We start from the raw sequence: 117,799 nt of genomic DNA, 5'->3' as shown, positions 1-117,799 counted from the left end.
TGCACTGTCACTAAAAACGGTGTTACTTCGGGTCCGAATTGCCGTCATGCTCGAGCTTAATATTAACCTTATTCCGCCCCGCCCACTTTTGCCACTTTTTGCTTTGTCTCTGCGCTTCCCTTGTACAGACACTTCCGGTCAAGCGTGAAGCCCGTTCATTTAAACGGAGAACGAGGCAAAATATTCTCTGCTCAAATCTGATGTTTAGTCGATTGATTTGTGTAAAATGGCCAATGCTCATTTGCACCAAGATGTCAACTCTGCACCGTTTCTCAGCGCGGCCGAAAAACGGCTTTTTTTTCGTGCAGTGACTGATTTCATGTGGACTTCTCCAGTCCCATGTTAACAGATAGGAGAAAAGGGGCGGGCACAATTCATGGCGGCGCCAACGCGAACCTCCGGAATTAGGTGAATAGAAGGTGCAGTTACACATATGACCTGAGGTGGCAGTAGTGAGTATAAAATGGCTAACTTGTGTCTAGCCCCTTTAAGCCGTGAATATTGCAAAGCAATAAGCAGCGCTTAATTTGCTTCCCATATGAGCAGGAAGTAAGACAGGACATTACTAATGTTTTTGCGTTTCCACTTTTGTTTGTTCGTTTCCACGAATGTGTTTGTGACTTGCACTTCAGGGCCACGTGTTTTATCCTATATTGCAGCCTCATGCCTACAGTGAGTTCATCATGGCGCCATAACGGTAGAAAATGAAAGGCAGTTTTCGCTGTCACCACTGTCTCCAGACCAAATCAAATGACTGTCTTATACTTACATTAAATCTGATTCTGAATCCTAAAATATGTACGGAGCCCTCTAGCCCGCGATATAAGCAATCGTTTTTGCGAAAAAGCTGAATAATTATTGCAAAATAACGCAATCATATTTGGGTAGAGAACAGCGTCTTCGCTGTATCGTATAGACTGGGGGAAATTAGTTGACCTTTATTTCGAATTGGGTTTAAAATACAAAGAATTAAGATTAGTGCTGGCCAACAGACATGGTATTAATGTATTACGTATTACGTGGAAGATGCACGAGGTCTTGGAGAGTGTCCCGGAGTCATGAGAGGAGAAAATTGTTATAGGATTTCAGATTAGCACAGGAGAGAGGTTCACTCCCCGACCGATGTCTAGCTGACAAAACAGGCCTAAATTTACGATCAACTTTCCAACAACAAAAGTTTCTCTGATGATTCAAATGATTAAAAAATAAACATGCCAGGATTTTTTGCATTTGTGGCATTACAAATATAGTTTTTAGGCATTAAAATGGCATTTAAAAGAATCAGAATAGTTATATAGGTTCACAAACTAGGATTTTTTTTCTCGGTGCACTCATACAACATGTAAGATAAAACATATCAAACATAATTTAGAGAAAAATAAACTATAAAAAACTTTAATACTATAGTATTAAAGCTATAGTTTTTAAACTATAGCATTAAAAGCATTGAGGATGTCTCGCTGCCGAGCTGTAGAAACCCTGTCTCTCTTGCCTTAAGCCCCATCGTCGAGACACGTCAGTTTGAAATTGCATCAGCCTCCGTTACACTTCAAACTACTTACATCTTCACAGACAACTTAACTTGTCTGAGCGTCTGACCCTTGACCTTTCCCAGCCTTGGTCCAAACTTGACCTCTTGGCGGTTTCCTCACTTACAAAACCTCCTTGTTAAAGTTACACCTTAAATATTTAACGGGATGTGTGGCGGGCGGTGTGTGTGTGTGTGTGCACGTGTGTGTGTGTGTGTGTGTGTGTGTGTGTGTGCACGTGTAGGTGTGTGTGCACACGTGTGTGTGTGTGCCCAGGAGACTGACACTGGAGTGGGTGCTGCTCCATCAGATAGTCTCACTGACAGAACTCAGCACGACACCGGACACCCCCCCAAAACACTCGGCACGGGCAATTAGGCACCGAGGAGCACGGCGAGATATAGAGCAGGACAAAACGCATAAGATGAAAAGAATATTGAACATAACAGTGTTTATGAATATTATTAGTATTATTATTAGATTCAGTGTAATGGCAGTGTTGATAATGACATTAGTAGCTGCATCATTAAAGGAGCTATACCTGTTTTTACTTCAATGGAATGAAAATGATTTCATCTTCCTTTAGTATATCGTAAACTCTAATGTTTGTAGGGAAAACAACATGCATCAAATTATAAAACAGTTGTGTCAATTTCATGAACTTTCAGGCTATTTTTCTGGCATATTTGTGAACGTGACCCTACAAAGTGACCCTGCAAGTTGTGAAATATGTCTATAAACTTGTCCCTGTAAAGAATTTGGATGCTTCAAATATATTAGGAAAGTTACGAATGAGTTTGGACCAAAACTAACATGTTAATTTAGTGACTTTCATTGTTTCATTGTTTGCGATCAAAAAATCAGGTATAGGGCCTTTAATGTTAAAAGTGAACCGCTTTAGAAACACCGTAATAACATGTAACAACAGCTAGACTGACAACCAAACATTCACAAACTAATGTTGGGCGCGTAACAGAATAATGGGGATTGGTTAAAACAACATAACAACAACATAATATGACTCAAAATTTATTTATTAACATTCACAGTGTGGGAACAGCTGGTGTCTGGGGGTCAGCATGAAGGGCGATCAAAACCAGCTATAGCCCACACAGCCTCGGGGTCAGAACATGGACCCATAATCAGAACTAGCCCAGAACAGAGGACCAACAGAACCAGTTAGAAGTCCCACCTGGATTATTGTCTCACTTTATGCCACAGCCACCATATAGAAAGAACAACATCTATAGCAATTCAGGCTAATCTTTTACTAGCATCAAGCTCATGGGTTTACATGTTGGAATTTCATCAACATGTGTGATATAAGTTTTTCTACCTGAAGCAACTTGTTTTGACACTTGATAACATTCTCAGCAAGAACATTTACTTTTACAGGCGATAAACACAGTTTTGTGGAAAAAAAAGAAAAACATGCACCAACTTCTCCTACCTGGCAAGTGTGGAATGGGAGGGGCTTGAAAATATAATGGTCACATGATACAGGGGGTGTCTCACATTGCCCGCTGTCCCGCATTACCCCGTTCTCCCCTATGTATATAAAAAAACCTCAATATTAATCAATGTAATGACAAAAAAAGAAAATCTCAATGCCTGAATATATGGACAGTGAGGAATGCAACCCTCTGACTCAACATGTTTAAAAGGGCTAGATGCAAGTTTGCCATTTTATACTCACTACTGCCATCTCAGGTCATATGTGTAACTGCACCTTCTATATTAAGCTCGTGCATGACGGCACTTCGGACCCGAATTAACCCCTTTCTGAGTGACAGTGCAGGATTTTAGAGGCAGTTGTGGTGAACAGGTCTGGGCTCATTCTATACATTAGGACATGACTGGAACATGTAGGGGGAGGAAACTACATAATTTTAACATGTTTAAACTCTGTATAGTCCCTTTAAGGAACAACCACAAAGTGATGTCATTATTTCCACATTCGTCCCATTTTAATTTAGCCTTGGCCTTCTTGCCTTAAACTCACCTGGCAGGAACTCCGCTTGTGTAACTTATTATATTGCCAGCCAAAACTCTTCGTCATCCCCTGAGCTGCATTCAGAAAACCCAAACAGGTTCACAGTGTGACCTATACCACATCGGAAGGTCCATAGTTAATGCACATTAGTAGTCACTAATCTAATCTGCCCTGGACATGTAACATAGCCAAACTCATGGGTCGTGGGCCGGCCTGTTTGGGATTAGGTTTTTGCACCCAATAAGCTGAGATGCTGAGACGCTGCTCCCTGCCATTTGGACAGACGGTTTATCCCACTACGACTAAGCTTCCTTCAGGGCTCCTCCACCTGTCACTGACCACTCCAATATGGCCGACTGAGTCACAGAGCAGCGTGGAACGTTAAGAGGAGCGGTAATACGAGCGCAAGAGATGGCTTTTCGGAGATCTCCCTCATCCGGATTCTCGGGTAAGTTCAAAAACAATATCTAATCGTTTTGTGTTCAAAGATTTGTGGCAACAAATTAGCGGCAGGGTTTTCCTTCTGCCATGGCAATGTAAACAAAGAGCTCTGGTTCAAGTTATGTTGCTTCACTGTTGCACATCAAGTTGAATTCTATTGGTTTTCAGGGACAATTCGTACCTGCAGTTGTGTGTTGGTCTTCTGAAGAGCTCAAAATGCTCCTCACCTGCTGCTGTTTTTAAGTTCACAGTACACAGTGAACAAGCAGCTTCAGGTCAGAGGATGCAGGACAATAGAGAGTTGCCTTTTAGAATAAAGATGGGTGAGAGTGAGACCAATAACGCCAATATTTAAAAAAAATGTGTATGATGCTTCTAACCTGAAAAATGTGTCAGTGTTGAACTGTGCTGATTTATTCAGGACATTCATGTGTAGTTTACTTCAGAGGGAGCTTGTTGAGGAGACAAAAATAAGCAGATTTCAAAATAAAAGACGGCAAGTCATTTTCTCTTACGCCTCCAAAATGATAAGCAAAAGTCTACAGGTTGAAATATATAAAATACGATTCCAGCATCAGAAGTGTAAAAGCCTGAGGCTCTTAAAGGCTCTGACGGAGCTCTTTCTAATGCAAAAGTCAGGAAGTCGTAGGGCTGGGAGATATATCGTCATTTAAGATACATCAATATATTTTTAAATGAGATATGGAATTAGACCATATTGCATATACCGATATATTTCAAATTCAGATAAGCTATTAAGTTAACATAAAGAAACAGGTAATCTCAAGCTGATGTTTAAAAAAGTTGATCTTATACTGAGCACTTTATTTTGTTTTCTCTTTATATATGCTGCCCTCAGAAAAAGATTGGCCTATTTTATTTGATTTTTATTTAAGATATTTTTTTTATTTAAACGTGCACCTTACGGAGCTTTGTTATACAGTGTTTATGTTTACATTTTATGGTGAGCTTTCAATAAAACTACTTGTATTTGACTTTGACTTTGACACTTTATTTTACACTACCCTTGATACATTGTACCTGCCACATTAAGAACAATGTAATGTGCTATGTATCAGTGTGTAATAACTTGTACAGGTTACATAACCAATGGAACAATGTGTATTAGTATTTTGGTGGTACATAATGTAATGAGACATAAGACCCAAATACTAACTCTAACCCTAAGGATCTTATATCTTTTTACATGATGTACCTCCAAAGTACTAATACACATTATTCCATTGTGTATGTACTGCATAGGTACAAGTTATTACACATTGTTACAGAGCACAATACATTATACTAAATTTAGTTGGGTACAATGTATCAAGGTAGTGTAAAATAAAGTGTTACCGACTTTTCATTTCACAGCTCTCACAAAAAATATTGGGATATATATCGTATATTGATATTCAACCTAAATATATCGGGATATGACTTTCGGTCCATATCGCCCAGCCCTAGGAAGTCTCTCACCCTTTCGTTTCGGAGATATCAGCCTCCACATCGGCCGTAGAGGCAATTGTGAAAAAACCCATATAGCCTGCTGCTAAAAGATCATTAGTCCCTGATGAAGCGGGACGTGATGCGAAACATCAGCAACGCTAAAACAACCCAGTACAGATGATGGCTTAAATTGTTACATTATAGCGGGGACAGAGTTGAAGGACACATTTTTCTCTCTCAATTTATACAGCACATTTTATTGGCTTGCCTCTTGTAATAGGCTTTTACTCAGAATGTATAATAACAGTTTGCCTAACATAGAGCAGGGATAAGTGTGAAGTTTACGTTTAGACCTGGTTTAGTTTTGGCTCAGTCCAGCGCTGGCCCCAGTCGTTACTTTAATAAGTACAAGCTGATACCACTTTATCGCAATAATCAAAATAGTAATTGCATGTTTTATTCATGTCATTCATCCCCATTATAAGTGGCCTATCTCTCCTGCATCACTGCCCACAATGCGGACACAGTAGACCAGACCACCCTAGAGTAAGCAGCCTATTCTCTCCATTGACTTCATATGAGTTTGAATAGAGCAGTGAGGGGCAGACGTCAACACTTCCTATGCAGCGTGGGGTAGGATTGCATGATCTGTTGCAGTGGAGTGACACGAGAGGCTAATTCTGTTCTGTGGAGCAGAGAGGAGAGTTTTGCCAAGAGTAAATAGTTGGTTTGGTCGATGGGAGCAGAGACACGCAGCACCTTTCATAACGTTTTGGAACTGGCTCGTTGAACTCTGGTTTAGTCTTGTTTTAGGCACCGTTAAGTCCTGGCTTCCACTTGGATTTGACATGGTTTAGTCCTCTGATAAGATGGAGTAATGAATTATATTTTCTGGCAACAGAGTGAACTACTTTTTTTTTAATGATTTATGCAAAAAAAGAAAAAAAACAAATATTATTGACTGCTAATGCAGAAGTAAAAGTCTGAATCACTGCACTTAACTACTATGGGGGTGGTCTGCCCTAATTCTCCTGATCTGATAAATTAGTACACAAGTCCGAAATGTGCAGATCTGGAAATAAAAATAGGCCTCTATGCACAGAATGGTGCTAACTTCCTGGGGTGTTTTGTTATGGGGAGTTACTCACTAAAATAAGTAAATATTCAAACAGTGTTTGGCTAAAATATCCAGATAGAGAGATTTCTTTGTATTTTGCATGTTTTAGTCTTGAAGCTAAAGGCAAACCTTGATTTAACACTTGATTTAACAGGAGTAAATGAGCACCACAATCTAAAGCAGACCTGGGCAAAATACGGCCGATGATTCAGTCCGGCCCACAACTTGTAGAGCATAAATTCATAAGTATGTAAAAAAAAAAAGTGGGTCTCTAGCCCATTCCTGTGCGGAGTTATGATTTTTTTAAATTTAAATTACAAGAATGCTCATTCCAGCCACAGGGGGCCGATTAAATAAGAATAAAAGGAAAGAATTCCACAGGTGTCCTGCAGAGGGCACTGACATTATAAGAAATCAGGATATAAACAACACATTGTGTGACTTGCAAGTGGGAGATGGACAGTCTGCCACTGGGCAGCTGTGGCTACAATAGTAGCTTACTGCCACGGAGTGTGGAGTGAATGAATATTGACAACAATGTAGCACAATGAGACTTGTGACACAGGCTTGTAAAGTGCAATAAGTGTAAGCTGTTTTTATGAGGCTACAGTCCTGCCAGGCTCATTATTATTTATTTATTGAAAAAAGTCCTCAATGTATTTTCCCAATAAAACATTTTATTTTTGTCTTGGAGCTTTTGTTTATGGACCCCGGCAACACACTCCCCATATATTGTACTTATATCCCGATATAAGTTTGAGTTATTGTTGGTGCAGCCCTTCGACTCAATTCAGGCTTCTCATTTGGCCCTTATGAAAATTAATTGCCCACCCCTGATCTAAAGTATTATTTATCAGTTTGACTTTGATTTGATCGGCTCTATACAGCAGGATAAAATCAGATCATTCCCATTCTAGTGAATTGGGCTAAAGCTCCGTTGGGCCCGGAAGTGGAGCGATGACATCATCACAAATTTAATAATATAATCTAAGCTGTTGTCCACCTTAGTTTGAACTAGTGCCACGATGCACCACAGCCTAATGACCCATGCACAAGGACATTCAAGTGCTCGTCTCATTGTGGGACCTTTACTTGTCAATCAAGCCCGGTGTAGTTTAAGTAATATCGGGAGAGGATCAGATTGGAACAAAACCAGGATGCAATCCTTATATAACGCATTAATTTTCCCAAGTATTGCTTGTATGGGGAAAAACAAACCCAGACAAACCCAAACTCCATATTGCTCAATCTGTGCCTAACCCAAACACAGGTCTTTGCCAGATGTGCCAGCGGCTGTTACACGGATTTAGAGGGAAGTCGTGTTGCAACATGTGATCGGAGGCTTAGGGAAAACCACAGGCCCCCACTGGCTCTGTGGCAGTGATTAAGATTTATCATGTATGCATTTATATTATACGTAAAGCTGAGATGGAGGTGACGTATGGTCATCCAGATGTCACACACGCATTCCTTTGCATCATAAAGACACAGTATACGATTTGTCAAAGCACGAGATAGTCGGCCATGTCCTCATACAGTTGGCAGTGGATTGAATAACTATTACCTTGTGCTGTTATTGAAGGTTTCTCGATCAGCAAGGAGATCCAGGTGAGCTTCTGATTTCAGTTGAGCAACCATGACATTGGAGTTTGCTGTGTAAAATGTATCTATCAAGCTAATGTTTAATTTGTTTACTTTTGTTAAAATTGCTCTAGGCTTCAAAAACATTTATTTATTGACTTTGATATAGAGGTTTTCCAAAGCTCGGTGTGTTCATGATATTCTGTAGGTCACTCAACATTGTTGTCAGCTTTATAACTACTGTATTTTCCGGACAATAAGTTGCACTTTTTTTTCATAGTTTGGCGGGGATGCGTCTTATACTCCAGAGCGACTGTGATTTTTTTTTGTTAAAGCAATAATAAGTAACTTGTTTATCTTAATAAATCCTCTCCGTAGACACTCTGGGGGTAATACAAGTGTTAATAGGATGATTTGATGGTATTTCATCTCCCCCTGGTGTCTCTGGCCAGAAAACCACAATTGCAACTTGACTGCCACCGGACCAGAGGAACCAGAGCCGGTGCTGGCCCTTCTGGGGCCCTAAGCAAAAATCCACTCGGGGGGCCCCCTGTTTGACGAAGAGCGACCCCATTTACGATCAAAAACAGTCACACTGTGCAGTAGTGCAGGGCCGAAGTAGAACATAACCTTAATTTGGGTCCTGCCCTACTAACCGATATTAGTCTATTTCCCCCACTTTTTAAAATGGTAAATGGCAAATGGTCACATTCTCTCACCTCTGGTCCCTGACCCAGTTTGGGAACCACTGATTCAAACTAACTGAAACTTGCACCTGATGGTTCTATTTTTATCATACCACCCAGAATAAGCCTGATAATTATTAGCTTTAGATCAAGCACATTCCGAGAACTAGAGCTACTGAGTCCCGGAGTCCGAGCAGCCCAGGTCCGATTAGGCGAGCAGCGCCCGGGCCGGGAGACGGGACAAAGCTGCGCAGGATGAGAGCATGAGGCGAGGCGAACACCGGGAGACAGACCGAGCAAAGAAGCACTCACTCGGGAGTGACTGGGGGAAGGCGGGTAGGTCTCTCCTGCTCATCTACTTCAGCAGACTGCTCCATTTCGGTGTTGTATGTTGTATGTAGGCGAAGAGTAAGTGAGCGCTGTTGATGTATCAATGCAATGAAAATATTTCTTTTATAGCAGTAGGTACAGCATTTTTTGGATAATGGGCCTGATAAATAAGTATGTTTAGTAAAGTCTCTGTTGAGTTTCAAAAATATTGATTGTGGCATTAAAGAGGGTTTTTTTTGTAGTTATGCACTAATGGAATCACGAAGTAGAAGCTAACAGGCTAACAGGCAAAGCTAACTGCTGCCACTTTAAACTGTATTCATAGCCAAGTTTGAGTGAATAAAATTATTTCCATTGTGTAGTTGGATTTACATTATCACTCTCTCCCTTCGCCTTTTCTGTAGCGTAGTATTTACTCTCAGAGACAATTAATAAATAAAAAAACTTGCTACAACACCTGCAGTTGCACTTTTGGCCTCTAGGGGCAGGAGTTAGTATTGCTTTGCTTTAAAATTGAAATATCTAATTTCACATGCCGCTAGAGGGCACTGCAGACTAATCGACCAGCATAAAGAACCTTTGGAATGAGCGAGAAGCGGAGGTTGCTCTTCGAGAAGAAAACAAAACAAAGCTAATCACGGGCTAAAAGCTAGATGAGAGCTTGAAAAACGTGCTGCCGGGAGAGGCTTGTCAACAGTGCAGTTACGCCTCTGTGCCCAGGTCGTTGCCGTGGCGATTGTTCAGGAGTGACACAGAGGAAGATTTCAACGTATTCACTCATTTGGAGTGAGATCATGAGTTTGGTATAGATACAGACAGCATCTCTGGAATCACCCATATATGGTCATGTTTGAAAACAGTTAAGGGAGAAAACAATTTTGAAAAAATGTAAACTTTCTCTAATTATTCAAAAACTACTACTAACAACGCTGAATTATGAATATCTACTAAATAAAGATACAAAGACATGGAGAGGAGCAAAGTGGTTCAACAGCCCATAAATACATGAATAACAGAGAATGCTAACACAATGCTACATGTTAGCATCGTGCTAATGCTAACAGTTAGCTAGCACTGGCTATGACTGCCGTTCTTTTACTTTTACTGAACAATCTGCAGTGAGATAATATCCATATAGGCCCGATTTACACTTGACTTTTTTTAAATGTGATATATAAGTTCATATTCCACCAGAAAATTGCTAAAAAGAGTGAAAAACTGTGTTTCCCAAAAGCCTGTTTTCCCCCTAGGCAAAGCCACGCCCCCTTCTATGATGAGATGCCGTCTGTATCTATGTTCTTTATGCCATAGTTATCTGAACTGTTTGTGAAGTTATCATACCAGACACCTATTTTGTTTGTTGTTTATGCTTCATGTAACTAACCATCAATGTGTTTCGTTAGCACTGTTCGCCTATTTAAGTCGTGTTTTTTTTCTTCTTCAGGCCTTTTTTGGCTAGTGCACTTATACTCCGGAGCGACGTATAGTCTGGAAAATACGGTTTTGTGACGTCTGAACTATTGTCACTTTTTTCACATTGCAAATTATAGAAACTAAAGTACATCTTTATAAAACATCTCCGGCACAAGTTTAGTCAATTATAAGTTCTGAAGTTCCCATTATCTTGAGAATATGTCACTCTTTTGTGCGTCTGTAGGCTGCACTTTGCTAAAAGCCTCCTCTGAGTGTCCACTGTGAATCATGGCCTTTGTCTGCGTCGCTGCAAATCAATGTTGAAAAATGGAGCCGCATCTGATATTATGTAACCATTCTGAGAAAAATGAGATTGGGCCATTTTACAAACAATACAGTATGAGCTGCATAACGCTATAGAAGCCGCGAGTGAAGGGATAGCTCTTCTCCTCTGTAAAAAGAATAATTTATGTTGGACATTGGGGTATTCAAGTCAGTTCTGCTTCACTATCCTGGGGGCTGGAGCTTTAACAAAAGAAAATTTTAATAGTCACTGTTATTATGATGCTGCTGCCATGCAGGAATGTAATCCGCATCGTTTAGCATCTATACACTGAGACAGCTTATATATAGCCCAGGAGTTTGCTGCTGTAGATTTAAAGATTATACATGGGCTTGCATTACATTCAAAAGAGCAATATTTCAAACTATTTGCAAACACCTTCAGTGATCTTTCAGTAAAATCGGTGTAATCTGAAGTTATGTGGTTGTGGCTTGTTTTCACATGCCACTGCTGATCTTCTTCACATTAATGCAAGAGGGATTTTCTCTTTGGCGGCCTCGCACTCCCCCCACGCCCACTCCCCCACACACAGACACACACACACACACCATCTCCTCCAGGACACAAGGGCTGCTGTCATAAACCCTTATGACGGCTGAAAAGAGACATCCCTAAATGTCATGATTGTGAAATTACAGCATGTGCAGATGTGGAAATGACAGAAGCATGTGGTGTTACTATGGCTACAGAGGGCTCCGAAATAGCCACAGTCTAATGTTATGATGGAGGATGTCGGTAAATCAGCTCCGACAGCAGTGAGGTTGAGAGGTTTGAGAGATTTTTTCATTATGTTTTCCAGTTGGTTTTGTTCCGACATATTTAAGACTATTGTTAAACCGTGTAATCATTTCAGACAACTTCAGAGCTGGCATTTAAAGTCAGGACTGCCAAAGCCTCCCCTCATTCTTGTTTACAATAACCGGTATTTCAATTAAACTCGCCATTGTCCTGAGCGGGTGTCACATCTGTAGGGTTGTTGAATTACTTGTCATTCCCATCAATGAAGTCACATGGGTCCTCTGATGGTAGGACACTACAATATACAGATTCTGTCCCAATGTGATTAAAGTGTCAAAGTGTAATGTCTTTTTTTGTTTTTTGCTTTGGACACAAATTAAACGTCGGCTATCTTTAAACCAATTTGGGGGATAGAGATAATCTGTATCCTTAAATGGCCTTTCTCACCGGCCAGGAAACTAATTAGAGACTCAAGTTGCCACTGGTTATAGAGATGTCTGCGGGACATCCCCTGGAGATAAGGCGAGACTCCAGGTAGTCTTGGTGAAAACGGACAGGTTCCATTTCAGTGGAGACTGCATGGAGGCTTGAAAAAGTCACCACTTGGTCTCGGAGAGGTTTCCGCATGGACCGATCTCAAAGAGACTCCATACGGCTCTTTGAGATCTCCTTGGTCTTTTGACAGGCCTCAGAGACATTGCAGGGACGTCACAGAAACGCCTCACAGGTTGAGGACAACAAACAAATGCTGTTTGCAACATTGACACAGCTGCTTGAGACCACAGAGGCCTCTCGGAGACCATGCGGAGACTCAACTGAAATCGAACCTGTTTGTTTTCACAAAGACTACCTAGAGACTCTCCTTATTTCCAGGAAACATATCGGAGACATCTTTGTGACTAGCTCTAATCTCCAACTAGTCTATAAGGGGCCGGAATGGAAATCTGTTTATGACGCCAAACCGTTTGGCAGAAACTTTCTGAAGAATTCGTCTCCCTACGGGTTGACAAAGGATGGTCCACCACCTGAACCTGATTTGCCCGAAGAACCTGACCGGGGTCCTCCACGTTTTATACCCGAAGGAGACTTCACCGGACCACCAGCTCAGAGGTCCTTCCCTATGACCAAAGTGGCATCCCAGAGGGGGCTGTGATCTGTCAACTTCCAACTTCCAGCTGGTTTACCATGGAGCAAGTGGTGGACCTGAAGGCTGAAGGACTGTGGGAAGAACTTCTTGATGAATTTCCCCTTGTATGTATAGGCCCCTTGTATGTTGCCTGGAAACCAGACTCACCGCTGTACCAGCAACTGAGTCTGGTGGCCGCGGCATCAACTACAGCCGTACATGCAAAAGCAAACAGGAAGCAGAGTAAACCAATCAGCAAAGTGCGGGCGTCTGCAGTTGATGCGGTGTTATTAGCGGTTCTGCGTTAATATTCGCAAGAATCACGAGACTCACTACTGTAGATGTATTGGTAACACTTTATTTTACACTACCCTTGATACATTGTATCTAACTAAATTTAGTACAGTGATGTACAGTAATGAGCTTGCAACAATGTGTAATAAATTGTACCTTTGGATTAGATACACAATGGAATAATATGTATTTGTAGTTTGTTGGTAGATAATGTAATAAGACATAATTCTAACTCCAAACCTAACCTGAAAGGGACAACGGAGTTTATAAATGTTAAAATTATGTATTTTCCTCCCCCTACATGTTCCAACAATGTCCTAATGTGTAGAATGAGCTCAGACCTGTTCACCACAACTGCCTCTAAAATCCTGCACTGTCACTCAAAAAGTTGTTACTTCGGGTCCAAAGTGCCGTCATGCACGAGCTTAAAACAGAACGTGCAGTTACACGTATGACCTGAGGTGGCAGTAGTGAGTATAAAATGGCGGACTTGCATCGTACTACATAGGTACACGTTATTACAGATTGTTACAGAGCACATTACATTGTACTGAATTTAGTTAGGTATAATGTATCAAGGTAGTGTAAAATAAAGTGGTCATTTGCCGGCCATTGGAAGAAAGCTCTCCCTTTCCCGTGGCCATCCATAGATTGTTATTGACGGGACTTCTGCATCCAAACGACTCGTGACTGCAAATAAACAAATCTCATTGCACGGGCTCGTTGGCGTTTTCTACTGCCGCCCAGACTGATATCCCTCTGTGTAAAACTTTACAGAGGGGCATCATTCTGGTCTCACAAGGCTACTTTGTCTGTGCACAACCAGTCCGGGTTACGGAGACATTGCAGAGACAGCCAATCACGACAGTCTCAGCAACTCTCTCTGGTGAGATAATACACGAGACCTATGTGACCCAACGAACATGGGTGTAGTGTTGCATCAGCTCAGAACAATCGAGAAGAAGACCATCCACTACCATTGCTATTACACTATGAGAGCATGAGTCACTGTTAATTTATCTCCCCCCCTTTTTGAAGACAACAAAGCATCAAAGCTTATAATAACTTTTACTTCAAAATCCTGTGTTTCACTGTGAGCCACAGGTGACACAGAGAAAACACAACTGTATAAAAATTTTGTCTTCGGGTGAATAGCCTCATAGCCCCACATGTAAGGGTCTGTTTTCGTTTCTTTTGTCCTGACTTCACCTGGTTACTCCTGTAGTTGCTCTGTAAGCGCTCATGTGAGTCAGTTTGAGGTGTCATGTTCACGACTTTCTCAGGAAACGCACCAGAAGTCACTCCATGTGGGTTAAAAAGAGTGACACCTTCAGACTAGCCTTAGGTCTGTTTTTCATTATTGAGGTAACTACCTGATTATTTATTAAGTTATTTCGGTGATTTAAGATGAAGGCCTTGCTTGGCAGTGCCCAGGCAGAAGACTCCAAAACTAAAATAAAACGTAGATCTACCGATTTCATTACAAGATGGTTCTGAGTAATCCCTTTCCCTGTTGTAGCTCCTGGTTGCTAAGCCAGATCCCAGAATACAGCTGAGTGCTAAGTGGCAGTGTTTGATTGAACGACACTCATTACAATTTGCCCAGTGTGAAGCTTGGCTCTGCAGGGCTGCGGTGCATATTTATGGCACCAAATGGAAAGCAGCAAAATGGAAATGTGGCACTTTCAAACTGAAAAAGTAATACATGCACAATAACACTAAGGTCTGTATTCGGAAGCCATCTGCCACAGTGCGGACTGGCGCCGGCACAAAATGTGAAAGTGTTGGAGGAACTGTGTCTTTTGCCATTGTAACACATTTTGTCTGTGTACCACTGCCAAAAGTATTCACAATACTACTTTGTAGGGCTATTGAAAATAGATATTTGACAATTACTCAAGTCTAAGCAAAAATAGGCTTACTGTTTGAATGTAAAACTAAAAAAAAAGGATTATTGCATAAGAAGTTCATTTATCTCGCAGCGGAGAAATTCACTTGTTCAGGCAGCTTGTAATATGAAGCAAAGAGGCTCACAAGAAAAACACAAACAAAACAGTTGCTATTGAGAGTTTTGAAAAACAAAACAAGAAGGGGGTTTAACCTGTTACTTGCCGTCCCCCTGATCGGGGGCTAGGGTTAGGAACAGCAAATGTGATGTCATTTGTGTTTCACTCACATAGATGTGAACCTAGTTTTAGAAACTTATAGGTCTTGGCTTTCAAATGAGGTATCACACTGGCATATAGGATTTAAGCTAATCAGCTACTGTCTAGGCCTACTACTACTACTACTACTACTACTACTACTACTACTACTACTACTACTACTACTACTACTACTGCTACTACTACTACTAGTGGGCAGAAGTAGTAGTATGGTCACAAAGCTACGGAAGCGCCCTTGTCTCACTTGTGTATGGTATCACTGGTATCACATTATTTCAAGATAATTGTTATATTGTTAAGCTCCAATAGCGAGAATATTTTACTTTCAGGAATCACTCCATTGTTTGGCAGTTGGGGGCCCTCAGACAGATTAATGCTCTTGGCCCTCACAAAGATAAATATGGCACTGTGCCTTACTTCAAACTAATATTACGCAAAAAAAAAAACACATTAACTACTTTTCAAAGTACCATTGCTTTCGGTGTTGGTCTGATTGATGTAAAGAAAATAAATCTGTATCAGGGTGCGGCCTCTTACGGATCTGCTGAGGGATCCACAGGAGCCCGATTTCACAGAGTTCATGGCGCAATCACTCATCACTTCAGAAAGGCACAAGTTGAGTTTGTATTTTTAGCACGCCTTTATCCCTCGCTGACAGGCAATAGCTACCATTAGACCACAGAGTAGACAGAAAGCTTCATTGAATCAAAGGGGGCAGCAGGGCTTTCCCAGAGTGCAATGTATGTATGCACTTACGTCATTTTGCGTCCGAGTGTCAAAAGAAATGATAACAAATCTCATGATGACTCAACGTTGACTCTTATTTGGCCTCCGTGGCCATACTCTGACATCAATCACAGACTCTCTAAAGAGCTTGGGATTCTTCCACGAAAAGCTGCTAAGATTTCTGGGATTCCTGGCACGTTCACAGGGTGCGTGGTGCTGATGGATGAATATAGCATGTCCATAATTTTGTAAAAACCTGTCTCGTTCTTTCCCCCAGAATCGCGGACAAATGGCTCGAGCTTCATCAGGGCAGCCACCGCTCTGAGCGAGTCCTCATCCATTCAAAGCGATGGTCTGTTCAATTTGGCCCGGGACTATTCGGGGCTGGGGTTGGAGCCGATGCCCTACAGCCTCCTCGAACCCATCGCACTCAAGGAGCAGCCCTGGATACAGGAAGCTCAGAGTCTACTAGAGGTAATGAGCTGGAAATTACTATATTTTATGGTATGTTGCTAATACAGTAGTTCTTGGGTTATGGACCAAGTTGGGTGAAGTGTTTTGCCCAAAGACACAACAGCAGCATGCAGTGATCGGAGCTGGATCAAACCACCGAGCTTTTGATCTGTGGATGAACGCTTTAACATCAAGCCACTGTTGCCCCAAACTTACAACACCTGGTATTCCCATAGGCCCAGAGTGTCCCATCCATACTGATCAGGCCCGACCCTGCAAAACTTTCAACATCAGAAGATATGGCTACTCGACATTCTAATGCAATTCAGGTCTATGTTTAATTTAGTGACTTTTATTAACGTTGCTTCTGTGTCTTTTGGCTAGTGTCTACAGTGATTTATTGAGCATGGCTTAGTTCAAAGAGAGACAATCTTAAAAGTTTGAGAATAGACTGAGCAATGTAAATTATGTACTAATGTTAAATTTATGCTGCATTTTCATAATATGCATGTTTTATAGCTTTGCACACAAGCTAAGGGACAGCATGGCTTGCATCTAAATCTGGTGAAAAGCAACAAGATTATTTTTCCTAAAAAAAATACTGTGTTGAGTCAGGATAGATACCATTCATGGTAACAATTAACATGGCTCAATTAACATCTCAATCAAAGACTTGGGCTTCAACTATGAGTAATACACGTGTGTCACATGAATCACACACACTCTTTGAGCCAGTGCTACACTCCATTGGAATCCTGTTTACAAAGTGTCTTTTGGAGTCGCCCCTGGCCACCAGGGGGTGGTATTACAGCAATGTCACCTCCCCGCCATGAGGACCAAAGAGATGTCATTGCCCATTGATCAGGACACAAAAGTGGGTCATGGAACCAGTTTGAGTGGACCCGATGTCATGTCTTTCAACCTCAGAAATAAGTATGAAAATACTACATAAATTGGTTAAAATGACTGGGTCTGAGTAGTTTTCATCATGATTTCAGCTTTGTAGGCCGCAGGAGCACAACATATTTGCATAATAAATTACAAATTTAAGCTACACTGTCGCCTTCTTCAGAAAACGTAAGGTCGCTGTGGTGTGTCCTGTCAGCTGTTTTGGATGGATTTTGGTATTGGTTTCCTACTTGAGGCAGAAGCACAACAAACGTCACCTATTGTCCGACTTCTTCAGAAGTGCATCCCAGGTGTGAGAAAGTTAGTTCACCCCCTCGTCCCGGTTCACAGTCTGGGGAGCCGTTTCTGGATCTCGACGGCTTCACTGATCCAACAGTGGCACCTGTTTCTCTGTGAGCCGATGGCATTGTCCCAGACTATGATGTGATTCTCCCTCGCAGCGGTCGGAAGCTGTTTTTGTTGTCTTTGTCGTCTTGTGGCACATGTGTACATTTTCGATGTGCCCTTTTTGCGTTCTATTTGATGTTTCTTTCTTCCTGATTTTCAAAACTCTGTCTCTTTCTCCAACAGACAGTATGATTGGTTGAAATTGGAGTATCATGTATTAATGATAAATGTTCTCAATTTATAGAGCACTTTTTCACATAAATCAGACACTAACTCATTCACAGTCTTTCATGCACAGATGCCAAAGTTTGATTTTTGGTTTAACTAGAGAACTTTCTTAAACCTAGGATACAGTTTTGAAGGAGTCTGGCGGCAGATGGTGTTGTTGTCCTCTTTCCCCGAATAGTAAGACCGAAATCTGTTCAAACCAGCTGACCAGACACGTCACAGCAATCATGAGATGCCTGAGGCCATAAGAATCTAATTACTATCAGAAGACCTAATGATACACTTAAAGCTTGCTCTCTCCATATTAATATTTACCGAACAGAGCTCAAAAATGACATGTATGGACTCAGCCTTTAATAAACCGGCATTGTTACGGCAAAATTCTACACAGAATGAAGATGGGTGTTTTCGTATCTTGTGCCCGGCGACGTACATAATTTAAACTTTTGTCTCGTACTGTAGTCTCGTTAGCGTTGGTGCGAGCCCCGAAATAATTACTTTCGTGTAAAATAAAATATAATGGGGGCAAAGTTTCTGGTAATTTCAAAACGTTGCATCACTTTTATGACTGGACAGAAAGTGGAGTCTCATTAAAATGACTCTGGTCTCCACAAGCTGCAGTAATGAAGAAATAAAACCTACTGGGGGCTTCATCTAAAAAAAAAAAAAAAAAAAATCCTGAAAGAAGTCAAATTTGTGAGGGAATGTCTGTAACTTTATTAGGATATCACAGGCTAGTGGTTCTCACACTGGTCGAAATAAGAATATTCAAGTCAAGATTAGAATAAAGACAAAACTGACTTAAAGCTGCATTATGCAACTTTTTAAGTGGAAAAAAAAAAGTTGATATTAGTGCATATTTTACCTTGTAGTGACCTAGCGCTTGAATGAGTGGTCAGCATGGCGCCCGTACTTTCCATCACAGTGGCCTCTACAACACTCCAGGATCAACTGTTTGGAAAGTGATCCTGGAGCGTTGTAGAGACCACTGTGATGGAAAGTACGGGCGCCATGCTGACCACTCATACAGCCGCTAAGTCACTACAACGTCACATACATGCAAATATCAACTGTATCTTTTCGCATAAAATGTTACATACTGCACCTTTAAGGCGTCTCCGGCAGGTGAAAGTATTGATTTTTCACGTAGTGGTCGAAGTGGAGATTTTTATCTATTTTCCTCCCTTTACATCTTAGTTTTCATGTCAGATATAAAAATGATGATGTTTATTTCATGATGTTTTGTCTGCAAGGTGGGGGCAACCCGGAAGTAGCTGCTGCGCCGCGTAGAAATGGCGTCTTTCAAGCGGGTATTCATTCATAAATATTGACAGATTTTACATCCACGTGTCCTGCTAAGGGGCCCCGTGATGACGCTTTCACTCAAATATGGTGTTTTTCCTCCTACGAGACGCTGGTGCGGAAGAGTCGAAGAACGGGCCGAGCATGAGCACTCGCTACAAAACTTCAGGGCTGGTTTTCTCTGAATGAGAGAAGCCGCACTCGGGCAGCGGGTGAGCCCTTATAGAAGCTCCAACAGACTCCAAACTTTCCAGTCTGAGACCTAACAATATTTTGAAGGTTTTATCAGTGGAATTTTTTAATATCTAATTCCTAGTCTGATTTATTCAGCTTTGAAACCAAAAAAACAGGTGAAATTTGAGTTTTTACAGATTTTTTCACTGATGATTAGTTTATTGAAAAACTAAACAAAATATCCAAAATCCCCTCTGAAAAAATCTTAGTTACTAATATGTCAATAAAATAAAACCATAAATTTTAATCTGGCTCAATTCATTATTTTGATTTTGTTGCCCAAAATATAGGCAATTTTGGCAATTTTAATGCTCAAAATGCCTTATTTTTTTGTGAAAACATAAAATGACAGAAAAAAAATGCAATACATTTTTTTCTCATATTTATATCTGTAATGTTCAGCAAAAGTTTCAAATTGATATCTCTACATTTATTTTTTTCCCCTATTCACCTGCAGTGTCTCGCCTTAAAGGGACTATACAGAGTTTAAACATGTTAAAATTATGTATTTTCCTACATGTTCCAGCCATGTCCTAAAGTGTAGAATGAGCCCAGACCTGTTCACCACAACTGCCTCTAAAATCCTGCACTGTCACTCAAAAAGGTGTTACTTCGGGTCCAAATTGCCGTCATGCACGAGCTTAATATAGAAGCTGCAGTTACACATATGACCTGAGGTGGCAGTAGTGAGCATGAAATGGCCAACTTGCATCTAGCCCCTTTAAACTAGGACTAAACCCGGATCTGTACTCAAACACAATCAAATTAGACCCTGCAGACAACTGTTTATGTACCACTATTCACAACTCTTTGGACTGACATACTAATAAACAATATATAAATACTACAGTGAAAGCCCTTGACTGCTTTGCTTTTGATCAGGATTTTGATCAGGAGTTTCAAAACATTTCAGGTCATGACCCACAAAATTACCATGTGAACGATATGGGACTCCCACTGTAATAACAAATAAATATCAATAATTTAGCAACATGTATTTCACAGTTTAAGCGTTCTATTAAATGCTCGACAAATATTTCTCTTTTTTCTCTCTTGAAATCATTTGGGACCCCACGCTCTGTGCTCGAGACTCCCACTTCTGATGAGCGTCCAGTCGAGGCTGCAGCACTGGCTTCTCTCTCTCTCTCTCTCTCTCTGCACTGTAAAAAAAGGAAGCCACCTGTTTCATAAAGGAAAGTGCTCATGGCTGGTTACAGAAGACGACACAACATTTACTGCCTGGTTTCAGATAAAATGACAGTTGTGAACGTGCAGAATGTGCAGTGTGATTTGGGATCATGTGCCTAACCAGTTTTGCTTTTGCTTTTGTGGCGAAAAAAAGCCATTTTTCAGTTTTCATCCATTTCACTCAAGAAAGGATCCTGTTGACTAGTCGTTTACCACAGCTTGACCTTGGTTTATCTTTGCTAAATGGTCTGATACATTTAAATGACGCTTTACACATATTATTTTGACACCACCAAGCAGATTCTGGCTAATGCATTCACTTACATTTGAGCTGACTGCCCCATGCAATTCAAAATAGACCATATTCCCTTCAAACCCATAACTTCTGTAGCCTGTTTTCTGTTTGGAAAGCGCTCTCTTTAAGTCCACCCACTCGATGGGCTGTGTTTTAGAGTGCAGCGCGCGGCGTGCCCACAGCGCACAGAGAAGCGCTCTCAGTGGGATAGATGGAGAGCGGCTCCGGTACTGGCAACACCACTCTGCTCCTCTCCAACTCAATCTGAAGGTGCTATGAGCCAAACTCGGCGTCCTTTTGTACACACAACACGCATCCATCCATGGACTCTCCGAGGCGATCTTAGCCAATGTTTTTTACGCGTGGGATGTTAGTGATGGAGATGGTGAAGATTACGCGATGTTACGCTTTGCAGGACTCCTCATTTGATGCCTTTTTGTATCTTTCTGTCTTTCTCAAAGCCTAACGACATGCAGATCTCTCCGAGTGAAGACAAGCTACCGGTAAGAGATTTTTTTTCTTTTCTTGCATTTATTTTGAGTTTTTTTTCCTAGGCTCTGTGTGAACAAAATCAACTCAGAACTCAAACTTCTTCAAATCGTAATATTTGGCCGTCTTTTTAATTGGGTTTAGCTCTAAACCACTTGGCCAAAGCAAAGTGTGCTCATTTGAAACAATATCTGCCATAGGGAATCCTCCAGGGAGCTGTTCCCCGGTGCGCAACTTTCTAAGAACTCCTGTTCCGCTCATGTTCCTGTCGTAAAAAGAAATAGACTATCAGAGGGTTTGATTTCAAGGATACTATTGCAGGACGGACTAGGAAGAATGGAATTGAATTAGCTTACTTGGAATAACTGGGTGATTTCTGAAGGCTTACCTGAAGGCTCTTAAAGTAAACCTTGCCTTTTCATGCAATGTTGTTTTATGGAGTCTAAAGATGTGGATGCTTTAGTCTGTGCAAAATAAGAAAAACAGCATTCAAAAAGACAAATCTGGATTGAACTAAATAATGCTCAGGCTTGCCACGATAACAAATTTGAAGTTCGATATATTGAGGAAGGAAAGTATCGCGATAAACGATAATATTGACTCTGATGATACTGGATACTGTCAACGCTCAGGCATAAAAATGACAGTAAAACTTTGTTCTAAAAGTGCATAATCATATCCTAAAATACCACACAAGCTGCAAAAATATAATGTAGCTCAATTTGCTTCAGTTAGAATCAAAGTTTTACAAAGAAAAAAAAAAAAATGCTAATAAATGCATAGACGATAAATATAGAGCCCAAAAATGTATCGTTTATCTGTTATTTATCGAACGATAAATCGATATAGTATTGATCATGACAGCCTTATGCTCAATACATAATATCCAATTGAGTCTGCTTAAAATATGCCCCTGATCCAAAGTGAAAATGAAAAATCAAAGCATTTAAATGCAATCAAGAAGATAAATAAGAATTCTTTGTTTCTACATTCTACATGTTTTTTTCTATTGTGTGTCCTATAAAAGACCTAAGACCTAAAACTAATAAAATTAAACTAAACTCACAACCCACACAGCCCCACTATACATGTATATTACAATTATACAGTTGTTGACTGTAAGTTGATGCAACGGGATTGTCCTATAAGATAAGATAATCCTTGATCTCACAATGGAGAAATATAAAAGAACAAGACCTAAAACTAATACAATTAATCTAAAAACACTACCCACACAGCCCCACTATATATTGCATTTAAAATGTCTGAAGTACAGTAATCTCATGAAAAAATATTGTAGCTAATGTATCTGTTTAGTGACTTTAGCAACAGTGCCTCCCAATATTTCGGCTGTCAGAGAATCAAAGGTTGTCGGTTCGATCCCCGTCTGAGCACATTCTTTATTGTCCACTCCAGTCACGGTACAGCTGGTGTAGCGTTTACAATAGGAAGGGCATCTTTCAATAAATAAGTCGATACAAATCTGCTCAATCACCACCATCTCTATTCACTTTCATTTATTATTCTCGCTTCATTCCCTTTAGTAAACAATAACCACACAGAGGTTGCTATGGATGTTCTTCCATAGCAACACTTTCACTAGCCATCTCTGAGTTACTTAGACCACAAATGTAAGTCATTATTATAGCCCTCAGAAGCTACAGGTGGCGTGTCGTTGCCATTATCTGTAATTATATGCTCAGTACAAAAAAAACGCCTGTGGGGACATAATGTAACAGAGCAGCACAGACTACAACAGGGATAATGGCAAACTTGAGCAGGATATTTTGAATTTGAGTGCGCTGCTGTTAAGTCTCCTCTGCTCTGCTTTTGTCTAAATAAAGCCTGGACGGGTCAGGGGAGAGGTGGCTGCCCACTCTGCCGCTGAAGATTTGTATTTATTTATTAATTTTAGAACCAACCCAATGCCACTGGAGCTGCACACCACAGCTTACAGACAAAAAAACAAACAAACACGAGATATACAGTGTACAGTGGCAAGAAAAAGTAAGTACGCCTCACATTTCTGCCTAAATTGGTCACTAAATGTGGTCTGATCTTCATCAAAATCACAGGAATGATCAAACAGTGTCTGCGTAAAGGGACTATACGGAGTTTAATAATGTTAAAATTAAGTATTTTCCTCTCCCTGTTCCAGAAATGTCCTAATGTGTAGAATGAGCTCAGACCTGTTCACCACTTCTGCCTCTAAAATCCTGCACTGTCGCTCAACAAGTTGTTCATTGTTAATTGGGGTCCGAAGTGTTGTCATGCACGAGCTTAATATAGAACCTGCAGTTACGCGTAAGACCTGAGGTGGCAGTAGTGAGTATAAAGCTAATACCACCCAAACATTGATCATATTTTTATTGGCCATAACATGTAAGCATTCACAGGACAGTGTGGCATAAGTAAGTACACCCCCTGAATCTCGCTGAACTGCAGCAGTTTTGTTAAGAGGAATAGTCCAAGATTCATCCTGAACATTGTGAGCGTCAAATCTGCAACTACAGGTTAGCAGTTATTGCTGCCAAAGAAGGATCAGCCAGTATTTAATACAGGGGTTCACTTACTTATTCCACGCTGTTGTGAATGTCTCAGGATTTTCTGCAAAATATCTTGATAAACTTGTGAATTAATTTTTCCATTGATGATATCACGTCGTCCAGGCCCTGAGGCAACAACAGAGCCCCACAGCATGATTCTCCTGCTCCAGACTTCACAGTGGGGATAGTGTAAAGATGCCGCTGAGCTGTTCCATTATTCCTCCACACCGGATGTTGTGTGTTCCTCCCAGAATCTTCAACTTTGGGTTCATCAGTTCATAGAATATTGCAATATCATAAGCCAAAGTTGAATAGTTTCAACAAAATAGACAAAGCAGGATTTGGGACTTGATTGAACTTGTGAGCCAGTGAGTTGGGACTTGGCCTCCAGGTCGCTTGAAACCTATTAAAGCGGGTAGGCTTTATTCGTATGTGATCAATATGTTCATATTCCACCAGAAAATGGCTAAAAAGAGTGAAAAATTGTATTTCCCAAAAGATTCTATTTTCCCCCTCGGCGAGGCCACGCCCCCTTCTATGACGAGATGCCGTCTGTGTCTATGAATCCAGGAAATGCTGCCCCCCCTCTTGATCTCTTGCTTAATCCTTTCATCACACAGGAAGAGAAATAACTGGATATTTAGTTTCCGTTAGATCAATATTGCAGTGTAAGGCAGTGGTAATGAGATGTATTGTGTGAAAAGATAAACCAAATACAAAAAGTATAATATCACTCTTTAACTTCAACTAAACATTTGGTATGAGTTCCACAATATAATCCATAACCAAATGAAGGACAAGCACCCAGACATATGAATAACTTAGTCCATTCAGTCAAAAACAGATTTACCTGAATCAACGTTTTGCTGCAAGCTTCTTCTTCAAGGCTGGATAAGGGACTCCCTCATCCAGCTGTTGACAAAATGGAATTCATAAATAATAGAAAACCCTTTATCAATTCAGTACCGTTATTTAATCCTGTTCTTCTCATTTGAGTCTACAGTATAATTGTCTCCTCCAGGTGGTGGATTCCCCTGAGAGCCACGCCTGCAGCGGAGAGGGCCTGTTTTTCACCGACGGACAGCGGAAAGTGGACTATGTTTTAGTTTTCCACCACAGAAGGCACGGCTCCATCCGGGTCTCCACCTCCGTCACTCATGACCACGTCTCGGTGGTGTCCAACGGTAACTTCTCCACGTCGACGGGCTCAGACGGGGCCGAGCGGAGGGGCAGGGGGATGCCCGGGGGCCCACCTGCCAGTGTGGGCGAGGTGCTGATGGAGCTGGGGTCCGGAGACAGCCATGAAGCTGTGGAGCCCGTGGACCACGAGATGAGGCTGATCCGACAGGAGTTTGAGACCAGTCTTATGGAGGCGGGACTGGAGATCGAGCGGGACAAAGAGGTGAGAAGCTGCTACTATGTGCTCACATGATAGAGGTCCAGCAAGTTTCACTCCCGACAAAACTAATGTGTTTGTTTTGTGTTGCAATTTTCATTATACTGCAAAGACTGCAATCACTAACAAACAATGAAAATGGAGAGAGTGTGTATGTGTTTGAGGAGGGGTCCGGTGGGGGGTGCAAATATTTGAATAATTAGAATCTTTAAAGGGCATTTAAAGGAATAGACCACCGTTTTTACATACTGAAATATGTTCTTACCTTAGCTTTGACGAGTTCTTTAGGACCTGTCTGATCTTCACCCGTGCCTTCAATCACGTAAACACAGCGCAGACGGCGTTAGCATTTAACCTCTCCCCCTCTCCACTATAGCTCCAAAACAGGTCAAAATAGACGTTTTCCCTATTTAAATATGGTTACGTGAAGTGTTACACTACAAAGTATAATTACACAAAATTAAACAATGTGGATTTTCTAAGCGGATAAAAGGGGGAACTATATTGTAAGGCGTAATAATACCAGGAGTAGTTCGAAATCCGCGCTGTAGTCTTCACTTAACTGTGCAGTAATCTTCACTTTACGTGACTGAAGGCACGGGTGAAGATCAGACAGGTCCTAAAGAACTCGTCAAAGCTAAGGTAAGAACATATCTCAGTATGTAAAAACGGTGGCCTATTCCTTTAAGTAGTACGTGCAGTTTAGCACCTGGCCGAGTGCATCAGTCGCCTGTCCCGGCAGCCATTCTTCCTCCGTGTAATAGATACATTGGAAGACAGTCTGGGACCCCTCGGATTGCACAGAGTGAAGCACGGAACCAATGTAGTTTTCGGGTCCACAGACAATTCTGGCATGTAGTAGAGAACTCCATGCCAGTACTAAACTCTCCTGTTTTAGACACAAAAAAAATCAGAAAACAAGGTAAACTGACGGGTCGTTGAGCTGTAGTGATGTTAACATGGCCAAACACATTTATGTATTTCCTGATATGAATGTGATATAATGAACAGGGGGGGAAAAATGGGTCTAAACAGAACTAAGCTAACTAGACCAACACTAAAGGCTCCGAGTCTGAAGTAAGACTAATCCAGAACTAAGCCAGGCCTGTAGAATGGAAGACTGAATTTGATACCAGGCACACAAAGCGCACTCACCACAACACCGATACAACCACAGCAATCACCCTCAAATATCACAAGAAAGCTGCTTACCTCTAAGCACAGGAGCGAAACAGCTGCAAAATATTGATTAAATCGGGCTCTCACTGCGTCAATAATCCATAGTCAAAGTTGTGAAGCTGCTCCTGTAGTGTCTGCACTGGTTTCCTCCAAAAAAAACACAACCTACAGAAAAAAACGCTCTGTAGTTGGTTAAAGTTGGATTGATTTAAAGCAGTACTAAGTAACTCTTCCCCTTAGAGGCCATAAGCGCAACTGTAGGTGTAGTAGCAAGTTACGATTTTTTTACTTATTAATTGTCTTGGAGAGTAAATACTACGCTGACAGTAAAGGCGAAGGGAGAGAGGGTTACTGTGCATCCAATTACACAATGGACATTTTTTTTTCACTCAAACTTGGCTGTAAATACTGCTTAAAGTGACGTTAGCCCGCAGTTAGCTTTGCCCGTTAGCATGTTCTTTAGTTAGCTTCTTCTTCGTGATTACATTAGTGTGTATTGCTTTCTCCGCACCGGTGGCAGTCAAGTTGCAAACACGGTTTTCTGGCCAGAGACACCAGGGGGAGATGAAAGACCCTCCAATCATCCCATAAACACTTGTATTACCCCCACAGGAACTACGAAACGGATTTATTAAGGTAAACACGTTACTTAGTACTGCTTTAAACTCCGGTCACCCATATCGCGCCGTGTGTTACCGGGAATCACTTTCCGGTCACCAGCCTGCATAGGGAATGAATGGAAGCTGGTCGCCCTTTATACAATACACGGAGGACGACAGGGTGGAAGGCCAGGCTAGTAAATCGGGCCCATAGTACCAGAACGGCTGTGTCTAATCAGGGATATCCATGAGCACTAAAGTTAGCACTTGCGTCACATCAGCTGACATGGTTGACAATGCAGTCAACCATGTTGACTGCATTGTCCCTGATGAATGAATAAAATATAAATATATAAAAGACCAGCCCTGGTTCCTGGAATGTTCAGTACAGCCTCAGCCACAGCTCCTATTTCACACACAAACTAATGAGGCACGGGGGACACACCAGCACAACAGGTGCACAAGAGAAACTTTTAATGTGGTTATCTGGGATGTTTAGGACCGTTTATTGGTGGTGTTGTCATTTCATGGATTTCCCATGACTACAATAAACTGTGAGGTGATAATATTAGATTATGAACCAGTCAGTCCAGGAAACAAAGTGTTGAATCCATTGGGGGCAGTGTCAGGTGCAGGCTGAGTCAGTTCAAATGTCTCTGTGATGTGATGCTGCAGCGTCATGATCAACGCATGTAGTATCTTTCTGTAGATGTTAATATTATTTATTTTTGTATTAAACAGCTGTAACAGTTTGATGTTGCTTTGCCTCGTGGCAGAACTCATGACAACAAACTACAGTGGGGCAAAGAAGTATTCGGTCAGTTCCCCATAGACTTCCTATTGGATTTGGGCAAAATACTCTTTTGCCCCACTGTATATTGTTTGGTGAATGTTGACATCCTTTCCAGAAAAATCAGGATTAACTTTTTGACACACATTCTTTGTAACAAAAGTCATAACAAATTGTATTTTATTCAATTTATAACACATGCCGTTATTTTCAACCATATAGAAGTCATGTTTTATTTGCTTTTGGGAGTATTTATGAGTATGTATGAGTATCTGGATCACATTTTATTGGGCATATAGCTATTTGCTACCACAATGTTAATTCCTCTGTCTAATAATACCTGTGTGTCAGTGATTAGGGAACGTTGGGCAATGGGCATTAGAATCCATAAAGTCACTGTACTATGCAGGGCCGCCTTAACCACTGGGAGGGGGGCTATATTTCATGGTTAGCCCAGGGGCCTATGGGTAGGTTAAGTCGGCCCTGGTACTATGGACAATATACTATAGATTTTCTTGCCTAACTTGCTCGAATTTGTCACCCTTAAGAAGGATAGGGCATCGTTTTGAAAATATTTTGCTCGGTGGGTCCTCCTCCTCCTGCCGTCCAAGACGTGTACGTGTTGATGAATGTGCGAATGAATGGTTGTCTGCCTGTGTCTCTCTATCAGCGCAAGGGATAATTATTCAGCGCGTGTTGTTTTGACTAGAGCGCTCTTAGTCATGTAAACCTGAAAAGTTGTTGTAGTCCCCACAGACACTCGGTTAGATTTGAAAAAGACGTCACGGTTTAATTCCTACGCTGGATAAATACTCTGACAGCCAATCGATGCGGCAGGCGATTAATGGAATGACCCTATAGCCCAGTGTTACACTAACGGCACAGACTCTGACCCACTTTGTATTGATCTACTCATTCACATGAAAGTGGCAATTTTGGTGTGACTTTTATTGATGGCTTTAAAACAATTATGCACAAAACTCATCTGAGCAACTCAATATTTTGGAGCATTTCCCACGTGGTGCCAGCATTGAACCCAAAGGTGTTAAGAGAGAACGGCTGTGACATATCAAACTAGATGAGACTTCATAAAGAGCAAAGTGAGATAAAAGTTACTGGACATTCTGAATCTGTGTGAGTTTCCTGTCTGAATAATGGAGAGAATAATCATTGGGGCTTTGACACAGGTGGTGGTGAACAGAAGGAGAGAGGCTGAAGTGCTTTTGGTGCTGCGGTCGAGATGTGGCGACGCAGTAATAAGAGAAAGTCCGAAAGTAGCAGGCTGTGATAGAAAGGTTTTCATAATGTTACGTATGCCTCTATTACATACAGTATCTGTGTTGCATAACTCAGTGCCGGTCAGCGAGAGGACCCTCTTTAGCGGTGACCATGTGCGTGCGTTGGTCGGCAGCCAGCTGGCACACACTGGCGGCAGTATTAATCAGATTGTTGACAGTGTGGCAATGAAGCCTAAGCCTGGATCAGATTAGCCGTCCCACTGATAGCTCCTTATAGCAACGATTCAATGGGACTGGGCCGAATCACTTCAGGGAGGCGCTAGTGGTCACTGTGGATTGTAATAGCTCGGGATTTTCAAACAAAAACTTATCCATGTGAGCAACAATTAAGATTCCAGTGTAGAATTGGAACAAAAAAATGCACTGATTCACAGCTGTCTGTAAAAGTCAGGCGTGATCTTTCTGCTCAGAAACCCAACAAACTTTTGCAAGAGTCTCAGAGCAGATGTGAGAACTCATTGAGACACATTGTAATTGCCTTTGAAGTTTCAAGTTTCAAGTTTAATGGTTATGTATAGCCCAATATCACAACAGAAATCGCCTCACAGGGCTGCACCAAACATCAAGGCAATAAAACAGAGCAATAAATATGACAATTAAAAGTTCAGGTAAATATAATGGCAAATATAATGTCCAATAGGAGGTAGCGACGAGCGGCGTGGGTGTCCCCCGTCCTTAGACTCTCCAGTACGGCAAGGAAAAACTCAAAAACCCAGCAGGAGAAAAGAGAAACCTTGGGGAAAACCACAGAAGGAGAGATCCATTCCAGGGCCGAAGGATCCCTCAGCAGACGGGCCAAGATCACAGACTGTCCAGTCCTCAGATTCCAGAATGCAGGATTCCTCCGTTCACCCAGGTTCCTCCGTTCGATCTAGACAGGCACTCCCGAGGGGGAGTGGGACAGGAGACACCATGTGAATAGTGATGAACAGACTACAGATAAATTAAATATTGTATCTTGATAAGACAAAGTCTGCAGTCAGAAGAAGAGGATAGCGCTCAGTGGACCGTACTTCCCACAGCAGTGTTTCTCCTAAGGCAGCTTTACTTCAGGCTGTGGGTCAGAGCTTTACCTAACTGACCTGATTATAAGCTAATTCGAAGAGGTACGTTTTGAGCCGCAAAAAAACAAACTGATGTTCAAAGCACAGTCAACTTAAAGGGACTAGTTTAAAAATTTAAAAATTACGTATTTTCCTCCCCCTACATGTTCCAGCAATGTCTTAATGTGTAGAATGAGCCCAGACCTGTTCACCACAACTGCCTCTAAAATCCTGCACTGTCACTCAGAAAGTTTTACTTAGGTCCCAATTGCCGTCATGCACGAGCTTAATATAGAAGCTGCAGTTCCACAAATGTGCTAGGTGGCAGTAGTGAGTATAAAATGGCTAACTTGCATCTAGCCCCTTTAATATAATAAATTACTTTTACAATTGATGACACAGAAAAGAGCTTTGCCCAATCACGCAAAGGTTGATTGTTTCATCCCGTTTCCTACCTGATTTTAATGGGATAAAAAGTAAAACATATTAGAATCCTCATTTAAATTATTTTTTTGTCGCCGTTTCATTGACTGAGGACATAGCCAGTGATGAAGATACAAAAATACACATTTCTCAAATGTAGTGTAAATACTTACTTTACTTCACTTACTTTCACTTACTTACTTTTTCATTAAAAAGTTTATTATTTGAAACATAAATGTATGAGAGTCCTTAATATCCTTAAAGAGGAGAGGGTTTGTTCGTCCTGGAGCAATGTGTTGTGTTGTGAGATCCATTAAGACATGCCATAAACAATAAAGGCATTTTAGCATAAGAAGAGGGTAATTGTTATTAGTGTTGAACTTCATCAAAACATGGTTAGATAATTAAATTTGAGTTTTTTGAGTCAATAATCCCTCTGAAGCTTTGTCCACTTCAACATTCGGAGAGTGCTCTCCGCTGCTCACAGCCGTGTGCGGCGGGTTTCATTTATCACTGATTGCTTGGTGTAAAAAAGGCAAAGCTCAACTTAAATGTCAGGCCTGCTGACTGTGTCTGAGGATTATTGAGCTGACCTTCGATCTCTCAGGAACATCCTCTTAAAGCACACTTTTAATTAAATCACAGTAAGCAGAGTGAGCTGGGACCTGCCGTCTGCCCCACCGGAGGGACATTCCCATCACTCAGAGGAAAAGTTTTTTTTCTTCAGTTCTTTCAGAAATCAGAACTTTGATCATATTTGCAATCATTGTACTAGAAGCTCAGTCACTGTAAAGGAGTCATCCGTAATGTAAAGATTGTTTAATCTTCACTAACTTTGCATTGTGTGACTTTATTATAGTAAGAACCTTGGCTATTAGTAAGCAGTAGTAAGTACTCTTGGGAGTGGATTTCTCATACTTGTGGTTCTCCCTAAGGTTTCTCTTTCCTTCCACTTGGTTTTTGAGTTTTTCTTTGCCGTAGGAGTGTCTAAGGACAGGGGACTCATTCCTGTCTGCTGCATACTGCTTATTTAGACATTACATTTGCTTGGACATTACATTAGTTATTGTTTCATTGTTTTAAAGTCTGGTGCCGCCCTGTGTGGCACCAGACTATCTTGTTACTTCTATCTTGTTAAAGGCACACTTTGTAACATTTTGGACTACCGGTATTTTGTTGCCATCAATACAAAACATGCTTCTAATGACCAGCTCAACACAGAAAATGCTATTTTACCAGTGGGTAATCAAAGAATGGATTTGGATGAGGACCTATTTAGATCTCAAATTCTGCTGACTTTAGTCACATCTCCATGGAGACGAGCTGGAGACGTACCAACTCCCAGTAAAGTTACAGTCACGTCTTAGGAGAGCTGAGCCGCTCACAGTAAAAGCATGTGTTTGTAGTTTTTTCTATATGAAAATATCGAGATGCAAGTTAGCCATTTAATACTCACTACTGCCGCCTCAGGTCATACGTGTAACTGCACCTTCTACATTAAGCTCGTGCATGACGGCACTTCGGACCCGAATTAACAAGTTTTTTATTTTTTTATTTTTTTATTTGCAATTTATGGGTTTGTGCGCAGTAAATAAATAATAATAAAGAATGATATTAAATAAAAACAAACACAAACAAACATATGTATATACGTACATACATACTGTGCATACACACCCACATACATATACATACATCTACATTTGCACGTTACACGTTACGAAGTTCATACATCTACATATACGTATATATACACACATATACATGCATGCATTCACAACACATAGGCACACTTATGTACATACACATACAAATAGATACACAAATACATATACCCATCTGCGCGTACATGCACGTACACATGCATACACATATATACACATACATTACATATCCATTCTACTCAAATTTCCTTATTTAAAGTACTGTAGTCTCAAAATAAATTGTTATAAAGTAAAAGGGGAGGAATTAACAAGTTTTTAAGTGACAGTGCAGGATTTTAGAGGCAGCTGTGGTGAACAGGTCTGAGCTCATTCGGACATTGTTGGAACATGTAGGGGGAGGAGAATACATCATTTTGACATTTTTAAACTCTGTATAGTCCCTTTAAACATATGCTTAGGTTACGTAATACAATTTGCATTCTTTTTTACAATCCAAACACTTACTCTAATTCCTGTTGTGCTGTTTTGTCAAATGCGTCTTTATCCTGCGACATTTGGCAAGTTCCCGTGAATCACGTATTTGCCACATGAGTCTATTTCTAAAGAGTGATGCAAACACCAAAAAGCAAAAACCTGTGAGAGCATTTGCGGCAGCTGAGAAGAGCGACACATGTGGAAGAGTGGGTGATATTTACTGAGCTAAATGTCACTCAAAATGGCTCATGCATTTTTTATAACTCCTCACTGTAACCTTTCACTGTAAGTGCTCGCACAGAAAGGGAAGAAAATACTGTATGTAGATGTCTTACCAACTGTTGCATTAGGTCCATAACCAAAGAGCTTGAACAAGTTTAGACGCAGCACTTCGTAGAGTGAGAAGTGGGATCCCCCCCTCCAATTAAACTGTTTACATTTGTCTAATCTGCCCCGATCTAATGCTGTTAAATCACTTTATCTTCCCCGCGCTCCCCTTTCCTCGCTATGCCTGTCCCATTACACTGTCAATCGCCCCCTCCCTGTCCAAAATACGCCGCTGGCCCTGTCCCACTTACCCCCCCATGGAGATAAAGAGCTAATTGAAACTGCCTCTACTAATTAACCTTCTCCGGGCTGAAGGTATTTATAACCCCCATGCGTTTTGATGGAGCAGCGCGCCGCAGAAGACAGCCCGTGGAGGTGGACTGTGGTTGAAAAGAGAATTGATTTTCAAAGCGTCCTAGCAGGATGTGTAGGAAGAGATTTCTATGATGGTTTTTTTTGTGTTGTTTTCTGTCAGGCAGCACAGTGCAATTTGAATATCAACACGTGCTAAATTCAGATCCCAACGACTGATCAAACGACGGGATATACGATTCTTGGCATCCGGCCGTACATTACTCTCACCAATCGAGCCGGGGAATGGGATTTGAAAGAGACGTGTACCAGATTAGCGCTTACGTTTCACATCAGAGAGGTCCTGGTTTTGATTCCTCGAGACGGCACAGAGATCAAGGCTAAGATCTTATTTTATTTTGTAATCACTGAGGCTGGTAGTAATCATTTTTTGTAATTGACTTTTCATTCATATCGGAGCCCTATATAACAAAGTGGTTCTTAACCTTATCATTTCCATCAATAGTTCCCCACTCCAAAGGGGATACTTGCCATAAGTCTGTGTGATGAAAGTAGCTTGTTTCTAAGCAACAAAGAGCGAGAGGTGGCAAGGAGGCAATTAGGGAGGAAAAAAGAGACTAACAAATGGAACATCTGAACCGAAAACTCAAATTATTTGTGTTTGAATAATAGCAGTTGGGAAAAAAGTATGTAAAGTGGATTTGTTTTTTGTGGATTGGCCCTGTTACTTTAGTGAAAAATACCTTTGTGTGCTGATCATCTAAATATAAAGCCTTTCTATTCATCGTGAACTTGCGAGCTAGTTGTTTGTCGTTTACATAACCGTGACGTGTATAAAAAAATCATCCCTGTGAAATTGGGGGTGTCCTATATATGACCTAGTATGTAAGTCAAGTGAGAACCAATTCTCATTAACAAAGGAGACCTGGCCAAGGTGCATCACAGGCAAAGCAAGTTATGAAAGTTAGAAATTATTACAACTAACAATTTAAAAAGTTCGTACTCGGTGGTTCATTGTAATAACAAACAAAAAACGCCTCTATTGTTGGCCCTTTGAGAATGTTGTGACGCCATATGAGTGCCACCTTTGAACAGTTTTAACAATTCTGTGATTATCATATTTTTACTTTTACGTCTTCTTTTTGTGGAGGTTTGGTGGATTTGTTTATTTTGAGAGTCCAAACTGGTCCTGAGAAAGCAGCTTTTTAAAGGTAAATGAAAGCGAGCATATCAGCTAAACCCATTGGAGACCTACACATGTCTTCTACTGAGACACTGAAGAGGCACCAAGAGCCCCCCCCACCTGCAGGACAGAGGGGGAGCTACAGGAAACAAAAAAGGGACAGACGAGGAGATGGTGAAAGACTGCTGTGGAGCTGAGTCCGCTGACCAGTGCAGGACACCATGCTCTGAAACATGGACAAATCCAGGAGGCGCTGCACCATTTCAGAGGAGACAGAGGGAAGCCAACCAGGTTTCTTTTGAGTGTTACAGTTTCCCCGGCCTCCAAGGTCATGCGGGTCAGTTTGACCCACAGTGGCAGCACGGCTCAGTCGCAGCAGCTCAGGACTGACACCTGAACTCTATTTTGTTGTACGCTTGTACAATGACAATAAAGCACTTACTTACTTATGTAACTTTTAAAGGTACATTATTGAACTTTTTATGCAAAACAAAAGAAAAAAGTTGATATTTGTGCGTATTGACCTTTCAGTGACCCATCGGCTGTATAACATGGCGCCTTTACTTGGCATCCAGGTGGCCTGTAGGACGCCCCAGGATCCATTGTTTTTTAAGGTTTCTGGTAGGTTTTCATTGCTGATGGAACTGTCTCCATGGTTACGTATACCTTCTATTCAGAACACCTACCAGGAACCCTGAAACAAATCAAACTTAAATCAATTGTATCCTGTAGTGTCCTAGAGGCCACAGGGATGCAAAGTAAAAGTAAAGGCGCCACTGAGTCACTGAAAGGTCAAATACACACTAATATCAACTTTTTTCTCCAGATGTGTTCATTCTTCACCTTCACCTCTGTGTTCCTTCTTCACCTATAGCATCCATACATTAGTACAGGTACAATTAGCCTCTGCACTTATGGCCATACAATGTAACTGACCCGGAGTGAAGCTGTCACTTTGTCTATCAGCTGAGCTCTGTCTGCTACACTCTCCCTGGAGAGGACAGTTCGGGTTTCCGCGTTTACATTGGGCTTGTCCCGTATCAGGCTTGAGGGGGTCTCGGGTACGGTTACAGTCTGCGTCCCCCCAACTCAACTCTGTCAGTGAAGTCTGACTGATTACTGAATGCAATAGTGAATGTTGATCATGGACATGCCTTGGGAAGTGCGGATAGTGTAGGTCCACTTTTCCATTGTAAAACAGGCTTGCAAGGTAAAGGGAAATGGGTCTGGTGAGTAAAGTTGCCAGGTTGTGTCCCCATTACGTTGTGTAATATGGTTGTTGTCATGTTTATATCTTTGTTTAGTTTCTGAATCAGAGACAAAGCAACCTTCAAGCTAGCAATCCCCACTTGGGAGGAATACTGAATATTTGGGGAGTCCCTAATTCTATACACCGCTCCTGGTGCTATGATTTTAAGGCAGGACTAAGAAAGAACCAATCAGGGAGATGTATGATATGACACGGCTGAAAACACTCATTTTCAAAACAGAACCTCACAAGCAAAATGTTTAATTTATTTATCCTACATTTATTATGATTATTCAACACAAGGGTAATTGAGACGTAAAGGAATAGGCCACCGTTTTTCCATACTGTGATATGTTTTTACTGAGGGCACACACAAAGACCAGACAGGTACGTATCAACTCGACTAAGCTCAGGTAAGAACAGATCCCAATATGTAAAAACGGTGGCCTGTTCCTTTAAGAGTGACCTGTTTTCAAACGTTTTTGTGGCATCTACAGCTCCACTCCCCATACCCCTTCCCCTGCGCCCTGTGATTGGGCCGTCCAGTCTCTATGAAGCAGTACCGGACTCTATAACTGACTCGAAGTCAAGCGGCTCGCCAGTTTCTAATGGTCTTACCAATCAGAAACTCAAATCAGAAAGTCATCTTCAGCCCTAAATGCTATATTTGACCAAACCAATCAGAATGGGTAATCTATGCCTCTGGTTTCATGATAGAAAACAACTGATGTACTGCAGCTCCATCATGCCTATTCGAATACTTATAGTGTGACTATACTGCAAATTATTGTTATCACAAGGTGAGCAATAAATGGCCTGCCAACTACATGAGTCACATACCGTCTACAGAGCATACATGGCTATATTACAATGATCACATCAGGTCCATCGGGAACATTCTGTAACAGAGAGAAGAGAACTGTGCTTTGGGCATCGCTTTAGAGAGAATGGACAGAAGAACCATTCATTTTTAATAGCCAATGTGTTACTGTGGGTCATCATCAATGCAAGCTATTGTCCTTTCTTATTGTGATATGAGAAAAATATATTGTTTGGAGTGTAGCTACAGATGTTAGCGGAGACTGGTAGATTGGTAAAACCTCTCCAAATCACATCACATTGATATTTTGTAAATTAGCCCATGTGCCAAATTAGTAGCATGTGCAAGAGTGGATCAGCAGCAGCACAGTTTTCTTTGTACACAAGCAGCTTCCTCTCATTTACATTTCAGATTTGCCCACAGCTTGCTTTCCTTTCCCTATTAAGCACCTGTCTTGATGCCTCCTCCTCCTTTGTGTTTTTGATGGGTCTGTGTTGCAATAGGGACACTTTTGTAACATAAATCCTCTGTGTTTTCAGGCAAAGGCTCATGGGCCCAGCTTCACCCGTGTCCATGCTCCGTGGCCAGTGCTGTGCAGAGAGGCAGAGTTCCTCAAAATTAAAGTTCCAACTAAAACGGTAAGAATTTGAGACACTGGCTACGTTTTCATGAGCTGATGCGTTTATATTCACTTCAGAAATCGGATTATCCAAAACTCTGGGTTCTACATGAGCCAGAGATGGTTGAAAATGATCCTCCGTATTTGGACCTGGAGTCAATGGGCTCCATGTGGCGTTTACACACTAGAAACTCAAAGGTTCAGGGTTCAAACCTGGTCAGCTGAGTGTTGTTTTTCTTGATCTCAGCAAAGTGAAATAATAGCACAAACTGCGCTTTAACTTTTAATAAGGATGTAAGGGAAGAGCTGTAGAGATAATATAACCCACAACCCACAACTCTAAGGATGGAGCAATATTCTGCATATGTGCAGCAGCTCTAACCACTCGACTATCGGCGCCACACTGCGTTTTCACTTTAAATAAGTTTTGGATTTATTTCATGGATAACTTTTGTGATTTGTTTCTATTTCATTTTCGGCTTTCAGAAAGGAATCAGATTACCGTGTTATGTCTTTATAGATACAGACGCCATCTCTGGAATCGCCCATATATGGTCATGTTTGAAAACAGTTAAGGTGGAGAAAAATCTAGACTTTCTTTAATTATTGAAAATCTACTTCAACAAACGCTGAATTATGAATATAGTTTTCTACCCAATAAAGATGCAAAGACATGGAGAGGAGCAAAGTGATTCAACAGCCCTTAAATACATAAACAATGGAGAATGCTAACTTGATGCTTCATGTTAACGGTTAGCTAGCTCGCACAGCAGAACTAAAGTTTGGAGTGAGCGCGAAAGCGGAGGTTACTCTTTAAACCACAGTGAAGTAAACAAAAGAAAGCTAATCAAGCTAGATGGCCACAGCTAGAGGAACGACTCCGCAAATGAGAGCTTGAAAAATGTGCTGCCGGGAGAGGTTTGTCAACGGTGCAGTGGTATGTCCTTTATGCTATAGTTATCTGAACTGTTTATGTGACTTGAACATACCAGACACCTATTTAGTTTGTTGTTTATGCTTCCTGTAGCTAACCATCAATGTGCTACGTTAGCATACCGTACGCCTATTGTTTTTGTGACTTACTGTCCGACAAATACGATACATCTTTATCAGATAATGTATATCACATTGTACTGTTTACATGTCTCTTCAATAATCTGAGAACTCCAGAAATTAGATTATGATCATATTTTTTGTCTCCATGTAAACGTAGCCAGTGACATGAAACATGACAACTATATGGGAGAACACTTTTGCAGTGCATCCAGAAAGTACTACGTGTTATGTTGCAGCCTTATTCCAAAATGGATTCAAAATAAATAAAAACTTCTCATCAATCTACATACAATGCTCCATTATGACAAAGCTGATTGCTCGACCAGCTCTAGTGAGTCCTGTCGGTTCTGAACGTCTTTCATTATGAATGATCGAGGCTATTGTGCTCTTCGGGACCTTCAAAGGTACACCAATTTTTCTGAACCCTTTCCCAGACCTGTGCCTCGATACAAACCTGTCTCGGAGGTCTACAGACAGTTCCTCTGTCGTCAGGGTTTGGTTTCTGCAATGACGTGCTCTGTCAGCTGTGAGATAGAGAGGTGTGCCCCTTTCCAAATCAAGTCAAATTAACTTCATTTGCCTCAGGTGGACTCCAGGAGAGTTGTAGAAACATCTCAACGACGGCCAGTGTATCTTTATTGACGCAGAGTGGTTCTAGAGTGTGACTGCAGTTACTGTTTGTCGGGCTCCTCATAAAATACAGAATCCCAAGGCACTCTGGAGTGAAATTAAGACGCCTTTGTTTATGGCTTGTCTTAATGGACCAAATGAAGGCCGAAAGACTGAAAAACACTGGACTCCTTTGAGGTGTATTCATTTAGACCCTATACATAATGAATGCAGTATTGAACAACAGAGTGCCTTGGTTTTCATTTATGAATGACTTTCCCTTCGAAGAGCTCCTTTGTTTTACTAATTTACACTCTGGATCCAGGAAGTTTACATTTGAATTATTATGAGAATTTTCCAGGCCAAACATATAAGAAAAGTTTTAATTTGCTAAGTCGTTGTTATGATGCTCCAAAACAGAATTGGTTGATATCTTTACTTAATCCATTTTTCAGCATCTTTACTTGTTGCATTGTTGCATTATTTCCCTCAGAGTTACGACCTGAAGGAAGAGAGCGGCTTCAGCACCGGTATAAACACCGTGTGGAGGAAACTGAACCATCCTTTTCAGCCGAAGGTCCCACATCAGGAGCACGGCCGCACCAAACTGCTGTCCCACTGTTTCTCCAGGGACAAACTACATCTGTAAGACAACACAGAGTCTTTAGTTCAAGCATGGTCAACTATACTTGTGTGGGTTTGTGTGGGCTTTTATGAATACATGGCCCAGCAAAATCTGCTTCAAATACGAGGCCATGGTTCTTGATCTGAAAAAGGTGGTTTGCCCTGTCCAAGTCAGCGGAGAATCCTTTTCTGAAGTGGAGGAGTTCAAGTGTCTCGGGGTCATGTTCTCACTGAGGAAAGTATTGAAGCGTGAGATTGACAGACGGATCTGTTAGACACCCATGGCCAATGGCGGTGTTATGTAGACTGTAAGCACTCTTTTTCCTAGGCTGGGAAGGAGTGAGAGGAAAGGGTTTTGGTGGGGGTTGAACATGTGCTTTTGTTTGGATTATATCGGGACCAGTGGCATATAGTCTTTCTCTCGGGGCACGGACAGTATTTAACTCACAGTGAGATGAATAAAGTTTTTGTGAGCTTTAAAAGGATATAGCGTAAATGCTGAATGAAGTACATGTGGGAGTGTGATGTAAAGGTGGAAAAGATGATGAGGCTCCAAAGGGAAAGCAGTGCTCTCAGTGCCACACTTCAATTGACCTCTTTTTATGAGCAACACCCTTCAGCCACAGGCTGCAGTTACGTGGCGCAACAGTTGCACACATTCAAGATGACAGTCTTGTTTGGATCAACGCTGTTCATGCAGACTCTATGTCTCTGAGCTGGCCCGGGAATGCTTCTGGATCTCCCCAGAAGAGTTTGAGGCGTCTCTGCTCAGACTGCTGGAAGAAAATGAATGAATGTCTGGACAGAATCCCTCACAAATGCAGATTTAGAAATAGAGCCTAAGTGCGCCTTACTTTATTAGTGACTGAATTCTGAGCTTTCTATTGAGAAATATGTCAAATTCTACAAAGATTAAGTAAAGACAACCGAACTTGAGTTGTAAATGTTTTTTTGTTTTTTTTCCGTGAGAGTGCATGCTACATTAATAAAATGTTCTTCTAAAAAGCTTTCAAAAAGTCCTAAGTCCTAGATGGTTTTCTATGTTGCGATACATAAAAAACATGTATTGCAACATAGAATATCGTTGCGATATATGTTTATGACAACATAAACATGTATCGCAATGTTTATGTACTGCAACAATGATACATAAATATTGTTGCGATACAACCATGTTTGTAATAGAATATTCTATTTGGTTAGAATAGAATATTCTAACCAAATATTGTAGAAAATTTGGTTAGAATATTTTAGATTCTTTCCAAATCTAGAATATTGGTTAGAATAGAGAGACATATGAGCTTCCTGGACAGATAAACATACATGACACAGGCTTAAACGTGCAAGAAGGTTTTAAATTGGTATGTTATATAATCTTAAAGGGACTATACCTGATTTTGAACCTTTTTAGGCAACAAATGATAATAAGGTGCAAACCATTCGCATCAGGCTGCTTTTTTCACAAATGACTACATTTACAACATACATTTATGGGGCAAAAAGAATGTGACCTTGCAAAAAGAAAAACATGTCAGGTATAGCTCCTTTAACATACAGACCCATCCAACCCCCTATTTTTTTCTTTGTCTTCCAGATACAACATCACATCCAAAGACACATTTTTTGACAACTCCACTAGAGGCCGAATAGTACGTTTCACATATTATTATTTTTATTATTATTTTGTGCCTCATGATTGTCAAATCTTAATGTATTAATATTGTAATACTTTTCATCAGGTGTACGAGATCCTGAGAAGGACAGTTTGTGTGCGGACCTGCCAGACCATAGGTATGTATTTTAACAGAGAAGTAATAGAGGTTTAGATAATGCACTATTGGGGGACAAGTATAACCAGATTTGGTGTTTTTGGGCATATGTATAGCACCACAGCCTTTTGAACAGTTCACTGAGGTTGTGTTCTGTAAAAGTAAAAACACTGGGCGCCGTCTGACAGTTCCCGGGAATACTTGTCTGTCATTAGTGCATCATAATCCTGCAGCAGGTGGCTCCACCAGGAACAGCGTTCACAGCTCTGAGCTCAGCAGTAATGGCATCAAACCACCGCTTACTCATAATAGCACCTCACCTTTGTATTTTACATAATTAGTGAAAATGTGTCTGCGTTTTAATGGATTAAACAAAACAAAAAAAGACACAGTCGGTGAATTCTTATTGCTTTATGTACATGGATCATCTGCAGTTAAGTAGACTTTTTGAGAGATATCTAGCTTTGAAGGTACCTGAGTAACTGTAGGATCTAAACTCTGGGCTGTTCGTAAGAGACATTAAAATAATCACTTTTGGATGCTTTACTGTGTGTTGTCAGAATGTGTTTGTTGTGCCGAGATTTGCTTTGTGTAGATTTGGGTCAGTGTTCTGTGTGTTCACAACTGAATTATTTGGAACACATTTGACTCACAAACATGTGCCTTCAGAATATCAGTGCATTTTTTGGGGGAGTTGATTTAATAAAAAAATATGTAAAATTCTCGGTCATCTAGATCACCAGTTCAACCATGTGGAGTTAAAACAACTGGACTGGCCAACGTGTCACTCTCCATCCAGAGAGCCTCTTCATTGCAGTTTTCGATAAACGTCAAACCCACCAGTTATACATGCCTTTCAGTCATGTGACTTTTGTTGTTATAGTGGCCATTTTCAATACCGAAGTAGCATTATGCAGTACTGCAACATGTAACAATATCTCTACTCAGGATATAAATGAAAGACAGCTGATTGACAGTGGTATTTTTATGTACTCGTAATCATTGCTCAAGAAGATAACAGTAAAAACACGGCCCCAGAGACGCACGTTTATGTGAAGTAACCAGTGTCAGTGTTTAAGCTGCTCAAGAAGCTTGCATGCTACAGGTTAGCATTTAGCTTCAACAGCTCAGCTCTGACCTCTCCAACAGAAAGCCCTGAACCACACTCCAAACATCTAGTCTTGGATACAACATGTGACAGAGGTCAGAGCTAAGCTGTTACTGTAGTATTTCCTCAGTGTCATAGATGTGAGCCACACATGTGTTTATCGTGTTGAAGCCATTGACAGTTGCTAACCAGTAGCATGCTAGCATCTTGAGCAGTTTAAACACTGACTCAGACTCTGTTGACATGACAAATCACAGAGAAAGGTTTTCTGTTTCCTCTTTGATGTGTTAGTTTAGTCTGAGGAGTGAAGCAGATCTATGAGGAGGCTCTCTAGAGAGCGATTAATTGTAAGTCCAGTTCTCTTGTTTTAACTTCATAAGATACTGAAGAATGACTGAGTAGAATCAAATGCACTGAGCTGGAGGCCAGAATGACTACAGCTCTGTGACATGTGTGTATGTCATGCTCAGTTGACACATCCAGTGAGTAATAATTGTCAGCCATTCAAAGAAAGAGCAATGCAACACATTCATTGCTTTTCCAAACTTTCCGAATTGTCTGTTATTTGATCTGCCGTATAAACAGCAACACTCCTCTTCTCCTTCATGTCAGGAATACCAGTCAGACTCACATCCAGCCTGTATTTCTGTATTTAACGCAGTTAGTCTGTGTCCTCCATCTGTTGCTGGCCTCCGGCGCGCAGCAGAAGGCACAGCTCGAGGTGCTCTGATCGCTGCAGGGGGAGCGCAGCGCTGCATATCTTTAACCTCTATTTTCAACATTTGGACTGAACCAGATCCTCCAGGACCCTCCACAAGTGGGTCACACTTGCTGGGTCAGCCTCAGATTGAAGCTCGGCCGTCTGGGAGTTGTGGGTTTTTTCTGGGCGGAGGAGGGAGCTGTCCGCGAGCACAAGTCATTTCAGAACCGGTGCTTGTGCGAATGTCATTTTTTTTTTTTTATAGAAACAAAGGAAATGGGGCTCGACAAAAAGGACGACTGACAAATGTGTGCAGAGCTTCATGGGGAAGTTGGGACACAATTGTAAAAAACGCACATGTCTTTTGAAATGATGTATTTGGGACCAGTATAAAGACAACAAAAATAAGCAGATCATTTGTTCCATTACAGTTTCAGTAATGTATTTATCCGTCTAAAAGGCTTTATTCCTGTGTCTGAGAGGCCACGCCATGGAAGACTTGAAGCAATCACATGTAAATCTTCATATTCTGGTGCAATTCAGGCTTTTGTTCATAAAACTCCAAATGTACAGATTGGTATTTTTGCTCAAACTCTCCCGACTAATGCACTTATTTCAAAAGCGGACAAACAAATCGACCGTGTGAGCTGATCAAAATAAAAATAATTAAATAGTGACAAGATAAGATAAGATAAGATGCTACTTTATTGATCTCACAGATGGAGAAATTGCATTTGATGAGAGAGCATGCGGCAGCAGCACCCATTCAGTGTGCACCATTCTTTTTTTTTTTTTCTTTGGTGAAAGATTGTTGTGTCGCGGCCGCCATCTTCACTGTTTTGGTCACAGGAGGAGCACTGGTTGATGGGAAATCCGTAGACGACAACAGTGGCACATCTATGAACACATCTCTCCTTATTAGAAATACAATACATGTCTCCCTGTGTCCACAGGTATTAGTTCTCTGATTGCTAAAGGCGTATACGACGCTGCCTTCCCTCTTCACGACGTGAGTTTATTTGATTTCCTCTCAGTCACATGTTACAGTGCGTTTGTGTGTGTTTTGCGTTAATAACCTTTTTTTCCTCATTCAGGGCGATTATAAAGTCATAGGTCACACAGAGGAGAGGAACGACCGACAGGTAAAATCACCCTAAAATCTTTCTTCTTCTGCATTTACATCACTAGTCTTCTTTCGAATGGCAATCTTCCTGGACCTGTTGTAAATGCCCACTGTGAACTGAATTCAGATCGCAACATATTACTATTTACAAAAGAAATCTTCAAGCAGCTGAAATTTACAATTGTTGAGTGTTTTGGAGATTATGTGTCACTACACAAATCAAATGACTTTCAAATAACTTTTTGCTGCCATGGTTAGAGAATCATTTCGACATCTTCAATATGAGAATTAAAAGACAAAATCACACTAACATACAGCTGTACTATCGCTCGTTCTTCACAGCTAGAAGGTCCGGGTTCAATTCCCACCAGGGACGAGGAGTTTCTGTGTGGAGTTTACATGTTCTCCCCGTGTCTGCGTAGATTTCCTCCGGGTACTCCGGTTCCCCCTACCACTAAAAACATGTACAATAGGCCTGGATGAATGAGGGCACGGGGGGCGTCGGATGGAAATTAGCCTACAGGCTGCTGTTCATTAACACTGTCCCTACTAAATAAACCAATAAACTAATTAGCGATGCTCCACCCGAATATCAAAGCCTCACTGCGGAATATTCCAGATTCTCAACACATAAATAAACACGCCAGCAATAACAAATGTGCTCGTAATGGTCAATTAGACACAGCCCATACAATGTTTGCAATGTTTTATATAAATAAAGTATTTGGAAGGAAACATTTATGCATTTAAACCTCACGTTTGGCAAAGTGTAGTCAAAGCATAACAGACACGGAGACGTTACAAGTCACAAGTCAAGCCAGAGGGCAGCTTGTATTTTATTTAATTTGTAAATGTTTTTTTTAATGTCACGAAGTGCGGCTTTAATCAATCGGCTCTTTTGACAGTTTGTTACTCGAACGCAACCCGATAAATCCCATTGCAAATCTGCATTTACGCTTGCATTTGTGTTCTTCCTTTCTAAAGCATTGTCTTATAATCTCTTAATGAGATTTCAAAGCCAACCCTGAAGCCAGCTCTATGCTTTGTTTTTTTTCATGGATGTGTCAGTTTTGCGTATCCAAAAGGGCCACGGTTTGATGGAAGCGTTGTCGCCTCCTCGCTGTCATCTGAAGGCGTAGTCGCAACATGAGTCACCGCTCGCAATCACATACACAACGTCTATGAATGCAAAGAGCTGTCAGATCTGCACATGAGGCGGCGCAAGGATAAGAGAACCCTGCTTTTCTTCTGCAACACGAAAACGCACGCTTTGCTGGAGCAATTCGTCGTTTGTCAGAGATTAGGTCTACGGCCCTGCTAAATTTGTCTCAACAGTAATGTCACGGCTTTTTGATTACATTGCGAGAAAATAATACCACATTTGGTCATTTGTGCTTTCAGAGAAGACGCTGCGGTTTGCGGCCGTTTTCGTTCCATGTGGATTGGACCACAGTAGGGTTGTCAAAAAAATCGATCCCTCGAAGCTAAAGCGATACTAAAAGTGGTAGCGAAGCGAGATATTCATTTGAGCAGGTATCGATACTTTCTGTGTTTCCTCCGGGCTGCGCACAGAGCAGCCCCTCCCTCTCCTGCTCGCTCCCGGAGCGCCGGAAGGAACCTGCTGTGCTACGATCAAAACTTAAATTAGAGCTAAAAAGTGCTCACTTAAACCCTGAATAAAACTCTAAAACTAAATGCATCCATTGTCGAGGTAGGATCTGATTACTGGTGCAGTACCAGGCTGAAAGGAGCAGGCGTTTTTATAGAAACTAGAATTTGCGATTGTGGCTAATGTTAGCTCAGCGGCGTCCATTGGTTTACATGTATCAGTTAGCTTTGGCTATTAAGCCGTTTTTTCTCCTAAAAAATCTCAACAAAATAAAATTTTACCAATGTCAACTGTATAGTTACATGTTACCTATCTGTAACTATTTTGAGGAATTTTAAAGGCCAGCTTTAACATTGTGCATTGAATTAATGCACTGTTCTGCTCCTAAATGCGACAGCAGTGACTGTTACTGTATGAAGGCAAAAACAGACAGTGTTTAACCTGATGGTCCTGGGCCAAGTCCAGTCTGTAAACACTTTATATTGTCGGTTAAATCAGCAAATACAGTCTAAGGGACATGTCTTAAGAACATGGTCAATCTGAATAAACTAATATAATGTTGAGTATTCTGCAATGTAAACAATACAATGCAGAAGGAAAGAGACAAGAGTTTCCTATAGTAAATATAATATTTATTAAAAGGGAATTTTTTTTTTACTCTTCTATCGAAATTGGTATTTAATTGGTAAATTTCAATATCGTGACAACACTAGACCAGAGTCACTAAATCATAACAAGACTATTGACTATTACTAAAAATTAAAGTATATAAGCTCTTTATATCATCAAGTAAATGTGGCCTAATAATACAATAATACATTGGTTATCTTTCTAAATCTAATCATTAGGAGTCATGATGAAATTATATGGTGCACTTTCTGGACCCATCTTCAACCTAACCCAAATGAACTTGAACTTTCCAACTTTTCATTCAAAGCTAACCAAAACTATCAAAACTGTTTATCTGTCCTTTGTGTTTCCTAGTTTTATATACTTTTGGCGAGACCCTCCTTGTCTGCAATGAAAACATTTTACTTTTTAGTGCAGACATGCTGCTTTCCCATAGGTTCACAGCCGGATCCCACCGCCGGCAGAAGGATGAAGATAGTAATAAAAGTGCTCTGTACAAGTATTAACGTAACTCCTCCGTGTTTTGTTTTATATTTAGCCTTAGAGTAGCTCCTGCCCTGGCTGCAGACCAGCTCCTGTGCCCGTCAGGTTAAACTAGTGAAGTCCTCCCACAGTAACTCTCATTGTTTGGCCTCAGGTGCTGCATGAAGAGTGGGCCCGATACTCCGCCTTCTACAAGCACCAGCCAATCGATCTGGTCAGGTAAGATCACGTTTGTGAATGACGATGCTCACATGGTCATGCTCATACTTTTCCGATCACTAGAGCACTGTTCACTCACATCATTTATTGAATCCCATTATGATGAGCGGACTCATTACAAAAGCCCTTTTCACACATACATGCAAATAATTACTCTAATTTGTGTCTGTCATTTCCAGTTTAAAAACGCAGGCCTGCAGGGGATTCATTTTATTTATTTAACTTACTGGCAAGCCTTGTGGACATTTGTTGAACATCAACATTTTAAACTAGGGGTGGGAACCTCTGGGTACCTCACGATTCGATATGATACGCGATACATGGCTCACCATACCGATAATCTCACGATACGCCGATACTGTGATAATCGATATATTGCACAAAAATAACTGATACATCACAATAAAAATAAAAATAAAAGTTTAACCTTTACTTCAACATACTACATATTATTTATCATTTACATTTCTTTTCATGTGCTTTCTACCACTTTTATAAATTATCCCTGACTTGCACACTGAAAATGGGTCTATAGATCTGTCAGTGACTTCATTTAAACTTACATTTAAAGGGACTATACGGAGTTTAAAAATGTTAAAATGATGTACTTTCCTCGCCCTACATGTTCCAACCATGTCCTAGTGTGCAGCATGAGCCCAGACCTGTTCACCACAACTCTAAAATCCTGCACTGTCACTCAAAAAGGTGTTAATTTGGGCCCGAAGTGCCGTCATGCATGAGCTTAATATAGAAGGTGAACTTACACGTATGACCTGAGGTGGCAGTAGTGAGTATAAAATGGCAAACTTGCATCTAGCCCCTTTAAATAAACAAGAAACCACAGTTCTATTTAAAAAGGAATAAATCAACCCCAAATTAATCTTCTGTATAATTATAAATACTATTATTAAAAGTAATTTATTTGTGTGACAGTGTTTGATCCAAGTGCTCAAAACTGTAGTGCTGCCCCCTGCTGTCCTGATCATTATTGGCCTCTGTTGACTGTGAAATCAGTGGACCACTGCTGCCTCATTTTTATGCATGACGGTGCTCATCAATATGCACGACGTCATCAAAAGTATCGATATCGAAATAAAAAATATTGGTATCGTATCGTCCCACAAAATATAGCAATATATCGGAAAATCGATATAATGTCACTCTCCTACTTTAAACATTACATCTGCTTTAAGGAAAAAAAAACAATATTTTGGTTGTTATAGGAAGTATTTTGGTGAGAAGATCGGCCTGTACTTTGCGTGGCTCGGCGTCTACACTCAGCTGTTGATACCAGCCTCCATCGTGGGAATCTTCGTGTTTGGATACGGAGTAGCGACGCTGGACACCAACATCCCCAGGTACGAGGACGTTCTTTAACAACATTATTGAGATAGAGATTTTTGTGAGATTTTCAGTCTCACAAAAATCTCTATACAAATTCTGGCAAACCTTATTTCTATAGGAAAAAAGTTGATTGGATCTGGCTTTAATTACACCTTCACAGTGAAACAATTTCTGTATTCTATTTGGTCCTGATTCAGTTCTGTTTGTTTCGATAGTAACAGACCATGCATTTCTGTTTCTGTTCATACTGTATATTAGACATAACACGGTTCCCGCCTATTTGCCTCTGTATAGATTATGGATTATGAAAACAGTGTCTTTTCAGTATGGCAGAAGACACTGATCAGCATTATGCATTGTATCACATAGTATGCGTTCTTTTCTATTATATCTATCCTCCTGAATACTTTGTTGCCACGATGTAAGATGAGAAAGGCTCTCAGATACTACATAGGACCTACCACTGAACCTTGCTGGTATTGTCAGTATTACAGCAGTGAGTGGGTGCAGTGTGTCGGGAGTCATAAGGTTTCAGCCCACACTGCTCATGAATGGGGTCAAAGAGAGGCACTTCTATTGTTGTTACATGTTCTCTTCTCTTCAGTGGTAATAAGAAGTATAATTTCATTTCCTGCAATCCATCCAGTGATATACCATTATACTGCCAGGGCCTGATGTTAGTTCAGTAAAAGCTTTGGTGATGGTGGATCAAGTCATTAACGTCAACTTTTCAGTAGAAACGGGTAAACCGGAGTTGAATATTAGCAGATTAATTGTATTTATTTGACTGACAGCGTGTACGCGGATGCCAACTGTGCCCATGAGAAGCATTTCATAAATAACTAATTACATTCTCAAGGCTTATCAAAACAGCAACAACACGTTCTGAAATTGAAACATTTGTGGGTTGCACTTTACAGCACAGTGAAAACGTAATAAAGAGATGTCACAGCATGAAAACCAAAAGTGTAATAAAGTGGTAATCATGGTAATTGCCTGGAAAAAGTGGGCAGAGGCTTAAAGGGATATTTCAGGATTTTTAACATACGGCCTCATTTCCTAGTTATCCAGAGTGTTGCTGATTTCTGGAGATATTTTTTTTTTGTAGTTCATGCAGTTCTTTTGTTTGAAGAGTTCCGTGGCGCTAGGCTAGTGCAAGGCTAGCGCATTTCTATGGTATCAGCTAGCCTGCATTAAAAACAGTCTGACCCGCTCCACAGAGCACCTGAGGCAAATCACTTATAACACCAGACTAACCATATAAATGTCCGTGTCGATAGAGTAATTTTGGAATATAACTGACCTTGCATCACATGAATGATCGCATTTTGAGGGACTATTTTTTAGCAGATCACTCCGCCGATGTATAGCTTATACAACCACGAAGCTGATGCTGCTCAAATGTAAGTTATTTTAATGCAAAATGGTTAAAATTATTCTATCGACACAGGCATTTATAAGGTTAGTCTGGCGTTATAAGTGATTTGCCTCAGGTGGACTGTGGAGCGGGTCAGACTGTTTTTAATGCAGGCTAGCTGATACCATAGAAATGCGCTAGCCTTGCATTAGCCTAGCGCCACGAAACTCTTCAAATATAAGAACTGCATTAATTGAAAAAAAAAAAAAATCTCCAGAAATCAGCAACACTCTGGATAACTAGGAAATGAGGCCCTATGTCAAAAATCCTGAAATATCCCTTTAAGATATTCCAAGATATTAGGATTATTTCTAACCATAACTTGATATAAATACAGTGAATTTCTGGAAAAAAAGACTATGTTTTCATGTCAGGTAAACTATACAGATCCTCAAAAAGTCCACTTTTCTGCTGTACTGAAGTAAATTGCTTTATAATAAAGTTAAGTAATCTGTGATTGCTCTTTCTCTAAACATATAGTATCCAAGGGTTCACTTACTTATTCCACGCTGTCCTGTGAATGTTTACATGTTATGGCCAATACAAATATGATAACATGTAATTGTTTGGGTGGTATTAGTTCAAGGGGACACGGTTTACTCATTCTTGTGATTTTAATAAAGATCGGACCACATTTTAGGATCAGCAGAAATGTAAGAAATTCCAAAACATTTCTACATAGATGCTAAATTCTCTACACATACTTATATTGCATTTCTTACAATGCACAGAACAATACAGCCGGCACACATACTGTTTACATGTTGATTTAAAATGACATTACTCGGATAACATTTAAGCTTTATTTAGACATCACCTTAATGTTTTTAAAATGTGCACTTTTGCTTCCCGCGTCGCACATTGCTGCAGTTGAAGCCTTTCTTCGCTCTGGAGCTGTAAATCTTGCGCTTTATGTGTAGGAGGAAAGCACAATGGCTGGTGGTTGGTGGAGAAATCAATGTATTTCTTATATTAGACTTTCTAGATTGAGTTCAGTGTTACACGGGGACCACCCATAGTGTTAACAAACACACAGGAATACATTTATTTATGTGTTGTTTATTTACTTGCTTATTCATGCGTTTAATTATTATCATTCAGTTTGTAAGGTAATGGAAAATGCTGTACAACATGCAAACACCATACAGGAAGTAGCACCCCGCCTGAACCTGGAAACTGTGAAACTGACCTTTGATGGACTCATTACATGCAAAGTGAGATATGTGGGGCCTTCATTTGTTCAGCTTGTAGATTCAAGAGATTTATTGTCATTGTCAGAGAGAACAACGAAAATGTTTAGAGCATCAACATTGTCATAGTTTGGTGTAAAGTGCCACATAAACCCCCCAGTGTAAACATTTAGCTCATCTTGGCATCAGTGCAACATATTAATACAGTTATAGCAGCGTCGGGCAAATCGTTGTAAAGTGCAGGGCAAGGACACACTGTCAGATACATGGAGGTAGTGAAAGTCCAGTTGAGAGCCATTGTTCCGGTGGATGTGGTTATTGTCCATGGGAGGGAAGCAGAGAAGACTGGAGGGCATGCTGGACAGTTTTGATTTCTGGGCCTGTATAGACAAGGCAAGTTTATTTGTAGAGCGCAATTTGTACACAAGGCAATTCAAAGTGCTTTACAGTTGCATAAAATTGCAAATAAAAAACAGATAAAATCAATAAAACTATACCGCCTTTGCTGTGCCCGATCAGGTCAGAGCTTGGAAGCTAAGCAGGGAAGGGCCTGGTCGGTACTTGGATGGGAGACCGTTTGGTGACACCAGGAAGCCTAGTGAATGCAGTGAGTGAGTGGGTGAGTGAGTGAGTGGGTGAGTGAGTGGGTGAGTGGGTGAGCGAGTGGTTGATGGTGGTCGGAGGGGCCGATGGCGCAGACTGGTTGCCTGCTTCCGTCAGTCTACCCCAGGGCAGCTGTGGCTACAATAGTTGCTTACCACCACCAAGTATGGAGTGAATGAATAATGCAATGTAAAGCGTCTTTGAGTGTCCAGAAAAGCGCTATATAAAAACCAATGCATTATTATTATTATTATTATTATTATTAAATCACCAACTTAAAAATAATCAATTACAGTAAGAGGCAAAAGTGCAGATAAATACTTTCAGTCATATGCACGGGTAGAAAGAACTGTTTTCAGCCTTTCTTTCTACATTGTCAGGGTTGAGGCCTGTCTCACATCCTCATCAAGACTGTTCCAGATTATTGCTGCATGAAACTGAAACGCAGCCTCACCGTGTTTATTATTGACTCCGGGAACCACCAGGAGGCCCCTCCCTGAAGTTCTCAGGGCCCTCCATGATTCATACAGCTGTAACATGTCAGAGATGTGAAAAGACTTATACACAAGCTATTTTAAATTCTATTCTCTGAGCGACAGGAAGCCAGTGCAGAGACCAGAGCACTGGACTAATATGGTTGTATTTCCTGGTTCTTGTCAGGACTCGAGCAGCAGCGTTGTGGATGAACTGCAGCTCTAACAGTGAGGCCGTTACTGAAGTTTAACCTGCTGGAGACAAATGCATGGATAAGTCTCTCTAAGTCTGGTTTCCTCTGATCTTAGCGATGTTTTTCAGATGGTAAAAAGCTGCTGTTGTTATTGCTTTGATGTGGCTGTTTAAGTTCAGGTCTGAGTCCATGATCACTCCCAGATTTCGAACCTGATTTTTGTTTTGTTTTAGAGAGAGAGACTCAAGGTGACTGATAACACTTTGTCTTTGTGTCTTTGGGCCACAAACAATGATCTCAGTTTTGTCTGAGGCTAGACCTGTACCTCCTACCCGAAGGCAGCAGGTGGAGCAGGTGATAAGCAGAGTGTTTCCGGTCACGCAGGAAACTAACGATATTCTAATTTTCTCAGTTTCACCTGTATCACCATTATGCTCTATGGTGTTGTTCTTGTGCCCTGTAGTTTGGAGATGTGTGATGAGCGACAGAACTTCACCATGTGTCCTCTGTGTGACGGGGCGTGTGATTACTGGAGACTCAACACAGCGTGCGGAACAGCCCGGGCCTCTCACCTGTTCGACAACCCCGCCACCGTCTTCTTCGCCATCTTCATGTCCCTGTGGGGTGAGTTTGTGCACGTCCCGTCACTGACAATGGCCATAATGTGTTTCTGATCCTTATCATGCACAAGCGACTCAACCGGGACGTCAGTGTAGTCTTACATCTATAATACGAGGAGTCATGTTTACACAATTCAATCTGTGTGATAGACCAACCAGAAATCTGTGTGTTTTCGCAGCCGTCCTGTTTCTGGAGCACTGGAAGCGCAAACAGATCAGTTTAAGCTTCAGCTGGGATCTGACAGGGATCGAGGACGATGAGGTAAAAAAAAAAAAACAGGCTCATGACAAAATGTTACATAAATGAGAAAGTAATAGGTTCACTCAAGGGAAAAGAGTGGCTTGCACAGTATGAAAAACAAGCTGCCACTTTATCTTCTCGCAACTTTGGCAACTCAGGGGACAAACTTACAGCATAAGAGTGGGAGAGCGTGACACTGATAACTGTAAGAACGCTACATGGACGGAGATATGGGTTTTCAACTTACAGGCTGTTCATTTTTGCAGTAATTCTTTCAGATTGGAATGAAAATGTAAAGTGAAATTGTGCCATTTCTTTTATTTAGGAACAACCGCGGCCAAAATACGAGAATATTGTCCTTCAAAAACGACAGAGGAAACAGCAGAAGAAGAAAAAGAAGAAAAAGAATGAGGTATATGAGCTTTGTGTTTAAAGATATTAGGCTTCCCTGGTACGTTTGGACACATTATTTCATATTTCATAACTTAAAGACACACTGCATACTGTATTTCACCAAATAAATAGAAAGTGTGTATTTATTTATTTATTGTTACAAGTTTGTTTTGGGTGTGAAAAATGCATCAAAAGAAAGTCTTGCTTTTGCTCAGAACTAACTTTGCTGGGTGTGGGGCCTCACCTACTTGTCTCATTGAGATTGTGCTGCTTTGGTTGTGATTGGATCTATTATGTACATCACAGCAGGTCCTCTTCCTATAGTGTATAGCTGATTGCAAAAATTGCTTTATCATTGTCTAAGTGAGCGCTAGGAGCATGGTTCAATGAAGGTTCTTGAGTCAATCTGCTGTGTTCTGTAGTTGAAGAGTCTGTCATCCAAAAGGTTTAGGTGAAACGTTCAACACTTCAACTACAGAGTACAGGAGATGACTCAAGAACCTTCATTGAAGATGGACAACTCCTGCACGACTGAGAGCCTACACAAACATCGCAGAGCATGGTTATTATTGCTGGCATTTCACAAAATAGTAAGCAACACTTCAGGCAGACACTCTCTGGAGATGTACTTGTGTTTAAACTCTGTTGATGTTGTTGTCTGTGATCCAGGCCTATATTTACATTATTTACATCTGAAAAACTCCTTTTAGATCCGTGACTGTATTATATCACTTAGGCCAACGGTGCCCAAAGTGCGGCCCAGGGGCCAAGTATGGCCCTCAGACCATTTTTTGGTGGCCCTCTTGTTGACCGGAGATAGTACTTTTTACAGCAAAACTCATAATTCCACACAATTAAAACATCAGAAATGAACATTTTATTGTGAGGAAGAGCTGGCATTGGGGTTCTGAGCCTAAATAAAGGTGTGTGCCACGGTTTTAACCACTGTTAAATGCACCCAGGTGCTGCCCTGGCCACCAATCTTTCTAGGGGTTGAGATGGGTTTTTTTTAAGGTCAAGGTCGATATGCACGGCCGATGTTTTTGGAAGACTGTCCAAAATGTCTTGTCTATATTCCTGTGTATGAAGCTTCTAAACCAGGGGTGTCAAATTCATTTTGGGTCGTGGGCCGAAATTCAAATAATGTAAACAGGAAAATATTATAGAAAACATTTTTCCAACAAATGAATAATGATAATGGGCTGTGATTTGATCAAAGCCCCAACTTGACTGTGGCCTAATCAATAACAACGACATACAATACATAGTTATATAGTAATTATTCATTGACTCCACACTGGTGGCGGTGGTAAACTGCTACTGAAGCCACAGCCATGTGTGTCCATTTACCACGTGGCTATAATGTGTTGTTCATATATCCTTATCTCTTATTACATCAGTGCCCTCTGCTGGATACGAGTGAGAATCTTGCCTTTTTTATAAAATTGAAGCTGCCCCCTAGTGGCTGGAGTGAGCATTCTGGTTATTCTTTAATTCATTGATTCATAACTCTGCACAGGAATGGGCTAGAAGTTTTTTTTTTTTTTTTTACAAACTCTGTTTATGCTCTGCAGGGCAGGAGCTGGATTAAATCATCCGTCCAGATCTGGCCCGCGGGCCGCATGTTTGACGCCCCAGTTCTAAACTGTAAAATGTGTCAGTGTTGTACTGTGACAGTGGGGGGCTCTTTATTAGGGGCACAGGGCTGATTTATTCAGGACACTCATGTTTAGTTGGTTCTTAAGTGGGAGCTCATTTGAAGGACAAAAATCCCCCCAAATAAACAAACAAACAAAAAAAAACGGTTTCTATTGTGGTTCCGAAATGACAGCAAATGCACCAGGATTTGCTTCAAGTGGCCCAAATGTGAACATGGCCTAAAGCTCAAAGAACTCAGTGAATGACTTCATCTGCTGCTATTGTCAAAAAACGGGGAAAGAATTACTTTTTAAGGTAAACTCACTTTGCCTGAGATATTGGTTTGATAATCTCTCTGATGATTTCTGTGGACTTTAGAGTAGGGTCTAAGGATTAACGCCGTTTCTGAACCGCCAAATAATGTAAGAGCAGAGATCCCTGTCACACTGTAACAGTAAATCTCGTCCTGGGATTATCACATCAATCCAAAACATGATAAATTATTTTCTAATCCTTTACTCTGTTCGGGACCGATGGAGAAACACTAGTGAGCAATATTAGTCAGGGAACTTGGGAGATTTTGTGAGGAGGCAATTCTCTTTTTGAAATACTATATAAAAAAAAAAAAACAGCTTAGTTAATAAGGAAACCCTGAATATCTTATTAAAGCGGTTTCAAACTGTGGTAGGGATCAGTTTTATGCACCTTTCTGTTTGACCTCGTCCTCATTTAAACTTTTTGCTTAGTTCTCTGTTGGACGTGGTGCGTAGGTAGTGAAGTCTTAACCTGAAAGTGAAATATAAACTTTTTTGAGAACTTTAATTAATAGCCACTGTATATGGATGCTAATGAGTAAAACATTATTAATTCATCTTCATTTTATGACATAAGTAAAAGAACAGACATTTCTGGTGCAACTATTACTGAAGTAAGAAAGTACAAATCATTTTAAATAGGTGTTTATAATTACTTTGTGGCTTCAGAAACATGAAGACGGGAACAAATCTCTCTTTTTTGGTGTGCGTCAGTATTATTGGCAGAATTTTCAACACACTGCCACCTACTGGTCTGGAGTGTGCATTATACAGCCAATAACAGATTCTACACTTAAATACTGCTCGGGTAAAGAACATATCCTCAAAACATCTACTCAAAGGAATATCCCACCGCTCTACACTACCGGGATATGTTCTTATCTGAGCTTAGACGAGTTGATGCGTACCTGTCTGGTCTTTGTGCCTGCGCTCAGTAACACAAAAAGACCAAAGATGATCCACCGAGGAGAGGAGAGGCTAATGCTAACAACATCTTTTGGTCTTTTTGCGTGCACACACAAAGACCAGACACTTAAATTTTTATTATTATTATGAGTCATCTGTAAAAACTCTGATGGCGGCCATTTTAGGGATAGGTTTGCCTGAGTCCTCCTAGGAGGTGGGGACGCCTCCGAGCTTTCGTCACCAGCCGAGTAACCAACCAGGAGAACCCCCTCCCCACTGATGCCACAGACAGCGTGTGGAGAGGGCGTGTCTGAAAGGGTCAGAGGTTCTTAAAGAGACAGAGGCCTATTTCAAGACATTCGCTACAGCCATTTTGAGAGAGCAATTTTATACAAGGCAGTTATTCTAATTTACTGCATTTACAGACCAACAGAAGGTTTCGTCATCATTGTAGTGTGATATAGACTGGTGCTGTGTGATTGAAAAAAAGCATAATACCTCCTCTTTAACAATAACTTGTCAAAGCCCAGGTAAGAACATTTCTCAGTATGGAAAAACGGTGGCCTGTTTCTTTAAATAAAGCACTTCTGTAAATTGACTTAGTTTCTGACCACCTTCGAGTCCCACCCATTTATCTTCAGAGTTGTGCCTCCCAGCTCATTTGTTCTTACTCCTGTTGTAACGTACGGGCATGTCTTGCAGCCGGAGAAGCAGGAGGATGGGACAGTACCAGGGAAGGACAGATGGAGACAGAAACTACTGTCTGCTTTGTCTGCAGACAAATCGGTAACTCCCCGCTCCGAACTCCTCAGTCCTCGCCTATCTCCCACCTCCTACTTCCTACACCTTGTATGTCCATCTTTATCCTTCCCAAGTGTTGCTGCGGGGCTGCTGTCTCTCTCTGTTCTTCAACTTCCTGCCCCATCCGACTGCTCATGACCGCTCAGGTGTTCCTACTTACTATCTATCTTTAGAGCACTGTAGATTCATGAGCATGGCTGAGTTTTTTAAATTTCTTCACATTTCCGGTGCTGTCTCTGCTACCTCCTTTCGTATTAATGAGAGAGAGATCGAATTCTTAATTATTCACGTGCGCACTTTGTCTTTTGCCGACTATTCTTGAACACAGCCGCATTTTGGACTTCCTAACTGTTTGACTGGAAACACTGCCTCCTTACACGACACTGGGGGTGGGTTATTTTGGTAGAGAAACAAACTACCAACCTACACACAAGACATCTTTTTTTAGGATCTCTACATAGTGTTTCACTCCAATGCGCTGTATGACACAAAATCTTATTTCAAATGTACTTTACAGCCTTTTATTCTTGGGTGAATTGTGGTGCCAAGAAAGAGAAAGTATTTATCATCAGAACCACAATAATACTGTCGTCCCAAACCAGTGCCATGTGTTGGAACCTGTTGCACATGTTTTGGGTGGTAGGGTAAACCGGAGCACCCTGGATGAAACCCAGACTCGAGGGGTTCATCTGACCCGGGATCACACCCAGAGAGTTCTTGCTACAGACAGCATCTCTGGAATCGCCCATATATGGTCATGTTTGAAAACAGTTAAGAGGGAAAACAATTTGGAGACAAATCTAAACTTTCTTTAATTATTCAAAAACTACTTTAACAAACGCTGAATCATGAATATAGTTTTCTACTAAATGAAGATACAAAGGCATGGAGAGGAGCAAAGTGGTTCTACAGCCCATAAATACATAAATAACGGAGAATGCTAACTTGATGCTACATGTTTTAATCAGGCTAATGCTAACAGTTAGCTAGTGCTAGCTACAACTGCTGTTTTTTCACTTCTACTGAAGAATCTGCTGTGAGAAAATATCAATATAGGCCCGATTTACACTTGACTTTACTTATGTGTGATAAATAAGTTCATATTCCACCAGAAAATGGCAAAAAAGAGTGGAAAATTGTGTTTCTCTTAAAGATTCTATTGTCCCCCTCGGCGAAGCCACGCCCCCTTCTATGACGAGATGCCGTCTGTATCTATGGGAAAGAATGCAGCTGCTGTGTCACCGGGCAACCCAAATGGAAAAGACAACAGTAACTCCGGATGAGTAGAGGTTTTTCATAGTCGTCAACTGGACTGGGTTGAGTTAAGAGGAACATACTTTCACACAACTGAAACACCACAGTCACTTGATGGCGTTGAAAACTACTATTTCTGGCAGAAAGCTCCTGATTTTGAAGCAACCAAGAAGCAACCATCTAAAGTAGATTATCACTTTTAAGTGGACATGTCTTGCAAAATTGACTTTGGTGAGGTTTAAACCATATTTTAACATTGTTCCCTTGTCAAAGACCAACCTGGAGTAGTATTCCACAACATAACAATCCTCAGGCAAAGCTGTTAAATGTAGCTGTTTCTTCTTCTACGGTGTCAGCGCCTCGTGCTCTACTTCCTGACTACAATTCAAACCTAACTGCCCTTTAACGCCCATTATCCAACATTATCGATTGTGAGCCGTTATGTGCTCGTTGTGTGTTGCTAACCTCGCCCTACGTCCAACATGGAAACTATTTTTTAAAGGAATAGGCCACCGTACTGTGATATGTTCTTACCTTAGCTTAGACGAGTTGATGCTGTCTGGTCCTTATGTGTGCGCTCAGTCACGTAAAAAGACCGCACGGTACGGCTATGCTAGTTCCTCTGACCTGAAGTTGTGAGCTCCAGTACTTCCTGTCCGTATTCTTTTCCGATAGAGATTAGCTCGGACCTGCTGGAATAATAATCATATTTACTAACGATTACGTGGTGGGCGGTGAGTTCCTGGTAGATGATCATTTACTGTGTGTTCAAATCTTGATGTAGCATGTAGCGAGTTCAGTGGAGACACCTGTGATCATAAGGATTGATAGTTTGTCTTGAAGCTAAAGGCTAACATGCTATAAAAAAATATATAAAAATAAATACCGATAAAAATGATGGTTTATATGCAGATTAGTTTATATTTGAGGCACTATTTCAAATTTTATAATGCATGAAATTAAGACAAACTCACTGAGCCTTGTAAACATAGACATCTCCTCCATTGAAATATTTACACTGTACGGCACAGAATCTCTGGGAAATACGATGATTCGAACGGGTCGAAGCTAATCTTAATGGAAATTAATACGGACAGGAAGTGCTAGCGCCCACAACTTAAGCTCAGAGGAACTAGCATAGCCACATTGTGCAACAGGAAGCCAATTTTCTAATCGGATAAAAAGGGGGACTATATTGCAAGGCGTAGTAATATCTCAGGAGCATTTACATAACCGTATTTAAATAGGGAAAACGTAGAAGAGCTTGGTCGCTTCTAACTTCACCCCATAGCAGTCCATAGAGGAAAGGAGGAGAGGCTACATGCTAACAATATCTACAGTCTTTTTGCGTGACTGAGCACACGCGTAAAGACCAGTCAGCTACGCATCAACTCGTCTAAGCTCAGGTAAGAGAACATATTTCAGTATTTTAAAACGGTGGCCTATTCCTTTAAGAAAATGATTCCTATAGCTGCCAGCAGGAGGAGCCTCAGTCAAGAATTTCACCAGCCCTTTCGCCTTTCGCCTCGAAGTTTTCATTTTTAAGCCCCATTATGCATGACATGTCCACTTTAAGCCAAATGAGTAAAATACAATACATGTTTCTACATTGTACATTTGCAATACACTCAAAAGAGCAGCTGGTTTTGGCAGCACATGTGGCCTTGTGCAAGCAGTAGATGTGTGGATTTAAATACAGTGTACACAACAGAGCGGACGTGGAATTCTCTGGCATTAAGTGATCATTGGCTTTTTACTTTGCTCTATTTAGAGTTTAATGGCAGGGTTTTAGAGCCAAAAAGGACGGTACAGCTGCAAATGAGAGACAATGAGAGCTGGACATCTGGAGAGAGAGTCAGAAAAATATTTGTTGGAAGTTCTCTTTTTTTTTTCCACACAAGAGATGTAGAGAAATAAATGTTCATCAGTGGAAGAGATGGAGATGCTGGGAAAGCTTCATTCTGCTGCTTGGGAGCTGGGGGTGGGGGAGGGTTGTTGTGGCTACAGCAAGATGGAGTGGAGAAAGAGTGCATTTATGTAGATGGTTTTAGACCCAGATAATTGATTGAGAGTCAAAGGTTGTGGTGGTGAGTGTGGTATAGAAGCAATATGGAGGATCCCGATATACTATTATGGGTTCAGTGATGACAATGAGTATAGACCAACTTGTCTGTAAGAGAGCATTGCCTCTTTTATTTTGTAGAAATGGATTTGTTTTACGGTGTTTTTGCTGCTGAACTTTTCCTGAGGTCATTGTTTTGTATCAAGGTTGCAATATAAATGACTTAAATAGCCCTGAGATACATAGCCCATATTTTCAGAAGTCAAAGGCAGTGTGGTGAAAGGAGGGAGGTGAGTAGGAGGAAGCCATGCTGGGCAGAGAGCCAGGGCCAGATTAGCGACTGTCACTATGGAGACACACAACTCAATTCAGTGCGATCTGATACCTCAGACCGGCCTGGATTACCAACACAATAAAGGGAAATGAAACGTATCTATTATCATCGGGGGGAAAAGGGCGCCACAAGTGGTTCTTGAGTAAGACATTCAGCATATCTTAATAAGCAGTGTTGTGCGCATAGATAATTCTTTTTTTGTGATGTAAAGTACTATTCATTCATTTGTTCTTTCATGTTTTCCCACTTATAAGGTTCCAGCAGCAGCACTTTGGGCCTCGGGTAATTTCTGGTTCACCTTAAAGTGATAGTCTGTACGTTTAACTGTTCTACAAATTTGTTAGATTGCTTATAGTTGACCACCTGTAATGTAAGTCATATTAAATTGTATATATGTATTTTTTTTTTATATATTTTGTTCCTCCCTTTCCTGAGTTCAACACCTAATCAGAATCCCCAGGCTGTCACTTTGACCAATGAGATGAGCTTTCCTGTGAACTGGCCTATCAGGTCCAATCAGGAGGGAGGGGGAGGAGCTTGATAGTTTACTTTTGAAAGTTTGTTCTTTCTCTCCTCCTTGCAGAACAAGGAATGACTTGCTGGTCCAATTAGGAGGAGAGGGGAATTTCACTCCCTCCCTCTCCTCATTTTGCAATCTTACACACTTTCATTTTAACAAATGCTGGATATTGGAAGGTTGTGGGAGTTTTAAGTCTTCCGTGCATTGGCTTTTGCACTTGTTTTTGAGTTGAAGGCACTGTAAACATGGAGCTGCAGTTGGTAGAGAATTGAATCATCTCCTGAAGTTTTGAGTTGGACTTGAAAGCTAGCTTGACTCTACCAGCCTCAGTCTGTTTTACAATTAGAGTCGATATTGTCCCATCCTGGAGTGAGTCACCTGACTGATATTCTTTGGCATCTTTGTTTTTAGGGTTTGGGTCTTAAAAGGGCAGGGATGAGAAGATATAGTTGGAAAAAAATACTGTTATTTTGTTGTTATTTATTTATTACAATGTATAGAACATTAAAATCAACAAGATAGTCAATATTCACAGAAAGACATCATTTTATCACCCAGTCCGTAAGCATTGTTTTTTTTTTGTAAATAACAATTATTCCTATCAAACTATACCTGTCTATTTACAGGGGACGCAAGAGTCATGGATATTACAGCAATAAAGAAATCAGAAAAGAAAAGAAAAGAAAAGAAAAGAAAAGAAAAGAAAAGAAAAGAAAAGAAAAGAAAAGAAAAGAAAAGAAAAGAAAAGAAAAGAAAAGAAAAGAAAAGAAAAGAAAAGAAAAGAAAAGAAAAGAAAAGAAAAACTATATTGTTTACCGAACAGGGATGGCAGAAATGTGCCTTTGGCTTGCTCACACATCCAGATACATTACATCCATCTTCTTCCGCTTTATCTGGGGACGGGTTGCGGGGGCAGCAGTCTCAGCAGAGATCCCCAGACTTCCTGATCTTCACACACCTCCTCCAGCTGTTCTGGGGGGACCCCAGGCCAGCTTGGACACATAGTCTCAGCAGCGTGTCCTGGGCCTTCCACGAGGCCTTGTCCCACTAGGACATGCCTGGAACACCTCCCGCAGGAGGCGACCAGGAGGCATCCGAAACAGATGCCCGAGCCACCTCAGCTGGCTCCTTTCGACGTGAAGGAGCAGCGACTCTACTCCGAGCTCCTCCCGGGTAACTGAGCTCCTCACCCAATCTCGAAGGGTGCGCCCAGCCACCCTGCGAAGGGAACTCATTTCAGCCGCTTGTATTCGTGATCTTGTCCTTTCGGCCATTACCCAAATCTCATGACCATAGGTGAGGGTGGGAAATCTAGCAAATATAATAAAATACATATTACATTTAAGTACATTATAAAATCAGTTCATTTCATTGCAGACACAGCAGCAGCAGACTCAAAGGAAAGAGAAAAAGGAAGGGAAGACACTGAGCGACACTACATATAGATAATAGAAAATATGTCTTGATGCCTCGTGGTAAATAAAATAAATGGTCACATTTATATATAGCACCTTCCTACCTGCTTTAGGCACTCTTTACATCAACGAACCAGTCACCTCACACGCTCATTCATACACCAGTGTGCACAGACACTGGAGGCAAGGTGGGGGAATTGTCTTGCCCAAGGACACAACAAGGACAGACACTAAGATCTACTAGTTTCTTTTAAGTAATCTATGAACATGATCATTCTAGTTTTTTAATCCAGCTCCTAAAAAAAGTAAGTATGCTCCGTAAAAAGAGCACCAGGAGTCCTTTGTAAACATTATAGTAAATGATCGTAGTAGGTGATGCGTTGGGCACTGGGCAGCTCCCTCTCTGCGGACACATCAGTTTAAATATAACTCGTGACCCAGTTCCGCTTGTCTCTCTGAAGCCTCGCACCGACACAGACACACTTTACTCTGAAGGTCTGCGCGTCCTTTTAATTAGAAGCTCCGCATGAGAATCAAAACAGCGCTGCTCCGGGGCCGCGGGGACGTGCCAAGATAACCAAGACAAGAGAGGATCCGCGCTGCTGGAACAAACAGGCGCATATGGCAAGTGGCAGAGTGGTTAGCCCTCCCCGCCTTTTCTTTACGAACCATGCGGGGCTGAGAGGTGCAGACATGGGGTGACCAAAACCCCACGAGCCTTTCATTACAAGGACAGTGTACTAAAGCCACTATACCTAATTTGTTTCCTCCTTCAGTATATTGTAAAGTCAGACATTTGTGGAAAAAAAAACTATTGTGCTAATTATAAAGCATTTGTATGAACTTTATGAAATCTCAGGCGAGTTTTCAAGCATTTCTGTGAAAGTGACCCAGAAAACTGACCTTGAAAGTTGTGAAATGGGCCAATAAACTCATCACTGAAGAATTGGGAAGCTACAGATGTTAGGAATGTGTTTGGAAGTTATTCTTCTTCTTTCTTTTTCTTCTAGAGCTTTTCACCCTGTTCTTCCCTCATGCCTGGAGTTGTGCTTTGAGCCGCTCTCTCATATCTGAGTCATTTTGAATCCAGTGACTTGTCATAGGCTTAGTCAGTAAATAATAATGATTGAAGCCTGTCAGCCTTTCATTTCTGCACATTTAACAACCGAGAGTCTGCACCGGTCTTCAAATGATAGACATCTGGAATTGTTTCTGAAATGGGCCTGCATAATAAGGTTTGAATTCTCTTGCATTGTCCCCCGGAAGCCACTAGAGGGCAGTGTTCTCCTGGTTTTGATTGGAAGATGATGAGCGTCAGTCTGACATAAGAGTCTATAGTCTGGGATTATTTCTTGATTCTGGTCTTTTTAGCTTTCATTTCTTGCTTTTCGTAATTCACTGCATGATGTAAAAGGAAAACGTATTGCTAGATCTTGCTATTGGGTGGTTATCTTAAGAGAAAATGATTAAACACTTTTTTTTTTAAATGTTGTCTTTCAGTCTGCTGAAGAAAAGTTGACCTGGAAAGACCGTCTGCCCGGATACTTCATCAATGTTTCATCAATACTCTTTATGGTGAGAAAAAAAAAAAGTTGATACACAACTACTCGGCTAAAATGAGAGATTTGCCCCTGCGAACTCACTCAGATTTGAATTATTAATCCTGACACGTGCTGAGACGTTATCACACAAACATGGTCCAGTTATGACTAATTTATTTCCCCCTTTTTTCCCCGACTCAGTTTGGGCTGACGTTTTCTGCCGTTTTCGGGGTGATCATTTACCGCATCACGGTGTCCGCCCTGATGGCCATGAGTTCGGACCCTGAGTTGAAGTCCAATGTTCGGGTCACGGTGACGGCGACAGCGGTCATGATCAACCTGGTGGTTATTCTCATCCTGGACGAGATCTACGGCGCTGTGGCAGTGTGGCTGACTGAACTAGGTACAGGCCATAGCGAGTCACTCATATTTATGTATTGTTATTTTTAACGTATTATTTTTAAAACCAGTCTCATGATGAAATGGCAGATTTTAAGAGGAAATGCCCTCCCTGTCACTACCAGCCTGGCTCAAACTGGCAAGCTTTGTATTCCCAGATGAATGCTGACTATTACTGCTCCATCTTTTATTAATGATCTAAAAATATTCCCAAAATGTACTACACATACAAAGGCACCAAAGTTATTATGTCAGAAAATATAAAATAGCAATTTATTTGACAGTCACAGATGTGTTTAAAGAATATATATTCAATACCTCCTACACAATTTCCCCAAATCGCAATGACAACAATCCCACACTGTAACTTAGGCCAAACCTCCTTTGCTCTGACCGATCCCATCGGTCTCAGAGGCTAAGCAGGGAAGGACCTGGTTGTACTTGGATGGGAAACCGTTTGGGAGCAGCAGGAAGCCTGGGTGAATGTAGTGTGTGAGTGAGAGGTTGGTGGTCCACGGGGCCGATGGCACAGATTGACAGCCTCACTTCCGTCAGTCTACCCCAGGGCAGCTGTGGCTAAACAGTAGCTTACCACCACCAAGTATGGAGTCTTTGAGGGGCCAGTAAACCGCTATATAAAACGAATGCATTATTATTAGCTAAAAATGTGTGACTAGAGCGCCTGCCTGGATAACTGAGTCTCAAGTACATTTACATAAGTAACTTTAACTGTACGCCTTCATCGCACAGTACTTCTTTTTGAGTAATCGTCATTTTGAAGTATCAGTACTCTTACTTAAAAATATAGTTTATTACTTCAACTCCGACTGAGTAAGTTTTTTATTGTAAGCCAGATATGTTTATCCATCCATCCACCCATTTTCTTCCACTTGTCCGTTGCCGGGTCGTGGGGGCAGCTGTTGGAGCTTCCCATATCACAATGCACCAGCCCCTATGGCTCCTCCTGCAGGTGGTGGGTCCACAGAAGGACGACCTCATGGTTCTAACTGGGCCTGTTGGTCTCTCATAAGGGGCTTCTCAACCGCTCTTTGTCTGACCCGTCACCTAGAGGACCTGTTTGCCCTGGGAGACCCTACCAGGGGCACGAAGCCCCCGTTACAACAGAGCTCCCAGGATCATTCGGGCGCTCAAACCCCTCCACCACGATAAGGTGGCGGTTCCAGGAGGGGCCTGATATGTTTATATTTCTTGTAAACTATCTTAAAGAATAATTCTTTTAAATCTCTCCTTACAGTGTTCTTTGAAAATGTCATTTGTATGTCAGATTACAACAAATACCTGAACATAAATCCTACATTTATTCGCATATCCTCCAAACAGCCAAAGAAGACATTTTCCTCCTCCGCAGGGCAATCCCGTCTGTTGGTCCTGACAGGAGTCTGTGCATGTTTGAGTGTCCACAGACAGCTAAATGTTTAATATTGGGATGTTCCGTGTGTGAAGAGCTCTACATTAACCTACTTCCATCACTGTGAATGCATCAGGGCTCGAAGAGACTTCAAGAAGCAGGAAACCAGTGTTCCCTATTTATTTAAGAACTTTTGGAAGCCCCAATAACCCAAACTAATTACTTTGCTTTTTGATTCTAGAAATCCCGAAAACAGAAACTAACTATGAGGAGCGTCTCATTATCAAAGCCTTTTTACTGAAGTTCATGAACGCTTATGCCCCGATCTTCTACGTGGCTTTCTTCAAGGGCCGGTAAAACATCCTCAGCTGATATATAGAAATGACAAAACATGCTTATTACTTTATTACCAATTATGGGCCTTGTTGGTTGTGTATTGCAGGTTCGCTGGACGACCTGGGAGTTACGTCTACGTTTTCAATGATTATCGAATGGAAGAGGTGAGTTTATAGCTTTAGTAGTTAATTTTCTAGTCAAGTCATCATTTCCTCCACCTTGTCCCAGTGGCTCTCGGGTCGACAAGTCTAAGTTTGGTCATTAAAATGTTTATAATGTGGATATGTACAGACTTGAGATTAGACAGGAACCAAAAGAACCAGATCACCTTTTACTTGACAAATAAAAGCCAAATGCAGTGGGAGGAAAAAGTGAGTACAGTGTTTGGAATATCTTACATTTCTGCCTAAATTGCCCATAAAATGTAATCTGATCTTTCTAAAAAGTAACACCACCCAAACATTTATATTGTATCATACCTTTATTGGCCATAACATGTAAACATACACTGGACAGGGAGGAATAAGTGGGTACACCCCCTGGCTAAAGATCCTCCCACTGTATCAGAAACTATCTTTGAACTTAAAGCAGTACTAAGTAACTTGTTTACCTTAATAAATCCTTTTTCATAGTCCCTCTGGTGGTAATACAAGTGTTAATGGGATGATTGGAGGGTCTTTCATTTCAGAAAACCACAATTGCAACTTCCTTGCACCAGGTCGGAGGCCCCAATTCACACTAATAGAATGACGAAGAAGAAGCTAACAGGCTATCGGGCAAAGCTAACTGCGCCACTTAAACAGTATTTGTAAAACAGCCAAGTTTGAGTGAAAAAAAACATACCTCCATTGTGTAATTGGATGTACAATATCCCTCTCTCCCTTTATCTTTTCTGTCAGCGTAGTATTTACTTTCACGGACAATTAATGAGTAAAAAAAAGGCAACATGCTACGACACCTGCAGTGGCGCTTATGGCCTCTAGGGGCAAGAGTTACTGAGTTCTGCTTTAAAACCAGACGTTTTACAGTATATACCAGGCATTATATATAGACACACAGCAGAGCACATGGTCGATTAAGTCAAGGTGTTTTTGTGCAGCCCAACATCACAACCGCAGTTTGGAAAAGCAGTGACACACAGACATCAAAAAGTGAAACAAATGCCCATTTCCTAGTTATAAATTGTCATTAACCCATACCCACAATATTCTACCGTATCCACAGTTTTGGCATTTCTTCTCCACAGTGCGCCCCGGGAGGTTGCCTCATCGAGTTGTGCATCCAGCTCAGTATCATCATGTTGGGGAAACAGCTCATTCAGAACAATATTTTTGAGATTGGTATCCCGTGAGTACACTGCGTTTTTATTACTACATGAATTTCAGTTCATGTTTACATTCAGTTCAGAAACCCTGGTACTATGTGGACAGAATCGATACGTACAGAATGGGGCGCCCTTCTGCTTCCTTTATTTTCCTATGACGGATTAGCAGGATCTCAAAGCCAAAGTGGAGAAAATGTGCTCGGTGTGACACTTCCACAAATACACATGTTAACCTCTTACCCCCCGCCTTAACCGAGAGCATTTTCTCCAGTTCGGCTTTACCCAAATCTAAAAGCTTCTTGACTGGAGAGCAACACTGTATCGCCTCATTTGAAAGCTAAAATCTCGAAAAGTGATTGTCATGTTTTTGTTGCAATTTCATTACTTTTTTGTTGGTTTTTTTGGCGTGTTTTCATCACTTTTTTGTCACTTTTTCGTTGTGTTTTCGTCTCTTGTTATTCGTTTTTTTTTTTCATGTTATTGTTGTTTTTTCATCGCTTTTTTCATCGCTTTGTCGTCACGTTTTCGTCACATTTTGTTGTGTTTTTGTCACTTTTTTTGTTGCTCTTCCAGCGCATTTTTGTTTTTGGATGCTTTTCTTTTGACCCCTTAACTCCCACCTGAACCGAGCACATTTTCTCCAGTTTGGCTTTACCCCAATCCAAAAGCTTCTGGGAAAAAAAGGTGTGAAAATAGTGACAAAACTGAGACGAAAACAATGATGAAAATGTGACAAAAAAGTGAGAAAAGTTTGACAAAAAAGTGCCGAAAAATGGATGAAAAAGTGGCAAAAATGTCACAAAAATGACAAAAAAGGACAAAAAAATGACAAAAAATAGACGAAAAAATGACAAAAAAAAATGACAAAAATGTGACAAAAAATAAAAAATAAAAATTACAAAAAAAAATGAGTTGAATATCCAACAAAAAAATGATGGAAAAAAAAATCTGATGACGTGAGGAAAAAGATCCTCTCGGTTCAGGCGGGAGTTAAGTGCTTAAGCTTTTAGATTTGGGTAAAGCTCGGTTACGCCCGGGTGTAAGGGTAACGTAAAGTGAGAGGCCAGACCGGTGGCCCTAGAGCCGGTGGCCCTTCTGTGCTCTTCCAGAACGGACATGTGGCCAGTCCGCCCCTGATTGTCATTGTCCTTAAAAAGTGTTCTGGCCCCTAAGCATTTTCCCACTTGACCCACATAACACTTTTGAGGAGTTTTTACCTTCCTTTTAAAATACCAGACATAGCTGCCCAGTGTTAATTTATGCCGTTGTGGGGTCCAGTGGGTCATAGGCCAACTAGTTTGTAACAGATGTCAGACTGCAGGCGGAGGGACGTTGCCGTAGCTTTGAGGTCTGTTTAACCCCGGACTGTTGAGGTGAGTGCCATCAGGTGGACTGCAGCGAGCTCCAACGCATGTCCTCATTCCATTGTTAAAGATGGTTTAAAGTTATCCATTGGAAATATTCACGCCTCGGAGCCAAGCTATTGATGCAATCACTGATCGGGCTTGACTCACACTGTCAAATGCCAGCCACACCTACTCTCTTTTATAAAACTGGAGCCTCTGGGACACTCCTCAATCCTGTCAGGTTTGATGTAGGGCTGTTGATTTTGTGTAGCACGTAACCGAAATTCAGAGCCATCTTGTGGATTTCGATTGTACCGCCACCTTTAAACCAAGCACGTTTTCTCCAATTCAGCGTTACCTAAATCTGAAAGGTCACAGACAACGGGCCGGTGTAACGCCAAATTTGAAGACCTACAAAACTTATCAAAATAGATCTTTTTCCTTGCATTGTTGCAGCATTGTCGTCACTTTTTAAAGCTTTTAAAAAAAAAAAAATTGGTTAGTTTTCGGCACATTCATGTCTTTTTTTCTGTTACTCTTGTTGCTTTTCTGTTGCTCTTTTGTGGCTGTTTTGTTGCGTTTTCATCACTTTTTTTCCATCACTTTTTCCCATCACTTTTTTAATCACATTTTTGTTACTTTTTTGTCACTCTTTTGTCACTTTTTTGTCACCTTGTTGTCACCTTTTTCCATCACTTTTTGTCATCACTTTTTTGTCGCTTTTTTCGTCACTTTTTCATCAAATTTTTGTCACTTTTTCGACCCTTTTTGTCACTTTTTCGTCACATTTTTATCACTTTCTTATAACTTGTTTTCAGCACTTTTTCGTCACATTTTTTCATCACATTTTTGTCGCTTTCTCATCACTTTTTTCATCACTTTTTTCATCACTTTCTGGTCACTTTTTCGTCATTTTTTGTCACTTTTCCATCACAGTTTTTATCACTTTTTTCATCACTTTTTCATCACTTTTTTGTCATTGGTCACTTTTTCATCACTTTTTTGTCACATTTTTATCACTTTTTCGTCACTTTTTTATCACATTTTTGTCTCTTTCTTTTAATTTGTTTTCAGCACTTTTTCGTCAAATTTTGTATCACTTTTTTGTCACTTTTTCGACCCTTTTTTGTCACTTTTTCGTCACATTTTTACCACTTTTTTATCACTTTTTCGTCACTTTTTCATCACATTTTTATCACATTTTTTGTCACATTTTCATCCCCTTTTTTTCACGTTTTTCCTGTTTTTGCATCACTTTTTCGTCACTTTCCTGGCTCTGTCATTGCCTCATTATTAGCACTTAAGGGTTCGCACGCCCACCAGGATGTCATTGGTCTGAACCCCCACACAGTGACAGTCATTGTGCAAGACACTCCAACTCCAACCCATCATGCGCCTCACGTGACGTCTATTAAAACTGTTATTAATCTGTTTCCTGGTGTGTCAGTAAGCTGAAGAAGCTCGTGCGGGCCCTGAAAGACAAAGGCAGTGAAGTGGAGGAGAAGCAGGAGGAGCGACCACCCCGACAGTGGACCCTGGACTACGCCCTGGCCCCCTTCGAGGGACTGACGCCTGAGTACATGGAGATGAGTACGTGTGAACAAAGGGCATATTATAGTTAAAGTCAAGTAGTAAATCATAATATAAAACTTCAGAAGAGACTGAAACTCCCGCCTTGCCAAGTTTCATTCATAATTACACCCCGGAGTTTAGTCTTCATTTGATTCATGCTCTTTTTGGGACGTCTTTATAGTGAAAGCAGAGCGTTGGCAGAATCTCGCTGTGAAGTCACTCCCACACGCACTTTGTTTATTTTTGCCTGATTATCCATGTTCTTTTAGACTTCACAACTTCTTACAGGCCATGCTGTTGTTTATTTACACCCGCACTGGTGCTCGACATCAGCAGCTGCACTTGAGTTATTGATGGGATTGGGGGGGAAAAAAAGGTGGATTAGACACAACACCAGGAAGCTTTCAAAACAGCAGTATAATTATGAGTCTGTGACATGATTAGCTTCCTTTTTTTTACCTTTTAACCCCCGCCTTAACCGAGCACATTTTCTCCAGTTCGACTTTACCCAAATCTAAAAGCTTCTCGACTGGAGCTGACAGCCTATAGGCCCGGGTAGCGCCTCATTTGAAAGCTAAGACCTACAGAACTCATCGCAACTCTTTTGTTGTGTTGTCGGCGTGTTTTTGATATTTTTGATGCATTTTGGTCTTGTTTGTCTTTTTCATCTCTTTTTTGTCTCTTTTCATCTGTTTTTCGTCTCTTTTTCCTCTCAATTTTGTCTCTTTTTTGTCTCTTTTTCATCTCTTTTTTTGTCTCTTTTTCATCTCTTTTTGTCATTTTTCCGTCTCTTTTTTCTCTTTATTTCCTCTCAATTTCATCTCTTTTTTCATATGTTTTTTTCATCTGTTTTTTGTCTCTTTTTTGTCTCTTTTTCAACTTTTTTTCCTTTCAATTTCTTCTTGTTTTCTTCTCTTTTTATCTCTTTTTTCATCTGTTTTTCATCTCTTTTTTGTCTCTTTTTCATCTCTTTTTCCTCTCAATTTTGTCTCTTTTTCATCTCTTTTTTTGTCTCTTTTTCATCTCTTTTTGTCTTTTTTCCGTCTCTTTTTTCTCTTTATTTCCTCTCAATTTCATCTCTTTTTTCATCTGTTTTTTTCATCTGTTTTTTGTCTCTTTTTGGTCTCTTTTTCATCTCTTTTTCATCTCTTTTTATCTCTTTTTTCATCTCTTTTTCATCTCTTTTTATGTCTTTTTTTATCTGTTTTTCATCTGTTTTTCATCTGTTTTTCATCTCTTTTTTATCTCTTTTTTGTCTCTTTTTCAACTTTTTTTCCTTTCAATTTCTTCTCGTTTTCTTCTCTTTTTCTTCTTTTTTTCATCTCTTTTTCTTCTGTTTTTTGTCTCTTTTTCATCTCTTTTTCATCTCTTTTTTATCTCTTGTTTGTCTCTTTTTCAACTTTCTTTCCTCTCAATTTCCTCTCTTTTTTCATCTCTTTTTCATCTTTTTTTGTCTTTATTTCGTCACTTTCTCGCCTCTTTTTTCTTTTTGTAAGTTTTTCGTCGCTTTTTTGTCACTTTTCTATTGTGTTATTGCCACTTTTCCGGCTCGTTTTCATCTCTCTTTTGACCCTTTTTTCAAGAACCTGTCAGATTTGGGTAATGCCAAACCTCACAACATGCGCTCTGTCCCTGTATAAGTCTAGAGAACAATGGAACAGGTAAAACATCAGCAACATCAGCATTGCCTTATTTGACATAAACAGATCTTATAATAGATTCTACATTGAAGAATCACAGGTCCCCCGAGAACCACAATCTTCCCCCTCATTTATCAAAGTGAGCCGGTGTGTGTTTCTGCCCACGTGGTCCTCCTCGAACCCATCCACCCCTCGGACAGACCCAGGTACGCTCAGGTATATCCAGGTATGCGGAGGTTATTGAGAGCCTGCCCTGTGGCTCTCCAGCCCTCGTACTTTGGTATTTTCTTCCTGTGCGTCTTTGTGTGGGAGCGCTCCGAGCAGAAGCCGTCAGTCTGAGTGATCTGGAAACCCCCGTTCCCACCAGGCTAAAGTTCCCTCTGCAGCCACTGTCAGGCACAGCGCTACAGTCGCGCTCACGTTACACTCTCAAGGAAACGCCGTCTCAGATATATCGATATCGATCAGTCAAACCGAGTGCGTAAAACGTACAAATGCAAATGCGGCGGCGTCCGGTTCGCTAAGGATACAATGTCAGTATTAATCCTAAGTCCCAAGTTATCAACAATTACAGTGAATATCCTAGAGCAGGGGTAGGCAACGTCAGGCCCGGGGCCAAATCCGGCCCTCCAGCACAGAACCTCTGGCCCTCAAGGTGATTTTGAGAAACATTATGACACAAATCAGAAAGCACTTCAACATTTTTAAGGTTAAATGGGAGAAATACTGTCATACACCCAATTAGGTCATATCATGTACAACTCTGGCATTTGTAGAATGTGCACTGGGAAAAAATCAATAAAAAATTATAGAAGAAATGACAGAAACCTACTTGAATTAAGAGATTCTAAATCTAAGGTTTGAGTTCATTTGGTCTGGTCTTAGATCAGATCAAACATCTTATCGCCAATGGAGCAACTCATTATTCTCTTAACAGATTATATTGTATGATTTCAAGTGAAAAACAAAAAAAAACAAAAAAAGTAAAAGTTCATTTGTCTGATTTCAAAGTGGGTTTTATGCTTGTTCCATTGGCATCTGCATTTGTATCTTTATCCTAGATTAGTCCAAACAGACTCAAATTCAACATAAAGAACCTTTATTCAAGCAATTTTAAGTCATTTATCTAATTTAAGATGGTAATTTTTTCCAGTGTAGTGCTTTACTTTGGCCTAAAACTGGCGGCTTCGGCCCTCGGTCTTTTTACAATGAAAAAATTGTCCCTCCGTTAAGAAAACTTGCCGACCCTTGTCCTAGAGTCTTGTGCTCTTGGGTTTTGTTAAAGCAGTACTAAGTAATTCTTGCCCCTAGAGGCCATAAGCGCAACTGCAGGTGTCGTAGCAGGATTTTTTAACTTATTAATTGTCTTTGAGAATAAATACTACGCTGACATAAAAGACAAAGGGAGAGAGGGATATTGTACATCCGATTATACAATGGAAATAATTTCACTCAAATTTGGCAAATTTGGCTGTAAATACTGTTTAAAATGACGTTAGCCCGCAGTTAGCTTTGCCCGTTAGCATGTTAGCTTCTTCTTCGTGATTCTATCTATTAGTGTGTATTAGTGTGTATTTGTGGCTCTGGTCCGGTGGCAGACAAGTTGCAAGCATGGTTTTCTGGCCAGAGACACCAGGGGGAGATGAAAGACCCTCCAATCATCCCATAAACACTTGTATTACCCCCACAGGGACTACGGAAACGATTTATTAAGGTAAACACGTTTCTTAGTACTGCTTTATATGGAGGGAAGAACTAAATTAAACCAATGCGACAACTTAATTCTACTTTTTGTGCTGACACAGAAGATGCTGAACATGCTTTGCTTTTGATGATTTGTCATCCAGTGCAATATAATCTATGATCTCTTTGTTTTATGTCCATCATTTTGCTAGAAGGTTCCACTGAGATTTCAGAATTTCTTTTCAGGGGAGTTGTTTTTAGAAATCTGAAAGGCCCCCCTACAAAGAGGTGGGAAGAACCAATTGCTGCAGGCATAGATGGACAATGTACTGTAGAGGTTCTCTTCACAATTTTTTAGGAGAAACAACAGCTCAATGTCCTTTGCTAACTGATACATGTAAACCAATGGACGCCGCTAGGCTAGGCTAACCCATAGAAATGAGTGAGCGCTAAGCTAACAAGCTTATTCGTACGTTTCTATAAAAACACCTGCTCCTTTCAACCTGGTACAGCACCAGTGATCAGACCCAACACTTCGACAATGGATTTTAGATTTAGTTTTAGAGTTTTAATCTGGGTTTAAGTGAGTACTTTTAACTCTAGTTTGACGTTTGGATGCAGCCAGTTTCCTCCTTGGCTGCGCTGTGGGAGCTCACGATCTGATTGGCTGTCCTTCAGCTGAATTTTTTTCAATATGGTGTTGAAATACAGATGCAAACAATTCAGTTACATAAATTCAGTGTATAAAAAAACACTTTCGTAATAAAAACACAAATTAACCTTCATACTTCACATGTCTCGATTAGGATGTACAATTTACTGGACATTTACCTAACTATGACGGAACAGCCCACCGTTTTTCCATACTGAGATATGTTCTTACCTGAGCTTAGACGAGTTGATGCGTACCTGTCTGGTCTTTACGTGTGCGCTCAGTCACACAAAAACACCAAACATGTTGTTAGCATTTAGCCTCTCCTCCTCTCGTCTATGGGGCCAAATGGGGGTGAAGTTAGAAGCGACCAGGCTCTTCCACGTTTTCCCTATTTAAATACGTGAGTAGAGGCTAAATGCTAACAACATGTTCGGTGTTTTTGCGTGACTGAGCGCACGGGCAAAGATCAGACAGGTAAGAACATATCTCAGTATGGAAAAACGGTGACCTTTAAAACCATAACCTGCCTATGACACATTTCATATAGGGAAAGTTACATTTACCGTAAACACTATTGTCAGCAAACCTAAATTACCAGGTATAAATAAAAATTACAGGGCTCCAGCGTCTGTACTTATTTATAATGACTGTATTTACAATGTGTAATCTCTTCAGACAGTAGATTGGACAAATTGTGGAAAAATATCATCAGGAATGAAACATCAACAATCCCTAGACTAACTGTAAATTCTAAATAAAGTCAGTCAAGTTTGTTCAGACCCAAAAAAGGGATTGTTTCAGACAGACCTCAGAATAATGCTGGTCTGCAAATGTCACTCCGCAAGCTTCTTTCACTCCTGCTCCTGCAGCCAATGAAAGAAAGACAGAATTTGCTGAATAAGTCAGACTTAATTAAATATACTGCATTTACTTATTTGATGTTAATTTGCTGTATGTATAAGTGCTCTCCCCTCACAGTAGAAATGACTATGTAGGGACTTTCTATGTCAAGTTTTACATGTTCTCCCTGTATCTCCAAGTTTCCCCCATCAAACCAAACACAATAGGCAACAGCAGGGGTAGGCAACGTCAGGCCCGAGGGCCAAATCCGGCCCTTCAGCACAGAACCTCCGTCCCTCAAGATGATTTTGAGAAACATTATTACACAAATCAGAGAGTACTTTTAACATTATTAGAGTTAAATGGGAGGAGAAATACTGTCAATACACCCAATTAGGTCATATATTATGTACAACACTGGCATTTGAAGGAAGTGCACCGGAAAAAGACAAAATCGTTTTAAAGGAATAGGCCACCGTTTTTACATACTGAGATATGTTCTTACCTGAGCTTTGACGAGTTCTTTAGGACCTGTCTGATCTTCACCCGTGCCTTCAGTCACGTAAACACAGCGCAGACGGCGTTAGCATTTAGCCTCTCCCTCTCTCCACGGTAGCTCCAAAACAGGTCAAGATAGAAGCTACCAAGCTCTTCCACATTTTCCCTATTTAAATATGGTTACGTGAAGTGTTCCACTACAAAGTATAATACACAAAATTAAACAATATGGATTTTCTAAGCGGATAAAAGGGGGAACTATATTGTAAGGCGTAATAATACCAGGAGTAGTTCGAAATCCGCGCAGTAATCTTCACTTTACTGTGCGGATGCCAAATTACTTTCGAATTACTCCTGGTATTATTACGCCTTACAATATAGTTCCCCATTTTATCCGCTTAGAAAATCCACATTGTTTAATTGTGTAATGTGTAATTATACTTTGTAGTGGAACACTTCACGTAACCATATTTAAATAGGGAAAATGTGGAAGAGCTTGGTAGCTTCTAGTATTAATTTTGACAACATATTTTAATTTAGTTTTAGTCTTAGTCTTTTGACGAAAATGTAATTCGATTTTAGTCTAGTTTTAGTCAAAAAAATATCTTCAATTTTAGTCTAGTTTTAGTCGACTAAAATTGTAAGTAAATTTAGTCGACTGAATTTAAGACGAATTTAGTCGACTTTGCATTGATAATATTCATTATAATCATATTTAATCTTGTTCCTCTGCTTCATGGAGCTGCTCCACATGAACAAAGCTCAGAGCTGATCCTTTAGTCAGAGAATTTACATGATCTGAGGCTCTTTCAGACGGTCAATAGAAGTTTGGATGATTTTAGTCTCTCCTTTTCATTTTTATTTAGTCTTATTTTAGTCGACTAAAATATCTGGACATTTTAGTCATAGTTTTAGTCTCATAAAAAACTTTTAATTTAGTTTTAGTCCAATTATAGTCGTCAGAAATAACACTTTGACTAAATTTAAGACTAAATATTTTAGTCGACGAAATTAACACTGGTAGCTTCTATCTTGACCTGTTTTGGAGCTATAGAGGAGAGAGGGAGAGGCTAAATGCTAACGCCGTCTGCGCTGTGTTTACGTGACTGAAGGCACGGGTGAAGATCAGACAGGTCCTAAAGAACTCTTCAAAGCGAAGGTAAGAACATATCTCAGTATGTAAAAACGGTGGCCTATTCCTTTAAGGAAGAAATGACATAAATCTACTTTAATTAAGAGATTAAATCTAAGGTTTGAGTAGATTTGTTCTGGTCTTAGATGAGATATAACCTCTAGTAGTAGTTATTCTCTTAATTCAGATAATTTTGTGTCATTTCAAGTGAAAAACAATTATTTGTCTGATTTCAAATGGGTTTTATTCTTGTTCCATTGGCATTTGTGTCTTGGATTAGTTCAAACCGACTCAAATTCAACATAGAATTTGATGAATTCAAGCCATTTAATCAAGTCATTTATCTCATTTAAGATGGTCATTTTTCCAGTGTTGTGCTTCACTTTGGGCTAATAATCATAACAATCAGCGCCTTCGGCCCTCGGTCTATTTACAATAAAGAAAATCGGCCCTCCGCTAAGTAAACTTGCCTACACCGGGCTACAGGCTAACCCTCCTCCCAGGTTCTCCTCTCAATGAACCCCAACAGTTACATCAGCAGAGACGGATGAATCAAATGCAGAGAGAACAAGCAGATTTACCTCTCGTACGGCACTTCAGTTTTTCTTTTCTTTTCCTCCTGCAGTTATCCAGTTTGGTTTCGTCTCCCTGTTCGTGGCCTCCTTCCCGCTGGCGCCTCTCTTTGCTCTGCTCAACAACGTCATTGAGATTCGACTGGACGCAAAGAAGTTTGTGACTGAGCTGCGGCGGCCGGTGGCGGCGCGGGCCAAAGATATCGGTGAGCGCTCAGAACTGCTTTAGCGCTGATTCTCCTTGCCTCTGTGCTGGTAAACCAACAGTACGCATGCAAAAGTTACTCTATGATGACCCAGAGGATAGCACAGAGGCTTAGATATTTCATTCCTTTCCCCTAATATGATTTTTCTTTTTCTGCAGGTGTTTGGTACAATATACTGAGTGGAATGGGCAAGTTCTCTGTTATCATCAATGTAAGTATACGCTAATGCAAAGAAGGGCAGAATCATTATTGAAACTGTATCATTGTTCCCCAAATCCTAAGCATCTGCACCAAAAAAGTAGTCGGTTGCTGCACGTTTAGGGGTGGCACACTGTTAAAGGAACAGGCCACCGTTTTTCCATATGTTTTTTTGCCTGAGCTTAGACGAGTTGATGTGTACCTGTCTGGTCTTTATGCGTGCGCTCAGTCACACAAAAGGACCAAAGATGTTGTTAGCATTTAGCCTCTCCTCCTCTCCTCTATGGGGCCAGACGGGGATGAAGTTAGAAGCGACCAAGCTCGTCCACGTTTTCCCTATTTAAATCTGTTTTTTCCCAGCTCCCGCAAATGCACATTGTCGTTGTGTCCTTGGGCAAGACACTTCACCATACTTGCCTCCAGTGTCTGCGTACATTGGTGTGTGAATGAGAGTGTGAACGGGTGACTGGTTCCTTACTGTAAAGCGCTTTAGGGCCTGATAAAGGTAGAAAAGATTTGAGTCCATTTACCCCACTACTAAAACATGTACAATAAGTTCCAAGGACTCCCCTGTAAAAGAGATTCTTAATCTCAGTGGGACTTTCCTGGTTAAATAAAGGTAAAACTTTTTTTATTTTTATTGTCTCATGTAAAGCGCTTTGTGACCATGTCTGTGAAAGACGCCATATAAATAAAGCTCTTCTTCTTCTGTCTCCTACGTTGACATAAAGCACCAAAGAGAACAAAGTCTGCGTCCGAATGTTGACACTATTCCCTATTTAGTGACTATATAGTGGTCAGGCCATTTTGTAGGGGTGTCCGAATGTCCAAAGAGAACATTTTTTCCCACAATGCATCTCAAAAAGTAGTGAGCATCGATGGTCACTACATGGGTCAATATAGACCACAATGCATTGCGAGAGTCGTAGAAGAGCCTGATAGCAACATGTCTTTGAACTAAAAAACACGACTGAGTGAAATCAGCTGTTTCAGTCGTGTGTTGTGTTTTTCTCATGAATAAACGACTTGAATATGAACGGTTACGGTGAAAAGATGCTAACGTTAGCTGCTAACCTTTAGCTTGAGCTGTTAAATGACCGACAGCTTCCTCTCGAATAATCCAAGCCATTCATGTAAAATCCATGTTGAATATAACGTATCTGACTCGTATTAATCCATAAATATTCCACTGTCTCTGAGTTTGGTTGGTCTTTATCGCAAAAATAAATTATTCCCGGAGTTTAGCAAACTTTTAGCAGATGTAGTGCACTCAATCTGCTGGTGCTTCGGACACGGGCCTCTGAGCTTTTTTTAAAACTTTTTTTTGTGATGATAGTTTTAATTAGAATTTAAATGTCAAATGAAGCGCCTGTAAAAGTGCCAAAACAGTCTGTTTCATAAATTGTGGGTCTGTGTCCGAATCGCCGAATCAGTGACTATATAGTCGACTATATACCTATGTAGTCATCCCGCCTTTGCGATGCCCAATCCCGTCAGACCTTGGAAGCTAGCAGGGAAGGGCCTGGTCGGTACTTGGATGGGAGACCGTTTAGTAACACCAGGAAGCCTAGTGAATATAGTGAGTGAGTGTGTGGTTGGTGGTGGTCGGAGGGGCCGATGGCGCAGACTGGTTGCCTCGCTTCCGTCAGTCTACCCCAGGGCAGCTGTGGCTACAATAGTAGCTTACCACAACCGAGTATGGAGTGAATAAATAGTGCAATGTAAAGCGTCTTTGAGTGTCCAGAAAAGCGCTATATAAAACCGATGCATTATTATTATTATTATTATATAGTGCGGGTCTTTGTAGTGAATGAGGGGTTAGGGCAGGGGGAGGCAAGCTTGTGTCATGCAGGGCCAATTTTCTTCATTGCCAAAACACCAAAACTCACAATTTTAGCCCAAAGTAAAGCACCTTTTCTCTACAAATATAAGATTTGCTTGTAATACATGACCTAACAGGGTGTTTTTCCGGGAAATGTGAAAATATTGACAGTATTATCTACATTTTAGAGTCCTTTCCATGTATTTGGTCTCTGATTTATGAATAAATGTTTCTTCAAAATTCTCTTGGGGGCCAAAGGTTTTATGCTGGAGGGCCGAATTTTGCCCCTGGGCCTGACGTTGCCTACCCCTGGATTAGGGACTAGGGTGGACATTCGGACACAGCCAAAGTCATACATCGAATATAGAGTTAGAACTGTTCTATGTTCTTAAACATACAAAGAGACATACAAGGAGACTGGAGTCTTATTGGCTGAAGTTTTGTCAATAGGAACAAGAAAAAATGCAAACCAAATTTGAAAAAACTTTTGCTCAAACCATCATATTGTGAGCCACTCTGTTCTACATAGAAACCAAGTTACGTCTAAATGCATGATCTCACTTCCATAAAAGTATCCATTTTCACGCTTGTTTTTGCACAGATAAACCCTCTTTATTATCGCTGTCAGGTTCGTGGGTAAACAGTGCACGTTAATAACAAGGAGGAGGTCAGGGCCCGGCTCATTCTGCCTTTGTGGGATTCGAGTAAAGTTTTGTTTAGGATTTGTCCAAGGCCTGGCAACCAAATCCTTCCCTCTTTCCTTTTAACCCCGGGCAGATTCGAGGAGCATTTCCTAAAAAGGCATTTACCATAATATTGCAGAAAGTGCTGTGCGTTTGGTCACAGAGGAAGCGCCCGGTTCCCCAAGAGAGTTTTTAAATCATTCATCATTTTATAAGAAAGTCCTTCAGAATGATGTGAATGTAGTTGTAAAGTGAGGACACGGTACTGGATATAATATAAATAACTTTAGATTTATGACATGCTTGACAAGCTTCTCAAAGAACGTCACTTTAATCCACTATGCTGCATTTACTATTAGTGGATCTGTTGAATGTTCGCTGCACAAACACAGTCTCACATCACACCTCACTGACTGAACATGAGGTCACGGGTTCGAGCTCTGAACTCTTACGAGTCAAGAATGCAGTTGTGCAAATGTATGTGTATGCTTTCTGTAGTAGTTTAGTTAACCTCTTGCCCCCGACCTTTACTGAGTCCATTTTCTCCAGTTCAGCTTTACCCAAATCTAAAAGTTTCTGGACCGGAGCCTGCAGCCTTAGTGTAACGCCTCATTTGAAAGCTAAGACCTACGAAACTGATCATGTGGCCGCTTTTTTGTCAACATTTTTTACGCGTTTCTTTTTCTCGTTTTTGTGGCTTCATTGTTGATTTTTTGGTGCTTTTCCGGCACGTTTTTGTTGCTCTTTTGCCATGTTTTTTTGTGGTGGTCCTGTTCCTTTTTTTCAATCCCTTATTTTGTTGTGTTTTTGATGTTTTTTGTTGCTTTTTTCTGCACTTTTATTGTTGTTAGCTTTAGGGTTGGGCGATGTCCCCTTAATTGGCAGTTGTGGACAATCATTATAACATTTACATAGCCTACATATTGGCTGCTTTTTTATTTATGTTGTTAAAATGTGAGATTGCAGGAGAAATGGATCTAAACTAAACATGATCTGACCAGAGTCATGGAACACGAATGCGTAAAAGTCTGAGAGGAGAACGAGTTGTTCAGAGAATCATCTGCTCCTCAATACCATGGCTCTTCTCACACTAATACAAATGTAAATCAGTGCTTATTATTTGCATTTTCTCCATTTCAACTTTATGTTTAAGAAACAGTGTCTGAACGGGACAATATTTAGAAGTTTGCGTCGTAACCTACGTTTTTGAAGCTGCTCCGCCCGGTCCATGAACTCGTAGCCTCGTACCTCGTGCACCTCTTTCGCTTCTCTCTCTCCTCTGTCTCCTCTGTCTCCTCTGTCTCCTCTGTCTCCTCTCTCTCCTCTCTCGCTCCTCTCTCTCTCCTCTCTCTCTCCTTTCTCTCCTCTCGCTCCTCTCTCTCCTCTCTCTCCTCTCTCTCCTCTCTCCTCTCTCGCTCCTCTCTCTCTCTCCTCTCTCTCTCCTCTCTCTCCTCTCTCTCCTCTCGCTCCTCTCTCGCTCCTCTCTCTCTCGTCTCTCTCCTCTCTCTCTCCTCTCTCTCTCCTCTCTCTCTCCTCTCTCTCTCGTCTCTCTCCTCTCTCTCTCCTCTCTCTCTCCTCTCTCTCTCCTCTCTCTCCCCTCTCTCTCCTCTCTCTCTCCTCTCTCTCTCCTCTCTCTCCCCTCTCTCTCCTCTCTCTCTCCTCTCTCTCTCCTCTCTCTCCTCTCTCCTCTCTTGCTCCTCTCTTGCTCCTCTCTTGCTCCTCTAACTCCCCTCTCGCTCCTCTCTCTCCTCTCTGCAATCCCTACAAAGTTTGTAGGTTTACAAGGCCCACAGAAGACCAGTGCGTGTTTCTGACAGGAGGGGGCGTGGCCTCCATCGTGATGATATCGAATTTTTGTCACTTTTTTGTTGCTTTTTCCTCCCTCTTTAGTCATGTTTTTGTCACTTTTTTATTATGTTGTTGCTTTTCTGGCACGTTTTTGTCGCTCTTTTGCCACTTTTTCACTTTTCGATTTGGATAAAGCCAAACTGGAGAAAATGTGCTCGGTTCATGTGGGGGTTAAGAGGTCAATCCCTTCAATGTTTAAAATGTGCGCTTTTAACTGAATCCTTTTAAAACTCACCTCCCATTTGTAACGCGGGTCATTTTGATTCCTTTTAACCCAATGTTCTGTTTGCTCTGCCTTCACCTGGCCAGGCCTTTGTGATCTCGTTCACGTCGGACTTCATCCCCCGCCTGGTCTATCAGTACGTCTACAGTCAGAGCGGGACCATGCACGGCTTCATCGACCACACTCTGTCCTACTTCAACGTGTCCAACTTCAAACCGGGCACGTCTCCGGACAGCACGGATCACGGGGACGTCACGGTCTGCAGGTGACGCACGCTTCAGCCGACGCCACGCACTCACGCACCACGACTTCACAGGCGCCATCGGGGAAGTCGTTTGAAAGAACTGGGAGGGTTAATACTGGCTTTTAACCACAATTAATGCTCTAAAGTAGGGCTGGGTGCCATTAAATGTACCGGGAAAAAAAGGTTCAGGTACTATTGGTATTGAAAAGCATCAAAAGCAGGTACTGAAAAGAAATATTAAATCTTTATATTCAAGTTGATGCTTTGGTCATCAATATGTAAAAGGAACAAAAGTGAAAGACAAGTTAAAAAAAACCAAGTGGAAAATTTGGGGGAAAATGAAGAGGGACTGCGGATGGAAATTAGCCTTGAGCTAAATCCGGCATATTTACAGCACTAGTTGTCTGTTCATTAATATGCACTGTCCCATTCTAATAAATTAATAAATGAAAATGAAATGAAATGAAAAAAAAATATATATATATATATATATATATATATATTTTAATATTTGGGAAAATTGAGGGGGAAATTGGGAGGAAAAAAGTGAAAAAACAGATTTTTTTTGTAAATTGGGAAAGATAATAATAATAATTGGGGAAAATATGAAGAATTTGGGTAAAAATGGGGGAGAAATTTAAAAAAAAGTTTTTTTTTTGGAAGAGAAAGGAATAAATTAACTGCTTTATGGTTCTATGTGACTAATGTGACTAAATGTTTGCGTAAATTTGAAAAGAAAAAAAAAGAATAATTGGGGAAAAAAGTGGAGAAAATATGGAACATTTGGAGAAAAAATGGGGGAAAAAACAAAAAAGTGTTTTTTCCACCCTTTAAAGGAAGTTCAAACAAATCATACAAATTCAAAGAAATGAAGTGGAAGGAAAAGGGATACATTAACATTATTAATCTGTTTCTATATGACAAATATTTTAGTGTAGGTATAGAAAAAAGTGTTGTTCCGGTATCGGTATTAAAAAACAACTATTTATGGGAAAAAATGATTTGCCCATATCGACTGGACTGGATGGACTTCACCCTCTGCAGTTGAAAATATTTAGCATTAGCATTTCCACTGGTTCTCAAACACTACACGCCGAGTAAAAAAGTGTGAAAAAGAACTTGCAGCCCAACGGTGAACCACAGAAGTTCTGCTTTGATGTTGTGTATGTAAAGACATATATTGTCCTATTTGTTCCCATCGACTCCAGACAGAGTGGGATGAGAGCAGATTCCCACAAACTCAGTGCAGCTGCATTGTCCGTCTCCGGGACACTGCCCTTTTTGTGTGTTTGGATTTTCACGTTTGACAGTAGCAAACATCACTCTCATTATCTCACCATAAAGAGCCGAAGGGGGGAAAGGTCACGAATGCCGCTGCTCAAATACAGCTGAGTTTGACCTGCGTTGCATAATAGACGCGGCATTACAGTATAAAAGAATAGCGCTTTGTGAGGGGCAGCCTGTACGTCAGACAGTGAACATGCGGATACTCCGAGAGATGGAGAGGCGTGAAATCGAAGTGAGGATGAGCCAAGAGTCTGTGTGGGGTGTGTGTGTGTGTGTGAGCGATGAGGAACAGGGCGTGTCTGCTGTGGGCAACGCTCAAGGACCCCATTCATAAGATGTGAAAATTCTCTATGAGCTTTGTGGAGATGGAGTGTTATTCATATGAAAGAGCGGACGGATCACAATGTACTTTACTCTAAATCATCTTCACAGCAGAACGTTCCAGGTTGTATCTTGCTCATATGCTGGAAAATCTGCAAATCCTCAAATGTCTTCTTCTCACTACAAGGCAGGCACAAACTTCATACTACTTACTACTCGCTATGGATCTTTACACATTTTAAGTACATTTTTACAGTTTCTGAAAACACGTTTTTAAAGAGTTAAAACATGAGCGAGTTGATTGATTTCAGACCAATATTGAAGTCGATTGGTGGTTACAGCAGGTGTGATTAAGTGTAAGTAACTCATGCCCCTAAAGGCCATAAGTGCCACTGCCGGTGTCGTCGCATGTTACGTTTTTTTACTCGATAATTGTCCGTGAGAGTAAATATTTCACTGACAGAAAAGACAAAGGGAGCGAGGGATATTGTACATCCAATAACACAATGGAGTCTTTTTTTTCACTCAAACTTGGCTGTAAATACTGTGCCGCTAGCCCGGCGTTAGCTTTGCCCGTTAGCCTGTTAGCTTCTTCTTCTTTTTTCTATTAGTGTGTATTGGGGCCTCCGACCTGTAGGCAGTGAAGTTGCAATTGTGGTTTTCTGGCCAGAGACACCAGGAGGAGATGAAAGACCCCCAATCTTCCCATTAACACATGTATAACACCCAGTAGGATTACGAAAAATAATTTATTACAGTAAATAAGTTATTAATACTGCTTTAAAAACTTTATTAACCTTACATAGAGTTCAAATAGAGAAGTTATTATTATAAGACTATTATTAAAAATATAGTCATTCCTGCAGGAATGATGCCATCAGGCCTTTCCACTATTACCATACACATAGCATGCCAGAAGAAGAGACACAGCCCTCCAGATTAAGTTTAAAAACTCTCTTTAAAAAAAAGCCACAGTGTTCCCTTCGCAGCCAGCAGACTTCTCCGGCTTAATTTTATGGATGCTAAAAAAAGACAGAGATGGTAGCAAACTGCCTCCATTTTTGTTTTTAGTCTCCCGTGTTGGTGAGAGCACAAGGACCTCTTTTCCACTGTGGGAAAGAGTAGAGCGGTGTGTGCCCTTGAGTGGCTTAAGCTTGTACTAATGGGAAAGGCCTATATTGGCGTGTTCCCACTGGCAGTTCCCACTACCCAGCCCAGTGCCTGGTCCACCCAGAGTCAATCTGGGCTGACCAGGCAAGTTTTGGGACCGATCTCTGGCTATGGCCAAAGCGAACTGAACTGATGCTAACGTGACGGGAACAGACTATGCTCTGATTGGCCAGAGGAGAGAAAATGGCTCTTACTAACACAGATCATACGGATTAAATATTTCACATCGGCTGTTTAAATATGTGATTTTGCTGATGATAGCTTTTAGCCGCTGTCAGCACAACTTTAGCTGGTGTTAGGATAACATTAGCATATAGCTTACCTTCATAATTGTCTTTTAGCTGCTTCTTTTCCGTAGTATTTGCCTTGGCACCTCTAAATAATTCCATAAACCCACCAAAATGCAGCATTTGTCCACTTTGTTCTCATCCAGGCCCACAAAACCCTTCTGTTATGTTCTTTTATTACATTCATTATGTCTTCTTGAGTAATAACTTTAGTTTCTTTGGTTTCTTTTTGAAAGACACTAGGTAAAAACAAACAAAGCTGTTCAAATACCTTACGCGTTTCGACGGACAAGGAACTACTTCCGTCTTCATCAGAGGCGTCTCCGACGTGCATGATGCATCTCTTATTGGGATGTTGTTCTTCCCAGGCGTGACCACACTGACATAAGCAATAAAGGCGCCCTCATCTCTATTGATGGATCTTATTCCTCGCTTTCTGATCTCTATGGCCTCCCGGATCCAGCGCTTGTACTTGTGCTCTTCCGTGCCCACGATCCTTGCCCCCTCCCAGTCCATAATATGATATTCCCTTTTGCAGTGGTCTGATATTGCGGATTTGAGGTTTTCTTATGTGGCCTTTTGTTTTATTGCTCTGGTTAAACGTCCCACTGTCTCCTTTTCGCACTTCAGTTATGTGTATTCCAGCCTGAGCATCTGTGGGAACGCCGCCCACAACAACAGCGGTCCATTATGAAGCGAAACCCTTGTGTAGACTGAGTACAGCAGGTACAGAAACCGAGTATTTTGACCGAGCCAGACTGCATTCTCCTGTGCTATCATGGATAATTCTTTCAATTTGAATCTCTTCCCTTTTCACCAAAGCACTGGTGAAACACTGGCTGATGATGTTTGGTATAACTGCATTTAATTACCTTCTCCAGTACAAGGAGTATTTTAAAGACACAGTACAAAAATATCAAGCCTAACATGTCCAAAAGCAGTTTAGAATAAAAGCATAATATAAACTCGGGCTCAGCAGTAATGTAATCTAATTCAGAGGAATCTTGGATGCTCCTCTAAATCCAAACATGGAGTTTTATAATATGCCCCCAGATAGGAATGTTTTCTCTTTCTTTGCTCTTTTTTTTTTAATTCGGTGGCACCATAGAATCTTTAGCCAGTTGACCCGAGCTCGAGAGATGACGAGAGGAGGTTTTAGGACAGGTCCTCTTGAGTAAAATGCAGAGAGAATTAACATGTGGTTTAAGAGATCAAAGAAAGACAAGTGAGAGGCAGATTCCAGAGGCCTGCCTGTATAAGGAGAAAGTATGTACACTACTGACTCTCTGCCCTGCTTTATAAAGATAGACTTAGAGAGAGATAGACAGCTCAGACTGGTCACAAGGCTCTCCGGGACGTGCTGGGGAACTCGCCTCTCCTTAGATTCTTTCCTGGGATTGAGACCGGTCCGTCTCCATGGAGATGCTGTAGCATTTATTTGATTGTTGTTGTCTATAGCGGATGAAAGTCTGGAATCACTGGCATGCTTGTTTATGTTTTGAGGTCACACCACCATGGGAATGAAAGATGTCATCAGATCTAAGGATTCGGAGAAGTGCATGTTCAGTGTTTTCACATTCTACTGACTTAATCTGAAGGCTGTATCTGTAAACATTTGTAAATCTATAAGAAACCGTAAATCACACAGAAAAGAAACACAATATTTTTCCTCAATGTGGATCCAGATGTCTTTAACATGTTGAGTGAACAGACGAGCCCTGTTATTTCCGTGCCATGATGCTGATTGTTGTGTGTTAGTCCAGCAGTTTCTGTCTGTGTCGCGTGGGAGGAATCATCCTCATTTTAACAATGAAGTTCTTGTCTGCTCAAATGCTGCCGTATATAGACCAGCCCATAGGAAAAATCATGAATCTCTCTAAAACCGCCGCGGAGATAATGAAGAGTGAAAACTACAGATAAGCGAGAGAACCCTGTAGTGGCTTTGTTGACATTAATCCAGCATATATCCGTTTGTTTAAGTATATGGGGCAGTGAAAAGTTCCATAAATGGGCATACAGTTTCACCTACATGAAATGCACTGTCTGAACCCCCCAAAAAGACCACCTTGATTTAACTGGCTGTTATGATCTTGCTGCAGTTGGTAAGGTTTTGTTTTAGCAACTCTGTGCAACCTGAACATCCTGAACTACCAGGTTATTCCCCGATGGCACGGGCTTATTACAAGACTACAATGCCACACATGGATTGGCCGCCACAGAGTCCAGATCTTAAAGGGATGTGTCAGGATTTTTGACTTAGGGCCTCATTTCCTAGTTATCCAGAGTGTTGCTGATTTCTGGCGATTTTTTTTTTTTTTGTATTTCATGCAGTTCTTATATTTGAAGAGTTACGTGGCGCTAGGCTAGTGCAAGTCTAGTGCAAGGCTAGCGCATTTCTACGATATCAGCTACACTGCATTAAAAACAGTCTGACCCGCTCCACAGAGCACCAGAGGCAAATCACTTATAACACCAGACTAATCATATAAATGTTTCTGTCGATAGAATAATTTTTGGAATAAAACTGACCTTGCATCACATGAATGATCGCATTTTGAGGGACTATTTTCTAGCAGATCACTCCGCCGACGCGTAGCTTATACAACCACGAAGCTGATGCTGCTCAAATATAAGTTATTTTAAATGCAAAATGGTTAAAATTATTCTATCTAGAAACTTTTCATATTACTTGAAAAATGCATTTGAACCAAGAAGTTGTTTTAGTTTCAATTCTAGTAAAAATGTAGTGCAGCAGAAGGTGTTTACTCTAGAATATTGCAAATATTGTCACCTCTGATTTGTAGATGATTTTATTTTCTTAGCCAGATATCACAGTGTCCCGTGTAGATACGTTTGTTATTTGTTTGGATTTTGTGTTTGTTCCTCCTTGAGCTCAACAACACGTGTTTACAGATGTCAAAGGAAAGGATTCCTATTAATCATCTCTATAAAACAGTAAAATGACCTAATGTGAAGATTAAAGCCCCATGCTTCGGTGAGCATTCGGATTGCACAATGTTCCCAGCAGGGATTTTAACTCACTCACAGCTGTTAAGATTCCGTTCCCGTTCCACTAAAAACACGCATAATAGGCCAGCCCGAGTAGGCGTGTGAGTGGGGCACAGCGGCTCGAAATTAACCCGTGGCTACAATACAGTGTGGCGTATTTACATGCATGAGCAAAGAAACAAATAAAAAAACAACAACACATTTTGCGTGTCTCTGGGGTTAGATTTATATGGTACAATTTACTTGAATGAGACAGTATTTTCCAAAGTGCTGATGTTTTGACCTGATTAGACCTATGCAAACCTCTTACCACCATTTTATCCAGCTCAGCTTTACCCAAATCAGTGCTTACAGCCTGTAGGCCAGAGTAACACCCTATTTGAAAGCCAAGACCCACAAAACTGATCTATACGGATCCCTTTGTTGCCGTATATTGTCGCCACTTTTTTTCCTCCATTGCATTTTTATCGCTCTTTTGTTGCATTTTCATAATTTCTTGGTGGCTTTTTTGTCACTTTTTTGTTGCTTTCTTGTCACCCTTGTGCCTTTTTTGTCTCATTTTTGCCGGGTTTTTGTGTCTTCTTTTTATCGCTCTTCTGTTGCGTTTTCATCTTGTTTTTGTTGCTCTTTGGTCACATTTTGGTTGTCTTTAGTGTTTTTTTGTTGTCTCGTTTTTGTCATTTTTGCGCTTCTTTTCAAGATGCCTTTAGATTTGGGTAAAGCCAAATTGGAGAAAATGCGCTTTGTTCAAGTGGGGTTAAAACGAATGAGAAATTATTTTCTCACAATAGTATTGGTAATATTCAGTCACACACTTCTGCCTTTCCCGCACAAACAAGAAAATACGTGATATTCTGTTTGGTTTCATTCATCCAAAAAGGTTTTCCTCTCCCATTGTTATTAGCCCCTCCCTCCCATCAGAAATTCTATAACAAACACAGCCTTTCGCAGTGGAGAGATGGATTCTATAGAGTTTGGTGTCAGGTCACAACAGGTTAAAGCAGTACTAAGTAACGTGTTTACCTTAATAAATCCTTTTCGTAGTCCCTGTGGGGGCAATACAAGTGTTTATGGGATGATTGGAGGGTCTTTCATCTCCCCCTGGCGTCTCTGGCCAGAAAACCATGCTTGCAACTTGACTGCCTCCGAACCGGAGCAACCAATGCACACTAATAGAATCCCGAAGAAGAAGCTAACAGGCTAACGGGCAAAGCTAACTGCGGGCTAGCATCACTTTAAACAGTATTTACAGCCAAGTTTGAGTGAAAAATAATATTTCCATTGTATTTTTGGATGTACAATATCCATCTCTCCCTTCGCCTTTTCTGTCAGCGTAGTATTTACTCTCCAACACAATTAATAAGATAAAAAAAAATCGCACCTTGCTACAACACCTGCAGTTGTGCTTATGGCCTCTAGGGGCAATAGTTACTTAGTACTGCTTTAAAACGTCCAATACTTTTCAAAAGCTTCCATGTGAACATTACTCTTTAACTCAAGTCATTTACACCATCCAAAGCTCGGTGTCCCCTTTTTAATCCATGAAGAATAGGCTACATGTTAAAATAAATGTTTCCTGTGTGTTTTACAGGTATAAGGACTACAGAGAGCCTCCCTGGTCTCCAGACGCCTATCAGTTCTCCAAACAGTACTGGTGTGTGCTGGCCGCCAGACTGGCCTTTGTCATACTCTTCCAGGTGGGACCACTCTGCTGCTGCTACTACATGTGTATAATAGTATAAATCCACAGGAGACACAGTTTGACCACACATTTATTAAAGTAAGTCTAAAATGTGTCTGCAATCCACCTGTTAGGATCCTGCATAACTCAAATAACAGGCAGTAAAGCAGCGGTGTCCACATTCCAGAGGATATCAGATGTGGAGAGCCGTTAAGTACATTTTAATCTGACAGCCCATGTTGTTTTACGGATCAGTTATGCACGAAATCAGACAAATGGATGCATTTCATTGATAAAATTCACACCAAAGTGATCCGAGAGTCCGTAAAAGCATACCATGAGATACGAATAGAAAAGCTTGTCTGCATGCTAGTGTACGTTGTCCGTCAGATTTGAATGAGTTTGAAGTGGGTTGAAGTTTGGGTGTGTGTGTGTGTTTGTCATTTGTCATTGAGCAGACTGATTGTACTCATCACGTCTGAACCGTTCCCAGATGGTTGAGTAAATGACCAAAGGCTCGACGTATAAACAGACGCATAGTTTCACCGCTCACATCTGTCCAACGTCCTTCGGCACCTCTGTGATCCGCACACTTCATTACACAACGGGGACATCTGAGATTTCACCTTGGTGTCGGGGAAGTTTGCGTAACCTTCACAGTTTAAAAACTCATTTCATTTCAATTTCATGGCGTCGGAGACTAAATTGATACAAGTGGCAGGGTTCGAGATTCAGGTTTCAGTTTTGAACAGCCTATGGAGTGGTAGGCACTTTCTATTTGAAAGGAAACAAATGTTATAACTCAACAGAGGCACTATGACATGGTAAATGGTAAATGGTCTCAACTTATATAGCGCTTTTCCACCTACATTAGGCACTCAAAGCGCTTTACAGCAAGGATCCACTCACCCATTCATGCTCTCATTCATACACCAATGTACGCAGACACTGGGGGCAATGTGGGTGAAGTGTCTTGCCCAAGGACACAACGACAATGTGCACTTTCAGGAGGTGGGATTCGAACCCCCACGACCTTCCGATCATGAGACGACCCGCTCTACCATCTGTGCCACTGTCGACATCACATGTGTACTCTCTATAGATTAGACTGTACAACGGCATGTCCATGTACTATAGTGTACTGCAGGGGTAGGCAACGTCAGGCCCAGGGGCCAAATCCGGCCCTCCAGCACAGAAACTCTGGCCCCCAAGGTGATTTTGAGAAACATTATTACACAAATCAGAGAGTACTTTTAACATGATTAGAGTTAAAGGGACTATACAGAGTTTAAAAATGTTAAAACTAAGTATTTTCCTCCCCCTACATGTTCCAGCCATGTCCTAATGTGTAGAATGAGACCTGTTCACCACAACTGCCTCTAAAATCCTGCACTGTCACTCGAAAAAGTGTTAATTCGGGTCCAAAGTGCCGTCATGCACGAGCTTAATATGGAAGATGCAGTTACACGTCTGACCTGAGGTGGCAGTAGTGAGTAAAAAATGGCATCTAGCCCCTTTAAATGGGAGAACATTTTTTCGAAATACCGTCAATACACCCAATTATGTCATATATTATGTACATCACTGGCATTTGAAAGAAGAAGAAAAAGAAATAATTGTTTTAAGGAATAAATGACATAAATCTACTTGAATGAACAGATTAAATCTTAAGATTTGAGTAGATTTGGTCTGGTCTTAGATGAGATAAAACCTCTAGTAGTAGTTATTCTCTTAATTCAGATCATTTTGTGTCATTTCAAACAATTATTTGTCTGATTTCAAGTGGATTTTATTGTTGTTCCATTGGCGCTATAGCATTTGTATCTTGGATTAGTTAAAACCGATTCAAAGTCAACATAGAAAAACTTTAATTCAAGCAATTTTAAGTCATTTATCTCATGATGGTCATTTTTCCAGTGCTGTGATTTACTTTGGGCTAATAATCAGTAGCTTCGGCCTTCGGTCTATTTACAATAAAGAAAATCGTCACACACATTTTATTTTGCGTATTTGATGTGTGAAATTCTGAAGGTTTCTGAGCTTCCACTTGAGCCAGCTATTAAATTCCTCCCTGCCCTGTGAATGTTTACATGTTTTGGCTAATACAAATATGATAACATGTAATTGTTTGGGTGGTATTAGTTTAAGCAGACGCTGTTTACTCATTCTTGTGATTTTAATAAAGCTCAGACCACATTTTATGACCAATTTAGGCAGAAATGCAAGAAATTCCAAAGGGATCTCATACTTTGTCCTCCCACTGTATGTATTTCAGTTCCTAATTGTGGCAGCTTCAAGCAACCTGTGTTCTGTTTGTTATTCTCAACCTGCAAGAGTCAATCCTACGCTTGCGCTCCTCATTTGTTTCCTAATTCATTCCACTTTTCCCTGTGGAGTTTGTATCCTTTCCACATGCCTTGGTTTTCCTAAAAAACACCTAAAATGGTCATAAAATGTGATCTGATCTTTATTGAAATCACAAGAATGAGAAAACAGTGTCTGCTTAAACTATTAACACCCAAACAATTACATGTTATCATATTTGTATTTCAGGGGTGGGCGCTTATAAGCCTTTTGCTTTGGCTCACTCCTTTTGAGCAGACAAACTGCTCAAATAAACAAATAAACTAAGCATATCAATCAGCTCATAAACTTTAAATGGGGCCAACACTGCAATACGCTCGACCACAGCCCGACGGACACTGGTTGAAGTCTGAGTAGACTGCGACAACAAAACCCCAGCCAGTGTACCCAGAGGTGGTTCTTCCAATACAGAGACCAGGGCTGGACTGGCAGAAAAAATAGTCCCGGGATTTTAGGGTCAAGACCGCCCCTCTATAAAATCATACCAGAGATGCTGATTTATGTTCTTCCCAGTGGGTGGAGGTCAGGATTGATCTCACAAACTCGTGGATATGAGCCCAGCGCTCTACCTATGGAGCTAAATGAGCGGAGCGTTGGTCGCAAATTAAATTAATGTAATGAACCGCCCCGAAATCACGAGTGCCATTAGCAATACAATAAGCCCTTGAACTAAACCAGTATAAGCTACAAAACCGAGGACAAGAGCTGCATTTGTTTGTGCCGAATTCGAGCTAACGCCTCAGAGCACTCACAACTTTAACCTTGTCCTTTACAACTTGATGCAACATGTGTAAAACTAAACAATCTTAAAATGCATGTTCCATTAAGGAGGTTCCTCTCGAGACTATGACACAATTAAGCTTCACAAGTTCCATAGATCGTGACATTATGGACAGAATGAACAGTAGCCTACAGGAGAGTCCCCCAAAATAAAATACTTCCAGGCAACAGCGGAGAGCTGTCCCAAAGGGGAGGCTGGACTTAACCAGAAATCTCTAAAAAGGCGTTGCACATTTTGATCGCTAAACCAATTTTAAGGCTCTTGAGTTCTCTGAATGTACAGGGTCTAAAACTAATTACCATCAGGCTAATTCGGGCGTTCTGCTCTCCCAAAATGTTATCCACTGAGCGGCGCGGTGCTCAAAAAATGACACCGTTTGTTGTTTGTTGCTTTTCTGTTCTGTTTTATTTATAAAATATGTTGTCAAAATGAACACTGCTGGTTAGGACACTCTCAATTACACAATAATAAAAGGTCAAAAGAATCCTAGTATTTTGGGTAAACTCTCGAAGCCTGTGTAAAAAGAAGAGGCGTTCATCGTATTAGGGCTCCAATTCAAGTCATGAGAAAGAGTCACACCCAAGAATTTACATTTCTCAACAATCTGCACGTCAAAATCATGGATAGTAACAGGCAACTGATTCCTATTGTGACAAAAAGTAATAACAAGTTCACATGTTTTTGAAGTGTTCAAAAGCAGGTTGTTTTCTCTACTCCATTGAACCACATTCATTCTCCAATTCTTTTAGAACCTGGTGATGTTCCTGAGTTTGGTGGTGGCCTGGGTGATCCCCGACGTCCCCAAAACCATAGTGGAGCAGCTCAAGCGCGAGAAGAAACTCCTGGTGGATGTGTTTTTACAAGAAGAGAAGGAAAAGTTCCAGCTGATTCAAAGTTTATTCACTAAGGACGGGGCCAACCTCCAGTCGTGCAGCGCCATGCTCCAGTCGGGACAGGGGCTAGCTCCGCTGGGCCGGTACAGCACCCTGCCCCCCCTCAACAGCCAGGGCGAGGGGCTTCCCAGAGCACGGTGCAGGGCCTCCAGCTTCAGTCAATTCAGCGGAAGGGCGGCCAATAGTGAGAATGAGAACTCCGTACACACAGCAGTGTAATAGAGTTTCCTGCATAAGACTTTTTTTTTTTCTCCGCCCAAATGTTCATCTGTTTGTGTCTAAGTTGGAGAAGATTTGTGACTTGCTTTCTACTCAGAGACTGTTTGAATATGTGTGGTTTTTTTGCATACCTTGTGAGGCACACAAGCTTCATAGCGTAGACGAGCAATAAAGACTTTGAATAGGCCGCAGCACTGACACATAAGAGCGTAATGTAAAGAGCTCTTGAGGTCTGGAAGTCCCTGCTGTGTGAGGCGGTAATGACCTTAATGTAATGTACATTCATGCCTATAGTAGCAAATATTGAGTCTTTCTTTGTAAACGTGTTAGAATTTACCACAGAAGATGGTTAGGGGGACTGGATCAGATTAATCAGACTTTCTTTTGGGAAATTATGGGTATTTTGGTTAAATAAAAAGCAAGATTTCGAGAGATTCCAAAGAACAATTTGATACAGTGTTTAAATCGTTTAAATGGGTTCCATGTAAAAACGTTCCAAAATACATACAAAATGATTTTTTAAGTTTCTAAATTTTGACATTGATCTCAATATAGTTTCCCTAACTATTTTTTTCTGATATAAGCTGGAAAGTTTTTAGTGTTTTGTGTGAACTGGTATTTTCAGAATCAAGGATATTGCTGCTGCTGAAAACTGCGACTCACTCTTGGACAGTTTGCCAATGTGGTCCACTGCCACTGTACTCCTGTCCAAGCGCTTGTTTAGTTGGCTAGTGTTTCATAGCCATAGACCACACCACATGTTTTGAAACTGTAGATTGACTTACAGTGTCTAACTTTGTGAATATGAGTTTTCACTGAAGCACCAGACTAATAATGAGAGTAAACTAGCGACAGTAGACTGCCATAGACTTGTGTTAAACTGCTCAACGGATGTCATAGGAGATCTAAGCCTTTTTTGCCATGGATGTCACTGCCTGATTTGTACTGCTGTTTGTGCTGTTGGAGACACCATCACATCAGTCTGGAGAATGACCAAATTATCGACAGTTCCGTGGAAACTCTTTACACACATTGGCGGGCGCAGGTTTACACCATGTGGAGTAGCATTGCCTGTGCGTATGTTCATGCTCCACCAGGTTCTGAGTCTTCATGCCCTTAAGGTGCTGTGTAACACATAGATGTGGATCCTACGCCTCGGTCGCCCGGCTCTTTCTGAGCTCCTGCTGTGCCAGGGCGGGTTTGCAGCCTCTGCTGCGCATTGTCCGAGGGCAAGGACAGGCATATGCAACCAGCCTCAGCTTTCAGAGATTTGATGGAAATAAATGTAATCCCCTAAAGGGTTTTTATGAGTAAGGCCGGGACCACACATGGATATCCATCCAATTTTCCTATCCTATTGTTTCATTCAAAAGATATATAAAATATGCATTTATCATAATTGTGCAGTTACCTTCAGTGCAACTTCTCCCTGGTGCAGTGTTTTAATGTTTGAAGAAAGTCTGGATTATGGATTTGTACTTTCATACTTTCATATATACTTTCAAAACCCTTGCATTTGCCGTGACCGGCCCACTCAGGCGGGATAAATAAGTCATCAGTCATTCATTTTCACTGCAGATTTGTAAGAAATGGCTAAACGCCCACATTGGTGCTGATGTTGTCACCCTTGCATCTTGACACTGAGGTATAAGTACTTAAACGCATTAGCGAGATGTGTGGCCTCGGCCTAATGGGCTGTGAAAACATTACATCTGTGAAAATTACCTTTAAATTCCTACCATTATTACTGCAATTTACTAACGTCTACATTAAATATTAGATATTCTTTGTTGTTTGCATATAAAACAAACTAACGTTTGCGGTTCTTTACTTTCATGTATCATCTGTGAGACACTGGCTCCATCATGGGCTTCTGACATCAGCTTTGTCACGAGTACAGACGACTGTGTGTCCTCTCTCTGATGAGGTGGTGATTCCTGCTCTCGCGGCAGCTTTTTTTCCTGTAGGTGATTGTGCGCCCTGTGTGTCCTATGGATGCAGGTTTACACGTGAGGGACAGTGCAGTTTGGGGCGTTACCGTGTGGTCGTAACTGTCCAAGGATTGTGGGTCACTTTGTCGACACTGCACTTACCTGAGTAGATTACATTTATTTATATATAGAAGAATACTAGAGTTCAAATAACTTGGATCGAATACAATAAAAATAATGATATCCTTTTCATATTACAAAGTGGTGAGTTACTGTTTGACTTGGAGACGGGCATTTAAAAAGGATCTTCCTTGTTCAAACAAAGGTGGTTTTGTTAAGCTGTAAGTCTGACACATTTTGGGCAGTGATACAAATCAGGCAGAAAGGCAAATGCTAACAATGTTCGACAAATTGCTAACACGTCGTCTTCATACCTCTCTCATTAACAATATAACTCTATATACAGTATGTCTGACTGTTAACTCAAAGTTTAATACTGACTTTTAAACTTTAGGACATGGAGAATCCAGTAGATTTCGTTGTAATTTACTTGTTACAGAGACAAGTGTTTCTAATATTTAAAATAATATATTTGTATTTAAACTTGTATTTCATGTTTTATGTTGCTTTTCTTTTTTTTTAATCTATTGACCTTCTCTAACAGGTTTGTGAGAATATTGAACACACAGGCAGGTTTCTGTGCTTGCTAGAATGTTTTGTAACAGTCAACATTACAGCAATATTATATTCAGAGGTGTACATATTATATTTGTAATAATCTCAGGTATTGTTTCCTTATATCGACTGCTGTATCATTCCTGTGACTTAGGTCCATGTAAGAGTAAAGAAAGTTTATGCCTGGGCTTTGGTGGTCAATGTTTCTACAACTTCTCTTTTGTGTCAGTCGATTACACAGGTCACGAGTCAGAGTAATCTTAAATCCAAGCTATACAAGCTTGAAAGCAGAAAGCTGGGTGACGTGGTATTAAAATCAAATCCCCATGCTTATATATATATATATATATATATATATATATATATATATATATAAAAAAAACTCTTCCTCACCCTCCGCGGGCGGAGTCTCTTTTTCCTCCTGCTCGGGTCCTCTACCAGAGGCCTGGGAGCTTGAGGGTTCTGCGCAGTATCTTTGCTGTTCCTAGAACTGCACTTTTCGGGACTGAGATGTCTGATGTATTTCCTGGGATCTGCTGGAGCCACTCCTCCAGTTTGGGGGTCACTGCCCCGAGTGCCCCAACGACCACGGGCACCACTGATGCCTTCACCCTCCAGGTTTTCTCCAGCTCTTCTCTGAGCCCCTGGTATTTCTCTAGTTTCTCGTGTTCCCTTTTCCTGATGTTGAAGTCGCTTGGTATTGCTATGTCGACCACAATGGCTTTCCTCTGCTCTTTGTCCACCACCACAATGTCCGGTTGGTTCGCCATTACCATTTTGTCCGTCTGTATCTGGAAGTCCCACAGGATCTTGGCTCGGTCATTCTCGACCACCTTTGGAGGTGTTTCCCACTTTGACCTTGGGGTTTCCAGCCCATACTCTGCACAGATGTTCCTGTACACTATACCAGCCACTTTGTTATGGCGCTCCATGTAAGCTTTCCCTGCCAGCATCTTACACCCTGCAGATATGTGCTGGATTGTCTCATTGGCCTCTTTGCACAGTCTACACCTGGGGTCTTGTCTGGTGTGGTAGATCTGGGCCTCTATTGCTCTGGTGCTCAAGGCCTGCTCCTGTGCAGCCATGATGAGCCTCTGTGCTGTCCTTTAGTCCGGCTCTGTCTAGCCATTGGTAGGATTTCTGTATATCTGCCACTTCAGTTATGTTTCGGTGGTACATGCCGTGTAGGGGCTTGTCCTCCCATGACGGGACCTCCAGCATCTCATCTTCTGTTCCCCATTGTGTGAGACATTCACTGAGCACGTCATCTGTCGGAGCCTTGTCTTTGATGTACTTATGGATCTTGGATGTTTCATCCTGGATAGTGGCTCTCACACTCACTAGTCCTCGGCCTCCTTCCTTACGGCTAGCGTACAGTCTCAGGGTGCTGGATTTGGGGTGGAACCCTCCGTGCATGGTTAGGAGCTTTCGCGTCTTAACATCTGTGGTCTGTATCTCATCCTTTGGCCAGCTTATTATTCCTGCAGGGTATCTGATTACTGGTAGGGCGTAGCTGTTTATTGCCCGGGACTTGTTCTTGCCATTGAGCTGGCTTCTTAGGACCTGCCTTACTCGTTGGAGGTATTTGGCCGTAGCCGCTTTCCTTGTCACCTCTTCGAGGTTGCCATTTGCTTGTGGGATTCCGAGGTACTTGTAACTGTCCTCAATGTCTGCTATTGTTCCTTCTGGGAGTGAGACCCCTTCTGTGTGGACGACCTTCCCTCTCTTAGTCACCATCCGACCACACTTCTCTATGTATATATATATATATATATATATATATATATATATATATATATTGGTCAGTTTCAGTTTCAGTGATGGTTCATAACGTGCTCAGTGAATGTCTCAGACAATGGGAACAGAAGATGAGGTGCTGCAGGTTCTGTCATGGGAGGACAAGCCCCTATATGGGATGTACCACCGAAACATAACTGAAGTGGCGGATATCAAGAAATCAAACCAATGGCTCGACAGAGCTGGACTAAAGGACACAGAGGCCCTCAGCATTACTGCACAGGAGCAGGCCTTGAGCATCAGAGCAATAGAGGCCCAGATCGATCACACCAGACAAGACCTCAGGTGTAGACTGTGCAAAGAGGCCAATGAGACAATCCAGCACATACTGCAGGGTGTAAGATGCTGCAGGGAAAGCTTACATGGAGCTGGCATAGTGTACAGGAACATTTGTGCAGAGTCAGAGGCGTAGCTTGCCATTAGGCAAGGCAGGCAGCTGCCTGGGGCCCCCAACTGGGAAGGGCCATTTTACAGATCCATTTTTTATGAACTTGCATCAAACACTTGATATACAGTAAATGAGGAGAATAAAGTATCCGAGGCTGGTTGAGGTTAGATGATATTCTTTTATTCAGACGCCGACACGTTTCGATCTTCGGGTCTTTGTCAAGGCAATGTACCACAGCTGTACCTGATGAGGGTTTAAATAGTTCAGGACATGTCATATGTGTCATGTGACAAACTGAAAACATTTTTTGGCAAAAAAGACTTGATATAAAGTCTTCCTAAGATTTTGGAGTTACACCATGTCTCCACCTATGAGCTGTGGCGCTGTTATCCCCATCCTGCTGCATGCTTTAGAGTCATGGTTCCCTATCATGTTAACTTATAATGAGCAGTGGACAGAGTTTTTACTCATGTCTTATTGTGACACTCATAATGACAGAACATCAGCTTTCTGTTCTGAGGGAAACAGAGAACTGCATTATGGGAGTTGTCAGGTGACCAAGTCCTGCCCACGAGACGTCCTCTCTCCCAGTGCGCAGTACACAGGGCGGCCAATAGAGGGCCCCCTACCGACATTCTTGCTTGAGGCCCCTTGGTACCACTGTGCAGAGTATGAGCTGGAAACCCCAAGGTCAAAGTGGGAAACACCTCCAAAGGTGGTAGAGAACGACCGAGCCAAGATCCTGTGGGACATCCAGATACAGACGGACAGAATGGTAATGGCGAACCAACCGGACATTGTGGTGGTGGACAAAGAGCAGAGGAAGCAACTTCAACATCAGGACAAAAGAACACGAGAAACTAGTGAAATACCAGGGGCTCAGAGAAGAGCTGGAGAAAACCTGGAGGGTGAAGGCATCAGTGGTGCCCGTGGTCTTAAGGGCACTCGGGGCAGTGACCCACAAACTGGAGGAGTGGCTCCAGCAGATCCCAGGAAATACATCAGACATCTCAGTCCCGAAAAGCGCAGTTCTAGGAAGATACTTCGCAGAACCCTCATGACCCAAGCCTGGAGGAAAGCTGAGGAAGAATATACATATATACAGTATGTGTTCTATCTATTATAAAAGTCAAAACTTGACTTGCTTTTGCCGCTCTTGACTTTTCAGCTCTTTGTCCATATCTAATTAGGAGACATTCCCTGATTTTTTTTACTCTCAGTAAACGTACAAATGAACATTCCTGCAACAGAAAAGATCAGCATTTTTGGAAGGAGTGGGTTCAGTGGATCCAAAAGGTTGCAGACCTCTGAGCTATAGTAGGAGAATAGTCTGCATGCATTTCAGTTTCGGGGGCGGGACACTATACAGTGAAAACATACATAATAGAGAACACATTGGTAAACTGAGCTGGCAGATGGACAAATGACTGTCACACATACACTGCATCTGGGAGATTTGCCTTTACATCCTAAATCACAGCATTATGTCTTCAATCTCAGACAGGAAGTCTCAAACATGATCTGCTGCAGCTGTGGATCTGTGGATCTCCAGAAATATATGTTCATGTGATTCATAAATACTGCCAGCAACTTGAGACTCAGTATATTCGCAGAAATCAAGTTCTATTTTTTTTTTTTTAGACATTGTCAGATCATTGAGGTCAGTCAGTGTGGGTAAGTTTGAGGCAATGACGCTGTTTCACTTCTTCCTGTAGAATACTGGCACTTCAACACCTCTTCAACTCTAATGGGGTAAGATGGCGGTCAATTAGGTCCATTTCCATAATACATAGAAAAAAAATTATTATGGTTAAGCTTTCTTTTCTTCATTATTATTATTTTTTTGCTATATACTGATAGTTCTGAATCGACACTGATGTCTGAGTGCGCTTCTCATATACGCTCTGATCCTTTCAGAGCGGTTTATGCCCCTGGCTGTTTCCTGACCTGCCTCGATCTGTCTCATAACTTACAGTAATTCTTCATCTTAATGCCAAGGTATTTTGATGATGCTGCCAACATACTACTCTGCCCATTTTGTCATTTGCCTGATCGTTTTGGGCTTGTTAGTCATGAGTTTCAGGGTTAAAGGATGGTCATCACAAACAGGTTCCACTCACTTCACGGTGTTTTGATCCGCAGGAATTGTTATTCCTCTTCTCTTCCAATAGTAGGACACATTTGAATTAGTTTAATGCCTTGATCCCAAACTTTAATGTTTGTGTTATCGCTGTAATGAGAGCTTTCCTTCAGTTAGTGCCTTAAAGGGGGGGTATTATGCAAAATCGACTTTTTCAAGCTTTACATCATCTTATTTACTTATTTACTTCCCTTATTAAAAACATGCCTGAAGTGTTGCCTTGGCACATTCACATATTTTTGAGTATTCTGTAAAAACTCCGATGGCAGCCATTTTAGGGATAGGTTTGTCTGAGTCCTCCTAGGAACGCCCCCACCTCCTGGAGACGCCTCCAAGCTTTCGTCACCAGCCGAGTAACCAACCACTGTTCCTCCGCAGAACCCCCTCCCCACTGATGCCACAGAATCAATACTCTTCCATCATGAAAAAGAACATTATGCTTGTAATTCACGTGCATTATCATAAGAATTATTTTATTTATCTATATTTATGTGTGTATTCCTTTTAGATAAATAAAAAGGTTAAGATAAGGGCTGACCCGTAAGCCGCATGGCGCCCTGGGGGCCCATATACAGATGTGGAGAAAGGCAAATGCTCAGAATCACCGTATTATTTTGTGAATTGTTTTTTTATTTTCATTATTATGCCACTTCTAAAACATATTTCAGACTTTTACGCTGTATTTGGCCTACACTTTATTTTGTAATTATTTGAATCACCTCCGTTCAACTGCAGCAGATGTTATTTGTGCACATTGCTTGTTTATTTCTGGTAATAATACTGGACCATCAGGGTTTGGCGTCTTGCATTTGCATTTGTAAAGTACACAAGCTCCTCTGAACATGTCCAGAATTGATGTGCTTGACCCAAGTGCCACCGAGCGCTGCCTGGGAACATCTCTCTGTTTTAAATATGTTTTACTGTCAACCATTTTAACCTCACATTCATCACTGTTAATTCCCTGCCCCTGCTCCTCTGCCCTGAAGTGACCATAGAAGGCCTCGCAGAACTGTGGTCCCAGGACCTCTTAAATCCCGTTCAAAACATCTCCCACCATAAAGACATACACATGCTGTTACATAGATACAAGCCGCTGCAGCCATCTATTTACAGTAACAAGGACATTGAGAGGGATGCATTAGCACTACTGGCTTATATACATGTGGGTGAACTTTCAAGTCGTCATGACAACTTTGTATTCATCAAAGATTCATTGAAACCCCCACACACATGTATAAATAATGTCTTCGGGGCCTGAATGGTTGGCCTCATTCCAAGTTTTTGTATTCAGCTGAAAAGTAATGCCTTTCGATAGTTTGACCCTAAAACTAAATGAATGTGAACTAAACAAAAACGCAGACACCATCAGAGACTATTTGTATTGCGAGTCCTTTGATGATATATTTTAAATAGAGGTATTTAGCCAGGCTTTTAAGACTCATATACAAACCTTAGCCTTGCCAAAATGCCAGGATGCACCTCTTCCTCTAGTGTAACGTGATCAATAGGACAAAAATGAATGATTTAAAAGCCGTTATCAAGCATGCTAATCTGCACAAAGAAGAGTCTGACCACGAACAGGATTAAAATAGCTCTAGGGTCTGTGTACGTTTATATTGATATATTATACACTGCGTTCCAAATTATTATGCAAATTGGATTTTTGTGTCAAAAAGGTAAAAAAAAAACAATAATAATGAAACTCATGGATGGTATCGTGTCTTGGGGATCTATGAATCACTGACATTAATCTCAGAGACCTGGGATGAGTAGTTTTCAGGTTGAGCCCAGTTAAGGGAAAAACTACTGAAAAAGGGTGATTCACTTTCTTAGGCAGATCATAATTTTCAAGCAATATGGGAAAGAAAAAGGGTCTTTCTGCTGATGAAAAGCGTAACATAGTTGAATGCCTTGGTCTAGGTATGAAAACCTTCGATATTTCCTGAAAGATTTAGCGTAATCATCATACAGATAAGAGATTTGTGGATAATTCAGAGCACACTCGGGTTTGTGCAGATAAAGGCACAATATGGACGGTTTCTGCCAGACAAACATATCAGATTAAGAGAACAGATGCTACAAAGCAGCAATCAGGTATTTGAAGCTGCTGATGCCTGTGGAGTCTCCCGAACATCAAGGTGTAGGACCCTCCAGAGGCCGCATTTGTGCATAACCCTTCTATCCGGGCCTCCCCTAAACGGTTAATTGAATGCTGATGAACAGAAACGGCTGCAGTGGCTCAGAAATACATGAAGACTCATTTTCAAACAGTCTTGTTCACTGATGAGGCCGTGTAGCCCTGGATGGTCAGATGGATGTAGTGGATAGTTGGTGAATGACCACAATGTCCCAACAAGGCTGTGACGTCAGTAAAGAGGTGGCGGAGTCATGTTTTGGCCCAGAGTCATGGGGAGAGAGCTGGTCGGCCCCTTTAGGCCCTTTTAGGCTCCCTGAAGGTGTGAAAATGACCTTTAAAAAATATGTGGAGTTTCTGACTGACAACTGTCTTCTATGCTACAAAAAGAAGAGCCGTGTTTTCCCTAACAAAATCCTCTTCATGCATGACAACGCACCATGTCCTGCTGTAAAGAATACCTCTGCATCACAGGCTGCTATGGGCAGAAAAGGAGAGAAACTCATGATGTGGACCCCCTCCTCCCCGACCTCAACCCTATTGAGAACCTTTGGAGCCTCAACAAAAAAAAACTCTATGAGGGTGGGAGGCAGTTTTCATCCAAACAGCAGCTCTAGGAGGCTATTCTGACATCCTGCAAAGAAATCCAAGCAGAAACTGTCCAAAAACTCACAAGTTTAATGGATTTAAGAATCACAGCCATCACAGGGCTCCTATGGTAAAATATAACTTGACCTGTTAATATTTTTTTTATTGAAAAAGCTTTTGATTTCAGTAAATATGACCTCCTAATGCGACAAATTCAACAAATGACCATTATCAGTTAATTACAAGCTTTAAAATGTATTGAAACGATGAGTTGCATAATAATTTGGAACAGTGGATATTGAGGTTTTTACCATATTTATTTTTGAAAATCACTGGGAGATTTTTTCCACCACATTTAAATGATCCTCTACCAGTTAAAGACTCGAAAATTATGCTGACTCTCATTTGAGTTGACAATTTAGAAAATCTTAGAAAAATATCATTTGCATAATAATTTGGAACGCAGTGTATAGACAAGTTTATACATATGAGACCAAAGGCTCCGTGGCTGGTGTTTGTTCTGCCTGTTGTTCACAGGCTGGAACCTCACACTGTCCAGCTGATATCAGTTTGTTGGAGTAAAGTTGTGCCCAAAAGTAGTTGAGGCTAAAGGTTAATGTCACAGACTGGACATTTGGATGCCTTGGAAATGACTGAAAACCAATAGTTGCTCTGGACATGCCGGTACCATCAAGCATTGAAAGGAAACTGTGGCTTATTTCAATCAGAGGTGTAAAGAACTTAACAACTATGAGATCACATCACACAAAAAGTCCCAAAACAGAAGCTGCAGGATAAAATCCACAGGAACATTTGGCCTGGGATTTTTCCACAACAAAAACTCATCTGTGCCCTGAATATCAGCATACAATCTAACAGTAATGGAAGTATTCAGGAGGCACAGTCAGGTCATTGTTTGTAATGGTGCAGTCTCATCTGCATCACTTTAAGAAACCCGTCACCATTAAACCTGCACTATTTGAGAGAGCTGTCACACCTGGACCACATCTGGAGGTCTTCAGGAGACAGGACTGAAGAGCAAAAGGAGGGATGGGTAGGCAATGTTACCCTTTTTTAAATCTATTTCTTTGCAATGTGGAGGCTCTCAGTCATACAGGAGTTGTCCATCTTCAATGAAGGTTCTTGAGTCATCTTCTGTACTCTGTAGTTTAATGTTTTGTGTTTTTTTTGTGTTTTTTGTAAGCTAGGTATAAACAATAATTTCAGGTTTTGTTTATGTACTTACAGCATTCAATATTAATGTTGAAAAAGTTTTCCAAATACATTTTAATATAAAGGCTTTATTGGTGGTCCTCTTAACCTCTTACCAAGTGCATTTTCTCCAGTTTAGCTTTACCCAAATTTAAAAGCTTCTGGATGGCAGCTTACAGCCTATAGGCCAGGGTAACGCCTCATTTGAAAGCTAAGACCCACAGAACTGATCTTAACACATTGAGGCCTCGCTGTTTTGGGGATTTAGCTGTAGAGCGCCAACAATCCAGACCATTTTTCATGATATTTGTAGCACCACAGAGTATTCTGTGTTATAGCTATGGACACATCCTCTGGCTCGTTTGAAAGGTGAGACTCTAAGCTCTCCGTAGGTGAAAACAGTTTAATTCTATGTGCCTCGGTTCCTGAGAAATCTAAGCTAAACAGAGGCTAGTTTTGATCAAACGATCACCATATCACCTATTTTTCTCTAGAAACGGGGATAATGCATCTTTTATGAAACACTCTCCTTTCTGATTAACTCCTCTCTCCTCCTCTCCTGTACAGGCACTAATGTTATGGGACGAGGAGAATGCCTAAATATTTCAGTTTAAACGACAACATTGTTGACACGTTTTGAAACACAGCGTGTTATCGATCACGTGTGCATTTAAACAGCCTGGTTCTCGGATTGAAGACTTTAACAGGATGTTTCTCAGCCGTCCTTGGACCGATTTTGACCATTTTAAAACTCAGAGAAATGTTAAAATCTTAACTGTTTCGATCTGCTTTGTCAAAGAGAATGAGAGAGAAATGTCGGGTTTACAGCTGTTTGCTACACAACACCACCCTCGGACAAAAAAAAAAGAGAAAAGAAACGCAAAAATACATTATCAAATGTCCAGATGTGACTTTTCACAAGTTTTTGATCGTCATTTATTTCACTTCTGTTCATCACAGAGCTACCAAAATCACACATACAGTGTAGAGTGTCTAGTTTCGTAATAATAATAAAACATTTTTAAAAAAAACACGCAAAAACAACTATTTTCTGTTTTTGGCACTCAATGTGTTAAGGGATCTTTTTTTTTTTTGTTGCTTCCGTGTTTTCCCTTTTTTAACGTTCTTTTTCATCTTTTTTGTTGCTTTTTTAATTGTTTTTGTTGCTCTTTGGTCACTTGCTCTTTTCACCTTTTTTTTTGCAGTTTGATACTTTTTTTGTTACATTTTGTCACATTTTTTGCTGCTTTTTTGTTGCTCTTGTGTGGTCTTTCTGTGCCTTTTTTGTCACGTTTTTACCCCTGTTTTTTTATTGTTTTTGTCGCTACTTCGATGCTTTTTATCAAGAAGCTTTTAGATTTGGGTAAAGCCAAACTGGAGAAAATGTGTTTGGTTCAGGTGGGGGCTAAGAGGCTAAAATACATATTTAACACATGGATCCTTGAAGAGCACCTTATTAGCCCACTCATTTTATCAAAGGTTTTATTGCTTGCATCATAATCAGACCAATCCTCCTGCCCTCCAGACCGGAACCGTCCTGTTATCTTTTGGCCATTATTCAGTTGCAGTGCGGGTCACGATGCGGTCCCCTTGATTCTGTCCTGATTCACCCTCTGCTTCTGCTTCATCCAGGAGCACTTTCTTCTGAAATTCCTGAAAACAAAGGAAAGCAGTCACCCATGTAATGACAACTTCATCAAGAAAAACAAGCCTGCCCCGATAAGACGATATTAAAAATGCTAAAAATGCCTCACATATTTGCCCGGCACTAAACGGGGGGCTCGAAATGAACACAAGCCCTCACGCTAGTGCAAGGCAGGCGAAGTGTCTTGCTCAAGGACACAATGACAGTCTCTGCACCCATTACCAGTCCTTGTCTGGAAAAATAACAATCCATAAAGGCCCGGTCGCTCAAACAGCCCTTGTCAGTGCCGTCTTTTATGCACAGTCTGGTTATGTATGGCCAGATGTGAGAGTGAGGCGTAACTCTAGGAGAAAACCACTGATAAATGGAGGTGGATTTGACAAAGTCTTTAACAGCACGGAGCCTTTGAAACACAAGAAGACATGAACCTGCCGCAGATATCAGGATACACAAGAGAAATGTGTCAGGTAGCTTCAGTGTAACAGGAGTGTCAAGCAGGTGCAGTCCTGGTGAAAAAGTGATTACGGGACTTAAAAGTGTGGACAAAAACATAAACAAAAAGGTTATAATAATATTTCCAATTAATTCACTGTAAATGTGCCACTTTTAGCTCTAAAGGTAGTTTGCAACTGTAGTCCCTGAGCAAGATGTAGATTGCCAGCAGTAAACAATATACACCAATAACAACAACAACAACAATCATTATTAACCTATAAAAATGATAAAACAACATTAGCACATTCTCACACACAACGTATATTAACATTCGGCACAAACACTACAACACAGACAATTACACAAAGGCAGGATTACACTAATGATAGTCATTTGTATATTCAATATTCATATTCATTCATATTCAAAATGTTAAAGTCCTCACCCTGAATTTCCTGATCCGCTCCATTCTCTGGCTTAGCGTTTTCTCTTGACTGGAGGTGAGCTCGGCCACGTGACTCCTCCACTGCTCCTCCTTCTCCTGTACAACACGCAGTAAAAGTACCATTACAACATTGACTTGATACCTCAGACCCTTTATTGGCGGCTTGTAATGGGCATGTGGGTAAATCTGCTCCCCACAAAGCTTCCATTTGTGATTCGCTGTTTTAATGATTCCTTGGAAAACAGCATCAATCTGCGTTTACAAGACGCAACATTGGAGTCAGCACAAACCAGTGAAAAAATACAGTACAGTCAGGGCAAAGTTTGGAAATAGGTTCACAGGATTTGGCTGTAACGTGAGCCAGAATCATTTTCACATGGCACGGATTTGATGAGTTGTTGTTTAGTCTATTGTTTTTGTGGATCACTGGGTATTTGGAGTTTTAGTTAGAGTAAAGTGAGAAGTGACAACTGTTTTGCTAAGTTAAAGTGTAAATCAACACTGTCTGGGCTGCTCCACCGAAGAAGAACTGTGTGCTCAAGAAGGATTACTTTGTGTACCTCAAATACTGTGTGAAGAGTGTATAAATTTGATCACACTTTAACTGTAACACAATAAAATTGATCTCCTCATTTTCCCTTCTAATAGTACAGTTTCATAGTTACATGGAATTCTCTGCCTTTCAAGCAAATGTAGTGACGGGAGATGGTGTTTCTTAAATTATGAGTTATATTATGCTCAGGGACCCATGATTGCTTGGATCCCTGTGTCAGCGGGGACTCTCACCTCCAGAAGAGCTTCTCCCAGATCCCAAGTCCGAGTGGACCACATGTTCTTCTCCTCCATTGTCGATGCGGCTGCTCGTAGCAGTGGCCGTAAGGTCTCTGGTGCCTGTCACAGCGGAAATCCCCAAACCGGTGGTGGCGCCCGAAAGTAAAGGATATTGTCAAGCTGAAGAAGGAGTCCTACCTGGCCTTGTTGGCTTATGGGACTCCGGTGGCACCTGAGAGGTACCTTCAGCTTGTGCGGTCATAGAGGAGAAAACTCAGGTGAGTGAGGAGTTCGAAGAGGCCATGGAGGAGGACTAATGGCCGGCCTCAAAGAGATTCTAGCAAACCATCCGGCGCCTCAGGAGGGGGAAGCAGTGCTTCACTAACACTGTTTACAGTGCGACTGGATGTTGTGGGGTGATGGAAGGACTACTTCGAGGATCTCCTCGATCCCACCGTCACATCTTCTGAAGAGAAAGCAGAGACTGGGGACTCGCCCATCACCCAAGCTGAAGTCACCAAGGTGGTTAGAAAGCGCCTCAGTGGCAGGGCTCCCGGGGTGGATGAGATTCATCCTGAGTACCTTAAGTCTCTGGATGTTGTGGAATTGTCTTCGCTGACACGTCTCTGCAACATCTCGTGGCAGTCGGGGACAGTGCCACTGGACTGGCGGACTGGGGTGGTGTCCCTCTCTTTAAGAAGGGGGGATTGGAGGGAGTGCTCCAACTACAGAGAGATCACACTCTTCAGCCTCCCCGGTAAGGTTCACTCAGTGTTGGAGAGGAGGATCTGGCTGATGGTCAGTTATGGGAATCAGGAGGAACAGTGCATTTTTCATCCCAGTTGCTTCATGGGAATTTGCCAAACAAATCCAAGTGTATTTTGTGGCTCTGGAGAAAGCGTTTGACCAAGTCCATCGTGGTGCCCTGCGGGGGGTGCTGGAGTATGGGGCCCTCTGCTAGGGCTGTCGATTCCCTGTATGACCACAGCAGGAGCTTGGTTCGCATTGCCAGCAGTTGTCAGACCTGCTTCCAGTGCATGTTGGTCTCGGTCAGGGCTGCCCGGTTTGGGAACCTCAGGATCTCATCTCTGCTGTTTGCAGATGATGTTTTTCTGTTGGCTTCATCAAATCAGGACCTTCAGCTGCACTGGGGCGGTTTGCAGCCAAGTGTGAAGCGGCCGGAATGAGGATCAGCGCCTCTAAATCTGAGCTCAGAAACCCAGGAGGAGTTTGGAGTAGAGTTACTGCTCCTTCACATCGAAAGCACCCAACTGAGGTGGCTCGCGCATCTGTTTTCGGATGGCTCCTGGTCGCCTCCCTCAGGAGGTGTTCCAGGCATGTCCTATTGGGAGGAGGCCTCGCGGAAGATGCAGAACACACTGGAGGGATGGTATTGTGCTTATTATATTGCAATTGTGATTACATACTTTTAAAAGATATATAATATTGATAACTTTGGACTTCTCGGACTACAAAAAAAACTGTTAAAATAGTAAGTCTAAGTATGGCAGTAACATTTTACACAGTTTTTGGTCCAGTGTTGAGAAAGCTAAAACGGCAGCAAGGAATGTGTAAAGTGGAATGAACCAAGATAACCTGTCTTTACACTATCAAAATACAAATATATGCAAACAAGCAAGAACAATGTAATAAACAGTGTTTTGTGTTATACAGGCAATAGAATATGCATAAAAGGATAAGGTCCAGGCACTCATCATTTGCAAAAATAGAAAAGTAGTGAAGGCGCCAGCCGACACGTGTTGGTGATGCTTCTGGCCATGAAATAAAGTTTTTTTTTTTTTTCTATTTTTGAAAATGATGAATACCTGGACCTTATCTTTATGGGACTGTTTTGTATTATGTTGGCTTCACTGAAACTTATGTCACTGCAACAGACTATGCCCTATAACAAATACATATTGGAAAAATCCATGGTCTCATTGCATAAGAAACAACTCTAGTTTTACACTAAGTGTTTTCAAATGACATTCACATGCTGTAACTGGACCAGCTGCTGTAAAATCCACCATTACCTTGTGGGTGCTGGTTTATGTATGCATGTTGAAGCAGGGTGAACCGTTTTAAACCATTAGTGTTATGCAACCTGGAAACCCCCCACAGCACTGACTTTTAACAGGCAAACAACAGCTAATTACTCCATTCATGTTCTACAGAAGCAGTGAAATGGGCACACTAAAAAACTGATGATGAAGGTGATTAATTGCATTTTCCGTCTGGAGAAGGCAGAGTAACGCGGAGCTGGATGTCGGCCATCTTCTGAGTGGGTAGTATATTGGACCACTGCTGTGCAAATGCAGCGTTTACCTGCATTGACCTCAAGACGCCTTGTCAGAATATTCCTCTTCTAAGGCTTCTCTAAAACCCTCCCGGACCCAAGGTTTTGCCCCACATGAGCTGTGACGCCTTTCAGTACTGTTAGCTGCCTCAGAAGTCCCACACGTCCATAAGGCTTCATAAGACTCATTCTTTAGATTAACAGCATCTGTTACTTCGGATATAAATTATCAATAGCTTTGAGCAGTTGCATTAGTAATGGAGGTGGACAAGGTGGTCACAATCGGATCCAATGTGTCTAACTTCCACTCGGATCTGTGAGAGGCTTTCTCTAGGTCTGAAAGTCCGTCCAGTTTCTCTGCCAGTGAATCCAGCTCACCACCAGGTGGTGATCGGTTGACAGCTCTGTCCATCTCTTCACTCAAGTATGTGAGACATGTGGCCAGAGGTCATGTGACACAACTACGAAGTTGATCATCAAACTCCAGCTGGGGTCGTCCCGGTGCCACATGCACAACACAGAAGTCCAATAACAAAACATTCCTCATGTTTAGAACTGTTCCGGTCTCCAAACAGGTTGTGTACTTTGCATCACCAGTTTGACTCTCAGATCAAGTGAGGCCTTTCTGTGTGGAGTGTAAAGGGCAGTAATACCATTTCTTACGGCCTCCTGCTGTGGACTATTTTGTATCTCAGAACAGTATGTTAACGTCAGGTCAGGTTTGTAGTCAAAAGTCAACCAAACAAGCTCACTGGTCATGGATCAAATCAATGGGAGCAGCATTCTGCGCTGAGGTGAGAAGAGTCCTCAGACATCACAAACACAGCCCACTGTGTCCTCATTGACCTCATGCTCTGTGGCATTTCATCATCGTCACACACACTGAATGTACACTTCCAAACAAACAGTGAAGAACATTTGTGGTGGGGTATAGACGTTTACCTTTTTGAATCACACTGTCACTATTGCTTACAGTGAGTGCTATATTATTGATAATATTCATTTACGTGATTCAATATTACATTCATTTTCTTTTCTCATAGCCCCACACGGCTACAAAATCATTTCCATTTTCAAACAAACTGAACAGCGGTGTAAAGCTCAGATACATGACCTACAATTAGTTTGGTGGAAACAAACCAGCGGAGGCATGTCTGATCAATGTGTGCAATTTACAGTCAGCCGCGCATCGCTAGCGGCAACAGCCATCGATTCCACGGAATCTCCAGCTTGGCTCAGAGTCAGAGCTGCTGCCTCGTCTGTCATCCACAAGCTACAGAGAACAACAAACATCCAGGAAAACCAGCGCGCTTCAAATCGTGCATTGATGCATCTTGTGCCGGAGCAGACGGAGGGCCTCGGGGCAGAGGAATGCACTCGCATATAGGCTGCAGCTGTGGATATTCTCACACACACGAGAAAAGGGATGGTCCAATAATGTCCATCAACGCACAAACATGTCAACAAACTCTCTGTGGCACTGCATTCTGTGTCGGAGCAGGGCGGTGTGGTTCGGCTCAGGAACGGTTGAAACTCCTGGCAGTCACTGTTATAACCTCGCTGTGGGGCGCGGGTACAAGCCATGCTGCTCAGAAGGCTGCAGAATATTTTTTATAGGTCTGTGTCTTTCTCTAAAGCTGTTTCTTTTACGACAAAATCTGTTAAAGGGATATTTCAGGATTTTTGAAATAGGGCCTCATTTCCTAGTTATCCAGAGTGTTGCTGATTTCTGGAGATATTTTTTTTTTGTAATTCATGCAGTTCTTTTGTTTGAAGAGTTTCGTGGCGCTAGGCTAGTGCTAGGCTAGTGCATTTCTATGGTATCAGCTAGCCTACATTAAAAACAGTCCATATAAATGTCTGTCGATAGAATAATTTTAACCATTTTGCATTTAAAATAACTTCTATTTGAGCAGCATCAGCTTCGTGGTTGTATAAGCTACGCAGCGGCGGAGTGATCTGCTAGAAACTAGTCCCTCAAAATACGATCATTGATGTGATGCAAGGTCAGTTACATTCCAAAAATTATTCTATCGACATAGACATTTATATGTTTAGTCTGGTGTTATAAGTGATTTGCCTCAGGTGCTCTGTGGAGCGGGACAGACTGTTTTTAATGCAGGCTAGCTGATACCATAGAAATGTGCTAGCCTAGCACAAGCCTAGCGCCACAAAACTCTTCAAATATAAGACCTGCATGAACTACAAAAAAAAAAATATCTCCAGAAATCAGCAACACTCTGGATAACTAGGAAATGAGGCCCTATGTCAATAATCCTGAAGTATCCCTTTAAATGTGTTCAAATTCAGCCAAAGTGCATGGGCTTTTACAACAACAATAAAAAGTGGCATGTTTTCTATCACAAGGGTCACAGAAAAACATTTGTGAAGTTAAAGACACCACTTGAGCCAAAACAATCTCAAATCTATTGGGGGAAATAAAGTTACAGTAGTCTCAGTGTTATTAATCTGGTGATGACAGGTCCTTTAAACGGCTCCATGCATCAGCCTGCCGTGGCTTCACCTCAGAGAGCGGTCTCCAAGAGGGAAAAAAAAGTGTTCACATGAGGGACCTTCTCTGGGTTAAGCCTTCCAGCACTGTGAGTCTGTGCGTGTTTATCAAGTTCTGTATGTGTGTGTGTGTGTGTGTGTGTGAGTGAATGAGAAATTTTCCAGATCATTGGCAGCAGTCAGTCCATGGAGAAAACATTCTCACCAAATGTTTTGATTTCGGCCAAAGTCTGAAAGCTAAGATGTTTTTTTGGTTTGTTCCACACAGGCAGCTGTGAATGACACGTTAATGTGCGGCAAGAAGACAGGATTTCAAAGCATTATTGACATGACGAGAGTTTGACCTGAACCAAAGGAACAGACATGAAGCAAATCAGGGCGTTTCAATCCTATATGAGAAAACGATGAAAGATCCACACAACCAGCTTGTTTTTATTTGTTAGCACCCCACAGCTCACCGATCTTTCATCGTTTTCTCATAATCATTTTTTGATCCAGCACACTGACTAAGGACCGGTGGATGTGCCTTCACTCTTAAAGGGATGTTTCAGGATTTTTGACATAAGGCCTCATTTCCTAGTTATCCAGAGTGTTGCTGATTTCTGGAGATATTTTTTTTGTAATTCAAGCAGTTCTTAAGAATTTCGTGGCGCTAGGCTAGTTCTAGGCTAGCGCATTTCTATGGTATCAGCTAGCCTGCAATAAAAACAGTCTGACCCGCTCCACAGTGCACCGGAGGCAAATCACTTATAACGCCAGACTACCCATATAAATGTCTGTGTCGATAGAATAATTTTAACCATTTTGCATTTAAAATACCTTATATTTGAGCAACATCAGAAAGTCTAGAAAGTAGTCCCTCAAAATACGATCTTTCATGTGATGCAAGGTCAGTTTTATTCCAAAAATGATTCTATCGACACAAACATTTATATCGTTAGCTGCTGTTTAATATTTATAATATATATTTCTCCAGTTAGGTTTCACCCAAATCTAAAAGCTTCTCGAATGGAGAGCAACAGGGTAGCACCCCTTTTGAAAGCTAAGAACAACAAAACTGATCCAAACGTATCTTTTCCCTTGCATTGTTGGCGTTCTGCCGTCACTTTTTTTTTTGCGTTTTCATCACATTTTTCAATGCTTCATGGCCCCTTTTTGTGGCTCTTTTGTCACTTTTTGTTGTTGTGTTTTTGTCACATTTTTCTCTAATATTTGTCGCTCTTTTGTCACTTTTTCATTGACTTTTTTGTCTCCCTTTCATCGCTTTTTTGTTGTATTTTTGTCGCTCTTTTGTCACTTTTTTGTCACATTTTCATAGATTTTTGTCACTTTTTTGTCACTTTTTCATTGATTTTTTTGTCACTTTTTTGTCTCCCCTTTGATCGCTCTTTTGTCACTTTTTCAGAAATATTGCTTTTTGTAATGTTTTTGTCACATTTTTCTCACATTTTTGTTGCTCTTTTGTAACTTTTTTTTTATAGATTTTCCTCACATTTTTGTCCCCCTTTCATCGCTTTTTTGTTATGTTTTTGTCACATTTTTCTCTATTTTTCCGCTCTTTTGTCACTTATTCATTGATTTCTTTTGTCGCTCTTTTGTCACTTTTTTGTCCCCCTTTCATCGCTTTTTTGTTGTGTTTTTGTCACAGTTCTGCCACTTTTTCATAGATTTTTTTGTCACATTTTTGTTGCTCTTTTGTCACTTTTTTGTCCCCCTGCTTTTTTTTTTTGAAGCTTTTAGACTTGGTTAAAGCCAAACTGGAGAAAAGCTGCTCGGTTCAGGTGGGGGTTAAGAGGTTAAGAGCAGAAAAACAAAACAAGGGGCACAAAAAAAAAAAAAAAAAAAAAAATCGTATCTGTGGGACACGTGTAGTCTGTAAAGCCACAAACACTACATCTGATTACACTGGGCCGGATGTAAATAAGTCCATCATTATCTGTATAGACGGCCAAATAAACAGTCGTTAGGGCCATATCAGCGATGCCATAATAACAAACACATGTCGCGCAGCTTTCAAAACACACCCATGTCTGTGTTCGACCCCCCAAATATGCAATTATTCATTTGGTGTTACCTTCCTGCTCTCCTCCAGTTGTCTTAATCTCGCTTTCTCTTTTTCTTCTCTTTCTATCCGTCTGCGCATCTATAAAACACGACCAAATTCAGAAGATCATACGATAATAAATGAAAGAAAGAATCTTCTCACCCTCTCGTCTCGCCGGGCTGTACACTCTTCCTCTTCTGATGCGCATGTTTGGTCTTCGCAGAGTCTTCCAGATTTCCCCAAGAACTCATAATCCTCTTCTTTACACAGGCCCCTCATTGACTGCGGACCAGACCCCAGATATCCATGAACATAATAATGAAATGACTTAAAGGTACTTTTTCGGCTTTAAGTTGATTGATTCATTATTTTGTTATTCTCTATGATAATAAAGGGAACAGACCTGATTGTTAAACTCTAAATTAGTGCAATTTATTGGGGCAGCATCTTTTATGTTTGACATCACTGTGCACATACTTGCCAACATTGGGTTGTGAAAAATAGGGAGATTTTCAGTGTATCGTGCCAGGTGTGTATTATTGTTGTCATTTTTTACTTTTTATTTACCCGATGAAGGAAACTTGTGCTGGAAATATTGTTTGTTTGATATTTCATAGCTATTATTCTGTTTACCATAGAGGACAAACAAAATAATGAGCAGTTTTTATTGTTGAAAAGAGTACCAGAATTAGGGAGACCATTACACCTTCTATAAGAATGAAAAGTCGGAAACTTGAGCTCAAAAGTCAGGACAAAGGGTAAAAAAATGTATGGAAAATGGGCTATATTTAAAACAATCTTTGATTAAATTAAAAATAAGAACATAAAATATTATATGCAGAAATAAGAATTTACATGTTATCATCCAGTGATTGTAAGGTCAAAGGAGTGATTCTTCTAAAGGATAGGGTTGCCATATCATGCAAATAAATCCCCCACAATCATACTTGTTTCCTTCACTGTAAAATCGGGAGATTAGCGGGAGAAATGACTGTGCGTGAGCACCGCGGGAGATAGGGTTAGAAATCGTGAGTCTCCCGCCTAAATCTGGCTGCTGGACTTTCTGACGGGGAGACCACAGGCTGTACGTGTCGGCGGCAAGTCCTCCAGAACCATCACACTGAACACGGGGGCTCCCCAAGGCTGTGTGCTGAGCCCCCTCCTGTTCACTCTGCTGACCCATGACTGTGCTCCAAAGTACAACTCAAACCTCTTCATCAAGTTTGCAGTGGTGGGCTTCATCAGCAACAGAGACGAGTAAAACTACAGGAGTGAGGTGAGCAGTCTGGCCATGTGGTGCACACAGAACAATCTCTCTCTAAATGTGGAGAAGCATGCTCCTCTATCGATCAACGGTGCTGCAGTGAAGAGGGTGACCACTGAGTTCCTGGACCATGCACACCACATCACTGGTCAAGAAAAGTAATCAGCGCCTCTACTTTCTCTGGAAGTTGAGAAGAGCCAGAGTCCCAGCCTCCATTATGTGCAACTTCTACAGAGGGACGATAGAGAGCATCCTGACCAGCTCCATCACTGTGTGGCACCAGCACTGCCTCCTACCGAAGGAGCCTCCAGCATATCGTGAGAGCATCGGAAAAAATCTGTGGAGACCCTCTCCCCTTTATTAAGGAGATGTGCTCCACCTGTCCTACCCGCA

At 41.2% G+C, this 117,799-nt stretch overlaps 1 protein-coding gene across 1 annotated transcript; it reads left to right on the top strand.

Moving 5' to 3' along the window:
• The first annotated feature begins 3,918 nt into the window (after nucleotides 1-3,918).
• Nucleotides 3,919-95,355, top strand: ano2b (anoctamin 2b). The gene is made up of 26 exons (XM_079552554.1): nucleotides 3,919-3,970; nucleotides 16,209-16,405; nucleotides 21,389-21,430; nucleotides 24,984-25,364; nucleotides 37,259-37,357; nucleotides 39,497-39,648; nucleotides 41,222-41,276; nucleotides 41,367-41,418; nucleotides 44,158-44,213; nucleotides 44,299-44,346; nucleotides 47,204-47,268; nucleotides 48,492-48,626; nucleotides 52,953-53,113; nucleotides 53,289-53,371; nucleotides 53,676-53,762; nucleotides 64,488-64,562; nucleotides 64,730-64,931; nucleotides 66,538-66,649; nucleotides 66,739-66,796; nucleotides 67,879-67,979; nucleotides 70,750-70,892; nucleotides 77,948-78,100; nucleotides 78,259-78,311; nucleotides 82,961-83,139; nucleotides 90,784-90,889; nucleotides 94,768-95,355. Exons 1-26 carry the CDS (start codon nucleotides 3,934-3,936, stop codon nucleotides 95,128-95,130), a joined length of 3,195 nt encoding a protein of 1,064 aa, XP_079408680.1. The 5' UTR covers nucleotides 3,919-3,933; the 3' UTR covers nucleotides 95,131-95,355.
• Nucleotides 95,356-117,799: the final 22,444 nt, after the last annotated feature.

Source organism: Gobius niger, assembly GCF_951799975.1.
Source record: "Gobius niger genome assembly, chromosome: 2".
Taxonomy (NCBI): Eukaryota; Metazoa; Chordata; class Actinopteri; order Gobiiformes; family Gobiidae; genus Gobius; species Gobius niger.
This window is presented reverse-complemented; position numbering and strand designations above follow the sequence as displayed.

What these genes read in the sequence shown, in the direction of transcription:
- ano2b (XM_079552554.1), top strand. Translation starts at nt 3,934, where the DNA reads ATGGCTTTTCGGAGATCTCCCTCATCCGGATTCTCGG. An exon ending in TCCAGGGACAAACTACATCT is followed by an intron (nt 39,649 to 41,221) that starts GTAAGACAACAC and finishes TTTGTCTTCCAG; the next exon opens with ATACAACATCACATCCAAAG. An exon ending in GCGGACCTGCCAGACCATAG is followed by an intron (nt 41,419 to 44,157) that starts GTATGTATTTTA and finishes CTGTGTCCACAG; the next exon opens with GTATTAGTTCTCTGATTGCT.